The 112,888-nt window shown below is 44.8% G+C and overlaps 2 protein-coding genes across 4 annotated transcripts; one reads left to right on the forward strand and one right to left on the reverse strand.

Moving 5' to 3' along the window:
• Nucleotides 1-1,163: 1,163 nt before the first annotated feature.
• POLR1D (RNA polymerase I and III subunit D) lies at nt 1,164-8,495 on the reverse strand. The gene is made up of 3 exons (XM_035116254.2): nt 8,338-8,495; nt 4,214-4,288; nt 1,164-2,666 (listed from the first exon to the last, which is right to left on the reverse strand). The coding sequence occupies exons 1-3, from the start codon at nt 8,361-8,363 to the stop codon at nt 2,381-2,383; spliced, it is 387 nt and encodes a 128-aa protein (XP_034972145.1). The 5' UTR covers nt 8,364-8,495; the 3' UTR covers nt 1,164-2,380.
• A 6,623-nt stretch (nt 8,496-15,118) lies between these two features.
• LNX2 (ligand of numb-protein X 2) lies at nt 15,119-91,687 on the forward strand. 3 transcript variants are annotated; one of them, XM_035114561.2, is made up of 11 exons: nt 15,119-15,339; nt 26,649-26,721; nt 71,419-71,914; nt 75,930-76,177; nt 79,016-79,215; nt 80,064-80,432; nt 83,644-83,787; nt 85,573-85,750; nt 87,036-87,267; nt 88,622-88,780; nt 89,646-91,687. In XM_035114561.2, the coding sequence occupies exons 3-11, from the start codon at nt 71,520-71,522 to the stop codon at nt 89,779-89,781; spliced, it is 2,061 nt and encodes a 686-aa protein (XP_034970452.1). In that variant the 5' UTR covers nt 15,119-15,339; nt 26,649-26,721; nt 71,419-71,519; the 3' UTR covers nt 89,782-91,687. The 3 variants fall into 3 exon arrangements, with proteins under 3 accessions (XP_034970452.1, XP_034970449.1, XP_034970451.1); XM_035114558.2 differs by lacking the exon at nt 26,649-26,721; XM_035114560.2 differs by lacking the exons at nt 15,119-15,339; nt 26,649-26,721 and adding an exon at nt 15,346-18,405.
• Nucleotides 91,688-112,888: the final 21,201 nt, after the last annotated feature.

Raw genomic sequence — 112,888 nt, forward strand, 5'->3', positions numbered from 1 at the left:
ATATCTTCTTCTTTAATCCCATCTTTAAACTAATACATCCCCCCTTCCCCTTGGAATCGGTGTCTCCAGAAATTTCAGCTGTGTAATAATGACATGCTGAAGACTTGGCTCTTTAGAGAGAAGCCTGGACCAATAAACCATTCCTAATGTAGTCAATTACTGTAGTGTTGTTGTTTTAAAAACCACCACCTTATTTTCTATTTCTACTTGGTTAACACTTTTGAGTTCCCCTACTTCAATGGTAGCCAACCTAGAATCATAGAATTGTAGAGTTGGAAGGGACCCCAAGGGTGATCTATAGTCCAACCTCCTCCAATGTAACCTTCCAGTTGTTGTTGGACTACAACTCCCACCATTCCAGATGGTTGAGGCTGACGGGAGCTGTAATCCACATCTAAAATGCCACAGGTTAGCCTGCTCCAGTGGATGAAATGCAGGATAGAACGATTAAAAAAATAAATATCCATGTCAGCATGCTGGCTTCCCTCTTCCCTCCCCATTCATTTTTCCTTCTGTGTTGTGTCTTGAGAGATCCTAAGCCTGTGGCCAAGGGACTGCCTTGTTTTTAAATATCTGTAGAGAGCTTTATTACTGATTATAATTTTAAGGTATTAGTAACAGGAATTTCGTTCTGCCCATATAAAATAAAAGCATTGACTAACTCAGTTAACAAGATTGCTAGCTTGTTGCTTATTTGTTGCCACCATCAATTAATTGGGGCCTGTTTACAAAAGGATTAGACAAATTCATAGAAGGGAAGGCTATCAGAGACTCCCATTCAGAATGGTTAGTACTGTTGCTGGGATTCAGAGGTGGGAAGAATGCTGTGTTCTCTAGTCCTGTTTGGGGCTTCCCATAAGCATCTGGTGGGTCACTGTGAGAGCAGAATGCTAGACTAGAGGTGTCATTGGCCTGATCCAGCAGGCTTGTTTTATGCTATTAAGGGCTTTTGAGTAAATTAAGGATTAAGACTGTACTAAAACAACTATTTTAAATTTAACATTTCGAAGCTTAAGACCTCTTTTTTTCTCTCCCCAAGAAACATTTGCAGTATGCTTAATAAACCGGTTATGTGTTTTGTTTATCTTTGGCAACAGAGAATGTGTATTAATTCCCAAAGATTGACTAATCTGTTAACATATAAAGGAAATGTACACAACGCATTTTTAGTAACACAGTTCAAGTTTAATGTTAACTCAGGAAAACTACCCAAGGTTGAAAACAGCTTAACCATACTGTACAAACAACTTTGCCTAAGGATTTAAATGTTAATGTTTCCATACAATAGAGCAATGACAAGGATCAATTATCTGCAGTTAAGGAAACACTGAGAACTTGACCAATACAACTGTAACTAGACAGCAGTCAGACTTTAGGTGGCAATTGTCTGTATTGTTTTGCAAAAGCATTCAGCAATTTGTGATGAGAAATGTATCCCTCAAGACTCTTCTGATGCTGTTTTTCATTCCACTGCCATTCAAGAGATGTCCCAATGCAGTTGCATTCATTATTGATCCTTCACAAATCATCATTTACACCAAAGGATGCAAAACAATGAAAGCCAATTTCAGATCCAGCCCACAGTTGTGATTTCACAGGTTTCAAGTGTACACACAACTCTAGGTCAAAAAAGGGTACCAGCATTCACTTCAGCATTGGGGAATATTCTGTGCACACAAACAGATAACATGTCTGATGCATTCTCCCCAAGTTTGAAGTGAATGGGGATCTATTGTTCATGCAGAGTTCCATGTGGGCACTGGAGTTCCCACATGGACACAAGAGTCACTCAGTCTGGGTAGCTTGTTTACTAATATACATTTAGCCTAACCTGCATTTACTTATCTGTAATATCCAGGTACCACATCAGTCATTTTCAGGTTACAAGCACAGTAAACTTATTCAAATTCATCTATGTGCAGGCCAAGAAGCATATCACATTTTCTGTACCAGGAGTATCTTTCTGTTTTGTTTTTTGCTTTTTCAAACTAAGATTTAGTAGCTTCCTTGAAGGAATTGGGAAGCAAAATATCTTACCATGTACCGAATACACCTCCGTGTATCTTTGTCTAAATAAATTGTTTCCAAATGGTTTGTGCAAAGCACTAAACATGTTACAACTATACAAAGTAACAACTTTAATTGGTTGGAGACTGGAGGGCAGGGGGAGAAACAGAAGGAATACACTGACAACTTTAAAGAATACAAGAACTCCTCAAAGAATGTTCATGAGAAGCGGGATTTGCTTGCCTCTAAAAAGCTGTTGCCAACATGGACATCTGTACTGAACAATGCCCTCTATTTCAAAATAGTTAAACACTCCCACCCACCCAAACAGTTCAGTGTTTAATTTCATTCTTGGAATGGCAGGGGTTCCTCCTCATTTGCTTGATCGCTGTTCATGCTTGTCCTTTGAGTGCTGGTTCCTGTTCCGGTGGTGCCTAGGAGGAGAAGAGCTTACCCTTCTTCTAGACCGAAAGCTAGGTTTGTATGGGTGGGATCTGTGTCTCTTTGGCTTGCTTTCCTCCCTGCTCTGGTTTGGTTCAGATTCCTTATCGTCTTCTTGATGGTTTTGTCCCTGCTCTTGCTCCTTCGGGGAGTGCAAGGTGTTCTTAATAGTATTAATCAGAAACCTTTTATTTGTGCTGGCAAGAGGGCACTTCATCCTGTATTAGAAAGCAACAACGTAAATATCTCACACAAGAGGCAAAGATGCTGCGAATATCCAAATCAAATAGCTCAACTATGCATGCTTTTGGCTCTCCTTGCATGCCACCTAGTGTAAACTTTGAGTACAGAAAGAAACAATCAAGATGTTTGCCTTTTAACACTGGCTTCAAAGAAACAGCCAGATTCTATACAGAGGAGATATATATTAAGATAACATAGTATTATTTTATGACACAGATTTCACAGCCACACACCTGAGAAAAACATCACATGAGCTACAAATTGTATTATATTGTCGTCTTCCATAGCCCCAAGACAGTTTAAAATGCTAAAGAGTTGAGAGTATTGGTGGTGCCTTGATGGCATTTGCCATTCCTCCTCTAGTGTAAACTTGCCATTCCTCCTCTTTGGTAAATGGCTACATGACTACTCCTTTTGCTTGAGTGCTCTGGAGATGGTAGGGAGTCCACTCTTTTAAAAAAAGTGTGCCAGTGGTAGCAAACATTATTTGCATACAAATGGTTTCAGGTTCATTTCCTGGCATCTCCAACTAAAAAGCAGAGCTAGGAAGGACTTTTGCTTGAGACCTCAGAAAGTCACAACCCATCAAAGCAAGTTAATTAGAAAATCATCATACACAGAAATGCAGTTCAAGAATGCTATGAACTTGGGACCTTGATTAAGAACAGGCTTTAAAGCAGTTTTAAGCAGCAGGGTTCATTGAAACAATTATTTCAATATGGCAAAATTAAGAAACCCTGCATATTCTATACTTCTAAGCAGTTGCTAGATATTTAAGTCCAGTTTATGCTGCTCATCAAATCACACTGTTGCTGTTAGGAATATCTGACTTTTTTTTTTTTTTTTAAAGAGCCAGCTCACCATGAACTTTTGGACATAGCCACTTTTCTCTTCCCCTGCCTCAAGGCCCATTACTTATCTTAGAGAAAGGGAATGAGATGGAAGAGGTTCTAGACCTTGCTTCCACATTGGGTTTGGGATAATCTGTAGGGAGGAAAGAAGCTCTGCTGGTGTCTTGAGGCCTCTCAAAGGATAAGGGAAAAGGTTAAAAAAAAAAGGAGTGGTGGCAGAGTTGGACACCTCTTGAAGCAACTAATGGAATGCTTGTGCACTAGGGTGTTCTACTACTTTCAACAGCACAGAAACATTGGAGTATTTTTCCAGGAAAGTGTAAAAAAAAATTGCCTAGCATGATCCATGGTCACTGGCTATAACAGACTATGTTTGCTTTCAGAAAAATGAACGTTTGCTCTAACAGGAATTATGTGGACTTAATTCTCATTAATTTCAATTGAATTTCTTGCATGTGCACGTAACATAAAACAGCAAAAGATTATCATCCAATTCAGTTATGGAAGATTAACAGTGCTGTCTATGCATGTTCAATATAACATATTTCCCACCATGTCCAGTGGGGCTTACTCTCTATAAACATATTTACGATTGCAGTCACAGTGTCTGTTTCCCCCCAAAAAATGTATTTTAGAAAAACACCAACATTGGTTTAGCTTCAATAACTTACCAGCCCATGGCTCCCATAGTTTCTGCTCTGGTTTTCCCACGCTTGGCCTCTGTTAGAAGTTCTTCCACTGCCTTCCTAAACATTTAAGGAGATTAAAAATAATAATTAAATTTGATCAATTTTCCCAGTATTGGCAGATCTATTTTTTGCAGTTGTTGATAGAAAAAGAAAGCTAGTGTAAACTACTGACCCACTGCAAGCTCATTAAAGCTACTGTTCTAGAATCAAAACAAACTGAAACTGTAAAGTAAGCATTTAAAGGGTGTTATCCTCATTCAATTAGCCATTTTTCTCTTTAACTGCTTAAATTGCATGAGTCGCCATACAGACCTGCAAGATATAACCTTTTTTTCCTCCCAAAAGGCAGTTTATCCAGAGGAAAGACCCAAACTGGGATGGAAAGATTCAGCACCAATGGGGGACAGAAGCAATCTCACTCCATATTTATAACTATTTATTCCCTAAATGGGAATGTTTTAAAAGAAAGGGAACGTGCAAAAAGTGTTCAGTGCAACAAATAGATGGAAGTAAATAATAGTCTATTCAGTTACATATCAAGACAGTTTTAAATGGTCAGTTCTGCACCACTGTTTAACAAACATATGCAGTTATCAAGAGGAAATTTGATTTAAATTGGTCTTTACCATTGCCACTTTAAATTGCTTTGATTTAAATCCCTCCATCCTGCTATTCTTCTTTGAAGGCTTCTACCTCTCAGCTCCAATTACTTTCTCCTTTTCCCCTTATCTGGCTTTAGGACTTCTTATGCCATTAGCTTCTGTACCTCCCCAGGAGTTCTTAAGCTCCCTACCTGTTGAAGAATTGCCTCCTGTTCCTAGGCCCTGCATGGTAAAGGTAAAGGGTCCCCTGACCATTAGGTCCAGTCGAGGGAGCCGGCGTATAGCTTCCAGGTCATGTGGCCAGTATGACAAAGCCGCTTCTGGCAAACCAGAGCAGCACATGGAAACGCTGTTTACCTTCCCGCTGTAGCAGTTCCTATTTATCTACCTGCATTTTGACGTGCTTTCGAACTGCTAGGTTGGAAGGAGGCCCTGCATGAGCCTTTTCCAAATCCCAACTGCCAAGATAACTTTCCAAGGCGATAAAGTGAGTGCGGTGCTGTGATTATTCCCCAGGCACTTAACTGAAGGGAAGTGAATAGGAAAAGATGAGGAAAACAGGAGGATGCTACACTTAGAATGGGCCTGTCCCTGTCCCATAGAAGAACTTTGAATCACAACTTAGTATTTTGAGGCCATGAGGCGAGTAATATGAGAACCTCTGTTGAACTGCTGGCTTGCCTGCTAGCTTTGCTTCAAGATGTCCTGAAATGGATGCCAAATCCTTCAGGACTCCCATCTAGCGCATTATCTGTTTTCATGCGGGATCCACCTACTGGTCCCACATGCTTCCTTTCAAGTCTTTTAAAAAGCAAGTCCAGAGTAGGTAACAATAAAATATACATAAATGGCCAGCATAAATGAGGCTTCCCTTGAAGATGGTCTGAAAGCTGTGGCTGATGCAGAATGCCACTGCCTGGATGATGTTGAGGATAGTGCGATGGGATCATATTGCATTGATCCTGAAAGAACAACACTAGCTGCCAGTGAGCTACTAGACCCAATTCAAGGCATTGGTACTAATGTACAAAGCTCTAAATGGCTGAGGACCAAAGTACTTGAAGGATCACCTTCCTTACTACCAGCCAGCCCAAGATTTAAGACTGCCTGGGGAGGCTTTGCTGGTGGTACCTTTGTGTGCAGTCTACAGGGCTACCATATCATGCAGGGCCTCCTTAGCAGTAGCACCCTAGTGATGAACTCCCTATAGGAAGTCAGTTGCCCCCAACACTGGCATTGTTCAGGAATCAATTAAAAACTTATTTGTTGCTGCATGCCTTCAGAACCTAAGCAAAAATGGTGTTACCTCTTAATGATCTAACATGCTGTTAACTGTTATACCCATTACAGTGGTGCCTCGACTTACGAAGGCGATCCGTTCCGCGACGCTCTTCATAAGTAGAGGTCTTCAGTTGTCGAAGCGCCCGTTGTGCGCATGCGCGGATCGCGTGCGCTGCTTCTGCGCAGGCGCAGAACGCGGCGGGGCGCGCGCGGGGCAAAAAGACTTCCGGGGTTGTCGACTTCGTAAGTTGAAACCTTCAGAAGTCGAAGTACCTGTATTCGTATGTCGAGGTACCACTGTATATTTTGTTGATAGGTGGTTTTAATTGTGATTTTAAGATTGTGTTTAATGTGGCTTTATTATGGATGTTAGCCACCCTGCAATAGCCGGTTTCAAAAGAAAGAAAGAAATACCAACCTAAAACAAGGCAAATACATTGCATGCTTTTTGGGTTGTAATTGGACCTTACATTCCTGCAAAGGCCTGGGTGAATAACCAAGGCTTAACCTGATGCCAGAGTTCCTGTACCTCAACAGTCGTGCATGGATGAGAGTCCACACTAACTGATCTAGAAACATCAATTTACTCAAAGTAACAAAGCCTACAATTCTAAGCACACCAAGATGTTGGAGTAAGAGCTACTGAGCAGTTTACTCTTCCAAGTAAAGATGCATAACATTGTACTGGAAAATACCTAAATATTATATTTAAATATATTGACATTACTACTACTACTACTACTACATTAATTATTCTATATACTTTCACTACAACTACTACCAAATACTGTTATGCTAATGCTGTGATTCTTAACCCATTACCTGGGGGTAAGTCCCATGGAACTCAATGGAATTTACTTTTCACTGCAGTGGTTCAGGCATTGTCAACTTCAGTACTGGACTACTGCAATGCACTCCACATGGGGCTTCCCCCGTGCTCCATTTGAAAGCTGTAGTTAGTGCAAAAGGCAGCAGCACAATTACTGACAGGAGTAAGAATCTGTCAGTGTATTACACCTGTGCTTAAAGAAGTACATAGGCTGCCAGTTTACTGCTGGGCTGAGTTCAAGGTGTTATTATTAGTATATAAAACCCTGAATGGCTTGGGACCGATTTACTTACCCCATACACAGGTGGATTTAGGGGAGCCCAACTGGTTGTCGCATGGGGTGCGGAGCCTCAGGGATGTTGCAACTATGCTTTAGAATGGAGCATGATATGTGGAGGGGGCACCAAATTTTGGTGTTGCACAGGGTGCCGCTGAAATTTGAGACCCAAGCTCTGCCACGGCCCCACCATGCACACAGACTTGATCACTTTCATCTGCAGAACTTGCATTTCTAGAAGTCCAAGATGTGAATGTTCTGCATTTGGCAGTACCTAAACAGTGTGTTGGAAAACTCTGCCTATTGATGTTAGGCAGGCAACATCCCTATGCACTTTTAGACACCTGCTGAAAACTGTTCCGTTTTGGCAGTTCTATCCAGACATATGGTTCAGTTACCGTTGCCCTTTTAACAGTTTTATACGTATTTTTATTTTTCATCGCATTTGCTATTATTATTATTATACTACACATGCGCTTGCCACCCATGAACTCCTCCAGGAGGGTGGGATATAAACGAAATAAACGAACGAAACAACAAATATTAGGCATGTACTCAAGTACTCGAGATGCATAGCGATAATGAATAAAATAATTTTTAAAAAGTCACTGCTGGGCGGAAGATTGAAGGGAGGACAATAAAACGCGAGATTTCGACATTCCGAAGTCTGTCTTGAAGCTTGCTCCGCCATAAATATAAATAAAGGGCCGCAAAAAGCTGCAGCTTTAGCACGCTGACCAACCTGGGAGTAAGCACCGTTGACTTCAGCAGGGCTTACTTCCAAGGAGACAACGTATACAGGATGGCAAGGCCGGCCCGCGAGGGGGAACCATGTTTATTACGTAATACAGAAACGGTATTTTAAAAGTCGGCCTGCCGAGGTTTCCCCCTCACCGCTCGCTTCTCCCCGTTGGATTTAAGTCAAGGCGCTGGGCCCGCTTCTAGTCAGGCGCCCAGCGACTCACGAAAGCGGCTTCTGCGCAGCGCAACGACGGCGCCCCTTTCCCCGAGGCCTACCTTGCAGCCTCACCACTGCCCACCTCTGCCTATTCGAGGAGTAACCCTCCGCCTTCTCCCCCCCCCCAACCCGGCGCCTCTCCCCACCTGCCAGCCTCACCTCTCCAGCTCCGAATCCTCCGCCATGGCGGCCGGTGGGGTCGGTCGGTCGGTCGTCCGGTCTGGCTGCCTCTCAAGCGCCTCCGTCGCCCGTCATCTCTTCCTGCCCCAGCGCCGGAAACGGAGGCGAGCGCTCGCGACAAGTCCAAGCAGCCGCTCGCGATGACCCCTGGGAAGGGGGAGGAGACTCCTCTTCAAGGCAGAGCGGAAGCGCCGCCCTTCCCGGCCGCCCATTGCCTGATGGCCCGGGCGAGAGGGCATAGCTGCCAAGTTATCCCTTTTTTTTAAGGGATTTTCCCTTATGCTGAATAGGCTTCCTCGCGAGAAAAGGGAAAACTTGGCAGCTATGGCGAGAGGGGGGGCGGGAATAGCTTGGCCGTTCACACGTTACTGATCTTGCTCCACATGGCGGGCACCCGCGAAGGTTTCCTTGCGTGGTGTTGGCAGCCATGGGTGCTGCTCGGGCCGCAGTCCTACGCACGCTCCATGATTCATCCCAGCAAAAAAAAACCAACAGCAACCCCAAAGCTTTGCGCCTCTTTCTTTGATAGTGATGCTGGTTTATTGATTCACGGTGTATGTTCCCCTCCACACACACACACACTCCCTGTATTGTTTCGACATGATTAATCACCTTTGTAACACCACCCTGTCATCTGTATGGATAAAGGGTGGGTTATACTTAACTTATAGTACATGATTTGCAGGTTGTAACCATACACACTGAACTTAGAGTAAGGTGGTGTACACACCCTGTATTTAAAGCACACCACACACACACACACAACAAGAACTGTGGAAACTCGTTAATCCCCCACGGAGCTACAATTTCCAGCACCTATAATACACCACAGTTCCCAGGATTCCAGGGATGGGGGAAAGCTATTCAATGTATGGTGTCTTTGCAGCCTATGTCCCACTGAACTCTCTGGGAAATGACTTCTGAGCAGGAAAGGCATAGGATTGCAGTGCAATAGATCTGCTGTGGCTGTAATGCAGGGTGGCGGCCTTTTTCAGCCCAAGCACCACATTCCTTAATGAGGGCTGCATTCCCATTGTTGATGGAGCCAGATGCAACAGCAAGGCACAGCAATGGATGCAGCTCCTATGTTTGCACGGTAGGATACATTCCAGCCACGCAAAAGTTGGAGGTTTCTACTTACGCATGCAAATATATTATTATTATTATTATTATTATTATTATTATTGTTTATTTATTTATTTATTTATACCCCGCCCATCTGGCTACGTTTCCCCAACCACTCTGGGCGGCTTCCAACTGAATATTAAAAACGGTACAGCATCAAACATTAAAACTTCCCTAAACAGGGCCGCCTTCAGTTGTCTTCTAAAAGTAAAATAATTACTTATTGCCTTGACATTTGCTGGGAGGGCGTTCCACAGGGCGGGTGCCACTACCGAGAAGGCCCTCTGTCTGGTTCCCTGTAACCTCACTTCTCGTAATGAGGGAACCGCCAGAAGGCCCTCGGTGCTGGATCTCAGTGTCCGGGCTGAATGATGGGGGTGGAGATGCTCCTTCAGGTATACAGGACTGAGGCCGTTTAGGGCTTTAAAGGTCAGTACCAACACTTTGAATTGTGCTCGGAAACGTACTGGGAGCCAGTGTAGATCTCTCAGGACTGGTGTTATGTGGTCCCGGCGGCCACTCCCAGTCACTAGTCTAGCTGCCGCATTCTGGATTAATTGCAGTTTCCGGGTCACCTTCAAAGATAGCCCTACGTAGAGCGCATTGCAGTAGTCCAAGCAGGAGATAACCAGAGCATGCACCACTCTGGCGAGACAGTCTGCAGGCAGGTAGGGTCTCAGCCTGCGTACCAGATGGAGCTGATAGACAGCTGCCCTGGACACAGAATTAACCTGCGCCTCCATGGACAGCTGTGAGTCCAGAATGACTCCCAGGCTGCGCACCTGGTCCTTCAGGGGCACAGTTACCCCATTCAGAACCAGGGAATCCTCCACACCTGCCCGCCTCCTGTCCCCCAGGAACAGTACTTCTGTCTTGTCAGGATTCAACCTCAATCTGTTAGCCGCCATCCATCCTCCAACCACCTCCAGGCACTCACACAGGACCTTCACCGCCTTCACTGGTTCTGATTTAAAAGAGAGGTAGAGCTGGGTGTCATCTGCATACTGATGAACACCCAGCCCAACCCCCCTGATGATCTCTCCCAGCGGCTTCATATAGATATTAAAAAGCATGGGGGAGAGAACGGAACCCTGAGGCACCCCACAAGTGAGTGTCCAGGGGTCTGAACACTCATCCCCCAACACCACTTTCTGAACACGGCCCAGGAGGAAGGAGCGGAACCACTGTATGACAGTGCTCCCAGCCCCTCTAGACGGTCCAGAAGGATGTTATGGTCGATGGTGTCAAAGGCCGCTGAGAGATCCAGCAGAACTAGGAAACAGCTCTCACCTTTGTCCCCAGCTTGCCGGAGATCATCGACCAGCGCGACCAAGGCAGTTTCAGTCCCATGGTGAGGCCTGAATCCCGATTGGAAGGGATCCAAATGGTCCGCTTCTTCCAGGCGTGCTTGGAGTTGTTCAGCAACCACCCGCTCAGTCACCTTGCTATACTATGCACCTCTACAAACCCCCTTCAAGGCAAGCGAGAGGCTTGATCACAGCTTAAAAGACACATTCTAGCCATGTCAAAGTACTCAAGGAGTGGGAGGCCTGGAGAGAGACCATATTTGTTCCCTGAAAATGAGGCTCCCTGCCTCTCCTGTAACAACTTATGCTACAGTAAAGCTGTTCAGTGTTTTAAAGGCAGTGATGAGGAGCCTCCTGATGTTATTGGAATATCTAACTTCCAGCAGCCGCAGCCAGCAAGGCAAATGAAGATGATGGGAGCACATTTTTGAGGACCAGAAATTCCACATTCTTGCTGGAAAGTGGCTCAGAACCCTTGGGTTTATGTAATCCAATAAGATATTCTTGGAAGAAAGTCCCTTTAACATCAATGTAGTACAGTGGTACCTAGGTTTATGAACACAATTGGTTCCGGAAGTCTGTTCATAAACTGAAGCGTTCATAAACTGAAGCGAAATTTCCCATTGAAAGTAATGGAAAGTGGATTAATCCGTTCCAGACGGTCCGCGGAGTAACCGTTCATAAACTGAAGCGAACTTTTCCATTGAAAGTAATGGAAAGTGGATTAATCCGTTCCAGACGGGTCCGCGAAGTACTTAAACTGAAGCGTTCATAAACTGAAACATGGGTGTAATTGGTTCCGGAAGTCTGTTCATAAACTGAAGCGTTCATAAACTGAAGCGAACTTTCCCATTAAAAGTAATGGAAAGTGAATTAATCCGTTCCAGATGGGTCCGCGGCGTTCATAAACCGAAAATTCATAAACCGAGGTGTTCATAAACCGAGGTTCCACTGTATGCTTCTTGGGTAAGCATGGCTGAGAATGGGTTGTAACTGAATTTTCCTTGTAACTGAGTCACACCCTGTAGTATATTTGTAATGTGAAAAAGCCAATTATAGGGTTCCATTTTGAGAGCCTAAAAAAAAAACCCACTACAAAACACATAAACGACATAATCCTGCACAGGTTTACTCAGAAGTAGCCCACATTATCTTCAGTGGGTAAATGTATTTTGGACTGCAGTGTAAAACAATTGGTACTATTTTTGTTGTTGCTGGCATCTGTCTGTCTTGGGAGATGATAGAAGAGTGCACCTTCGGGGGTAAATTAAACCTGTTGGAGAGTTACAGCGCTGTAAATTTATTTAGTAAGTCTGGTACTAAATAACACAGCTAATAAAGTTGTTTATTTGATTTGTAAACCACACTTTAGATATATACCTGATTAAACTAATAAAAATGATATTCGGTTCATACAATAAATAGTAACCCATTAAAAATGCAAACCTTAAATGTAAAAGCCAGTAACCCCACATCAAATCAATGCAACAGTGACCACAGTAGAGATCTTAATTCCATCACAGTATACATAAACAACTAACTTGGTCCTAAAGGACTTATTTAAAGGCCAACCTGAAACTCAGTAATGAGGTAGCCAACCACACTTGGAGAGAGAGAATTGCACAGATGAGGTGTCATAACTGACACAAGTGATCATTGAATGAGCAATGCTTGCTGGGAGGATAATGGGAAGAGTCTTTTCAGCAGATCTTAAAGCATGGACTGGCAGTTAATTGGGACAAGTAACTAAGACTCAAGTATCTGAAGAAGTGTACATGCACACGAAAGTTCATACCAATGACAAACTTAGTTGGTCTCTAAGATGCTACTGTTGTCTTCGTTCATGGAGTTTTCTTGGCAGGGATACTGGAGTGGCTTGCCAGTTCCTTCTCCAGGTGGATCCCATTTAGTCAAAACTATGACCTGTCCATCTTGGGTGGCCCTGCATGGCATAGCTCATAGCTTCTCTGAGTTATTCAAGCCCCTTCGCCACGACAAGGCATTGATCCATGAAGGGCACTAGGAGAAGGGGACGACAGAGGACGAGATGGTTGGACAGTGTTCTCGAAGCTACGAACATGAGTTTGACCAAACTGTGGGAGGCAGTGGAAGACAGGAGTGCCTGGCGTGCTCTGGTCCATGGGGTCACGAAGAGTCGGACACGACTAAACGACTAAACAACAACAAGGCCGTTCACATGTTACGGACACGACTAAACAACAACAAGGTGCTACTTGAAGAAATTTTTATTTTATTTTGTTAACTCAAGTAATTCAGAACTTTGTAAGTTAGCATTTAGACTAGTAGCATAAACTAGCACAGTTTGCCCAGCGCTGATGTAATATGGTCCCATTTAGAAGCACCACTTCCAATGGTAGCCATGTTCTGCACCAACTGAAGCTTCCAGACTGTCTTCATATGTAAACTCCCGATTTACAATACAGCATTACAGCAATCTAAACATAAGGTTACCAGAGCAATGGTAACTGTGGCCAGTCTGTGAACAGCCATAGCTAGAACTCGGCACTCATTGCCACCGAGGCTCCCTAGGCAGTTCAGAATCAAAGAGTGCCCCAACTATTAACAGGCTTTCTCAGATGGGAGTGTGATCCTATATAGAAGAGGCTTTCTCCTCAGAATCTGAACCTGACTCACCCATTCACAGTACCATTTAGCTTCATTTTATTGTCCCTCGTCCAGCTCATTACTGCCTCCAGACACCAATCTTGCACCTACAGAGATTCACCTAATTTAGATGGTATGAAGAGATAGAGCAGGCTGTCCATGCAACACACAATACTTGAATAAGCTTTAGGGTGGACATGCTGCTAGGGAACCCACTTCAAAGTGTTCCAGTAGTAGGAAGCCATGATTTGGGTTTCGTTGCTTTAAGAGTTGCCTCACTTAATCCATCTGTTTTCAACAAGAGTCATCCAGAGACCTCTAAATACTCACAAGCAGCATGATAAGGAAGATACCACCATTCTCTAACAGAACTCATTGCCACAAGATATGGTGATGGCTGCTGGCTTAGAGATAGTCTTAAAAGAGAAATAGATAAATCCATTGAGGATATTTCTGTCAATTGTGATAAGGCAGGATAACAAAATCCAGATGAGAAATGGCTGTTGTCTAAGTGGGCTTCCTAAAGGCTTACAAAAAACAGTAAGCTGGCCTAGATGGATCTTTATTATGGTATATGACCCAGCAGGGCTCTCCTTATATTCTTACAATGGCCTTCCTCTACCTGTTTGTCCTCAGCAGTAAGTATCCAGGTGCAAAAATCCCAAGCATTTTTTGGGAACACTTCTGCACTGAATGAGAGTGCTGCAACAAGCAGGTACCACACAGAATGTAAAAATAAAGCAACTCTTGTGGCATCTTAAAGAGTAACACATTTATTATGTCACAAGCTTTTGCTCCATGAAACCTTATGCCAATGTGTCAGCCTTTATAGTGCCACAAGACCCTTGGTTTCCATAGCAAGTGATTAACACGGCCACCCCTGTAGAAACAAAGTAAAGTACAAATAACACCATTAAAACACAAATAACACATTTAAAAAACCTTACATTATGGAATCAACCCTATCATGCCCTAATAAATCTGTTCAGTTTTGTCATCTTGGCTGGTTTTGTCGAAACACCTATCAATGGCTCTGCACGGCCAGGCTGGCTTGCATAAGCAAACCCAACAATTTCTTGTCTGGCACAGGTCTGCAGCTTGTATTTTCCCTTTGCATCCCGAATATTATCTAAATGCTACCATTTATCAACTTCCACCCTTCCCTACAGACTCTTCTTACTCCAGATCTATGATGACAACAGCTGTGGTTAAGGCATACCAAAATAGATACCATAAGGCATCCTGCCCACTTGACAGTTTCCCGGCTTACTAAAATGCAACGTAATAGTCACATTTTAAAAACAACAACAACGGCAACAGCAAACCTGCAAAGTATGACTGTATTTTATTTTAAAAAAACCTGTACACTGAAGGAGACCAGAGCAGCGTGAATGGAAAACAGTACAAGGTGACCAAGGAGGACTGAGCATCCCGCCAGACCTTTCCACCCTCTTCCTCCTCCCTCCTTCTTCCCTCGCTGCTCCGTTGGAATCAGGCGGCTGACAGGGACAACCCCAGCGAAAGCCAGGACTCCGCTGGCCTGCGCAGCCGGCTCCCGCCCCGGCCGGGCTCCCATAGGCGGCAGGCGCTTCCTCCCCCGGCTCAGGGGCGGCGCTGAGTGGCTGAGACGCGCCGCCGGCCCCGGGGAGGAGGAGCGCGAGGAGCAGGAGGCGGGGGCCACGCGCAAGCAAGAGAGACGCGCCTAAGTCCTGCCTGGAGTTTGGCTGCTTCCAGGAGCTCCACGGCGGTGGCGGCGGCGGCGGCAGCGGCAGCAGCGGAGCCAGAAGGAGGAGCCAGAGGCACGGCCGCTTGCAGCAGCGGGGCCAGCAGTTGCCCAGCTCCCGGTGGCGGCTCCCCGCACACCCCGCTGCCCTACGGAGCGCGATGGGACGGTGCAACGAGACGGGAGCTCCTGCCCGCCGAGGTGAGTAACTTCCATGGGCAGCAACAGCCGCTGGCTGGAGGGACCAGCGCTACCCCCTCCCCATGCAACCCGACATTCTTGCCAGTTCCAGCGCGCAGTCTCCTGGTCCATCGCACCGTTCCGGTGACAACGTGTTTGGGGCTCCTTTCAGACCAAATCCCATCTCCTCCCCCTCCTCTCCCGTCGCCGCCTTTCACCTCTCTCCGAGGCATTGCGGTTCCAGAGTGTTCCTTTCCTTGTGAATGTTGATCTGGCAGAGCTCTAGCTCTCTGCAGTGGGTGCTGCCCTATGCCTCTACCCCGTGACCGGCTGCACTGTCCCCAGGGCGCCTCTCTGTGTCCTTACCTTTCCTGGGTTCAGCTTTGATCTGCTTGCACCTCCGTTCATTGCCTTTTTTTTTTTTTGCCCGCAGGTCTTGTGACACCTACGCCTTCCCTCTCCCTCCTTCAGGCGTTTCTCTCCCAGTTTTTGTCTGCACGCTAGCACAGTTTAGCAGGGTCCCCCAGGGCAGCTGAAAAAGAGATGCTGATGGTGGCTGCTTGTTATTAAAGGAGATGAAGTTCTCTCTTTTCCGCCCCTTATTAGAACTAGGGGTGGTTGGATTGGGAATCAGTCCCGATATACCTATAAGAATGGAAGGCCGGGTGATCAGTTGTTTCTCCAAGTTATTTTTTTCTATTTATTAATATTAGTTTTAGGTTGGAAGTGAGATTTAGCATTGCTTCTTAGCTGTGGCATTTTGAAGGGTCTTCCCCAGCTTCTTCATCCTGCTTAACACTGCTCAGTGATCACACCACCTTTGATAAACCAACAGGCTTCTAAAGGGACAGTCCTCAAAAAGTTTGTGAGGTGGGTCTCTCCTTGAAGGCTCTCTTGGTTGTTAGGCCACGAACATGCCCCCGCCTCAGTAGGCTTTTCAAATGGTGCCCAGGACTGAGATGGTGCTCAGTAGGGTGCCCAGATGAGGGTGGGACTCCTGCACCTTTATTCCCTCTTCTACCCAACTATTAAACATGCACGAGTCCTGTCCTTGTGTTCTGTCTGGCCACCCTACTTTCGAACCAGCTTTGGGGTGTTGAAAGAGACAGATGCCCTGATGAGCTGTGGTCAGCTTGTAATTCTGATATGTGGTGCTCTGTTAACAGAACCTCCATGTTTTCCAGGTTAAGCACTGCCTTTTTGGTCCCATAATATCCCACAGTTAAGGTGGATCTTGTATCCTCTTGCAGACATGTAAAGTTCTCTCCTTCCTAGGCTACTCTGCCAGTTTCCTGACATGAACTGAGCCTCTAGCTGAACTCCTGGACTTTATTTTGATAATTGAATATCTACAAATCTCTCCCTTCCATGACTTGAGAAAGCTCAGGGAACAGAATCTGAGAAGTCTGAGATCTATGATTGGGTCACCCATCTGTTGGTAGTAGAAAGCAAGAGATAGTGTAGTATGGGGGACAAGCCCATGAAACAATCCGGCGAGTCACAAACCAACACAGAACTCTCTTGTTGAACTCTTTTTCAGGCAGGGGTTTAGAAACCACACATGAGTTGGGGGGTCCATCCAAAAGGTTGTAAGCAGGAGCCTGTTGCTTTGTCCAGTCTTTACAGGGCCAGCCTCTACCCTCAAGCAATGGGCAATTATAAGACATAGGTGGTGCGTGTATGTGTAAGAGCCTTATGTCAGGTGGATAGGGCACTGTGGGGTAGGCTACTTGGTGGAGTATGTAAAAGAATGACCTACAACATAGAATGTATGGGATGTTAGGGGAGAGGTAGTACCTCTGGTGAGGGACATGTTGTGTTTCTCCTGGGGTAGTTTGTCCACTTTGGGTCTCCACCCTGCACTCAGTTCTCACCTGCGGCTCCTAGAAGCTGTCAGCATGTGACAGCAGCCACACCCTGGGAAATGGCTTCGACTGGCCAGCTAAACCAGGTGAGGATAGCCAATGGGTCTCAAACGTACTGTGAGGGGTCCCCTGCATGCGATTACAGGCTCTGGTGGACGAGACCAATAGTGGGTCCGATGGCGGTTTCTGCATGTGTTGTAGAGGGAAGTGATGGGCAGATGGGGCTTACCAACCTGGGAAGGTTGCCCGTCTAGGAGAAGGAAAACTCTGATTCTAAACCTCCACTGTGTTGCGGGATAACTTTGGGAGAAGAAAAGGCTAAGGAGTAAACCCGGCACAAATCTGGAGTGGAGTCCCCAAGGCGGTTGGATGGCGTCTTGTACAACTCCTGCAGCCAAGCTGGTGCTAACTGTATTTCTCTGTTTTCCTTTGGACCACATCAGCGAGGCCGAGAGGGGTCAGATCTTGTCATCTGGGCAGCACAGGACCTCCATACCCACGCCCAGGCTTGCGCCCCAGGGAGGTCACTTGGGTGCTGCAAATGCAGCAGTTTGACTTCCCTCCTGGAGGAACACTCCATTGTGTCTTGAGACAGACGGATGTCAACAACAACATAGAACTGGGATAAACATGACTGTGGCCGTGAGAACTTGCTTTTATGGCGGTACATAGAAACACAGACCACTGGCCCATCTAGTGCAGAACTTTCTACATTGGCTGCCAGTCACTCTCCAGAGTTTCAGATAGGAGCTTTCCTAGTCCTACCTGAACATGCCAAGCATTGAATCTGGGGCCTTCCACATTAAAACCATGTGCTCTGTCACTGAGCTAGGACCCGCAGCAATATATTATATTGGTGTGCAAGGATGAGAAGGAACACAAGTTATTTTACCAAGACAACTTTAAGACAAGTTCCTTCCTTCAAATTACTGTGTGCCATTGGCAGAGAGTAAAAATGAGCAACGTTAATGATGCAAAGATGACTTGATTCAATCCCTTTCTCTTCCTTCTTCCTTGCACCTCAGTCTTAGGGAATGGATTTAAAGACAATGATGCAGCCAGCAGCCAACCTTGCTGAAGCTAAACAGGCCTTCACCTTGTCAGCACACATCCCTCCCCAGGTTTGGTTCATGGTCTCACCAGGCAAAGGGAAATGCCTCTCTCTGGAAAGCTGCTGCCTGAGTAGACAATACTGAGCTGGACAGACCAATCGCCTGACTTGGTACCTATAATTCAACTTACTGCGTTCCTAAACATTCCTGTGTTCATGATACTGTTTCCAGAGGGATTGCTTTCTTAGCCGGCTATAGGAAGAACGACAGAGCCCTGTGTCACCTTGAAGACTTAACAGATTTATTATGGCATAAGCTTTTGTGGACTACACCCACTTCATCAGATGTAGGAAGTGCATTTTCATGCATCTGATTAAGTGGACTGTTGTCCATGAAATCTTACGGCATAATAAATCCGTTTGTCTTTTGGTGACATAATACTTTCTTTTGTACTTGATGCAGATGAGCCCTAGAAATGTCCTGTCTGGCATAGTCAGGTATTTACCTGCTTTGCTGCTGGATCATGACCCCAGTGATGCAGTTAGGTCCTTTTGGACTCTGGGCCTAAGGGTCTTACGTGGGGCCCCTTCTTTAGACGGCAATCTCGATTTGTTTTACTTCAAACTCTGCTAAGTCAGCCTTACTGTTCTGCCTGACTGTCCCCCTCCCCACGGCCTCAGTTCACTGGAGTTCTGGACCCCAAAGTCTAGCCTTGAGAGCACCACTGTGTTGCTCTCTTGTGATTGATGAGGATCCCTGGACCTTTTTGCCCTTGTGTTCTTTCTGCGTAGGAGTCACTAGTAAAATATAAAACCTGGTTGTTGTTCCCCAGAGGCATGGCTCTGTATTCTTGAGTTTAATTCCATTTTATATCCCTCCAGTTCCTAAGGTTGTCTGTTTCATCCTGCCTACCTTTGGAGCTTTTCTCCCTGTTATCTCTGACTCTCACTATGGTGCTATCGCCAGCACCTTCCCTCCCACAAGGGCATTGAGGGAAAAAATATGGAATAAAACCCAGAAGCTCCACTAATTGTTTGTCATTTTCCTGGTGGCAGTTGTGATCCAACAAAGTTGGGAGGGTCATGTGTTTCTCACCCTGAGCTAACTTAAAAGTTTACTTTTGTAAAGGTAAAGGTGCTTACGTCCATTAGAAGGATGGTTCGTTTAGCTCAGGCATCCCCAACCTTCAGCCCGCCAGATGTTTTGGACTACAATTCCCATCATCCCTGACCACTGGCCCTTGCACAAATGAGTTCTCTCTGTGTGTGTTTGTTTGTTTGCTTCCATTTATCCTGGGGCTGCTTCTCTCTGGTTCTTGTGGATGACTGAGTTTTTTTCTCCCTGCCTCTCAAAATTATTATCCCCTTATACAAGCATTTTGAATTGAGCAGGAATGTATAAGCCTCAGTTGTGACCTTTTTAAAAAAGCTGAACTTCTTGCATTCTTCCCTTTTAAAATAGTTTCCCAAATGTATGTTTTCTGGTTGATGGATTACATGGGGCGCAGGGTTGCTTGCAGAGGAGAAATGGCTGGTGGAAGGGGGCAAGTGTACTTAACCCTTCTCCTGCGATTCTACTAGGATTCTTTCCTGTCCCCATGTCCACTAGTATTGGAGTCCAGTTGAATCAAATTAAAGGAACAAATGGCCATGCTGTAGAGTTGTAGGGGGGACTTGGTGGGTGGGTAAGGGTTAAGCATCCCTTTCCGTCAGCTGATTATCACCTGCCAGTAGCCCCTTGTGCATCCCTGTGTTGGTGTTACGCAGCAAACAGAGGGTTGAGAATCCCTTGTTTGCTGCATAATGCTTGATTATACCCTAAAGCGAAGGAATGGTTGTAACTCTCCCATGGGATTAATGGTGCAGAATTTCACTATCCCATTGCATTTGAAATTGCACACTGCTCTGGTTTAAACTTACCTGTCATTATCAGAGGCTAAGTATGGTTATTAAGCCAAAATTGCCCGTTCTCAGTCGGTTTGTGGATGTTGCTTATGTATGGAAGACTGTGTACATAAGTATTTTTTTCCCCTCGGAGATTGAAATGTTGCTGTGTTCCCCTGATGCTGTTCTATAAAAGGGCTCTAACGTGAAAAGGAATGGAATTGCTGAGTGTGGGTGGAAGAAAGAACAGCTGCAAATGAGCCCCTGTTACAAGAGCTGGATTCAGGTTGTGTGTGTTGCAGCCCTGCCAAAGAAAACCATAGCTGTGTCTAAACTTCTCTGGGACATATCCGAACAGACAGTTAGTTACTTGGAAACTCAAGTCTGGAAGTGTGTGCCTTAAAGAACGATTTTGCAATCTCTCTTGGGCACTTTTTGCTTTTTCAAGCCACCATATAGCTGTATGATCCTGCTTTTATTGAGAAGGGGGGTAGGAAATCACGTGAGATTAAAGGAGATGTTAGTATTGCTATTCGACTGAAAATAAAATTTGCAGGCAATGTGGTGTAGTGGCTAGAGTGCTGGGCCACAACAGTGGAGACCCAGGTTAAAATCCTCTCCACCCCCCCCCCCAGTCATGAAGTTCACTGAGTGACCTGGAAGCAGTTGTCATCTCCCAGCCTAACCGGTGCAACTGGGCAGTTTTAGACCAGGGATGAGAAGCCTGTTGGACTACAACTCCCATCATTGCCAAGCCTTGTCCATGCTGCCTGGGGCTGACAGGAGTTGGAATCCAACAGCACGTGGGGGGCCATAGGTTCCCCATCTCATAAGAATGTGAAAAGAGCCTGCTGGGTATGGCCAGTGGCCCATCTAGTCAAGCATCCTGTTCTCACAGTAGCCAGACACATGCCTGAAGCAGGACCCAAGCTCAAGAGCACTCTCCCCTCCAGCAACTGAGATTCAGAAGCATTACTGCCTCTGACTGTGCATAACCATCATGGCTAGTAGCCACCGATAGCTATCTTCTCTTTAGATCAGCTTTCCCCAAACTTGGGTCTCCGGTTGTTTTCAAACTACAGTTCCCATCATCCTTGGCCACTGGTCTTGCGAGCTAGGGATGATGGCAGCTGTAATCCAGAAACAGCTGGAGGCCCAAGTTTAGGAAACACTGCTTTAGATGGTAATGTTAACTTAAAAGGCGGTGAGCCAGACCTGCTGTGCACCTGCTCATTTGGCAGAGGGATGCCATGAACGTCTTAAGTCCTCTGCTGACAGCATAACCGCCTACCTTGCAGGGTAGTTGTGAGGATACAAGCAGTGGAAGAGGACCTCTGGATTTGTGAGCTGCCATGAGATTACTTGTGCCAAAGGATGGGATTAAAATTGCATCAATAAATAAAAACTAGTGAGCACATGAATTATTTCAGATGTGGCATGGGCAGATACGAGCCTGCCCTCTTTGATCCACTCCCCCTTCTCGTCTCCCATTTACTAATGCATGCTCAGTGCTATTTGATTGTTTGCTTTTGTAGAAATCCACTATTAAGTACTTCTGAGCTTCCTTTAATTCCTTTTTTAATTACATTATATTGTGAGCTTAGTGTTTTTCTTTTGTACGCAGTAAAAAAAAAATCTGTTATGGATTAGCTGAAGGTATGTTTGACAATCCGCTTCTGAAAATGATTTCCTAAATTATAAAGTGCACTTAACCTTTTGTTGCCCTTGTTCAGAAGGGAAGCTGTTCCTGGCCAGACCTTCATTCCATCCCTTTAAACAAGCAATGTGGCCAATGTGAATTCCTCTTCCCGACTTGTTGATGTTTTACACTTCCTAAGCATACAATCAGACAGGAGATCAAGGGGCTTAGGAAACTAACATCAGATGGGGGTTGAGCTGCTGTCCCAGTAAAGATGCTTGTGCCATATGCTGCCCTGACTTTGTGGAAACAAATTCCCTTCCGATAGAAAAGAAGTGCATGAAATATTAGCCTGTCGGAAAATTACTGTTGCAGGTCTTTGCCCTCCTCCTCTGAGGCGTGTTCTTTGCCACTCCAGAGGACAGGACTCTTCATCTCAGGGTGGTGGGTTTGAGCCCCAGATTGGGCAAAAGATTCCTGCGTTGCAGAGGGTTGGGCTAGATGACCCTCCTGGTCCCTTCCAACTCCACAATTCTACGATAAGCCAATCAATCAATCAATCAATCAAGTTGATTGCCGCTGTAGATGACAATAATAATAATAATTATAATTAATAATAGCAGCTCAGTACTAGATCACATGGGCCCCAGGTTTAATCACCTTCCCTTCCAGGTAGGGCTGCCTGAAACTCTGGAGAACTGCTGCCAGTCAGTGTTGACAGTACTGAGCTAGATGGACCTGTGACTTCGTTACAAGGCAGCTTCCTGAGCCCTGTTGCCTGGGGCGGATGGGGGTTGTGGTCTAAAAACATCAGGAGAGCACTAGGTTGGCAAAGGTTGCTCTAGGCCAGTGTTTCCCAACCTTGGGTCTCCAGCTGTTTTTAAACTAAAACTCCCATCTTCCCAAGCTAGCAAGACCAGTGGTCAGGGATGATGGGAATTGTAGTCCGAAAACAGCTGGAGACCCAAGGTTGGGAAACAGTGCTCTAGGCTCACAGACAAGAAGGCTCCTATCTCCAGCCTTTTACCAATTAATATGGCAGAACATTCACTGAAGTTCAGTCATTGGAGCCTTGTGGCCCCCTAGCATGTTGAAAGTGGGTGTGCATACCAATAATAATAATAATAATAATAATAATAATAATAATACCGTAATTTATTATTTGTACCCCGCCCATTCGGCTGGGTTTCCCCAGCCACTCTGGGCGGCTTCCAACAAGATTAAAATACATTAAAATGTAACACATTAAAAACTTCCCTAAACAGGGCTGCCTTCAGATGTTTTCTAAATGTCAGGTAGTTATTTATCTCTTTGACATCTGATGGGAGGGCGTTCCACAGGGCGGGTGCCACTACTGAGAAGGCCCTCTGCCTGGTTCCCTGTAGCCTTGCTTCTCGCAGTGAGGGAACCGCCAGATGACCCTTGGTGCTGGACCTCAGTGTCTGCGTAGAATGATGGGGGTGGAGACGCTCTTTCAGGTATACTGGGCCAAGACCGTTAGGGCTTTAAAGGTCAGCACCAACACTTTGAATTGTGCTCCGAAATGTACTGGGAGCCAATGTAGGTCTTTCAGGACCGGTGTTATATGGTCTCGGCAGCTGCTCCCAGTCACCAGTCTAGCTGCCACATTCTGATTAATTGTCATTTCCAAGTCACCTTCAAAGGTAGCCCCACGTAGAGCGCATTGCAGTAGTCCAAGTGGGAGATAAAACTAAAGCATGCACCACTCTGGTGAGACAGTCCGCAAAGCGTTAGGGGAGATCTCACAATACAAGCAGCCTGTTCTCGGCACTTGAATCAGCAGCAACTTTTGCGCCAGGGAGTTACGGTTTCTTTTAGGAGTGATTCCTATGCCAGCCCTGGGAATTACCGCGAGCGAGGCTACTTAAAAAATTGGTGCGGAAAGCAAAGTTCTAAATCAGCCTGGCGACTCTTGGTTAGGATATTTAAAAGTATCACTGAATTCAATTTGTAGCAGTTTAGTAAGATATACAGTACTTGATGCTCATGCCTCTTGATTTCCCTTATTAAATGACTGGTATTTGTTGTGTATAAATTATAGTCCCTTGCAAATTTGAAAATTAAATAATTTCAAATGCCATTAATTACAAGCTGTAAATGTTAGGTCATAATGTGAAAGCAACTAGTAATGTTTTAATGTGTGCTGGTTTGGGATCCAACCTTGCAAGCATTCATATAATTAACTTAAAATGTGAATATTTCCATAAGAGCCCGTGCGACAACTACGCTTTTATGCCAAATTAAGATTGTATAAATGTTTCAAGGATGGAGCACGTGTATATAGTGTGGCTGCTTTATTGCTTTGCATTTTCCATTTAAATATAAAATATTTTCGCCTGGATCATTAGCATCGCTGAATAATGAACAAATCCTCTAGATCTTTTTTGTCATTTAATACTTTGCTTTTTGGCATATTTGTTCCAGTAAAGGTTTAATTCTGCAAATAAGCAATATGGTGCATAAATAACTCTTCGCAATTGTACAGCTTGTTTTTTTTTGGGGGGGGGGAGGAAGCGGAGTACAGCAAAGGTGCAGGAGTGGCAAAGATAACTTGTGATCCCTGGACCTTAAAGAACATTCAAGGCCCAGAGATTTTCAGGGACTGCTGGTCTCTGATTGGCGGTGCTTGCAAACCCCACTTTGTCAAGGAACAGCATCTTTACCTGTCCCAAACCAGACATCCCATGTGACACCAGGGGTCCGTCAGCTGGGCATAGCTTGGGGAGATGGTCTGGTGGACCAAGTGAGGCCTGCTGGCCAGAGTTTCCCCTCTGCTTCTTTGTAGGAAGTGTTCAACATCATCAACTTAATTTCATAGAGTGAAGCATCAAATCTTGTTATAGAAATCCAGGTAACATGGGAAGAGCGCCACCTGACTCACATTTAGAGTGTTAGTTTAGAGCAGGTGAGTGGTTAAAACTGCCGAGGAGTGCCTAACACTTCCCATGAGCTTCCTCTCATGGTTTACAGTAAAAAAAATCAAAAAAATCAGGAGAAAGCACCCCTTTCTTCACTTTTTTTGTACAGCTGGTGATACAGAATAGATGCCCACCTGATTTTTCGCTCAGCAGTAGTATGGTAGCCACAGGCAGTATTTTTTGTTTAAAAATGAAGTACCTCGTATCTTGATAAAAGTACTGCGTAAATCTGTAGAGACTGCATGTCTCTCAAGAAGTCCAACTCCCTTTAAGGTCTAGGAAGTTCCTGCTCCAAGTCCTTGCATTAGCAAAGTAAAAAATGGTGGTGGCTATTAGCAGGAGCTATTAGCTGCCCTGAGCTTTTTGAATGAGCTCCTGAAGGTGATGGCATCAGTTCACCCCCTTTGAATTTTCTGGAACGGATGCAATGTACATCTTTTTAATATTTCCTTTGGGATCTGTTAAAGATTATGATCTTTAAGCTGCCTGCTATTTTGGTGTAAGCTTTTATGAATTTTTAACTTCTTCTTTTTAAATAGCTCTTACTGCTTGGATTGTTTTTATTGTGGTGAGCTGCTTAATCCGCCTGGAACACAGGGTGAAGTGTGTGATACAGGAGTGCAATAAATAAATGACACAAGGTTGAAAAAAGCCTACACGGATTGGCAGCGACTTTCCAGGGTCTCGGGCAGAAGGGTCTTTCCTCACCCTACCTGGAGATGCCAAGGGTTGAACCTGGGTCTTTCTGCATGTAAGCCCGAGGGGCAAGCAATACCAGTCACTACTAGACCCTGCACCAAAAGGAATGCTGGATGCGAAGCAGCCAAGCTCCATCAATTGGACCCAAAGAAGGCAGTCAATCCTGGTTAGATGCTAATCCTCTCCAGAATGGACTGAATTCAAGAAACAGACTGACACCAGTGGGAAGACATCTGGCATCCTCATCCAAGCCCTTGAGCTACTGTATTGGCCCGAATATAAGCTGCACCTGCAAATAAGCCACACCTTTAAAATTTGGCTGCTTGGCGGAGGCTTAGGAGCCGCAGATGGGACAGGACGGCCGCCGTTGCCCCACGCTCCTGGGCTGCTCTCTGGGGGGGGGGAGTCGTGCTGCTTTGGAGCAGCGGGAGGGCTGCTCACCTTTGCCCTGCGCTCTCAGGCTGCTCTCTGCTGTGGGGGGGGGGAGCCGCACCGCTTTGCCAGAGGTCTCCCCCTCTTCCCTCTTTTTTCCAACGGCTACGGGGAGGCTTGGGAGCGCGCCGTTTCCTCATGCTTGTGGACTGCTTCCGGGGGGGGGGGGGAGCCGCGCTTCTTCGTCAGCAGCATACGGTCGTGAATATAAGCCACACTTTTAACTTTTCGCAGTTGGAATTGGGGGGGAGAGTGTGACTTATTTTCGGGTCAAAACGGTACATGTTGGCTACCGTAGTAGAACATTACACTTTCTCTTGTTAGGCTGGTGTTGCAGTAGTATTGCCCCCCCCCCCGGAGAAAGCTAGTTTTGGTTTGGTGGGAGGGAAGTTTTTTGGGGGTGGGTAGGAACCAGGCTGTTCCCCCACCCACTTCTCCTCCTTTAGTGGTGATCTTATTACCCATCTCTTGCAGCAGGGGTTTGTGCTCACTTAACTAATGATAAAGCCGAATTTTACGCATGAAGAGCTGGCTGTTCTGCAGATTTACTTTTATAACTAGGATTATATTTCATTGTGACAGTTGAGCACATCTGCACATTAATTTTATATCCTTATTAAGTTGACTTAAAGCTAAAGTTGGAAACAGTAACTTGGTGTTCTTAATGTGCATTTTTTTAAAAAATAGTGAGATTTATGAAACTTTGAATGTTAAACGTGCTGGAGAAAAGTTATTTTCAGGGAGGGGGGGAGGGAGGGAGGAATAATCTACAATTAGCAGCACCAGCTGTTATTCAGTATATGTTAAATGTTTACCCACAGGCTGCTGCAGAGAACCTGCGCAATAGAACCCATGCAATTTAAGTGGTTAGAAAAGGACTGGGAGAATATCCAGGTAAAAATATTTGGTGTATAAAACCGGGCCAATGAGAGGTATGTCCTGGGAAGGCTTCCAAGGGTCAGATAGATAAGCTTGGAGGGCCACATTTGGCCCCCAAGCCCGAGATTTCCCACTTACGGGTTGGAGTGTCAGGCATAACAACAGCAACAATTTTGTACGCCTCCCATCAGACTGGGTTGCCTCAGCTACTCTGGGTGGCTTCCAACAGAATATAAGAAAACATAAGAAAACAGCAAACATTAAAAGCTTCCCAAGACAGGGCTTCAGATGCCTACAGAGTGCCCTATAATTGTTTATCTCTTTGACATCTGACAGGATGGTAAATTCATTTCTCGCAATGAGGGAACCACCAGAAGGCCCTTCTTGGGGCTGGACCTCAGTGTTCAGGCTGACAATGGTGGTGGAGATGCTCCTTCAGGTATTCAGGCATATACCCACTCGGCCATTGAGCTCACTGAGCGGCCTTCGCTGCCTCGTAGTCTACAGGTACCACAGGGTGGTGGTGAGGGTGGACTAATGGGGAGGGGGAATGTACCATAACTCACATTGGGAGCGCCTTTAAGGAAAAGTGGACTATAAAGAAATTAGATGTCAGCACTGAAAGTCCTTGTACCAAACTGGGACCTTGGAATTATGGGAATTGAATCTACAGCTACTCAGAGATCCTATATAATAATATGCAAGTGTCTCTGCGTCCAGTCCGTGTCCCTGTGTCTGCGCTACTGCGCATGTGCCCCACGGACACAGGGATTGGACGCAGAGACACTTGCTCGCGCGCCCAGGACACTCTCATGGCAACTGGCTCTCGCCGAGGCTCCCCGGCCGGGTCCCGCCATGCCGAGCCTCACATGCCCGCCGCCGCCCTCCTTCCCCGCCCACCCGCGTTAGCAGCCACTGCGGCGGGAAGAGTTTATGGCTCTTTCCCCCACACCTCCGCCTCTCTTTTCTTGGCTGGCTCCCTCAAGCGCCGGCGCTGCCATTGCGGCCGCAGGGAGCTCCGGCACTGCCAGGCAGGAGCCCCGCCTCACGTGAGGGGAGCTTTTGCCTCAGAGGCGGGAAGAAAAAACGCAAAGAAGGAAAGAGGGCTCTGCATGGTGGAGGAGGACGAGGAGGAGGAGAGGGTAAGGAAGTGTGTGGGGGTATCTTCCTTCCTTCTCTCTCTCTCGCCCCCCTCGCTCGGTCGTGGCTGGCGGCCCACCCTGCTTCTCGCTGCACCCCGCTGGGCAGGTCTACTCGGGAGGAAGCGGGCTTCAGAAGGCTGCCTCCCCTTCTCCTCCCAGACGCAGCAGCCGAGCGCAGAGAGGGAGGGAAGGCCGCGGCCCCGCCACTCCTCACATGTTCTAGCGCCCGTTTACTGAACGGGCTGAATGACACTAGTTTGAAAATAAATCTGAGGTGCCAGTGGCTATGGCAAGGAAGGGGGCATTTTTCAGCCTGAGGGCCGCATTCCCTCATGATTAACCTTCTGTGGGCCATCACTGGACATAGCCAATGCCAAAAGTGGTTGGGGCTACCTGCACATACTGTCTGTTTTACACACACACACACACACACACACACACACACACACACACACACACACCATCTCCATACACCTACTCATATTTTCATTTTGCTCCACCCTGTCTCAAACTTGCTTACTTGGAAGTAAGTTCCATTGATCGGGGTGAGACATGGTTCCAGATAATTGTTTTTAGGATTGCTGCCTAATGTACATTTTTTAATAGCCATAATTGCTAGTGCATTAAACTGAACCATTACCTCCCAGGAGCTGTACAAATTACTTAAATCAATGTCAGGATGTCTGATGCATCTTGGAGGGGAGAATAATGCTGATCTAAGAACTATTACACTCAATAACATTGTGTGAAGAGAGGCATTCCAAGTTTTCCATCTTTGGGCTATTGACATGGTTGTTTTAATAATATGTAGATCATGCTTGTACTTCAATACCAGACTGACAATTTCTAAAACTCTTACAGGACAGTATCGCCCTTTAAATTATTTTGCCTAGGAGGCAGCTGTTAACTGTTCCTGTATACAGTAGTAATATGTCTTTTGGGGGGAAGTTAAAAACATAGAATTTCTAAAGGCCACTACTTTTATGCACTGACTGTGGAATCCTGTCCATGTTTACTCAGAAGCCCCATTGAGGTCAGTGACGTCCAGGTAATTGGGTATAGAATTGCAGCTTGAGAGCGAAATCCTCAAATTCTCTGCGTTGTGATTAGCAGGATTTTACCACTGCAGTGTCTCAGGGGCATACTACTGTGCCCTCTGATGCTCTGATTAATTTCAATGGGACTATTGCAGGGGATCTTCCCAGAAGATTGCATTCCAGAGGTGGCAGATGTTTGATATACATTTCCTTGTGTTCTCATTGTGTTTGACCAGATCCACACCACACTGTTGCAGATGAAAACTTTTCTTATTGATTTTGGTGTGTAATGGGCTGAAAGTAGAAGCAAATTAAATGGTCTGTTGAGCTCAACAGTGACCATTAAAATAAATAGTACCAAAACTTGAGGTTGATTGCTTGGTGGGGCCAAATTTTAATCAGCTGGGGTGGAAGTTAAGAACATACTTGTCCATTGTTTGTGGCTCCTTTGGCTTTAGTGTGTTACTGTACTGTGGAACAAAAAAAAACAACATGTTAAAGATGGCTATTTACCATCTTTTTAATAGAAATTGATCAGATTTAAAAATTGCCTTTTTATCCAGTTAATCAGCAGACTTACTCCTGGCAGACTTTTTTGGGTTTGTATTTGTGTGTGGTATGCTTTTGTTTCTCCTGCTTTCCTAAGGTGTGTGTCTTCTTAAACAAAACTGGCGAAGCGTAATTCTCTTTTCAGAGGTGAGGTCCTGTGAATCAATGTAAAATAACAAAGAATCTGGTGGCACCTTAAAGACTAACCAATTTATTCTGGTCTAGGCTTGCGTGAACTAGAGTCCACTTGATGAGATACATGAAGTATAATAGGGTCACTTACATTACTTTGCACACATTCTAGCTGCAATTGAATTGTTAATCTGTATCCTTTGCGTTTTATTTCCCTCCGACCTGATCGCTTACAATTCCACCCATGTACAGTATACTTATCTCTGCAGCTGATTATTCTCCTTCATGCATCTGATCAAGCCTAGTTCATGAAAGAAAGTTCATTCTATTATAAATTGGTTAATTTTAAAGGTGCTGCTAGACTCTCTTTGTTATAATATTTTTTTTAAAAAAATCTTTACTTTACTGAGATTCACAATATCCCATCCATATCCTGTTGGCCAGTTACATCATTGAGCTTCAAAGCTCTGGTAGGGATGATATATTTACTTACTAAACATGGCTCTATTCTGCTTCATCCTTCTGTACCGATAACTCTGTAGTTTCAGGGTTGCATTTACTGCTTGTGGAACTACTTTCATGTAGAGGTGCAACTGGTATCTTCACTATACAGTTGTTGTCATATGCTGAAGATGCTCCCCCCCCCCTTTGCTCTAATCTTTGACAAATTGAGATGTATATATTTTAGGACCCACCCTGTTTGCGTGATTGCAATTTAACTTATTGTAACCTGCCCTGGGACCTTGGGTGTGTGTAATAAATCAAAACCAGAATGGTACAGCTATACAAGGAATGTTGAAGCTGGGCAGATTATTTAGCTTTTAGTTCAAAATGCATGCAGAATGCTTATGAAATGAGTTTTAAGATTATAGAGGGATGTTTTTTTTAGCTTCCCCCCTTCCTTTCCCCACCCCACATTGTTCAGATGTTTTAAGCTCTGGATTTACTGAAGAGCCAAGGATGAATTCCTAATTCTGTTAAAATCAATAGGACTATCATGCCATTGATTTAAGTGAATCCAGAATTCATTTATCGTTGGAAGCGGTCGCTGATAATGAGTTTTCAAATACATGCAATAGCTTTCCAGTTTTAGAAGCAAAAGGAGGCAGATCAGAAACCATGTGGAGTTGGTGCAACTACACCAGGATGAGTGATTTGCCATAGACGGTTTCTGTGCATTTCAAAAAGTCTAGGCGAGGGGTCGGGAACAGTCCAGAAAAAGTAGCCTGTTTCTGTAGTTTTCAACAGAGGAATTTATAGGTGCTCTGTTCATGGCTAGAAATTATTCCTAGTAGTAGTGGTATAATTTCGATACCACCGTTCATTTGAACATCATGGGGCAGTTTAAAATATGAAAACACAAACATATATAACATAGTAACAAACAATAACAATACTCCCCCAACAGTTTAAAAGGCCATAGATTGTTTAATGAACCAGTGGCATATAACGCCTATTTTCAGACAGTTGTGCTGGTTGCCACTCAGTGTTCTTGTGTTGACATTTAAAGCACCGAGCAACCTGGGAAAGTATCTACACAGCAGCCTGCCTGTGTATTAAGATCAGCGCAGGAGGCTCTCCAAGTGGTTCTTGCATTAAATGGAGTTCATAGTGCAAGGGCCTGTGGAAGAGCCTTTTTAGTGGTGACTCTGTACCTGTGGAATGACTTCCTCACTGCAGTGCATCTCACCTGAATTTCATACCTTTTCAGGTGCCAGGAAAAAAGGCCGCCTTTTAGTGGCTGATGAGGTTAAGTCATCTTTATGGTTTTAAAAAATGGAGCTTCTTTATGTAATTAGTGAGAATTGCTTCATTGTTTTTGTTTGTTATGTATTTTGTTTTTAATATTAGGTTTATTTTCTGTAAAACTGCTCTGTGACCAATTTTTTTGGGGGGGCGGGGGAAGGTGGTACAGAAATCTTTCTTTTCTTTATAGAAATCTGTGTGCGCAGGACTTTAGATCATGCTCAGTATCAAAGAGATCTGGGTAATATACTAGAAAAATGTTCTAAGAACAGCTCGGAGTAAGCCGATTACAGGGAATGTGGAATCTTGTAGCTTAGAAGCTTTCAGAAATATTTGTCTGTTTATGGAGACTCTGACAAAATCTGAATCTTTCTCCCCCATCCTAAAATGTGCATACTAGTACATCACCATGGTAATTATCACTTTTAAAAAATATTGTACAGAATTCATTCTCTAAAAATCTGTTCTGTAACATAATGAAAATAACCTTGTTTCCTTTAAAGATTGACTGGGTGCACCTTGAACAAAAGCTATTTGTGTAATTCCATACAGAGAATAGTTATTTAGTAACTTAATGCGAGCCTCCACATCATCATTTTATTTGTATGCCGCTCAAGGTGGCTTGCAACGTGACAAAAATTACATAATAACACACATAACGAAAGTCATAAACAATCAATAAAACAAATCAAAAAGTACACAACTAAAGTGAAACAATTTCCACATAAATCATAAGATCTAAAAATAAAGATACAAAAATTAATGTCAATTACAACAACAAAAACCCCTAAACAGCCCGAGAGTCTATTCAGCAGCTTTCGTAGCTGGATTTTTGCAAACCAATTTCCCCTAATATAATGAATTTTTGTTATGTCCTTTTCACTAATATATGCATTTTTATGTGTGCACACTTTACCTTATCGTATGCATTTTTGTACATGTTACTCAGCTAGTGAACTTCACTGCAAAGTTAAGAGAAAAGCAAATTTCAGAGAATGGCTATGTTTCAGTTTGAACAGCCTGTGGAATCAGGCCCACAGACCATTGAGTGCATCATCTTGTTCTCACAGTGGCCAACCAGATGCCTGTAGGAAACCAGCAAGCAGGATTCAAGCACACGAGCACTCACCCCTCCTGTGGTTTCCAGCAACTGGTATTCAGAAGCATTGCTGTATCCAACTGTGGAGGGAAGAGCATAGCCAATGTGGCTAGTAGCTATCCAATAGCCCTCTCCTCCATGAATTTGTCCAATCCTCTTTTAACGCTATTCATGTTGGCTTCTATCACTGCCTCCTGTGTTAGCGAGTTCCATGTGTGCTGCCTGAATCTCCCAACATTCAGCTGCATTGGATGCAGTGTTTTTTCCCATGGGTATTCAAGGGCACGCAGTACCGGCACATCTTTTTTTTTGTTATTAAAAAGTGTGGCACTTACTGTAACAACTTCATGGTGAGTACCGGCACCTATTTTTCATTAAGCACTGATTGTATGTCCATGATATTGCTTTGGAAAGTGAAGACTAGATACATTTGCTTTTAAATGCAAACTGGATCCCCCATTCCTAGGAAAGGATTGCAGCTAATACTACAGCCACAGACAATTTCAGTATATAAAGTTCCCTTCCTCTGCTGGCTGTTTTTAAAGGTTCCTTTTCAGGAAGACTTTTGGGCCACGAGTGGTTGTCCTTTCATTGAATTGTTTCAACTTGTGAGAAGCTACTCTTGTTAAATTAGCTTTTATGGCCTTCAGTGTACTTCTAATCTTTTTTTATTCTGCTGCTTTAGTGTTTAAGTGCTGCTTTTATTCTTTTGCTTTATAGTTTTTAAAAACTGTTTTACTTTATTATTACCTGCCTGATTTACAACCTGATTTACAACCAGAAGAACACCATATATCTCAGGTGTCAAAGGCCTGGATAAAGAAAGCTAGCTCGTACAATATACTACATCTTATAATTTCAGTACCTAGGGAATGATTGGGAGACATTAAATGAGTTTTATGCAGACACAGTGACTTAATGATATACTTTCCGTTCAGTATAACCCAGTCTCCTCCCCGCTTCCATCTCTTCCTTGGCTCAGGAGAAACCCTGCTGCAGGCCTGTGTTTAGAGCCCTACTACAGTGCCAAGGCCTAACTGGACAGGACAACACCACACAATACATTCTAAGCCAGAGGTCAGCAAACCTTTTCAGCAGGGGGTCGGTTCACTGTCCCTCAGACCTTGTGGGGGGCCGGACTATATTTTGAAAAAAATTATGAACGAATTCCTATGCCCCACATATAACCCAGAGATGCATTTTAAATAAAATGACACATTCTACTCATGTAAAAACACCAGGCAGGCCCCACAAATAACCCAGAGATGCATTTTAAATAAAACGACACATTCTACTCATGTAAAACACGCTGATTCCTGGACCATCCATGGGCCGGATTGAGAAGGCGATTGGGCTGCATCCGGCCCCGGGGCCTTAGTTTGGGAACCCCTGTTCTAAGCATTATAGTTTAGGACCCCTCACAGAGCTACAGTTCCCAGCACCCTTAACAAACTGCGGTTCCTGGGATTCTTTGGAGGGGAAGCAATGTGCTTTAAATGCAGGGTGGTGGAAGCAATTATGGTCATGAATCTCCCCACCATATATGGAAATATAATCTCACCTCATTAATAAGCTATTTCACAATTGCCAGCAACTCTTGTGAGCCCGAATCAGTAGTCCAGATTCAAGAGGCAGCTCATTAGTTGACTTAACTAGCTATCCATGTATTTATTTCACATGCTTATTTCAGTGGGACTTGAGCCCATGTTGGTGGGATGCGGGTGGCGCTGTGGTCTAAACCACTGAGCCTAGGGCTTGCCAATCGGAAGGTTGGCGGTTCAAATCCCCGCGACGGGGTGAGCTCCCGTTGCTCGGTCCCAGCTCCTGCCAACCTAGCAGTTCGAAAGCACGTCAAAGTGCAAGTAGATAAATAGGTACTACTCTGGCGGGAAGGTAAACGGCGTTTCTATGCGCTGCTCTGGTTTCACCAGAAGCGGCTTAGTCATGCTGGCCACATGACCCAGAAGCTGTACGCCGGCTCCCTCGGCCAGTAAAGCAAAATGAGTGCTGCAACCCCAGAGTTATTTGCGACTGGACTTAACTGTCAGGGGTCCTTTACCTTTTTTTACAGAGCCCAGGTTAGTGAGCCTAGAATTGCTGCATGAGATTCAAAGATTGCAAAATATCAAATTTTAACGTATCCAAACATATTTAGGAGTCACAAGGCACTGAAGACTGAAGTGCCTGGCATGTTCTGGTCCATGGGGTCACGAAGAGTCGGACACGACTGAATGACTAAACAACAACAAGGCACTGAAGACTAGTGTGATTACCTATTTTCAAGGCCAACAGCCACCAATATCCTTATGCGCTAGGAGACTATCAGACTTTGCATCAGGAAAGGTGCCTCAATTTATTTATTTAAAAAATGCTATTTACATTGTAGGGCCAGTGGGGAAAGGGCCACCAGGGGAAACAAAGCAAGCAGCAAAAGCTTTAATTTTCCAGGCTGACAATGGTATTCTGTCCTCTTGTATCCCCTGGTATTGCCATCGCTTTATGTTTCCTCTCTAATGGCATGAGCCAGGATGTCATAATATCCAAAATCAAATGTACCAGAAAATGTAATAAATTAAGAGTCAAGCCAGCAGAGTAATTGAAGAATAAAACTGGATGTTAAACAACAATAGACCATGTTATGGGGTAGTTACGGATCGACTGCTGTGCAGCAAAACACGCTGGAGGTGAGAGAGACTGTGTGATTTTGCCGTTGTTGGCAACACTCCTCAGACTGCTTGCTTAAGTGAGGAAATAATGAGGGGGAAATAGCTGGAGTCAGTAGAGCAGCAATATGGTATCACAGGAGGATTACAATGCCAAAATTGTTGTGTTTTGGATTTCATAACAGCCTTTTATGTAGCCCATCGCAAGGGTTCCACTTGCACGATCTCTTGACTGCAGGCATGCAATAGCTTTTGGGAGAGATGTGTTGCTTCGCATGCTGTGTACACACACTTTGTTTGCCCCCACAGCTACCCGTGATCAAACAAGTTTTTGCAGGTTTCCTAAACCGTTAAACAACCCTGCGTATTCTTCTGGCCCAGAGGTAAAAGTGGAAGGAATCTACACATTATGAACAGCAATCCCTCTTTCAAACTTGCTACCTGATTCCAGACTCTGGAATCCTTAAAACAGATCTGTAAAAAGGCAAGCAATATTGCCCCCTTGTTACCACCCACCCTTCACCATAAGGCCCACCCTTCACCATAAGGCCCTTTGGGGGGGGCGGTGTTACAACAGTATAATGCTACTTGCATGCCTGGATGGAGGACAGAGAGGGATGTGTGAATGTGAAGAAACCAGCCTACTGTACAAAGGTACAATTCACATATAATGCTCTGCTTACTTTCGTTTGGTTTTAAATACGATTAGAAGGGGGAAATATGAGTAAAAAATAAAAAGAATTCCCTGGATGCCTAGATCCAGGTTTGGGGCAAGTAGTCTTTGGTGAGAGAGCCCCAGCAGAAATTTAAGATCACAAAACATGCGGCAAAGTAAAGCATGAAAATACAGGCTGTTAGACCTTTAAAATACCCCCTTCTAAGTTGCTTCCAAACTTTCTACTTTCTTTAGCATAGAAAGAGACCGCATGCTTGGTAAGTTAAAAATGATTTACTTACAAACTCTTCAAAGGTCAGATGCATGTGCTTTACCATACAACAGCAAGAAAAGACAGGTAGCACAACTTAGGTTGGCTCCAGAAAGGTCAGTGTTTCTAAATAGTTTGTATAGAAACACAAAGGTGGCTGGCTAAAGCCACATGGTCTAAGCTTGGGGCCAAGCTGGTAGGATTCACATGGTGGAATAATGGTAGAAAGTGGGAGAATAAAGAGTATGTTAGCCCTTCCTCCCAAGGTGAGGGAGTGTGACTTAGCTAAGCCTGGCAGGACAGCCTACTCTATGGTCTTAACCCCTTCATGCATTAATTAGAGTTAAGCATGTTGGTTATATGAGGCTGGATATATCCCACAATCTTTACCTCTGACCCTGTCTACTACTAGCATGTGGACCTGGGAAGGTTGCCTAGGACCTAGATAAAAAACTAACTGTGAATAAAAGATGAACCTACCCCCTAGCAATGCAGTTTGGGAGCCAGTGGCAAATTTTCCATTCTTCTATTTTTTATTATATTTCTGTTACATTCCCATTTTCTTGCAAGCTCCCTACTTCCCTAGGGCCCTTCAGTGCTTCCCTTTCCCATTGGGCTGAAGGGGAGTCTAAATATTTGCTGGGCAGGCCATCTGTGCCCTTGTCTCATTGCCGTATACTAGGCCAATCTCATTGGAATTAAGTTCTGTTCATTTTCAATATACTGTAAATTACTTCTAAGTAGGCGTTTTTAGGATTGCATGTCTAATTGCATTTGAGGGAGCTCAAACTCTTGGTTCCTGGCATGTTGACATAAAAACCCTTCTGTGGAAGGCAGTCTCATTAAAACTAATGGGACTTTCTTTCAAGAGAGGGCAACTTTGGATGTATGCTTTACTTCAGTCAGTGAATTAGTGCAACCCATACAGCCATCCGCACTCCATCCGCTTCACCATTTTGGTTGTCCTTTTCTGAATCTTTTACTTTTTTAAAAAAGTTTTTTTATCATTACACTTTTGCTGAAAAAAGCCATGTACAACATTTAACATAAAAACGAAGCACATTTTTACACATAAACTAAAAGAAAGGAAAGAAAGAAGGAAAGAAAGAGACACCTGATTGATTCTCTTCCAGCTTTATAGACTTATGCAAAACCCTTGATCCATAATATCCAACTCTTCTACTTTCCATAAACCAACCTTTTTTCAGTCTCCAAACAAGCTCATTTTCCTTTTTGTGCAAAAAATCCATAAGGGCTTTTGAATCATTAATAAACGTCAACAATGATTTCCCTCTAATTAGACACATCAAGTTTGCCAGCTCAGCCAAAGCCATTAATTTCAACAACCATTCTTCCACAGTAGGTAATGATAAGTCTTTCCATCTTTGTGCATGTAACAAACTCACTACTGTGAATCTTTTATGGATCTTTTCCAACTCTACAATCTCCTTTTTGAGGTGAGGTGACCAGAAGTGTGCACAGTACTCCCAATGTGGTTGTACCATATATTTATATAGTGGCATTATGATGCTGGCGATTTTACTTTCCATTCCTTTCCTAATGATCCCTAGCAAGGAATTTGCCTTTTTCATGGCTGCCGCACACTGGGTTGGCATTTCTTCCACTAGCAGACAATTAAAAAGCAGTTGTTTTTCAGTTGTGTTTTTAACCTTTAAGGACTTCATTGCACATAGGAAGTTCTAGAAAGTTGAGTTATACAAGATCATAGATTTGAAAGTTGGAAGGGACCCCAAGGGTCGTCTAGTCCAACCCCCTGCAGTGCTGTAATCTCAGCTGAAACATCCATGACAGCTGGCCATCCAACTGCTGCTTTAAAACCCCCAAGGAAGGAGAGTCCACAACCTCCCAAGGAAGGACGTTCCACTGTCAGATTGTCAGAAAGTTTTCCCTGATGTTTAGTCGGAATCTCCTTTCTTGAGTGTTGATGTTGACTGTGAGTGCCACAAAGAGGTGGCTGATAACACATGCACTTTCCAGGGAATTCTGATTGGTTGTTCCTAGTAACCTAGTTATACAGATAACGAATCAAAGTTCGGTTATGTATACTGCGTAACATAGCCCTGAGGGTGTTACGGGAAGTTACTGGAGAAATGTACTTTGGACGCATGTTTGTACACATCATATGTTGGTTCAAACATGGACCTAGTGTGTAGGTTGTGGTGGTGCTTGGTGGCAAGCATTATGCTCGTGTGCTCTCTTCCATAATGCACAAAATATTTAAGATGAACTGTTGTGTAGTGGACTGTTGGACTACGACCTGGGAGGCCAGGGGTCAAATCCCCACTCAGCCATGAAGTTCACTGGTGACCTTGAGCCAGTCCTTGGCTCTCAGCCTAACCTACCTCACAGGGTGTTGTAAAGATAAAATGGGGAGAGGGAGAACTGAGTCTGCTAGTTGAGCTTCTTGGAAGAAAGGTGGGATGTAGCTGGAATAATAATAATACAGTGGGACCTTGACTTACAAATTTAATCCGTTCCGAATGCACACTCGTGGGTCGAAAACTTCATAAATCGAGTTTCCCATAGGAAAAGCGGTTTCCCATAGGAATGCATTGGAAACAGAAAAAAATCGTAAGTCGAGGAAACCGCAACTAGCCGCGAACGGGTTTTCCGTTCGGATGTCGAAAAAATCGTAAGCGTGCCACCACTTTTCCCGCTCATAAGTTGAAAACGTTGGATGTCGAGTTCTTCATAAGTCGAGGTCCCACTGTACAGTGGTACCTCGGTTTAAGAGCAGTCCTGCTTACAAACGATTCGGTTTATGAACTCTGCAAAACCGGAAGTCGTGTCCTGGTTTGCAAACTTTACCTCGGTCTAAGAATGGAATCCAAACGGTGGAAGGGCACCAGTGGTTGGAGGCCTCACTAGAGAAAGCGTGCCTCGGTTTAAGAACGGTTTCGGTTTAAGAACGGAACAACAACAACAACAACAACAACAACAACAACAACAACAACAACAACAACAACAACAACAATTTATTTCTACCCTGCCCATCTGGCTGGGTTTCCCCAGCCACTCTGGGCGGCTTCCAACAGAAGGTTAAAAATACATTAAAGCATCAGTCATTAAAAACTTCCCTAAACAGGGCTGCCTTCAGATATCTACTAAATGTCATATAGTTGTTTATTTCCTTGACATCTGATGGGAGGGCATTCCACAGGGCGGGCGCCACTACCGAGAAGGCCCTCTCTCTGATTCCCTGTAACTTTGCTTCCCGCAGTGAGGGAACCGCCAGAAGGCCTTCGGCGCTGGACCTCAGTGTCCGGGTTGAACGATGGGGGTGGAGACATTTCTTCAGGTATACTGGGCCGAAACGGATTAAGTTCGTAAACAGAAGCACCACTGTATAGGAACTAAGAATAAAATGTATGTAGTTACTTGGAGCTTGTCTTGTGTGATGCATTGTGGTAAACAGATCAAACAAGGGGGGCCTACTCAGAGGCATTTATACTTCTGAGATTGCCTCTAGTCTATATTATTATGGTGACTGTAATTTAGCAGATACAGCTGCACCCCCTCACCAATGTGTTTTACGTTGGGGATTTTAGGAATTCTCTTTGACAAAAATGTTGAAAATCCTTAGTTTAAAGATCTAAGTATGCAACTTGCCACTGTTCTTCTGAATGCTTAAGTCTACTTTATAGTTCTCTGGATGGAAAAAAAATCAAGCTGGAGACCAATAAATAACAAAATCCTATTAAGTTCTGCCTTAATAGCTACATTCCTCTGAGCTAAGCATAGTCATTGGATTTAGGTAGCATCCATCAACATATTTTGCAATGTTTTAAATTAACCTAATGATGCATCCAGGTTTTATTAAATCCAGTGCAATTTTTAAAACAAAGGGGCTATTCTTGCTCCTCTTAAGGTTGCTAGGTAAGCTCCTTCTTGATGAGACATTATAATAATTCTACACAACTAGAGATTGTAGGGACCTTGCTTGACAGTACAAGAGAGAGCTTCAATTGTCCCTTGGCAGTTTCTAATCAGAAAACAGTGAAATGCTAAACAGTATTTCATTGTTAATACGGTTGAAGCAATTTTGGATCAGCATTGGTAAAAGAAGCTATTGTTACCGTATTACCGGTATTGTTATAATTACTATTTACCCACTTTTCACCAGCTGGTCCTAGATTACAATTTATGCCACCTTTGCATTTATAAAAAAACTAGCTGGCCCTGCATGCGTTGCTGTGCGTTAGTCTGTGAGATGGAGGGTAATAGCCCCCCTTCAGATCCCCCTGAGCCTCAGAGTCCCCCTGAGCCGAGGCGAGATACTGTGGAAAGGGCAGGTTTCATCCCTGTGTCTCCCCCCACCCTGTTGTTACCTATCCCTGCCCTCTATTCGGGCCCCCAACCCCCCAGGCAGGCCCCTACCTCTACTTGGCAATGTTGGGCCTTATTGCTGCAAAAGGCCTGTTTTCTGTTCTGGTGAGGTCTTCAATACCTCTGCTGGATGTATGTATGTGACTGGTGGATCTCATGGTGGATGTGGGTGTGGTCACAGGAAGGGAGGGGGTGTACTGTGGGAGGAAATGCACTTGAGGGCGCTGTTTTAGTTTGTTGAAAAAGAGGTCTGTACCTGCGCAGGTGTGAGTTCTGAGGGATTTTTTTCTAGGGACACTCAGGGAGTGGGCTGGATCGTTGTGTCAAAATTTCAGGACGATCGGTCAAGCGGTTACGGAGAAAAGTGGAGCCCACACTTTCACAATTTTTACATTTATATATATATAGATATGAAACTGATACACTTTTTCAGTGTGTAGTAATGTTCATGTACCTCTAGCAGTTTCATGTGTGAAACTATGATTGATTGATTGATTAAAATACTTTTCATCCCATTTCCTTTTGAAGCCTACTTGAAGGGTGGGAAGCATTAAAATGGCATTAAAAATGGTGCTCCATAAAACAGAGTAAGTGCAGTCAATAAATCTTGAGCAATCAAGTCATTGGGTTGCTGAAATGAGAAATCCCTGAATCATTTTGAAGACTTTGGAAACCCATTTTAAGAAGAACCTTCCACAGCACCAGACTCGGCTACATAATCCATATCAGCATTTCCTAATTCTGTTGTTGTTCATTCGCTGTCTGATGGCCTACTACATCAAGGGTAGTCAATGTGGTACCTCTCAGGTTTTGTGGACTACAGCACCCATAATCCCTGGCCATTGGCTGTGATGACTAGGGCTGATGGAAGTTGTAGTCCAAAATATCTGGCGTGTTGCACATTGGCTACCCCGGTCTACGGTCTCAAAGGCCATTGTGGGATATTCAAAGGTCAACAAGGAAACAGACAGCAATTGTCAAAAAGAGTTGGTTATTTTTTGAACTATGCTTGAACTTTGGTATGACCTCATCCACATTTCCACTGATTCAGAAATTGCAACAAACATTGGCATTGGTCATTAATTTCCATTCAAATTTGTGTGACTATTATAGGTGACTATGGAACATTATGGGACGCAGGTGGTTCTGTGGGTTAAACCACAGAGCCTAGGGCTTGCCGATCAGAAGGTCAGCGGTTCGAATCCCTGCGACGGGGTGAGCTCCCGTTGCTCGGTCCCTGCTCCTGCCAACCTAGCAGTTCAAAAGCACCTCGAAGTGCAAGTAGATAAATAGGGACCACTCCGGCGGGAAGGTAAACAGCGTTTCTGTGCACTGCTCTGGTTCGCCAGAAGTGGCTTTGTAATGCTGGCCACATGACCTGGAAGATGTACGCCGGCTCCCTCGGCCAATAACACGAGATGAGCGCCGCAACCCCAGAGTCGGTCACGACTGGACCTAATGGTCAGGGGTCCCTTTACCTTTATGGAACATTATATTGGGTTAGATCCAGACTAACAGCGCAATCCTAACCATGTCTACTTACAAGTAAGTCTTAATTAATTCAGTGGACTTTCTCCTAGGTAATAGCGGTTAGGACTGCAGCCTAAACTGCTTGGACTTAATTTCCATTAAAATCAATTGGTCAGGCTAGTCATGACTGACATAAGTCGCATTGAGCTTTCCTTTGCCATCCGTCTCGAGAGACAATGGAGTGCGCCTTGGGGGATGAAGTCAATCTGCTGCATTAGCAGCACTGAAGTGACCTCCAGGAGTAAGCCTGGGCAGGTTGTATGGAGGTCCAAGACCCCTATGTTGGCTTCACTAATGTAGTCCAAAGGAAATACGTTTGCAGAATTTGCTGGAAGGAGGTGTACCAAAAGCCATCGATCTAAGGCTTCCACTCCAGATTTTTGTAGGGTTTACTCCTTAGCCTTTTCTTCTCCCAAATATATCCTGCAAGGCATATTACGATCAGAGTTTTCTTTCTCTTAGATGGACTACCTTCCCAAGTTGATGAGTGCCACCTGCCCCTCATTTCCCTTCACAACATGTGCAGAAATTACCTCCTTGGCCATTGGACCTACTATTTGTCTTGTCCACTCAATCTTCCGGTGCCTGTCTTCACAGGCAGAGGAAGTTCATAACTCACTGAGGGTTTGAGACCCATCAATCTCATCTGGTTTAGCCGTCCAGTTGACGCCGTTTCCTGGGGCATGGCCACTGTCATGTGCTGACAGCTTCTAGGAGTCACAGGTGAGAGAGCTGAGTGCAGGGTGGGGGCCAAAGGTGGGCAAAGTACCCCAGAAGGAGCACGGCGTGTTCCCCACCAGAGGTACTACACCTTCCCTAACACCCCACATACTCCTTTGACCTTAAGTTCCATTTCAGTTGACTTAATCAGGATCCAGTGAACTGGTTTTTTAAATAGTCAGATTCCCCCTGCCCAATGGATGTGATATTGAAGACTTCCAGAAGTTGTGTGTAAATTATGTCCTTAGTCCTGACGGGGTAGAATGGATGGACTGTCCCAATTGAGAATGCCATTTTGGGCAGCTCTTCTATGGTGTGTGCTTTTAAAAATTGTTCCTACAGTAAAAAAATTGTTCCTACAGTACAAAAATGAGTACATTGGGGAGTAATTTGGGCTAGAATCACTCTGCCTAATGTATTAGGTTTTGTTACATTTTCCCTTGCAGGTTTTTTTTTCCCCCGAGATGTGGGTGCATTGAAAAAACAGCACCCCCTGCCTGCAGCTGAACAAATTAAATCCACTTCATGGCCTCATTCTGCTTCATTGGTAAACTAGACCTCATTTTATGACAGTCATGCTATCAGGCCAACCTACCCTATAGGGTTGTTGTGAGAGGACAGAGAGGTTAACCCAGTTGTATGCTGCCGTGAGCATCTCTGAGATGGGGCAGGGCACAAACGTGGTGATAGAAATGAATGAATGCACTCCCATGTCTGGAAATTGCTGTCAATGCAGTCTTTTGTTCAAAGAAAAATCCTTTCCCATGGCACTACGGCTCAGAGCCTGTCATATCTGAAGTGGTTTATATCAGGCAGGATTTCTGATAGAGGAGGACAGGTGGGGGTCAGAGAGCTGTAGACTCCGATTTACATGGCAGCGGCAGATGCCCTTGCTTAGAATATTATTACAGTGACAAGTCTCGGGGGCCCAGTTGGTATCTGTGTCCTGAAGGCCTGTATGAAACGCTTTCAGTCTTGTTGCCAATTTTCAGCGAAAATTGCAAAACCCTGAAGCTGCCTCCCATTCAAATTGGATGTGTGCCCCTGGACCAGGTATAATGGGGAATGTTTTACATCCTGAAGTTACTGCAAGAGGTGGACAGATTATAAATAGAGCTGTTGTTCTGTTTTACATTCAGCCAAATTGACTTTGAGAGCTTGGTGTGGGCTGGAAGGAATATCAATTGACAGCCCCTTTTTTGTTTATCTGAGAGAAGTTTGAAGATGAAGGATGGAAAAAAGAATTTCATATGGTTTTTTTGTGTTCAGAATTTTGCTTCTCTGCTCCAATAAAGATAGCAGAATGTGCTGAGTTGGTGTGCCTAAAGTCCTCAGGAAGAATTTGGTTTGCCAGGCCTCTTCATCCTGCCCTCAGTACTCTCCTAAAACACACCCACACCCACACACCCTTGGCCAGGAAAGGGACCTTGTGGCCCACCGGATGTTGTTGGACTACAGCTCCCATAATCCTTCACCACTGAGCACACTGACTGGGGCTGGTGGGATTTGGAGTCCAACCACATTTGAAGGCCTGCAGGTTCCCCATCACTGTTCCAGGCCATATATGATGTCGGATTTGGGGCAATTGATCAGCTGATGGTTGGTGATTACAGAGAAGTGTGTGTTTGTTCCAGCTTGTGGCACATCTCTCCAGTCTTTCGGTTGGGGGTGGGGAGAGGGCACAGCCATGCCACAAACTTAAACTGGTTTAATAACCTCTCTACTGGTGGGCTGTGGGAATTATAGTTCTGTGAGGGGGACAGGAGTCTCCTAATAATTCCCAACACCTTTAGCAAACTGCAGTACCCAGGATGCTTTGGCAAAAACCAAAGCAGTATAAAATCAATAAGAATGATTAGTGTGGATGGAGCCAAACTGATGAATAGCTGCTCACCTGGTCCCCACATTGAATAAAAATTTCCAGCAGACAATTTTGCAATGAAGATTTTGTCCGCTGGAAAATATTTGACTGCTTTCTCTCTCTCCAGCTCTTCGGGATTTATGTATGACATAAAAGTCAGGCACACAGAATAAGCAAAAAATAAATAAATCCTGCAGGCTACTAACTTTTCTGGACTGCTCTAACAGATCATGCCAGGAGGTTCTCATGAATGGGAAATTTGAATCCCGTTAATGTTCTCTTGATTGCATTGTGCCATCTATTTCCACTCTATGCACACCCTGGCATTCTAGACAACCAGGTTATTTTGGCTTAGCAGTCTATGTTTGTTTCAAAACCACAGGTGCATATAGTGGTTTTGGAATCTCCCCCTACTATATGCAGTAAGCACATGCTCTCAACAAGTACTTAAAGTTTGGAATTGCAGGATGGCATTGCCTTGCTACACCTGGAGAAGCATTTATATGCCTAATCCAAGCCTGGAGCATGTTTTTAAAGTCTTGATTTATTTAATATGCCCTCCAGGGAAAGCAGTTTGAATACTAACGCCCTGTGGATCCTTTTAACTATGACAGGTGCCACTACAGCGCGTACCGAGCAGTGGTTGTCAAGGCTGAGCTTGCATTTATGTGCCATTATGCGCAAGAACCAATTTACAGTGTTTAAAGCAGAGCCTGCAATAGGTCGCTGTGGCTGGCGCTCTTTTAATTATTCCACTGGTGTATTTTGCTTATACTAGCACGCTGGCAATCTTTCCTCTCTCGAACTTCTGTGTTATCATGTGATCTCCTCCTCCTCCTCCACTGGGAAGAACAATGCCTCTCGCCCTATGGCTTTACACGTTGCTCAGGTACGTTTTGCTCCTGCTTAAATTGCAATACAAAAGTGCGAGAGCACAGGAGAGAAAGGGGAATCAATATTAAGGCTGCTTTGACATCAGCAGCTTCAGTGGCAGCTGTTCTGGGCTATCAGCCTACCTTCCTGCGGAAGATTTGCAAGGAATCCTACTTGGGCATTCTTCCTCATGATCTCAGAAGCGGGAATGGTGTTTTAGAGACTGCATTCATGTTTTTTTGGGGGGGGGGGTTCTTTTAGAGAAATCTCTCCAGAAGCAAGAATGCATCGGATCACTCCCTGCCGAACTCTCTTTGGAACTGAAGAGGGTAGACCTGGTAGCCTGAAATAAGGTTCACTTTTATGTTAAAATGCACTGTGTTTGAAAGGTAGCTTGTATTCATATGGCTTTTGCCTTTTATGTTTGGCAGTCCATTCTAGCCATTATCAAGGGATAACAGCCCTCCAGACGTTGTATACCGCAACTGTCTCTAGCCATAGCAAGTATACAGGGGTGTTTTGTAGTTGAACCAATGGCTTCAATTTACAAGAAAAGAGTTTCCAACTAAACATCAGGGGAAACTTTCTGACTGATCTGGCCCAATCGCCTTCTAAATCCAGCCTGCAGACAGTCCTGGAATCAGCATGTTTTTACATGAGTAAAATGTGTGCTTTTATTTAAAATGCATCTCTGGGTTATTTGTGGGGCATAGAAATTCATTCCTCCCCACCCCCTTCAAAATATAGCCCCTCACAAGGTCTGGACTGGCCCCCTGCTGAAAAAGTTTGCTGACCCCTGTGTTTTACAATGGAATGCTCTCCCTCAAGAGGTGGTGGACTCTTCTTCCTTGGAGGTTTTTAAGTAGAGGTTGGATAGCCATCTGTCATGGATGCTTTAGCTGAGATTCCTGCACTGCGGGGAGTTGGGCTAGAGGACCCTTGGGGTCCATTCCAGCTCTACGATTCTATGATTCTGTGATTCAAAACAAGATGGAAGGCACCATATTGGCTACCCTTGCACTAAGAGAATTGCTGTTTCAACACAGAACATCTTGGTTGAATGTTCAGGCTTCTTTCAGGGGTGCAGAACTGGACATAACCAGTGTGCCTAGAGCCTTAATTCCCCCACCTCCTGTGGGCCAACTTCGCTTATGGGCCAACTTCGTTTATGGCAAAGGCCCCTTGCAGTTTGAATCCAAACCATTTCTGCAAACATATGAAGCAGGAATTGCTGATGGTGAGCCCCCTTGGGGAACGCCTTAGTGTAGCCGATACCAGCAGCGCTCGCTGTTAGCACCAATTGCTTACAGCAAGCTTCCCCCCCCCCCCCCGGCTTCACCAGTGACTCAGGTGTGGGGCAGGTTGGTGGAAATTGCCTTGCAGGCAACGTTGAGACCTGCGCTAGCCCTAATTTGGCCTGTGGGCTAGAGATTCCTTGCCTATGGCTTATACTTTAAATAGTCCAGAATCCCAGCCATCACGATGCTGCTGTTAAGACTGACCCTCTCCTCTTTTACCCTAACAGAGCCCTAACGGAGGGTCCTAACTCCATAGTTAGCTTGGAAGGAGGGAGGGGAAATGAGAGAGATGTAGCAGGGATCAGAATGTGTATAATTTGCAGTGCCAGGCAAGCGGAAATGCATATTTAATGGGTCCCAAAGTAAGAGATTAACTTTATTTGTCAAGCTTACTCTATTATTTATAGAGCCTGTACTTTTTTGTATTGGAAACAAGGGAAAGTGTTGTGCCTTTTAGGTAGGAGAGCTCTATCTAGTCTCCTAGGATACATACTCTGCAATCATTCTACAGTTACCTATTAAAGTTCTCGACTGTAATGAATGCAGACATCTCTCTAAATAGTGTTATTGTTAAATCACCCCCTGCAGAAAGCTTTTCGTTTGCGTATGTGTGTGATATTAGTGTCTGCTCTGTTTGGAAAGTTTTTACTTAAAATAACACACTGTCAGATTTTAAAAGAGAAAATGTTTTAAAAGCAGGGGTGGACAATCTAGGGCACTGAGCCTCGTTTCATGTGGCCCTTTAGCGCAGTTTCATGAGGGCGGGGGAACGTGAGAAAGAGAGAGAAATAGAGCAGGGGGTTGTTGAGGAGATGACAATATGAAAGGAAATGGGGAGTCCTATGTAGCAATCAGGGCAGATCACTGACCAAAGTAGAGGAGGAAATCTACTCAGTTTGCATTTCAAGTTGGACTTGCTGAATTCTCGCTTTCTGCAACAAAATGCAAAGTGAAACCCAGCCACCTTTTGAAATTCCTGCTTCTCCGGATTTTGCAATGCAGCTCTAAAATGTAATAATAATAAAGCTAAACGATGCGTAGAAAAATGCATATCCTATGGTAAAGTGTGCTCTATAAGCTTTTATGTTTTAGTGAAAACAACCTAGAAAAATGCATTATATTCAACACATTTTTGCCAAGCAGTTTTCCTGTTAGGCAAAATTGCATAGAAGAAAAGTATATATTAGGATAAATTCACATTAAAACATCGATGGATTCTCATGAGGATTTTGTTTTTGTAAAAATGCAAACTGATGTGGAAATGTGGAGAACTGAATTTAAGACTGGAAAATTAACTGATTTACCAAATCCTAGGCAAGAGTGATCTACATAGCTGCCAAGTTCTCCCTTTTTTTAAAGGGAAATTCCCTCATGCTGAATAGGCTTCCTCGCGAGAAAAGGGAAAACTTGGCAGCTATGGTGATCTATCCCTGCAGCAACCCACTGGATAAGAAGAAAAACTGAGGGAGTATAAAAGAGAAAGAGGTGCCAGAGAGAGACAGAGACAAAGGGGTGATCTCACCCACCAGTGATTCTGGCTCCACGCACCTTTGGCTGCAGTCACAGCCACTGCCAGACTATACCTGGCAGAAAATGGGGAGGTGGAATGAGCTATGGTCTCAGGGGATGGTCTGAGACCATATGAGGCCACCACTTGGCTAGATCTGGGATGGCAAACTCCCTGGGAACCACGTGTACTCTGCCTTGGGTTCTGTTATGGAAGAAGGGGTTGGGGGATATATGCATAAATGAACAAATGAATGAATGAATCAAATACCACTTCAAATTGCAGGTAAGATGGTGCCCACTTTGAATGCTCTACCATGTAAGTAAATACCTAGCACCCTAGATATCCAACACTCATTCTGTTTCCTTCCTTTTACTTTTGTACTTTCAGGGAGGTGTGTGTGCATTCTAGGGGGCATTCAAAAAGCTTTTGTAGTCTGAATTGATAGGAACCGTCCTCCTGTCTCATCCTTAACTTATTCTACTGCAAATGTAGACAAAAGTGGTGTTTTTTTTCTTTCCAGATTATGAATTTCAGATTGACTTCTGATTATGATTGGTTTGTGGTGATTCTCATGTTTTTAAGACATTGCCAACGAAAGCAGGGTGCTAGACTTGGATAGCCCGACAGCATGATGCAACAAGCTTTCTTTATGTTATAAAAGTGGTGTTCAGAACTCCCCTTTGGTCTTGGAACAGGTTTCAGACGAACACAACTTCCGTTCCAAGTGATCAACGGAAAGCAAGTTGTGTCAGCATCTGGTATCATGATGTCATGCAAGATTAAAAATTAAACCAATAATGTGAGTTGGCCATCTATTCTGGTAAACTGTGTACTGTGGCATTTTCCATAGTACGGCCTTGCTTGACTCACCCTTTCCTAGACTTTGGCAATCTGTGTACTGAAGCATGGAAGTACCTTGTTTCCAAGAGCGCTCCTGTGAGCTGCAAGTGATTTTGCTGATAAGGGTGGCCACATGCAAAGGAAACTAGGACTCCTGTACCTTTAAACAGCTATGCTGAAGAGTATATGAATGTGTCTTATACCATGTGAGATTAATGATCTCCAACCTGCTGCCTTCTAGATGTGTTGGACTACAACTCCCATCAGCCTCAGGCAGCATGGCTGGTGAACAAGAAGGATGGGAGTTTTAGTCCAACAACATCTAGAGCAGTGTTTGAAACCCGAACGTCCGATGTGGCTTCTGTGGCTTCTTGGGAGAAAAGCAATGACAAACCTAGACAGCATCTTAAAAAGCAGAGACATCACCTTGCCTATAAAGGTCCGTATAGTTAAAGCTATGGTTTTCCCAGTAGTGATGTATGGAAGTCAGAGCTGGACCATAAAGAAGGCTGATCGCTGAAGAATTGATGCTTTTGAATTATGGTGCTGGAGGAGACTCTTGAGAGTCCCATGGACCGCAAGAAGATCAAACCTATCCATTCTGAAGGAAATCAGCCCTGAGTGCTCACTGGAAGGACAGATCCTGAAGCTGAGGCTCCAATACTTTGGCCACCTCATGAGAAGAGAAGAATCCTTGGAAAAGACCCTGATGTTGGGAAAGATGGAGGGCACTAGGAGACGACAGAGGACGAGATGGTTGGACAGTGTTCTCGAAGCTACGAACATGAGTTTGAGTTCGGACACGACTAAACAACTAAACAACAACAACAATATAGGTGCATCTCTACAAGCAAAACCCACTGAAACGAGAGCCTTTCCTCCTTCTCTGCAATGGGTCACTTGTTTTCAACATGGGGCAAGCTTCTCATGAAAAACATGATTACTGCAGATTACCATGCTTTTCTCCAATGCTCCTGGTATTAAAAAGTTATGATTGCAAGGAGGAGGTCCATAAAAGGGAAATCATCTGAAATTGTGAATGGTTTATTAAGAGTAGACAAGCATAACATGCATTTGAAAATAGGTTTGGAAAGTGGAGGGGCACCCTGGTTTGATCTGACAAATGCTTTCTTAGAAGGCTCTAATGCTTTTCATAGCTATAGAATTATGAAGATTAAAATAGAGGGGTGTATTATGCCCGGCTATTGACTTGAACAAATACAGCATTATCATAATTTGTATGTTCTTTTTCTCCCTTGGATATAGACAAGAGTTTACATAATCATCTAAGGGCCATTTGCCTTTGAGACGCCTGTCTGCAGGCTGTGTTTAAAATCCTTTCTCTAATATTGATAGTGTAGCAAGCTGCATAAAGAGTTGTTAATCTTTCCAAACGTGGCTTCTATTTAAAATAACACTTCCCCAGGAGTGTCACGTGGACTTTATTCACATACCGGTATTCCTTTTGTACCAGCAGGCCTATTTCAGTATATGTGTATAAATGTGTGTGTGTGTGTGTGTGTGTAATATTATATACAGAGGACGAGATGGTTGGACAGTGTTCTCGACGCTACCGACATGAGTTTGACAAAACTGCGGGAGGCAGTGCAAGACAGGAGTGCCTGACGTGCTCTGGTCCATGGGGTCACAAAGAGTCGGACACGACTAAACGACAACAACAAATATATATTGCTCAGTTTTTCTATTGCTTGGGGCTTTTTTCTCTTTTTTTGGCCTAAGATTGTCTTTATTCCAGTAAGACGTCTTAATTACTTTTTTCAGGGTGCCAGAATTCACTGTTAGCTTTCCATGTCCCTACCCCATTTCCTGTTTTGTTTTGTAACGATTAACAGTGCAAGCCTGTACATGTCTACTCATAAGTAAGCACAGTTGGGTTTTCTTTTGTATTTTTCAAATATTTATAAACCACTAAGGCTGATAAAGTATCAGACTGGTGCACATAAGACAAAATAAATAAGTATGAAAGAGACACCAGAAATAGCACAGTTAAAGTAACAGTTCAATACCAGAAGATGATCAGCAGATGACCCCAAGCTCATAGATAAGCATATATTGAAATTTTCAGCAAGGAAAGGCTTTGGTAAATAAAGTCTTAAGCATGTATCTGAAGGAGTAAATGGAGGATGCGTTAACTCAGATGGAAAGGGTTGTAGCTCAGTGGTAGAGCATCTCCTTTGTACAGTGGTACCTTGAGTTACAAACGCCTCAGGTTACAAATGCTTCAGGTTACAAACTCCGCTAACCTGGAAGAGTTACCTCGACAAGTTGAGAACTTTGCCCCAGGATGAGGATGGAAATTGTGTGTCGTTGGCACAGCAGCAGCAAGAGGCCCCATTAGCGAAAGCAAGCCTCTAGTTAAGAACAGTTTCAGGTTAAGAACAGAACTGCAGAAAGAATTAAGTTTGTAACTAGAGGTACCACTGTATGTGAGAATGTGGCACTTGAACTGGGAGAGGTCTACTTTCTCTGCCTCCATCACTTGTACCTTACCAGGGCCAGATCAAAATGTTCTACGGGGCGGATCTAGCTCATTAGCCGCCCATTGGACCATGCTGACTTGGACTGCAAGTTACATGATCTGTAGGTTGCACATATCTCTCCTGGCAATCCTGAGTGGAGAGGGTTCTCCAGATTCTGAGTAGCTACCCCCGTGTTTCTCCAAAAATAAGACACCGTCTTATATTTATTTTTCCTCAAAAAACACACTATGGCTTATTTTCAGGGGGTGTCTTATTTTTTCCTCCTCCTCCTCCTCCTGCCACGGCCGGCATTGCTGCTGCGCCTATCACTATGTCTTATTTTCGGGGTATGGCTTATATTCCTTGAATGCTTAAAAATCCTGCTATGGCTTATTTTATGGGTATGTCTTAAAATAGGAGAAACGGGGTAACTCCACAGCCATCAGTCAGGAACTTGAGCTGTCTGTTCTTTCTATGCTGGTTGATCTTTGCTTTTTGCTGAAAGAAGCAGGCAAAACAAATTGCACCTGCTTCATTTAGATCACACGGACAATTCTATCCACCCACCCTTAATCTTATTCCATTTTCACCTTACCAAAAAGGAGCTTGTGAACTAACTGTGCCTTGGGGGCTGCTTTTCATACCTCTCACACAGAATTTGGGGATCTTCCAGTGTAAACGTTCTAGAGCAGCCCTTCCCCAACCGGGTGCTCTCCAGATGTATTGGACTGTAATTTCCATCAGTCCCAGCCTGGCCAGAATACCAGCATCTTAAGTTCAGGTCCTCCTTGGCAAATAGGTGACCACTTCAGATGCAATGTTTTCAAATGAATTGCATCCGTAGAACCAATTACAAAAGCATTCCAGTGATCTATTGTTACAGCCATTTTGCTGTGCTTGAATTGGAGAATCAGGATGTTGCATAGGTTGAGAATGTTGGCAGGATCAAGATCAGGCACCCCCAAACTCGGCCCTCCAGATGTTTTGGGACTACAATTCCCATCATCCCCGACCACTGGTCCTGTTAGCTAGGGATGATGGGAGTTGTGGGCCAAAAACATCTGGAGGGCCGAGTTTGGGGGTGCCTGATCAAGACTTACAGCAAGAGAATCCAGTTTCATGTTTGTTATCCTTGAAATATATTAATGTACAGACATGGGATCCTGGCAATAGGTGATTTTAGAAATGGAGCTATCCTGTCTTGCTCCATCTGGACCAAAGAGACAGAGAGTCCTGAAAGATCTCTTGGGGCGGGTGGGTGGAGTTGGAACTATCACCCATTGCTGTGATCCTGACAACGTTATATATGCCATGGAATAACTTGGTACCTAATGTGCTTTGCTAGTGGAATGCTGTCATTTGGATTTGTTGTTGTTGTTGTTGTTTAGTCGTGTCTGACTCTTTGTGACCCCATGGACCAGAGCACACCAGGCACTCCTGTCTTGCACTGCCTCCCGCAGTTTGGTCAGACTCATGTTCGTAGCTTCGAGAACACTGTCCAACCATCTCGTCCTCTGTCGTCCCCTTCTCCTAGTGCCCTCCATCTTTCCCAACATCAGGGTCTTTTCCAGGGAGTCTTCTCTTCTCATGAGGTGGCCCAAAGTATTGGAGCCTCAGCTTCAGGATCTGTCCTTCCGGTGAGCACTCAGGGCTGATTTATTTCAGAATGGATAGGTTTGATCTGTGACCAATTTTTCTTTTTTTTTAGGGACATGGAACTTTGGATTGAGATATTTTCCAGTCTCCTTTGAGAGACAAGTGCTTTTCTGATGATGCACAAGATCAAAGGGCATGTATTACACTCTGCTCCCTCGTTTTTTTCAGAATAGCTGCAAAGCAAAAGCTTGAATTGTAAACCAGCTTGAGCTTTTAGAAAGGCAAGGTAAAAAGAAAAATGTCTTAAATAAAAGATGCAGTTGTGTAAATGTATGAGTAAATGGAACTGCAACCTTTGGTAAAATACTTTTTTCTGCTTTAAAAGGTTCAGTATTAACAGTACAAAAGGACTATTGTCATGTCAATAATAATTTAAAAAATCTTGCAGCTTTCTCTGTTCTGATCTTTGGAAGCACACACACTTGTCAAAAAGGAAAGGGTTTGACAGAATGCATTAGACTTTGTAATCTGAAAGAGCATCCCATATATTAAGAGTTGTTGGACAGTTTGAAATTCCTGTGCAATCAGATTTTTCACCCTCCTCCCTCCCCAAACTCACTTGACCAGTGGGGGCGGGGGCGGGGAAGGTCTGGTTAATTATTCCCTTTCTTAATTGCATGACTGCAAGCATAAAACTCTACCCTTCTATATATTCTGGCTAAAAAAGGTTTTGGTCTTTTCTTGTCAAGAGATCTTGTCCAGCTGGTTGAGTTACTTGATTGTATAGTAGAAATTACTTCATAACTAAGTTGTACAGGAATTGGTGAGTGTGTGTGAAATAGGGTATGTATGTTTCCTTTTTGTTATAATTTGATTGATCAATATGCAGTTGTGATTAATGAACTGTGATGACTGAATTTCTTTTGGTGTCTTTATGTTAATGAAACAAAGCCTCTCCCCCCCCACACACACACCTGTGTTCCCTGTTACATATTTTTACATCTATGTTTCAGTAACTTTCAGTGCAATCCTATGCATGTCTACCCACAAGTAGACATCTAATTCAGTGGGACTCGGTCCCAGGTAAGTGGCTATAGGATTGCAGCTTCCTTCCTTCCTTCCTTCCTTCCTTCCTTCCTTCCTTCCTTCCTTCCTTCCTTCCTTCCAATAATGGCCATACAGTGCATGCACGAGTGTAGTCTCTGGTTTTGCAGATTTTAAAAACTGCCAGAATTTTTAGTGCATCAGTTATTAGAAGATGATCCTGAGAAATTCCCAAGACGCCAGATTTAGCATCAGACATTGAACTCAGCACTGGTGACGATGGTGAATTTGGGGGTATTCAAAATGCAAACTCCTGGAGTTTGAGATGCTTCACCCCCAATACAAGGCAATCCCAAACCCTTCCAAATCTGGGACAGGGCTTGGTTTGCTGTGTACCAGCGTTTGACCATGACTTCTGCTGATGCCAACGAAATCTGCCTCCTGATACCGCTGTCCTCTTTTGTTCCTCCCAAACTTACTTGATGTTGGGGCAGTTACATATCGGGGCTTCGGGAGCCCTGGGAAATAGCATTTCCCATGGCTCCTTGAGACTGAAATGCTGCTGCTGTAGCGTTCTAGGCACCAGAGGGGAGTCCAAGGCCTTGGGAGAGAGAAGAATATGACTTTGCTATCCCTGCCGCACTGCCAGGGAAGGGATGGCATGGGGCACAGGAGTCGATGGGCGTGGGGGAAGATGACCTGATCCTTGCTTTTTTGCAACTTTTCCTTTTGCAAGTTCTTGAAGGCTCAGTCGTGTTTTGTTTTTAGTGCTTGCAAGTCTAAATCAAGGGAAGTTAAGGGGCATTTCCTTATCAGCGCTCAGCAGCCTGAGCAGCTTAGTTTTATTTTATTTTACCCAAATGGCTTTAAATCCTTATTTGTTGCTGTATAGTATATGCTTGAAAGGACATGGCGCTGATGCTTGCTGTGATATCGCAAAGACATCAAGGAGGCTGGGTAGGACTGCCAGTTGTGAAGGTGGGGGTGGGGGTAGGGCTTCATTGTCCCACAAATATCCTTGTCCTACCTCAGAATGGCCACAAACAAAATTAAGTATTAAATACACATTTCTTGGAACTCGGCGACTTACGTAGCTTGCAGAATTTAGCTTACCGAGGCGGAAGGGGTGGGGGCAGTTTTGATTCCCGTCCTTCTCTGCAGAGTACGCAGAGCTCTCTGTATAATTTATTCTAGAACCTAATATTAGCTTTCCGTAAGACAACATACAAGAGGTGTCCTTGAGAGAAACAGAGAGAGAGAGACGGAGAGAAAGGAGTTAGCACTCTTTTTAAAGTCGCTGCTGTAATTAAAGCCTGAAGCTTCTTGTTACTATGGAAACGCCAAGCACCACAAATATGAAATGCAGGTTCCAAGGCCTCCGTTAAATGTGCCCTAATATTCTGCGTCCGTAAGGTTGAAGTTGCGCTTTCCGAATGTGCTTCCTCCTCCCTCTCTGCCACCAACAGGCAAGAGCCCTTTTTGGATTCTCAAGTGCACATGAATCTTGGGGGGAAAGGGCATTCACAAGTGCATGCTGAAGCGGAGCTGTTGGGGGGGGGGGCAGGGAAGGGATGGGTGGTAGGGAGGCTGAGGCTGAGGTGAAGGACATAAAAAGGGCTCTGCTTGATCAGACCAGTATCCTGTTCTCTCAGTGCCCAACCAGATGCCTGTAGGAAGCTCACAAGTAGAACGCGAAACTATGGAACTCCCTCCCTCAGGAGGCAGTGGTGGCTGCCGGCCTAGATGGCTTTGAAAGAGGATTAGACAAATTGATGGAGGAGACGGCTGTCGAGGGCTACCAGCCATTACAGCGGTGCTCTCATTGCTTCTGAATACCAGTTGCTAGAAACCCCAGAGTATTGTTGCCCTCAGGTCCTGCTTGTTGGCCACTGTGAGAACAGGAAGCTGGACTAGATGGGCCACTGGCCTGATCCAGCAGGCTGTTCTTATGTTCCTATTCCACTTTTGCCACTGCCTAATATGTTCACTTCTCCCCCTGGGCCCAATCCGTGCCTCTCCCAGAGGAGGAAGATGAGATGTATAGAATTCATCGCTTCTCTCCTTGCTCACCAACGCAGCCTTGAGAGGGCAGGTGAACAGGCAACAACAGTAGGGAGGATGAGTAGCATCACATGGGACCCCTATTGGGGTCTGGGCTTCAACAGATGCTCAATGATTCCAGCCTTGGCCATCAACCAGAGGTCTAATGGCTGCTGGGTGGTGTGTTGAGTGCTATGTATGCAGAAGCCGAGGAAAAAAATTGTATCCCCTTCCCAAGGTACCGAATATTGCCGTTTCAGTGCCGTGCAAATCTTTGCACCCGAAACTTTTGAATCTTTTGAATCAAACTAGACTTCTTCCTATGAGGGCACCAGACTTTTGCCCAGTGTTCAGACTGCAATATTCCATAAGGTGAGGAGATGTGATTCACCTGGAGGCAAGGTGGAAAGGTCTGCCACAAATTATCCCAACTTCCCTTCTGTCTTTTGTAAACTTGGCACCTCTAATCTTAGCCTTTTGCTTCTGCCCGTCTAGCAGCATTTCCAGCTTCCTGCTGTCAGCATCTTTCTTGTGGCAATGTAATATATTAGTCATTTATAGCCAGTTAGAACCAGGAAAGCTTAGCATAATGCTGGGCCTGCCTCCAAATGCTTTGTATAACAATACTGAGCAACATGGGGGTGGCTGTGTGCGGATGTTTTCAAGTGTTTTTGTGGACATTGGGGGCAAGCCCCTCCAGATGTTGTTGGATTCCAACTCCAACACCGAAGTGACCTCCCTGGGGGTGCAAGCCTGGGCAGAGTGTAGGGAAGTCCTGGGATGCCCAGATGACAAGACCTGCTCCCCCTCGGCCTCACTGACGTGGTCCAAAGGAAAGCAGAGCAATACGTTTGGCACCAGCTTGGCTGCAGGAATTTCCAGAAGCTGTAGGAGCCAACTCCTAGGGGCTGCTGGCCCCCCAAGTTGACAGGCATTGCAGTTCAATTGGTGTGCGAGTGTTCTGTGTCTTGCGATCCATTATGCAGGGTGGGGCTTTCCTGCCCCCCCCATATTTTATTCAAGTTGGCGCCCCCTGCCAGATAGAGGTGTACAAGGCACCATCTTAGGGACTCCACTCTGGATTTGTGGAGGGTTTAATCCAGGCATCCCCAAACTGCGGCCCTCCAGATGTTTTGGCCTACAACTCCCATGATCCCTAGCTAACAGGATCAATGGTTGGGGAAGATGGGAATTGTAGTCCAAAACATCTGGAGGGCCAAAGTTTGGGGATGCCTGGTTTAATCCTTAGCCTTTTATTCTCCCAAAGATATTCCGCAAACCAGCGGAGATTAAGGATCAGAGTTTTCCTTCTAGATGGGCTACCTTCCGAGATTGACAAGCTGCATTTGCCCCTCACTTCCCTCTGCAGCACGTGAAGAAACCACCTTCTTAAGCAGGCACCCCCAAACTGCGGCCCTTCAGATGTTTTGGCCTACAACTCCCATGATCCCTAGCTAACAGGACCAGCGGTTGGGGAAGATGGGAACTGTAGTCCAAAACATCTGGAGGGCTGAAGTTTCTTGACTGTTGGACCCGCTATTGGTCTCAATCTGCCAGAGCCTCACATGCAGGGAAGTCCCTAACAGTGACTGAGGGTTTCAGACCCATCGGCTGCCCTCACCTGGTTTAGCTGGCCAGTCAAAGTGTTTAACGAGGTGTGGCCATTGTCACATGCTGACAGCTTCTAGAAGCCACAGGTGAGAGCTAAGTGCAGGGTGGGGACCATAGATGGACAGACTACCCCAGAAGGAACACAATGTGTCCCCCTAACACCCCTAACACCCCAATGTCAATGGAAAGTAGTGGCTGGATAAAAGTGGGCCCTGATGATTACTTTCATATAATTAGCACACTTAAATAAAAATGGTGGGTGGGGTGGAATCAAAAGTACTTTCCTTACAGTTTTGCATCATTTGTCATCCCCTCGCCTTCAGTGCACCTTCAATCATGGAACAGATCCCCGTTGAGGCAAGCCATGTTTGATGGAGGGTGAAGTCATCAAAAATTGACTTGGAGCTCTGTTTTTGCTTTACAGCGCCAGATGCTTGTCACGGAAAATATGACAGGATCAGATATGGAGCCGTTTATGTTGTCTCTAATTATCCTGCTCTATCAGTGCCTAGTTAAGGCAGCTGGCTAAGCCCCCATGTAAGATGCTGTAATTCTGCTGAGCGCTGTGATGGGCCGAGCATCTGCTTCGGAGCTGCGGCGTAATTAGGCTTAAATCCGAACTCTGCTTATAAGGTTTTTGTGCCTTTTTTTATGGTAGTCAGGTGACCTATAGATCACTGTCAGAACAGGTTCCTGTGGAGTGGATGCTTAGTCAAATGGAAAGCAAGGCAAAGGAAGTCTGAAGCCAGCGTAGTCAGTCGCTCCAAAGTGGAAATGATTCCCTATCCTGTTTAATTACTCCATTTGTTTCAATTATTTAAAATTCCATTCACAACTGATTTGGAACTAGTCATTCATTTCCGTCATTTTAACTTGTTTTTGTGCCTTCGGTGGCAGACAAAGCCACTTTACTGGCATGAAACTGTCAGACCGTATACATTTAAAGTTGTATCATGCAACTTCCAGCAGCCACGGCTTCCCCCAAAGAATCCTGGGAACTGTAGTTGGTTCAGGAACCCCTATTCCCACCATAGAGGTACAATTCACAGAGTGGTTCAACAATCAGTCCCTCTTCCCAGCGAGCCCTTACCTCCCCAGCTATGACCCCCTCCCCCCAACACAATTGGCTGCAATAGAAGTGGGGACACATAAGCACTTTGGTGGGCCAGCTCAGCAACCCGTGGGTTACAGCAGAGTTTCTCAAACTCGGGTCTCTGGCTGTTTTGGGACTACAAGTCCCATCATCCCTATCTAGCAGGACCAGGTCAGAGATTATGGGAATTGTAGTCCAAAAACAACCATGACTGCCTGTGAGGTGATCCAAGGAGACATGGAGGGCAGAGAAGAAATCAAGCGGAGTAAATGCATGTGAGAACCAGGCATAGGCTGGTGTGAATTACACATTGGTTTTCATCACGGGATTGTTCTGTTGGTGCAGCCGCACCAAGCTGGTGCGCCCAATTAGCAAATCTTAACACGACAGAAGCCGCATTGTCAATTGTGCCCTCCGGGAGAGATGTTCCTTGTCATACTATTTCTTAAAAGGATAAACTACAAGATGTAATTTGTTAGAAGCCACCTTCTTAAGGCTGCGCAGTGATGCTCACTGACAAATTGCAGTTGCAAGCGGCACCGTGATCGGGAGCACGTCATGCAAAATTTAAAAGAAGAAGCAATAGCATCAGCCACGCTATTCAGTTGTCATTCTGAAATTCCAAGGGGCTCATTTCTGAGTGAATTCTATGTTTTGAAAGGCAGATTTTTTTTTAAAACATACTTTTTATTAATTTTACAAAATACAAAAAAAAAGAAAAAAACGGTACATACATAAACACCTTTTCCACCTCCTTCCTACCCACCCACATGGGTCCTCCCCTGCCACAGAAGTATCCCATGTATGTGAACAGTCAGAGATGGTCCATTTTATGCTTGGATTTCTGTCCTCCTCCCCCTCCCCTGACCCCAAAGCCCCCCCCCCCCTGCCACCAGGGAGCTCCAGCAAACCAGGGCAGTACGCAGGAGGCCATCCATCCAACCATCTATTGTCATACCAAAAAAAGAGAAAAATAGAAATAGGAAAAAAGAGAAAAAAGAAAGGGCAAAAAAAGAGAAAAAAACAATACAAAACAGAAAATTTTTTCTTACATTCATAATTGTAAAACCATATTTTGTGGGCTTCCCCTCCCCCCCTTCCCCGTTTTTCATCCCTTTTTTATCATCTGCAACAGTTTCTTACTTTATAAAAATACACCTTTGTAACTTATACAACTTATAAATCAATTGTTAACATTTTCATCTAATATTCAAATCACTGAAAAATCAAACTCCCATTTTATCTTCCCGTGCCTAATTTTTTCTCCCTCTATAAGCCTCCATATTTTCACATTTTCCAAAATCCATTCACTTTTAAAACTATAACTATTCTCAATTTAACCTTACATCCCCGATTACCGGCTCCACCCCCCCAATCCAGCAAATTCCATAATCAGCAGACCAGTTATAAACCTGTTGATCCATCCTTATAATCACAACATCACTTTCCCTTCACCCCACCCCCTGTTTACAGTCTTTTGCCATCCAGGCCACCATACAGGACCCCTGAATTTCTTCTCTTCTCTGCATATTTTTTCCTTCTTCCCTGTGGGCGTTCTGGAGTTCCAATAATACCAATCGTGCCCCCCTCAAAGGCAGGGCACTCCATCCAACTTTTTGTAGAGTAAAGTCATCATTTTTTTCGTGGTGTGCTTCATTTTGTGTTGAATCATCACAGTCCTCATCTTCATCTTTTCCTTCCAAATCACAGTCACCATCATTGTCATTCTCACATTCATCTTTTTCAGTGTCAAAAGCTTCATCTTCTAAAAAATCATATTCTGCCATCACCATCTGAAATTTTTGCTGTAACTCTTGCCGTCGTGTCTCCTCTTGACATAGCTCTATTCTTGTTTCCCACATTAAGGTCAAAACAGACCGCTGGAACTCAGGGGAACACTTTTTTGTTGACATAATTCAATCCTGCCAAGGTCAAAACTTGTCACGTGGGGTGGAATATGATCACAGTTTATTTTCTCGACTCCATTTTAACAAGCTGGCTGCATTCTTCAAGTCTTATTAACAATAAAGTTCAAACTCACATTTCACAAACATTTAAACCAAAAAAGAAATTCCACAAAGTCCAGAAATACAAAGTGAAATAAAAATTGACTTATAAATCCTGATCAACTCACTGGGTTGTCTGGGCTGCCGGCTCCCGAGGAAAAGGAAGGTTTTTCTTAGCCTTTACCTCTTGCTGCAGGGCAGTCATAAACCACAGTCTCTCTCCCCTTTCACCCTGCATCAAAGGGGAGATTCTCTTCGATGCCTTTGAGGGATCCTTTTGAATTGCAAATCTTCTGTTTACGGCTTCGGGTTTCTATTTACTGTCTCTTTTGTTGCCGTGGGGGGGGGGTGGCTTCCTCTTTTCTCCCCTCTCTCCCAGATCCAAATTGTTTTATAATCCAAATCGTGAGGTTACTTACAGTCTTTTCCAATCGTTTTATTTTCGGAAGAATCCAGCGCTCTCCGCCTTCGGCTTGAAGCTTCTCCCTGCTAGAATAACGTTGCCGCTCAAAATGGCCCCCGCGACTTCTACCCTCCTCGCTCCGGAGCTCTTATTAGAGCTAGCCGAAGAGTTGGGGAGTCCGGATTGGGGCTGTGCCGAGCAAATTTGCCCCCGGGACGCCCTTCCCGAGGTTCTAAGGGGCGCAGCGTCGCTCTCGTTGCCCTCCCCACTCCTAGCAGGGACGGGCCGTCTCGGAGACGAGACGAAACCCCGCCGATCGGCGCTGGCGCTGAACCCGGAAGCCGAAAGGCAGATTTTATAGCACTTTCTCTCTTTCCCTTGACACTTGCCATCATCTTGCTTGCAGTTCTTTCACCAGTATTATTACTGTTATAATAATAAATCTACCGTGCCCAATGTACAGAGTTTGTGGTGGGTGCTAGATATTACATCATGGGAGGCTTGGGGGGGGGGGAGATAGCAAAAAGAGAAGGAGCCTTTTCAGTAGCAGCCCCTGGATTATGGAATGCTCTCCCCAGAGAAGCTCACCTGGCACCCAAAACAACATCTTTCTGGTGCCAGGGGGGTTTCGCTTCTCTCAAGCATTTCACTGTTAAATTTATACAGCAGTTGATGGTATTTTGGGGTTTATCTGATTGTCTCTGTTGGGGAATGCAAGGATTTGTTTTATTGTCTGATCGCCTTTTTGTTTGCGCTGTTTTTAATAAAAAATGTTGCACCATGATATCTCTTTGAGCCTTTCTGCGTAAAGTGGCTCATGAAAATCCAGGCTGATCATCAAGGTCTAGTGATCATGAGCAGCAGATAAGATTGTAAACTTATATACCACAATTCAGGTGTCACTTGATTGATTCTTCTTCCTTATAAACAGATTCCCCATATGTTGAAAACTACCGTAGTTGTCGTAAAGAAGGATTCTAGCCTCTTTCTACCTGCAAGTTTTCTATATTCAGGGAATCGGGACGCTCCTCCATACAAAAAAATCATTTTAGCCCTTATCTGCAATAATAATAACAACAATTATTATTATTTATAATTTATACCCCGCACATCTGGCTGGGTTTCTCCAGCCACTCTGGGTGGCTCCCAATAGAGTTAATGATAATAATAATCATTAAAAAAAGCAATAAAACAGCAGACATTAAAAGCTTCCCTAAACAGGGCTGCAATCATATTTATCTGAGTGCTGTTTTATGTACACATTCATTCATTCTCATATAAGCACAGGGCACACACAGCATGCTTTTCATCCCTTCACAACAACCCTGTGAGGTAGGCTAGTTCAAGAAGACAGTGACTAGCACAAGGTCACCCAGTATGTTTCATGAAATAAGCCCATATGAAATAGGCCCATATGACTGGTGGAAGGCACCCAATTACCTGAATCATATTTGGCAGGTAATAACTGAACTGTTGCACGCAGGGTATATGTACAATGCACTACTTTCCCCCGGACAACACCTGGTAATCATTTCAGCTGTACATAGCAATGCCTCATCATGACTTGCAGGAGCCTTGTACAGTACTCCAAATTCAGGAGGGATGAGCCTTGTCACTTGGGATAGCAGTGTGATATGACCAGCCTTCTCTCCAGAAACCTTTGATGCCCTGGGTAGCAATGTAGCGCTATGGTTCATAACCTATGGCTCTCTGGACGTTGCCGAACTACAGCTCCCATAATCTTCCATGGCTGTTGGCTGTGCTAACTGGGGCTGATGTAAGTTGGGAGACCAATAACATCTGGAGTACCTCTGGTTTCCCATCCCTGGTGTAGGTGATGACAGACTCTCTCAGTTGGAATATAAATGCTATTTACTCCCTCTTCCCTGCTCAAGTTTACTTTGTGTCTCTGTTCCTTTACCATTCAATCAACTTTTTGAAAAAATTGTGAAGATAAAAACCATCCTCTCTCCAACAATGGTTTACATGGCTGCCATTACGTTGGTACCTGCCTCCATCATCAGTGAGGGATGCTTCTATCTCCTTGCTGGGCTAACGATGAGAGCAACACATCTATTACGTTTGAGAAATTGGGGTTCTGTGCGAAGAAGTGTTCTCATTTTGCAGGCAGAATGTCTTATGTTTAGAGTGGGAGTAAATTTTGCATAAAATAAAATTACATGTTTTATTTTGGGTGCATGCCCAGATTGGCATGGCTCTTTCCTTCCCTCCTCCACCCACTTGGAGGAGGAAAGAAGGAAAAATGAAATTGTAGAACAAGCACGTTATTTTTGTCAGTCCATTGACAAGCTAAGAACTGACTTGCATAGCAAGTCTTAAGAGGCATGACAACATTCAGATATTTTACCACCTGCCCAGTAATAAATGCATCACTCGCCTCAAGCAAGGTACTCAGAAGGATCTCTAAAGCTCAACCAAGAAATAGTCATTAGAATATCATAACCCTATGAAAAAAGTACAGTACATGAGCAGCTTTTGACCTCTGAGGGGTTGCAGACACCCCTATCTTTAAGTGGAACTAGCAAATCTGCTGTCTAAAATTCTTCAAAGTAAAACACAGAAATGTGCCAATAAAGTATCCATTCTCTACTTGGGTATTGTTTGAAAAAAATTTAATATGGCATACAAGTATTGGGAGCAGACAACGTTGGGCCCAATATTATTTACATGATGAAGACTGCAGGGTGTGTGTGCGTGTCTAAATTCTTGGTACAGCCAAACTAAAGGAATTCCGCATTTTTTTATTCTTAAAGCACAATGAGCTTAAATTGGAACAGCCAGGTCAGAGAGGAAAATAAACAAGCCAGTTAAGAAAGTTAAAAACATAGCTGGAAAAGCATTTAGACGCTACCTCACCCCTGTCTTTTCCACCAATTGTTCAGGTATTTAGCAGATATCCTCAGTTAGGGAAACATCCTGACAGTCTACCACATCAATTCAGTTTCCTGCAAATACTTTCAAAACATCTAATGCACATGTGATTTCCTGCCTTAACCAAATGGTGGCTGAAAAGGAAATGACATTTCAAGGCTCTGATGGTATAAGGCAGAATCATGATCACAATGTAATATACTGGGTTTTATGGTCAGAATTCCCTTTCTTTCTCTTGCTTGGAAACCCACGCTTTTGGTACTCATAAGGAAAAGTTTCCATCAGCTGTATGATCTCTCTGCGAGGAATGAGAAAGAAAGGAACAAAGTGATTCTCACGGTAGCAGCAAGAGAAATTCATTGCACACCTTAGAGCTCTGCATGCCAGTTCAGATCTTGGCACTCTGAACCTGCCCCTATTTGTCATTCGTCTCTGCTGCTGCCAGTCCTGTATCTGGATAGCATCTCCTTTTATTCCAGAAGCAATTTAGTTTGCAGTCAATGGAAAATATGGCTTGCCTGAGAGGGTCGTTCAGTTATAGGGGACTACAACTCCCATCATCCCTAGCTAACAGGACCAGTGATCAAGGATGATGGGAGTTGTAGTCCCAAAACATCTGGAGGGCCGAGTTTGCCTATGCCTGGGGTAGTTCATGAAACCTGCCAAGGGAGGTTTCCACTCTCTCCTGCCAAGGGAGAATGCAGGAGAGAGTCCATGCAAAGGATAGCAAACTTACAACTAAAGCTGCACTACCTGCCCCATGACTGTTTGCAGAAGGCAACAAAACTTTTGAGAATGGTCCTTTGGCACAATTGTCTGGGAATCTTTGATAAGAACCTAGGAATCTGCCTTATACCGAGTCAGATCATTGATCCACCTAGCTCAGCATCACTTGGCAGGGGCTTTCCAGGATTTCAGGCAAAGGTTTTCTCCCAGCCCTTACCTGGAGATGCCAGGGATTGAATTTGGGACCTTCTGCTTGCAGGGAGCTACGGCCCCGACTGTGCAACCAGGCACAAATGGTGCCAAATGGAATAATAAGCCAATGCAAAACAAAAATAGGCAGATTTGCTTGAGTTGCATCATTGTTTGGGAATTCCTTTTTGTGCTGCAGAATCTGGATTGCTGAGACACTGTATGAATATTTTTAGCACAGAGTATGCACTGTGCTGATAACAGTGATCTTCCTTTCAAGGTAACTGAGAAGAAGGGTGGTGGAACAAGGTGTCGTTACAGGCCTTAAAGTGTCAAAGTCGCACAGGGCTGGAGCCAGAATGTATTGAAGCATATTTGGGCTAGTTTAGGCTGTGCATAGCACACCATTAGTTCCCCAGGTGGGGGATATGCACATTTCAGTCCCCATCAACAGATAAATTGATTCCGGGATTGAGTATCATTGTGCTTATCCATATTTGCATTAATTGCACTCACAGATCTCCTTCGCTCGACTGGGGCAAATACATCCGTTGTCAACTAATGCCAGGAGCATTTGTCATTTCGACAGTATTCCTATTAAAAATGGATTTGCAGTTGTCTTCCTGATGGCTTTGCTGTGCTGTTCAGCTACGACTGAAACATATAATACAAGATACAATATTTGCATAATGCAATATTTAACTGAAACGTGTAATACAAGAATATGCTGAAACTGCTTCAATCTGGAATGTTCAAGAGCCTTATAGATTGCATAGCTTTGCAGCTTTGCTGGGAAATAAAACATTTTTAGGATGCACCATGTGTTTTGACACCCCGCCCCTCTGGAATCATACTACCTGATAGGAACAATCTCCAAACCACTTAACTTACCATTGATTTCAATGGAACTGCTTTGGATAGAATGATTTTGCTGATGGCAGCCATACAAGGCAATCCTTTTATAACCAATATTTGGGATAAGTGTGATGATGCATGTTTTTGCGCAGAGCAGCGGGTGGTGTATATGATGCCTTGTTCCGGTTGTTTTGTTTTTTTTAAGTAATTTTTGATTTTGTGCATAAATATAAGGCTTACACACAATCATGAAAAAAAGTAGAATCAACGTGACTACAGTAATTTGCTTATGACTAAGTCAGGGGTCCCCAGACTTACCGGCGTTTGGGGAGCGCGCGCCTGTGCGGGCCGGCGGGTGGGGGAGTGTGCGCCCGTGCGCATGCGCACGGGTGATTACTGGCGTGGCGGCGCGCTTCCAGGGTGGAAAAAGCGCCGAAAATCCGTTGTGCGCATGCGTATGGGCCTCCCCCGACCCGGAAGTGCACCAGAAATGACCTCTTCCGGGTCAGGAGAGGCCCATACGCATGCACACAAAGGATTTTCGGCGCTTTTTTCCTGACCCGGAAGAGCGCTGCCGCGCTGCGCGCCGTAAGAGCGGGCGGCGGGCGGCGGGGGTCGTCACGGGCCGGATTGGCAGGCCAATTGGGCCGCATCCGGCCCCCGGGCCGTAGTTTGGGGGACCCCTGGACTAAGTCATCTGGAGGAAGGAATTGCTACTATGGAACAGTTTCCAAATGCAGAATGTTACCTACAAGAAAACATGCCAATGAGAAGCCTCTACAGTGGTACCTCAGGTTACAAACACCTCGGGTTACACACACTTCGGGTTACAGACTCCCTTAACCCAGGATGAGAGCAGAAATTGCGCGCCGGCAGCAACAGGAGGCCCCATTAGCTAAAGTGCTACTTCAGGTTCAGGGCCGTCTTAACCATATCTGGCACCCTGGTGCCAAGATCCCTCCGGCGCCCCCCGTGAGTGAGGCGGGCAGGAGGGGTGCGCGGGGAGCTGAGACGCGCGGAGGAGGCAGCCCCAGGCTCATGCTCCCTGCACGCCTCCGGAGAGCAGCCTGAAGCCGCTCAACAGCAGAGGCGCGCAGAGGCAGACATCAGCGTTTGGCGCCCCTGATGGCCAGGTGCCTTGGCGCCTTGTGCCACCCAGCCCGGGCCTAGGGATGGCCCTGCTCAAGTTAAGAATGGTTTCAGGTTAAGGACAGACCTCCGGAACAAATTCAGTTCATAATCAGAGGTACCACTGTATTCCCAAAGCTGTAGGATATCCAGGATTACCAGTGGAAATGGGGAAGTCCGCAGCTGAACTCTTCCATCGGCCCCAAAATCACTAGGGTGCCTAAGGCAAACTATGGCTCTTTCCGTTTCAGGTCTCCCTTTCCCCCTCTGCAGTATGGGGTTAATAATACTGCAGTCCCCCACAGCAACGACCTCTAACCACCCCAGACCCCCAGCCACCAACCTGTGTTGCTTTCCCTGTTGCTAGCCTTCCTGTTTAAGACAATGGCTAGTTAACACGTGCCAGGAAGGCGACCTCATTAACATGCAAACGCAAAGCTACTTGGCTGGGACTGACATTTTAATTATCTCCCACCAGTGTGACTTTCTCTGCATCTCATCGTATCACATGTTTTATTTCATTAGAAAAGCCAGGGTATTGGCTGTCAGCTATTAATTATGAAACCTATTTATAACAGTAGCCTGTCGACGTGACTTGCTCTTTGTTCCACAAATCAAGTGTGTGTGTATTATTAATGTGCTCGGAGCAGGCTCTTTGCTAACCACAGCTAGTGCATTGGAAGCCACACAAACTTCGCTCTCCTCCTCAAATTCCCTTCTTAAGCAGTTTTGCCGGCATCAGCCGTAATCGTAGCTAAGACCAACCAGGGTTTCTCTTTAAGCAACAATCTGAAAGTACAGTTTGAAGTCACATAGGACGCTGCCTGGGACTGAGTAACCATTGGTTCCTCTAGCTCAGTGTTGTCAGTGTTGGCCGGCAGCAGTTTATCAGACCCTCTTCACAGGGAATTCTGGGAATAGTACCTCTGTGAGGGGAATGGGTGTGTGTGGCCTAACAACTCTCAACACTTTTTGAACCAACTCTAGCTCCCAGAGTGCTTTGGGGGAATCCATGAGTGTTCATAGTGGTATCATAGTGCTTCTTCAAGGAGGCATTGAGGCCAGGCAAAAACACCCAGGAAGGACTCAGGGGAGGGCCAGTGAAGGGTGCGGGTTGCGGAGTGGACATGGCCTGGGAGACTCCCAAAGGCCAGAAAGAGAGGGGGCCACATCTGACCTCCAGGCCTGAGGTTTCACGTACAGTAGAAACCCAGGCTTCCTCAAACTCTGCCCGCCAGATGTTTTTGGCATACAACTCCCATGATCCCTAGCTAGCAGGACCAGTGGTCAGGGATGATGGGAGTTGTAGTCCCAAAACATCTGGAGGGCCGAGTTTGAGGAAGCCTGGTCTAACCACAGTTATGGGGTAGGGGTGAATTTTGTTTCAAGGTAAGATAAAGTCTTCAGAGGGAGAGCTCTGGTTTCCTAGCCTGATCTCCTGATATGGCTCACTGTGGTTACGGGAGAGCCTTCTTTACCACAGGTTTGAAACAAAAATCCTGGTTTGTATTAAGCTAGCGCTCCCTGGGAAGCTAGCGCTTAACCTGGGAATTGTAGCTTAGTGTTAGTTAACAAACCAGGGAAATAAACAGAATATTGGGCTACATAAACACCATACATTTTAAGCTCATGATTTCCCCTAGAGAAGGCTGGGAAGTATCATTTGTTAAGGGTGCTGGGAATTGTAGCTCTCTGAAGGATAAACCCCATTTCCCAGGAGTCTTTGGGGGATGTCATATGACCAGTATTATGTCTGCATTGGTACACAGCACATTGCACAGATCGATGAGAGCTGGGAAAGATCAGAAATGACGAAGACCAAGTATTCTTAAAAGACTGGAATAGTTTTCTATAATAATTGAGAGACCACTGTTGAAACAGTTGAAATCATTGGCAGGAATACAAAGACACTTGTAAAGTACCGGTAATATGGATTTTGGATACCATGATTACAGTAAAAGATGCAGGAGAAATTGGAACCCATGGAGGGAGGGAGGGAAGGAGGTCTCAAGGTTCGAAAGAACTACTTTTTTAAGGTTTGAAAATGTTATGTTTAGGGTGTACAACAATTATTGATGTAAATAATAAAAATGTACAGTGGTACCTCTACTTACGAATGTAATGCGTTCCGAACGCACATTCGTAAGTCGAAAAAAATTGTAAGTCGAATCCCATAGGAATGCATTGGGAGAAAAAATTCGTAAGTCGAAGCAACCCTATCTAAAAATTTGTAAGTAGAAAAAATCCTATCTAAACTGCATCCAAGATGGCGGACGGAGCTCCGTTCGTAAGTAGAAACATTCGTAAGTAGAGTTATTCGTAAGTAGAGGTACCACTGTATATATAAAAAAGATAGGTGACAAGTGATGTTCGTCTTGAGTTTTGTTTTAAATTAAGATACTTCTCCTGCCTTTCCATGTCCACTGCAGCTAACGACAAAATAACAAAACACAATGCAAACCCCAAAAATATGAAAACACAGACATTACTAATAAACAGCAGTCATCAAAACTGTGTGTGTGTGTGTGTGTGTGTGTGTGTGTAGATTATAGAGCACACAGAGTTTTAATTGCTGATCACTGAGATGGACAAGCTTTCCACATATGCGTTTGGCTTTTGATATTACTGACTATAAAATGCATAACAGGACCGGGTGGTAGTGGTGGAAATGGAGCCAAACGTCTCTGCACGTATTTTAGTGTTTCCTCCTGTTTCAAAAGGCAGGTTTGATGAATGAGGTCTTCTAACCTCTACTGAACAATAGGAGCATTTGTTTTGTGCTAAGTCAATAAAATGAATTGTTTTTGTTTTGAGCTTAAGTGCTCCTGCTGCCCCACATAATAGCTGGTGCATATCACTGGAAAATGTTTTCGTTGTGGGAAAATAAAGGGCCAAGCGCTATGCCTTCCCATTTCCGTGCAATGTTTTGGAACGAGTGTTCTGTGACACCATTGGAGCATTGGAAAAGTACAGAATGTGGTGCCTCTGTGTGACAAATTCAGCTATGGTTCTTTTTACAGCAAACTTCTAGCTCTTAACAGCTGTCAAGGAATGTTTAAAAGTGTGCAGGCAATGCCAGGAGCCAGAAGAGAACATTTCCAGCTGTTGGGAGTGGGTTTCAGTATCCAGCATAGCCTAGGACTGAACTACAGCTTACGTGCAAATACGTGAAAGAAAATCCTGGCAGCCTCTTGTAAGGAAAAGCAGCTTTGGAAAGTGGAGTTACAGGAAGTACGGAAATGTGCGCAAACGGCTGCTTCTCTGTTCTGAATCACACACACACGCAATGCTCAAAAGGGGATGTTTTCATGGAACATGTAGATAAGCCCCTGTTGCCTCCCTAACAAACCAGAACGAATGATGTAAATAGTAAACAATTTCACAATATTATCCAGAATAAGACTAACCATGGAAATCATGCATAGCGTGGAGAAAGTGGACAGAGAAAAGATTCCCCCCCCTCTCATAACACAAGAACTCATGGGCATCCAATGAAGCCGAATGTTGGTCAGTCCAAATAAAAGGAAGTACTTCTTCACACAGATCACAGTTAAACTATGGAACTGTCTTCTGCAGGAGGCAGTGACGGCCACCAACTTTGATGGCTTTAAAAGAGGATCGGAGGAGAGGGCTGTTGGTGGCTACTAGCTATGATGGCTCTGCTTTGCTTCCACGGTTGGAGGCAGTAATATTCCGGAATACCAGTAGCTGGAAAGTGCAAGAAAGGAGAGTCCTGCTTGTGGGCTTCTTGTTGGCCACTGTGAGAACAGGAAGGTGGAACCAGCAGGCTCTTCCTATGTTCTTTATGTTAAAACTGCTTATTTTGCATAATGTTAAACGGGTTGTTGCAGTCAGCTTTTATTGGCGCAGAATCTGGGTTACACGGACACCTAATTTTAATTCAGTTTTTAGGTTTGTGGCACACACTATTGCTTGGTCGCCATTATTTCCACACACACACCAATTTCATGTCCCCATTTTCAGGGTACAAAAGTGGTGGAGGATTTCAGGGGCGGCTTGGGGACAAAATCTGCTGGTGCTCTTTTCCCTCCTGATGGCCACCATGTTGGTCACCCCCCCCCAAAGGCTGGTGGCAATATCATTTTGGAATGGTAGAATAGCAGCTACCAGTGGGAGGAACTAGTTGAAGATCTGTATGTTGCCCATACCCAGCCATGGAATTTGCACCCTGCCCCCAAAATGCAAAAATAGGGAAGCCGCTCCTTCATGAAATTTCTCCCTCCAGATTCAGCCAGAGGTTGAGCTCAAGTTTAGTACACACAACAGCGCTGGACGCAGTTTCTCTTGCATCAGCTCTTCTTGCTCACTCTTTCAGTGAATCTCAATAATAATTATTATCTTTTTTACTTTTTCAGAAAAATGACTCTTTGCTAAACAGGGAAAAAAATCATGAACAAATAAAACCTCTACAAGCAAGTTCTCCATTGACGAGGAGGCCAAACCAGAGTGCTTTATAATGGGCACCACAAATGAGGAGATGGTCTCAGTGGAGCAGAACTTGAACCCTCTGTGCTTTGAATGTGGCCAACAGCATTGGACAAGGGAGAACCACTTGTACAATTATCAGAACGATGTGGACGATGACTTGGTCTGCCATATTTGCCTTCAGCCCTTGCTACAGCCATTAGATACCCCTTGCGGCCACACATTCTGCTATAAGTGCCTACGGAACTTCCTGCAGGAGAAGGATTTCTGCCCTCTGGACCGCAAACGGCTCCATTTTAAGTTGTGCAAAAAATCCAGTATCCTCGTCCACAAACTGCTTGACAAACTCTTGGTGTTGTGCCCCTTTTCTTCAGCGTGCGAGGAAGTGATGCAGCGGTGTGACCTGGAAGCACACCTCAAAAACAGGTAAGTAGGAAAGGCCATCCGCCAGGGATAACTTAGAAGTTCTGCATCTTTCAGTTGCATTTGAAAAGTATGGGATTGAGCCATCAAGACGAACATGCTTATATGCCATGGATGTCAATGTGAGTTGAAGTATGCTTTTCTTTCTCTGGATTTCGTATGTATCTGTTTTGGACTGAAACACTTTTCCTTTTCAGGGGTGCTGTTCATTTATTAATTTGTGTTGTGTGTTGTTGTTGTTTTTAAAAAAATACCTCACTTCTTATTGCACAGAAATCCCGGGTCATGATACAATCAATAAAACCATTTTAAACTACAGTACTGGCAATAACATCCTAAAGCAAGGGTGTTCAGGGTTAATCCTCTCAGACTTTCCTTCACGCGAGTAAGGCACTGAAAAACCTGGACAGATCTCTCAAAAGCAAGCCTGGTGCCAACTATTCTACCATCAAGATCAGGTCCTTTTCTAGAAGCTCACCTGCTGTGGAAAGAAGTCAACTACATCCTCTGGGTGAATTTATGAACCATGTTGGCCCCTGATAAGCCTAGGTCCGTGGCATATCATGAGCTATCGGGAACAAGCCACATGCTAATGCTTTCTGCCCAATCTTCTCCTCCCTGGGCACAAGAAGGAGGGGGTGGGAACAGGAAACAGCAGTTAAGTTTGGTCTCCCACAATGTCCAAATCCAAAATTGTGGTTTGTGTCTCCCCAACAAGCTGGTAGTCATATACCAAAAGCAAAACATGGTTTAGGGCTGGCTAGCTAGCCTGACATGTTAGGGAGAACTAAACCATGATTCCGGGTTCAGGTGTCATGGGAAGTCAAGTGTAATTGTGGGTGCCCAAGCTTTTTCTCCCACACGAGCTAGGGGAGGGACAAATCAGAAGCAAGCACCCATCATGTTGCTTGTTCCCAGTAAATCACAATAAGCCTGCAACTCTGGGTCACCGCAATCTGCGAACAAGGCCTATGCTGTCTCTGCAGTCTACCCAGGAGAAAATGAATGTCATCCATGGTTATCATTAGAAACCTAGGAAGCTGCCTTAAAACAAGTGAGGGCATTGTTCCATCTAGCTCAGTATTTACACTCTCCAGGGTTTTAGGCAGGAGAGTCCTGCTTAGCCCTACCTGGAGATGCCAGAGATTGAGCCTGGGAATTTTACACATGCAAAGCATGTCTGTGAGCCATGTCGCTTCCCAAATGCCATCATTACCATGCCGTTTTCAACATGTCAACTGTTTCAAGCTGCAATTCTATACATACTTTAACCTGTGTGACTAACAGCTACTGAATTGAGAGGGGACTTCAAGAAGTGTAGCTGCAACCTGTCATTCCTGTTTGCAGATGGGAAACTGAGATAGGAAACCTGAGATCTGTTGGTTGCCCAAATTCACCCCAGTGAATCTGCATGTGTTCAGGCTTGCTGTCTTACCTTCCAGGTCCAAGGCCAGCACTCGCTATTATTCTGAACCACCGTGAACTAGAACAGACTCGACTGGCCTTGGCCTTGCAGTCATTCTGGCTCAAACCCGGCAGTTCCTATTGACAAAATAATCTGCTTCATTTAAGCATAAAAGATGAATGAAATGTCAATGTAACCCTGAGGCAGCTCTGGAGTGTGTGGCGAATCTTCGAGCTAGCTCAACAAGGAGATTAGAAGAATGGGGCACAAATGTAATTATTTCCTGGTCACTAACCCCGCCCCCAATATTACCCTATTGCCTCATTAGCATCCCATTGATTTATCAGATTTTCAGGTTCAGCAAGTTCTCTCGAGAGCCACAGGCTCCCTCAGAGCACTTTGAGCTCCTCTGAAATGAGCCAGCGCAAGTCTTGGGTGGACTTTTAATTCCCTAGCATGTGACATTTCAAAACCTTCTTAAATGTTTAATAGTCCTTTAGAATGCACTTTGCCAAAAAGTCAATTTACTGAACAGAGGACCAAGATTGTTCTGCCAAGTGTTCAGCAAAACCATACAGATGTTGAAGATAGGCATAACAACTCAGCATATAGTGCAGGGTTCAACAAGGGTGGCAGCTTTGCTGAATCATTTGCAAGGGGTGGGGTGGAGAGACATGGTGCTGTCCGGGTGCATCCGGTCACATCAGACCACACACACCCTGGGCTGGGGCTATGCTGGACACTTGGTACCTAACAGAGATCTCCAGGATTTGTGTAGTCCAGGAGTGGGGGACTTTTGGCTCTCCAGATGTTGCTGAGCTAAAACTCCCATTAGTCCCAGTTTGTTCAGTAACATCTGGAGGGCCAAAGGTGCCCTGGCATAATCAGTGCTGTTTGCAGAATTTAAGGTCCAGTGGGTTGGATTCAAGCTAAGTTGAATTTAGGTCACACTTGGAAATCATTTAGTCGTGGCTTAAGACCAAGTGATTTCAATATTAACTAAGTTCCATTTAGTTGGGATCCAGACCCTTATTTCCCATACCAAGCTATATCATTTGTGTGTGTGTGAGAGAGAGAGAGATTCCACCCTTGCACAATTTGTTTAGTACTGGAATCCCTTCAAATTCTTATTTGTGGTGGACACATCGCAATCTCTGCCTTGTCATCATTTGTGCATGTTTTAATGACAATGCAGTTGCTTTAAGCAAAAGTTGTTCCTTGACTTCAGAATACCTGTTCTAAGGCATTCCTGTTCTTCCTTGGGATTTGGCAGTTTGTGACATCATAACAGGTCAACCAATGGCAGCAGAGGCAGAAACGAAAGAGGACCGAACAGATCAGTGGATGAGGAATGCAGGATTTTTGGAGTGGGGAATACAAAAACAACCAAACATCAATTTTCTATTATTTTTCATTGTTAGATACTGTCCACATGGCCACCCATTTTGACTTGTGCATATTACTTGTCAGGGCTTTCCCCCCCCCCTAGAAAAAGAGATGGTGGAACTTGCTGAGCACCCACCATAAGTTGATTTGAGAGAAGACTGCTCCAACTTATATTTGATCTTTGGAGTCAGAGTTTGATGCATACATGTAATACAAAGGGGATGGAGCAGACATCATACTGGGCTCATTCCCCAGCTCCCTGCCCCTCGTGCCCAAGTATTATGGGCCCACAACATTCCTCTAAAAGTTTAACGCTGGACTGGATTACAAGGATAGTTCAGTTTGCTTTCATCACCCAGCAGTAGTCACTCAGTCCCAGCCAAACAAGTTGCTCTCCTTTTTTTATCATTCCTTGTCTGACAAAGAAGGGCTTTCATGTTTCTCTTTCAATACCTTTAATCTAAAAAATATAAGGAAGATTTAACATTCAGGTAAAGGTAAAGGGGCTCCTGACCATTAGGTCCAGTTGTGACCGACTCTGGGGCATACAGCTTCCAGGTCATGTGGCCAGCATGACTAAGCTGCTTCTGGCGAACCAGAGCAGCGCACAGAAATGCCGTTTACCTTCCTGCTTGGAGCGGTCCCTATTTATCTACTTGCACTTTGACGTGCTTTCGAACTGCTAGATTGGCAGGAGCTGGGACCAAGCAATGGGAGCTCACCCCGTCGCAGGGATTCGAACTGCCGACCTTCTGATCAGCAAGCCCTAGGCTCTGTAGTTTAAGCCACAGTGCCACCTGCGTCCCTAACATTCAGGTAGGGTATCCCAAACTTTGGACGACACCTATATCTGAAGTCATGAGATGGAAAAGGTTCTTCATCAAAAGACTAGCTAATAACTGCCCTTCTCCAAAATAACACTATAACTCAGCCCCTGCCAACCTGGTGCCCTCCATATGTTTTGGACTACAACTTCCATCAGCTCTGCTGGGAGGTGCTGATGGGATTTGTAGTCCAAAATATTTGGCGAGCACCAGGTCAGCAGAGGCTGCTGTAACTATTTAGCAGAGATGTCTGTTTGGAGAGTGTGTGTGACATGGATTGCTATTCAGTTGGATCACAAGCAAGACTCCAGATTATTCAACCAAAAGCTTTGCTTTCTTTGTCCAGACATTTCGTGAGACTCCTTATATCTGTGTGAAGACATTGTTGTGTTTTGTCCTTTAGATGTCCTGGGGCTTCCCACCGAAGAGCTGCCTTGGAGAGAAGAAAAAACAGCAAATTGCAGGCAGACACAGAGAGCGAGAATGAGAACAGCATGATAGATCACCCAGGTTCTCAGTCTCCTGACGCAGAGCATTCTGGGACAGGAACAGCACCAGCAGAGCAGAACATTACATCAGCAACTGTCCCTGTGTGGACAGATGAGTCTGGCCTTGACAACCCTGCCTTTGAGGAGAACACAGGAGCTGACAGTATGTTCTGTTTCCCTTTTGACATCCTGTTTGTTCTGCCTGTATTAAACCTTGAAAAGTAGGAAGCCCCCAAGCTAGATTTATTCTTGCATGCAATCATTTTCATGGTCAACTTTTTCCAGTTGCTTGTTATTTTTTAAACCTTTTCTCTTTCATTCTCACTCTGAAGTAGTTAGGGCTGCAAACCATGGTTTGAGAAGTACTTTAATTAACTGGGCTTTTAAAGAAAAATCTACCTGGTTAATTGGGTCACCTTTTTAAGTAATCAAGAAAAAAATTAATTGATGAATCTAATCATAATCAGCTCACTGAGCTCAGAATTTTGCCTTAGAAGGGTTCAAATACCATTCAGGAAAGAAAATTAAGAGAGGCAGAGACATTGATTGCCAAGCCAAGGGTCCTTCTGAAATATGCTGGGTTTTGAACCAACATCTCCTAAGACTAAGAGTGACATGATGTTTGAAATTCATCCTAGTGTACTGTTTACGCGCACATGAATAACTGTAGTGCTATTTTGGAAGCAGGATGAAGTGGGCACCTCAGAGTGAGGTGATTTGGGGTATCATAAGAGCAGACCAAGTAGATAAATAGGAACCGCTACAGCGGGAAGGTAAACGGTGCTTCCGTGCGCTGCTCTGGTTTGCCAGAAGCGGCTTTGTCATGCTGGCCACATGACCTGGAAGCTATACGCCGGCTCCCTTGGCCAATAATGCGAGATGAGCGCGCAACCCCAGAGTCGGTCACGACTGGACCTAATGGTCAGGGGTCCCTTTACCCCTTTACCTTTAAGAGCAGACCAAAGACTCACCTGGCTCAGCATCCTGTTCTCAGAGTAGCCAACCAGATGCCGTGGGGAAGCCTGCAAGCAGGACCCTCCTGCGGTTTCCAGCAACTGGCATTCAGAAGTTTACCACCATAGCTGCCACTGAAGCAGAATATACCATTTGGGTCCCCCACCACCACCCTCAATGGAGCCTTCTAAAATTGATCTGGGATGATGGAAATGCTCCGCAAAGCACTGCATCGCTCAGCGCACTGTATGGCCTTTGCTGTCAGTGCACTGAGTATTCCAGCAAGCAAACAAAATGCAAAGTAAGCGCTATGGTTACCCTTGGGTTATGTAAGCAAGCCTGGGTGAATCAGATGGCTACGTACCAAATTGTGTAGGTGCCAGAGGGCATTTCTCCAAGTTGCCACTGTGGTCACCGTGATAGATAGAGGGCAAATCGCATGGATACTTCAAAGGAAAGTGCAGGGAGGCTGAATGGAGATCCATGGTTTTGCATGGGCGTCAATCTGCATCCTTGGATGATGTTTTATCTTCTCTAATAACATCCTCTAATAATGCCCTACACCTCTGCATCTGTCTGTCTGTCTTGGCTGGGCAGGCCTGCTCTAGAAAATGCTTACTTCAGAATGGATAGGTTTGATCTTCTTGCAGTCCATGGGACTCTCAAGAGTCTCCTCCAGCACCATAATTCAAAAGCATCAATTCTTCAGCGATCAGCCTTCTTTATGGTCCAGCTCTCACTTCCATACATCAGTATTGGGAAAACCATAGCTTTAACTATACAGACCTTTGTCGGCAAGGTGATGTCTCTGCTTTTTAAGATGCTGTCTAGGTTTTTCATTGCATCTCTCTCAAGAAGCAGGCGTCTTTTAATTTCATGACTGCTGTCACCATCTGCAGTGATCACGGAACCCAACAAAGTAAAATCTCTCATTGCCTCCATTTCTTACCCTTCTGTTTGCCAGGAGGTGATACCTTTCTGTATTAAAACAATATCTATACAGTCAACCTAAAGCTATTAGAAACCAGCATAAAACCAGCATAAAATCTATATAAAACCAACTAGAAAACAGCGTAAGAGAAAAACAATTAGCACCACAGAGGTAAAAATACATTAAAAATACAACTAAAAAGACTCTCCATCATCCATTGATGGGTATTGGTGGTTGCTGCTTCTGAATAATGAAACCCTAGTGTGAAAATATGAAATCTCTCTTTTAATGCAATTATGGCAAGAATAGTTTGTAATTCCTCCCCTCTTAATGTGCTTCCTCTGTAGCCATACTGAAGCACTGTGTTTTCTGCAGATACGTCAAACATCTTGTTAAAATTAGATTCCCCATTATCAACTCTCAGCTATCGGATGTTTTTCTATCCTGAATAAGGGAATAAGGGAAACTGAATAATACCAGCATTCACCTGCAGTTACCCTCTGGTAATGTTTCAGTCTGGGGTTTTAGAGAGGAAGCGAAGTCTTATCAGAGAGGAAAGGAGTTCTTCCGCTTCCCCTTCCTAGAGTGGCGTGCAATCTGGTCAGCCACTCCTGAGCAAACCATGTTTGTTACAGTTGGCTTCCTGTATTTGTGCCTCAGGGCCTCACTTTTAACTGGACTTTATGAATTAATACTTCCGCACTTAGGATGGCACCAGATACTGTGGTTGTACAGCCAGCCTCCAGGGCAATTTCACTCATCTTACTAAAATCCCGAGGGCCCCAATTGCCCCCGGCTTGAAGCTCTCCACTCCTGTGCTGTGCTGATCACACCCATGTCTAGAGGCCCATTGTAGTGCAGTAAAGCTCCTGGTCTTGTTGTCTGCCTGCGATTTCAAAAGTAGGGAGGCTGATGAGAATGTGGCAGGTCACAATCCTGTACATGAATCTAGTGGGCAGGGTTTAGCCTGCCAGGTGTAAGTTGTGCAAGTTTGGTTTCAGCTGATCTGCATTACAATATGTCAGGTACCCTGTTGTTTGTTGCCCAGGAGTTTCCTCTGTTGAGGGACAAAAATGTATTTAGGCCTCCATATTGTTCTCTTTTCCAATCGGGCAGCAACTCATCAGCCGCCGAGTTTGCCGGAAGGTGAGATCACCACCATAGAAATCCATCGTTCCAATCCTTATATCGAGCTGGGAATTAGCATAGTGGGTGGCAATGAAACACCTTTGATCAACATTGTTATTCAAGAGGTTTATCGAGATGGGATCATCGCCAGAGATGGAAGACTCCTTGCCGGAGATCAAATACTGCAAGTACGTATCTAATTATATATTCTTCTCAACTTGCGTGTGTCCGGACTGTGCTGTGCTATATCAAATGGTGGGTGGGAGAGAGAGAGAAAGAAAGAGAGAGAGTGTGTGTTATCATTTCCTGGCAGTCAATTGGAATTCTCTATTCAGGGCAAATGCTAGCATGGCAGTCTCTGGTTGGAAAACATTATTCAGGCAACGTGAATCCGCCCTTTCAGCATTGATACTGGTGATTTACGCAACTCTTGGGGTTTCTCATCCTATAACTCTTTTCCATTCTGGTGCATCTTTCTAAATGTGGCAGTCAGACTGGATATCTTATTGTCCTTTTGTAAAACGATGTGCTTATGTTTCCTTTAGCTTTCCATGCCCCAAGAGGTTATTTTTTGATAAGACGTTAACGTAATTTAACTATCACAGCAGTATGTATTACCAGCGCAATTTTTCTAGAAAAAGAGGTGCCAGAATGCCCTATGAACGCCTCCCTTGTTCTCTTATAATGACAATGGTGCCCACCTGAGAGGTACAGGAACTGAGTTTCGGCTGAAAAAAAGCCCTGTGTATTACTATAATATAATTTCTATAAATTCCACACACACACCCTCATTGATCTTAAAAACTGCAAGAAAGAGATTAGGCTCAAATCAGGGTATGTGAAAATTGTAACTTGGGAGCACCCAAGCCCTTTCAAGAAAGAACTCTGTGTGTGTATGTGTTTTGGGGAGGAGACATTTTCAAAATAGAAGATCTTGGCAAGTAGGAATAGTTAGCTGGTACCCTGAACAGTGCACTCCACACTCCAACATTTTGTTGCCATGTCCCACTGCCATGCTTTATTTCTTTTCTTTCAGGTCAATAACTTTGATATCAGCAATGTGTCACACAACCATGCCAGGGCCATCCTTTCCCAGCCTTGCACGGCGCTGCACTTGACCGTGCTCCGAGAGAGACGCTTTGGGAGCCGAACTCACAACCACAGTGACAGCCCTCCGCAGCGAGAGGATAGTTTCCATGTGACCCTGCACAAGCGCGACTCCAATGAACAACTCGGCATCAAGCTGGTGCGCAGAACGGATGAGCCTGGGGTTTTCATCCTTGACCTTTTGGAAGGCGGCTTGGCTGCTCAGGACGGCCGGCTCTGTAGCAACGACAAAGTGTTGGCTATCAATGGGCACGACCTGAAGCATGGCACCCCAGAACTGGCTGCTCAGATTATCCAGGTAAATTTCAGCTGAATCTTGTAGGGTGAGAAAGCAGTCACAACGGTCTGCTAGTTACCAAGGATGCTGATGCTGCAAATTTTAAGTGAAACCTAGTGAGATAAGAGTATAAGCCAGAATGAGGAACCTGTGGCATGTTGGACTCCAACTCTCATCATTCCTGACTGTTGGCCCATGCTGGCTGGGACTGATGGGAGTTGGAGTCCAACAACATCTGGAAGTCCACAGGTTTTCTATTCCTGGATTGGAAAAATGTCATATCTGATTCTCATACTGCTAAACCAGATATGTCCAATGTGTTGATGCATTCTGGTTGATCAGAGGGCGGTGGGTGGAGACAACGAGGCCTTGGTTGTGGTCGACCAGAATCCATCGACGCATTGGACATGTCCTCTCTCTCCTAGTTCTGCGTGGATGCTGAACTTTCACCACCAGCTCTTCATCTGGTAAAGGGGTAATTGGACATTTGAGGGCGTGTTGGCTTCCCGCGTGTGCCAAGGGGGCTGTTGTGGGGCTAATAATTTGTTATTACAGTGGTACCTCTACTTACGAATAACTCTACTTATAAATGTTTCTACTTACAAATGGAGCTCCATCTGCCATCTTGGATGCGGTTTAGATAGGATTTTTTCTACTTATGAATTTTTAGATAGGGTTGCTTCGACTTACAAATTTTTTCTCCCAATGCATTCCTATGGGATTCGACTTACAATTTTTTTCGACTTACAAATGTGTGTTCGGAACGCATTAAATTCGTATGTAGAGGTACCACTGTATTTTTATCATCATCATAATTTATTATTTATACCCCCCCCCCCAAATCTGGCTGGGTATCCCCAGCCAAATATAATATGTTTAAGTTGAAGGATGACAATGGGAGAGTGCGGTAGATCACTGCCTGTTTTTGATACTCAATAGCAGATCGCAGCCTGCTGGAAATTGGACATGACTGTGCTAAACCAACTTGTTAGCATGGAGTATCCTTGGACTCTTACTTGGGCAATGAAGGCTGTTTTCCATATTAAAATGATATGGTTGGTTTCCCTAACACAAGGAGTTGTTTTTGTTTCACTAAAGGGAGGAAAGCATGGGTTTGCTCAAACAGTCTTAGGCTGTGTATAGAATTCAGCTTTTAATGCTACATGAACCAGTGCTTTGGCTGGGTGTCATGTATCTTAATAACAGGAAACGTTCTCAAGTAGCAAGACTTCTGCCAGGGACGCTGGAAGAAGAAGAAGAGTTTGGATTTGATATCCCGCTTTATCACTACCCGAAGGAGTCTCAAAGCGGCTAACAATCTCCTTTCCCCTCCTCCCCCACAACAGACACCCTGTGAGGTGGGTGGGGCTGAGAGACTTCAGAGAAGTGTGACTAGCCCAAGGTCACCCAGCAGCTGCGTGTGGAGGAGCGGAGACACGAACCCGGTTCCCCAGATTACGAGTCTGCCGCTCTTAACCACTACACCACACTGGGTGGAGAGCTGCTGGCAGTGAGATTAGATACTGCCAGTCTGGCTGAACCAATGATCTGACTTGGTGCAAAGCAGGTGTTTAGGTCTCTTTTAAAACCAACGTAGAATGATGTACCCTGTCCAGTTCTTTTGATCAACAGTGATCAGCATTTACAGCTTAGGGAGTTGTACGACCCAGGCTGGAGCCTTTTGATTATGTTCTGCATCCACAGAACTTGAACTGGAATGATTGAGCCCTGTAAACGGGAAACCCCACCTAAAATGCAAAATGGGAGGTCACCCCAGGGACCCCTGTGTTACTGCATTGGCATTTGAGACACCCTCTTGCTTTGTGAATGGGTACATGGGAAGAGACTGGGATCAGGAAGGAGAAGAGGGGAGCAAGTAATTAAAAGGGAAATTTTAAATATACTCATTTCAAAGGAGATGTCAACCTTTCAAAAAAAGAAAAGAAAAAGTATTACTTCAAGCAAACTACCGGTACTAGGCAACCCATTTTCATCCGTCCCAGCTCACGCACTATCTCAGTTTCCACAGGAAAGCAACCTTTAACAGGACATCTTGTGGTGTACTAGAGAAACAGCATTGTTTTCCTGCTTTTAGGGAAACTGCTATGGCATCCTGGAGCATAACATCACAGACCTGCAACTGTAATTTTTTTAAAAAGACAATTTATTACATTTTCCAATTAAACACATTTAAACAAAAACAAAACATACAACCACAAACACAACAACACGTAATAAACATAATAAACACAATTTTTTTCTTCTTAGCATCTTATCAACTATTACAATTTTATTTGCTCTGCTGAGCTTTGACTTCCCTCCTTTCCCCCAATCAGTTTTCTTATCCATTCCTATCTCACAGTTCCTTTATTCCTTCTACTTAAAGTCAATTCGTAGGATTTATTTCAATCCTGCAAGTGTCTTTAAACTTCTACAGGTCTTCTCCATATAGTCCACAAATTTACTCCAGTCCTTTTGGAACCTTTACTCTCCCTGGTTTCGGATCCTGCTAGTCAGTCTTGCTAATTCCGCATAGTCCATCATTTTCGTCTGCCACTATTCAATCGTCGGTAACTCCTGGGTTTTCCATTTTGGGGCACAGACCTGCAACTGTAATAAATCACCGTTCCAAAATACTGAAAATTGTTCAGGAATGGGTTTCTGTGCAGAATGGCTGTTGAGTGCAGTGGCAGATTTATACACATGAACTGAGTTTAAACCCCTTAGGCTGCATCATCGTACTTTGATTGGGTAGAATATTACCTGCATATTTGCCACCTCAGCCAGCCAGTTAGCAAGATATTTTGTCTTTGCCTCTTTTAAAAAATGAAACAAAACAGTCCACCAGAAGTTCCTAGTTTGATTGTGTGTTTTTTAAGTTATTAACTAGCTCACTTTTATGCATTTAGCTCCGTCATATTTTCGGACATGGTCACATTTATTTAGGTAAACAAACAGGGCCCTCCAAAAGGGTTGTGTGCACAGGGCCTAGTTCAGTTCTGGTACTCAGAAGAGATTCCTGGGCTCAGAATTTTTCCATTCTATACCTTTTGCATCAGGCTGCAGTTGGTGGATAGTTGGCTTGTAAGCAAGAGCAGAAATCTCCTCCACTATTGCCCTGCGTCATGCATTGCCCTTTTTATTTTAGGGCTGTCTGCCTGTTGTGCTGGAAATAATGCTGATTTCTTCCCAACTGCCCTTCCTCTTCCTTTTTTGTTGTTGTTCCCCATAGGCCAGTGGCGAGAGGGTGAGCCTAGCCATTTCCAGGCCTGCCAAGTCACAGATCGTGAGCATTCTCAGAGATGGAGGGATTCACCCCATCAGCCAGCACCAATCTCATTCGCTGTATCACAGTAACAGGCCCAGCCCACATAAGGTAAGCTGAAGGGTGGTAGGGCTTGCTGACCAGTGAAAGTAATGCCTAGTTATTACTAGCAAAGTTGTGATAAGCAGTTTCATAGGGGGGGTGTCATGAATTGTTGGAGGGAGGGTGGAAAAAATTGAACTGCCCTGAGATCTACGGGTATAAGGCGGTATTGTTGTTGTTTAGTCGTTTAGTCGTGTCCGACTCTTCGTGACCCCATGGACCATAGCACGCCAGGCACTCCTGTCTTGCACTGCCTCTCGCAGTTTGGTCAAACTCATGTTCGTAGCTTCGAGAACACTGCCCAACCATCTTGTCCTCTGTCGTCCCCTTCTCCTAGTGCCCTCAATCTTTCCCAACATCAGGGTCTTTTCCAAGGATTCTTCCCTTCTCATGAGGTGGCCAAAGTATTGGAGCCTCATCTTCACGATCTGTCCTTCCAGGGAGCACTCAGGGCTGATTTCCTTAAGAATGGATAGGTTTGATCTTCTAGCAGTCCATGGGACTCTCAAGAGTCTCCTCCAGCACCACAATTCAAAAGCATCAATTCTTCGGCGATCAGCCTTCTTTATGGTCCAGCTCTCATAAGGCGTCCATAAGGCGGTATACAAATTTAATAAATAACAATAGTAATGTCTGCTACAGTGGTGGTTCTTCCTACCAGTATGCGTGGTTGAATGGCACCTATCAATATCAGCGTCAGAGGCAGTATTTTATTTTGTTTATTTATTAAATTTATATACTGCCTTGGAATTCCAGTTGCTGGGGCGAGTGCTGTTGTGCTCATATCCCACTTGCTGTCAGGCAGCAGAGGAACCAACTCCCACGGCAGGTTGCTAGGAAAGGGTAAGACAAGGAAAAGTCCTTACCATCTGTGTTTTATTCAATATTTACAGAGAGAAGCTTGAGAATGCAGCCTCTTAGAATAATGGCATCCCAAGTAAATCTCCACCCCCCTTTTCTTCCACTTCCTCATTTGTCAACAGCACACACACACACCCTTATGGTTGCCGCTTAGAGCCATCTGTCTCTGAGCCCTTTGCTCTCCTACTTTTAAGGCTCACCGGGTTCTGGGAGATGGAGGGTCTGGAATGCTTTCTAGTGATAACGTGTCAGCCAGCTGCTGTTCTGGCTCTGCCTCCACCTACTGTCCCATTATTTCCCAACTTTCCCCCTCATCTTCCTGTGAGCTGTGACCTCCCTCAAACCCCTCTTGTAATTTTGAACTGTCTTCCTCTTCTCTGGAAGGGTTAGGCTGAGGAGGCAGTCTCCACCGTTCTTCCTCTGACCAGTCCCTGACACTTGCAGGCATCCTGCTGGCCACTGTATGAACAGGATACTGGAATAGATGATGATGGATCTCTGGCCTGATCCAGCAGTTGGCTCTTGCATCCCTACATTCTTCTTATGTTCTCATGATCTCCTTTGATCTATGAAAAATTGGTGTGCATTGCAAATCAGAGTACAGCGAGCAACACCTGAGCGTATAATTTCAACAGCTGGTGCAAGTTGTGAGTCTTTGTTGCTGGACACTTGCACAGTTCCAAAAGATGACTGTCCTAAGCAGCCCCCCCAAAGGGTGGAGTGATGCTTGGCTATTGTGCAACCCAGCATGGTATCAAGAGGCAGACGACAGGGTACAGCAACATTTTGCATTTCCCAGGAAGTTTATGGAGGTGCTCCAGATCTCAGCTCTTGAGCAGGGTGGGTGGGAGAGATATCACATCTTGATAAGAGGCTAAATATGGATTTCAGATGCAACCTGACTTTTAACGGACAGCATTTGCCTTTTTGCAGGACCTTTCCCAATGCGTTACTTGCCAAGAGAAGCATATCACGGTGAAGAAAGAGCCCCATGAGTCCCTTGGCATGACTGTAGCGGGAGGCCGAGGAAGCAAGAGTGGGGAGTTGCCAATATTCGTCACAAGCGTGCAACCTCAAGGCTGCTTGGCAAGAGATGGCAGGATCAAAAGAGGTGGGACTAGAATGGGCTCCTCAGGCAGCGTGCTGCACTGTTCGCAATGAGCCAAATTGGAAAGCTCTCCCACTCTTCCACAACCCCCATTGAAATGAATGGGGGTGCCATTTCTCTTGCAAACCTCCCATTGGTTTCATTGGGAAGTTCACCATTTCTGTGCAAAGATTGTATGGGATAACAGCTGTTCCTGTAATCATTACAAATAATGTCTATTGCATAGGCAAGTTACAATAGAAGAGTCCAAACTAGATACCACATTAAATATGTGTTCCAGTATCTGAAGAATATTCCTTCCTGCCAGGGATGAATGGGATTGTAGGCTAGCCCCATCATCCTTTCTGAGCATCAGTTTTAATGCCTGAGGAGTATAAATGATTTTTGGGAAGCACTTTCCTCTTCTAGCCCTTTTTTATTCCCCCCCCCTTTCCAAATGAGTTCTGCATGTCTCTAAAGCAGAGACACACATTTATTACCGTTTATATGGGGGAGGGCAGAAGGAAGAACTTTGGGGCTTCTCCCACTCCACCCTGAAAGCACACTTTGAAGGGCTTGAATGTATCGCACAATGTGCATAATTTTCACTCCTTTGTCTGGATCTGTTAGCCACGGGTAAAGAGGAAGAAGTTGTTCATGACTTAAGAGATGCATCCTCTGTGCATCGCAGAGCCGGCAACACCACAGCATAACCATAAACACCACGCATCTTGTTGTAAAAATCTATTGGCAGCTGGCAAGCAGCCTAGCAGATGACTTGCATCACACAGGACCTACCAGCCTCATTGGGATTGGATTAGAAACAAGCCGAGATGTTTCCCCTTCCCAAAACGCAGATAACTGCTTATTTCCAAGCCAACCCAATTAGGCCTTTGAGAGCCTCGGAACCCCCTCTCTTCCCCCTTCAATTTTGCACTGCATCCCTTCCTCCTCGCTTACCTGGCTGCTATTGATGCTTCAGCAATGGCTGCAGGTGGGAGGCAGGAAAGGAGGGCGGTCTCCCCCATCAAACCATCTGGTGCCTGCAACATTCTGGCCTGCAAACATGCCCCCGAGGTATGTTGTTTTCCCAAAGACTGCTGACTTTGCAGTCCAGAAATGGACGTCACTATGCCAGATGCTTCTGTTCCAACCTGGGTTTGAACCACCTTGGGTACCATCACAGGTGCATGTGCCTGTAGGGTCCAGGTGCGAGTGAGGAGCAGGAAACAACAGCCTATGCATTTGCACAGGAAAGCCACAGGTTTCTGGACCAACTAATGGCTTCTATTTTCTTTTTTTCCACCAGGCGACGTGCTGATGAATATTAACGGCATTGATCTGACCAGCCTAAGCCACAGCGAGGCAGTGGCCATGCTGAAAGCCAGTGCTGCCTCTTCTGTCGTTGCCCTCAAAGCTTTGGAGGTCCAGATCGCTGAAGAACAGCCCCAGGCCAATGATGAGCAGCCCAGCACCATCAGTGAGAACGAATACGATGCAAGTTGGTCCCCATCATGGGTTATGTGGCTGGGGCTTCCCAGGTACTGCTCGGCAATCAGACAACCATATTTTGGCTTGTGGTCTTCTGCATTTCTGGCATTTTTGTTTGGCCAGGCCTCTGGAGTAGCCTTGAGGCCACCTGAATGATATTTCTTAGTTAAAAATCAGTGTACCGCCCATTTGCGAGTGCAGATCTCTTCCATGTCTTGGTCTGGCTTTGCATCTAGTGTGCCATATTGGAGAATGCAGAGTAGCACTGCACAGAAGAAGCAGACCTCTCTTCTGTGGCTGTTGGAAAGGGAGGCCCACAGCACCCAACTGAAGTGTCCTCACCCTAACAGGGGAAATGCATCCCCAAAATGAGCAGCAGAGAGAATGATTAGCATAACACTTGCATATTATAATTTATGGGCAATATTCAGAAATTATACTAGGAGCAGGCCTGTTGTAATTAATGGACCTAACTTACTCGGCTTCATTAATTTCTGTGGGTGTACTCTGAATAAAACTGAGCTGACTACCACCCTATGAGAGGGATTCACCTAACATGCCCCGCATCAATGGAAACCTGTTGCTTGTGCAATGGGGCTTTCCCCCTCTACTCCCCTCCCATGCCCCCTGAAATTGGCTGTAGGGATTTGGAAGAGCCCCCAGAACAGCACAGAATAGGAGGGGGGGAGGATTGTTCCATCCGGCAAGCAGCAATGATTGCGCAAATGGAACATTCATCGTAGGGTGATGTTGAATTCCACCTGTTATGTGTAGATTAGAGTAGATTACTAGGGTAGATTACTGCAACACATTATACATGGGGCTGCCTCTGAAGATAGTTCAGAAACTTCCGCTGGTGCAGAATTCAGTGGCCAGGTTGCTCACCGAGGTAAGACAGTTTTGAGTATATAATGCCAATCCTGGCTTGACTTCAACTGGCTGCCAATTCATTTCCAGGCCTGATTCAAAGTGCTGGTTTTTGACCTATAAAGCCTCAAGCAGCTCAGGACCCCAACACATCAAGAACTGCCTCTCCCTATATGAACTGACCCAGACCATGTTGAAGCCCTTCTGTGTGTGCCTCCTCCACGGGAAGCCTGGAGGGCGGCAAGTGGAGAACGGGCCTTTTCTGCGGTGGCTCCCCACTTGTGAAATGCTCTCCCCAGGGTGGTTTGCTTGGCACCTTTATTAAATATCTTTAGACACCAGGCAAAACAGTTCCTCTTCACCCAGGCCTTTTGTTAATTAAACAATCTATAGCCTTTTAAACTGTGTGTGTGGGGGGGTATAATTGTTATTTGTTACTCTGTTATGTGTTTTTGCATTTTTATATTGTAAACTGCCCTGTGATCCTCAGACGAAGGGTGGTTTAGAAATTTAATAATAATAATAATATTTTCACAGCTGCCTGCATAGTTGCCATGACGTGGTGCTACGGAGGAGCAATTTAGCAAGCTGGGGCTTTAGCATTGTCGGTGGCTATGAGGAAAATCACACAAATCAGCCTTTCTTCATAAAAACAATTGTCCTGGGAACACCAGCGTATTTCGACGGAAGACTCAAGTAAGCTGTTCTGGTTCTTTCTTTTTATGTGTATCTGAAACAAGGAAGGACAATAGCTAGAGCTTGTACAGTGGTGCCTCGCTTAACGAATGCCCTGCTTAACGAAATTTCCGCTTAACGAAAGGATTTTTCGAGCAGAGGTTGCCTCGCTAGACGAATTCGTTTTATGAAAAATTCGTCTAGCGAATCACGGTTTCCCATAGGAATGCATTGAAATTCAATTAATGCGTTCCTATGGGGGGGGAATAAAAAAAATTCAATGCATTCCTATGGGATTCGCTAGACGAATTTTTCGTTATAAGAAAAGCCCCGTGGAACGAATTAAATTCGTCTAGCGAGGCACCACTATATGTGATTCTGCAAATTTTTTGTGATATTCTGTAGGACGTTTCAATTGTGTGCTCTAAACGTATTCCCGTGTAAATTTAGAATGTGTTCATACTGAGCTTATTTGCATGTCCATTCTTTTTTCGTACACAACATAGTCACCTTTCAAAATGGATAGTTTTTTTTTTTAAAAAATGAAAATGTTTATCCACCAAGGTTAGGGCATTTAGGGTTGATTTCAAGTAAACTAGCTGGAAATAACAACCTTGTGAGTGAAGGTAAGCCAGGAACCTTGTCTTAATAAATCATAGCGTGCAGAAGCTATGTGCTAGCACACAGCACCCAATCGCTTTTTAGAGCTCCTATGCAAATGTATGGAGATTTAAGCCATAGAATTAATCCGACACAGCGCATTCCTGTGTGTTCCTGTTCAGTAGTACATCCCAGGGTTGTGAATGATCCCAGGGTTAGGCTACCACGACTGTGTCATGTTACTAGCCCTCACTGGCTTCTCTCCCTCTCTATCTCTGTCTTTTAGATGCGGCGATATGATTGTTGCGGTCAATGGACTTTCAACCGTGGGCATGAGCCACTCAGCACTGGTTCCTATGTTGAAGGAACAGAGGAACAAAGTAACATTGACAGTTATCTGCTGGCCAGGAAGCCTTGTATAGACGTGCAAAAAAAAAAGGAAAACAAAAGGAAAACAAACACCACTTTGATTCAAGCAGCTTAATTTTTCTAGATGGCTGGTTCAAAATCTTCAAGCTGTGTTTTCTTCCCCCCTCCCCTTTTCTATTACTGATGCAGCTGGTAATAAGCTGGGCCAAAAACTGCTACATTCATACCTTGCGGGGGAGCTAGGGATGGGAAAGGAAGACTCTCAACCTCACAGTGTGTCTCTTTCCATCTCAAAACCACCATTTCTGCCATGTTCGTTGTGTTTTTGCTTTGCTTTGTTTTGTTTTGTGTTTCCACAAGTTGTCCCATCCAAGCATCCACATGCACAACACACTTTAGGGCAGGCATAGGCAAACACAGCCCTTCAGATGTTTTGGGACTACAACTCCCATCATCCCTAGCTAACAGGACCAGTGGTCAGGGATGGTGGGAATTGTAGTCCCAAAACAGCTGGAGGGCCAAGTTTGGGGGTGCCTGCTTTAGAGGCATGGAGGGGTTGCTTGCAGAGGACAGCTTTCCCCAGCCACTCTAGTGTTTATATTCAACCAACCAGCACGATGGCATGCCGGCATGTCCAAAGCCATCCTCGCTGATCCTGCTGCTGCTAAGTGTTGTCCCAAGTGTACAAGCAAGATCGAATTTGCAAGCTGGATCTGAGGGCTTGAACTAGGCAGGATGAAATGTGCAAGCAAACTCTTGTCACGCAGAACTCTCAACGATAGCCCCCCAGCCCCTATAAAATGTTTCCCATTTTGCTTCCCCATGTTGTGGACACCATCACTTGGGAAAGAAGCTTTTAAGAAGCACCCTTTCCTGTGGTTAAAGTGTGCTCTTGATCATTCAACCAGAGAACAATCGTACAAGTTGAATCCTATGTCTTACAATCCCTATGGCTCTATCAGAAGGGGGCAATTCCTTGTATTATGGCGAGCAGCAGCTGGCACAGTGGGTAGGGGGCATGGAGCCGCCCTGCTGTCTGTGGTGCCACTGCTGCTTACCTAGACAAGGTGGAGGCAAGGTTGGGACTGTGCAACCACACTGGGTGGAAGCACTGCAGTGGTTACACTGGCTCAGCCCTTCCCCATCCCAGTAGGCAATTCATCTTTTGGGAGGTTGGTGTCCAACAAGCTGCAGGCAACTGTACAGGGGAAGGGGCCATAGCTCGGTGGCAGAGCAGATGCCGTGCATGCAATCAAACCCAGGTTCAAAGCCTTGCATCTCCCAATAAGGCTGGAAAAGCCCCATCGGGAAATTTAGGGTGGTATTCAAAGTTGCACCGAGCGGATCATTCTGTCAGCGCGAGCATTTCTGCTTGCCAGACAGAACAATCTCCCTTTTCGTCCCTCTGCGTGCTCTCCCGGCCATTCTCCTGACCGTCCCAAGTAGATTCTGGAAGGTGGCAAATCATGTTGCCCTAGCGGGACTCTTTGCACTGCCTTCCACTAGCACAGCACCATGTCACCTGCCGCCACCACGGGATGCAGCGCTGGCATGGAAATCCAAGGTGGGGCGCAGGGGCAGACCATGAGGTGAGTGTTGTCCCACAAAAGCATTTGCGCCAGGAAACTCCACATCGCTGTTGTAGTGTATGAACCTGTCCCTAGTTCCATGCGATCAGCAGGCCCATGTTTCACTGTCAAGCATGGCAGCCGGAGTTTGTCACCCAGTTAGTATCGGCCCCAAGGCTGCGGCTGCTATTTGATTTAACTCATGAACACATCAGTGCGCCGCCACCAGTCAGTGAGATCTGCACTGTGTCCAGAGTCGTTTCTGCATCAAATGCGTAACCATGCACACATTCTACATGCATCGTCTGCGCTGTGCTATGGACAAGGTTGTGAACCCGCTGTGATAAACCAAAATCCTGTAATCTGAATAAATTATGAAAACTTTCAAGTATATGTCTGTGCTTTGCATAATTTATTCTGCCTTGCTAGTCATATGGTGAGATGGGGAACCATGCAGCCATGCAGCAGAATGAAGCTCCAGCTCAGTGCTGCTAGAAGTTCGCCCCAGACTTCCAGGATTCACTCAACACCAATTCAAATTAATATCGTCAGTCATAAGGCTTAGAAACTTGCTTTTTTCTTTCTTTAAATGAAAGGTGAGATTCCTGTGATGCTAATACACAATGCCCCTTCTCAGGGCCGTCTTAAGCACCTCTGGCGCCCTGGCGTCGTGGTGCGACAGATCCCTCCAGCGCCCCCCCCGCCCCGTTTCCCAGCGCCACCCAGCCTGGCCGTGGGGCCGGCCCTGCCCCTTCTCATTCCTGCGCAACGCTGTTGCAGGATGCTCAGAATTGACACAGGCCTGCCTGGTTGTGATTACACTGGGTGGTTTCCAATATTCAGCTTTAGATTGGAGATAAGTGCTGGTGCAACCACTATAAACGTGGCTGTTCTGGGTTAAGATCAGTGTCTGCACCAGGTCACCCCATTCATGATGTGAGTGGTACTCCCCGCTGTATTGGACGTATAGTTGTTATTAGGGTAGGCAAGTTGCAGCCTGGCAAAATTGGCCAGTTCTCTATTATTATTTTATATATATATATATATATATATATATATATATATATATATATATATATATATCCTCTAGTTCCCTTTTCTGCAGAACAAGATTTGACAACAGATGCAGCAAACGGTATCTTTTTGCGATTCGTAATACAAGTTAAACATAAAACAAAGGGGCAGACACAAACATTTTCCTATTCACCTACCATATTCCATAATCTTCTAAAAGTGTGTCTTTTTGCAAGAAGCCATTTTCATCCCATAGTTTTATTTGCAGGTCATCTGTTCTCATGAAGTAGGACAAAAGCCTGGATTTTTTTAAAAAAAGAAAATAATAATAATAATGAAGTGCAATAATTAGATTATTTCTTAGCGAACTATTTAGTATATGAAAAGGTTTGTACCCTACAATGAAAGCTTAATGTTGATGTGATTACTAAGAATGCTGGCAATTATTTTAAAAGGGGGGGGGGAGGTGACCTTTGATCTGTTAGTGTCTACTAATAATTACTGTTCCAAAGTGAATGTTTTGCTATGTAAGAATTTTGATGAAACGCTTTTTTCTAAAAACCATTTTTACTGTTTGTACTGCAGCTGTCTTTAGCTCTCTTGAGTGGATTGTATACAAAATCAGAGACGTAATTTAAGCAAAGGGGGAAGCTGTTGCTAAGTGTTACTACGTTGCTACAATTTCAGGAAGTCCAAAGGAGAGATTTTTTTCTATCTTGCTTCCCACCCCCCAAGCTGAGAAAAGGAACTGCACCCCCCAAGCCCTTGCTCTCTCATCTGCTGACAAAAGCCCAAATGCCTTCAAGTGAACTGCTGGAAAACAATCTGTCGTCTTTTTGCGGAATAATTTTACAGTATTGGCGAATCGCCTGTCATTGAGCTGATGACAGCTACCTTAATTTCTACCTAGAGTTGACTTACGTTTACATTTCTAAACCAAACTGCTAACTTCTCGCATGTTTTAAGTCTGACTGTGCAACTTGGACACAAAGGACATCCTTTTGTAAGGCGCTCCTATGTTTGCTCCCGACCGGATCTAGATTTTTGCTTCGGTTAGGGGTTTTGCCTGCTTTAAAAATGCAACCAAGGTCCAAAAACGGTCAGCCGATTTCATGAATTATCTCTGTATTATATGAAACTTGTATTAATGATCGAAGAATGTATCTCAATCCCATTACATCTATCCATTGTGAGGCATGAGATTCCCCCCCCCCTTTTTTCTCTCCCCGCTCCTCTCCCAATTTAGAACCTATGTAATGCAGGATATTACAGCATGTCATTTCCACCCCTCACCCTATGAAAGTACCTTTGTTCATAATAAAGCTACAGACCTTTGATTTTTTTTTAAAGAAAAGAAAAGCCCACTTCTCTGTATAATAGGAAGTTTTTTCCGCTTTCATACTGTAGATTCATGCAGTATATTACTGTGTTAAGATTAGTACGCATTTGTGAATGTATTTAGCCCAGATGCATACAAGGGTACACCTCCTCCATAGGGCAGGATCCACAGTTACTTTGGCTTGCAAAAGGTATTAGCACTCACTCTCTGGAATGCTTTCTCCGAACAGCCAATTCCCACGCTTTATGACAGGGTGGGGGGAAATATGGCCCTTCAAGACTCATTATCAGGCGCTCATGGGGACACGGGTGATGCTGTGGTCTAAACCACTGAGCCTCTTGGGCTTGCCAATCAGAAGGTTGGCAGTTTGAATCCCCACAACGGAGTGAAGCTCCCATTGCTCTGTCCCAGCTCCTGCCAACCTAGCAGTTCAAAAGCACACCAGTGCAAGTAGATAAATAGGTACCACTGTGGCAGGAAGGTAAACAGCGTTTCTGTGCGCTCTGGTTTCCATCACGGTGTTCCGTTGTGCCAGAGGCGGTTTGGTCATGCTGGCCACATGACCTGGAAAGCTGTTTGTGATTATTATTATTATTTATACCCCGCCCATCTGGCTGGGTTTCCCCGGCCACTCTGGGAGGCTTCCAACAAATATAAAAATACATTAAAATATCACAGATTAAAAACTTCCCTAAACAGGGCTGCCTTTAGGTGTTTTCTAAATGTCAGGTAGTTGTTCATCTCCCTGACCTCCGATGGAAGGGCGTTCCACAGGGCGGGCACCACTACCGAGAAGGCCCTCTGCCTGGTTCCCTGTAGCTTTGCTTCTCACAATGAGGGAACTGCCAGAAGGCCCTCGGCGCTGGATCTCAGTGTCCGGGCTGAACAATGGGGGTGGAGACACTCCTTCAGGTATATAGGACTGAGGCCGTTTAGGGCTTTAAAGGTCAGCACCAGCACTTTGAATTGTGCTCGGAAACGTACTGATGAGCACTGCAACCCTGTAGTCGTCTTTGACTGGACTTAACCTTTACCTTATCAGGCTCTCATGTAACACACCCTTCCGAGCCACACCCATTACTGGCTCTGCTTTGCACCATCCTTGAGTGTTTTTAGCCTGCTGGAATATGTCCTTGAACTCTGATGATGCCTCTCGTTTGCCTGCCTGGATGGAGAACAGGTGTGCACGGAAACTCGTGCTGTGCAAAGGTAAAATTTGCATTCATTCTCAGGCTCACCTTTGCCTCTGGCCCTGCCTGCCACTGGCATGTGGCCCCCCAGAAGGCTGCATAGAAAGGAATGCAACCCTTGGGTGGAAAACATTTTCCCACCCTGCTTGATCATAAGCTGCTTCTGAATTTCCCCTCAATTTCAAAAGCAGTTTGCCACAATGGTGCACGGAGGAGTGTGTGCTCTTGTTTGGAAGATCAACATTAGCAAAGCTTCTTGTGGATCCATCCAATTTAAGTTTAACAGTCCTCTACATCCTGTGTAGGGCTGTAGTTCCAAGCTCACTCCCCCAAGCCTCCAGGCAAGGCTGAGAATACCCCTGCCTAAAACCCTGGAGAACTGAGGCCAGTCCTTTGCAGAGCTACATAGGCCTGATCTCATTACAGTGGTACCTCAGGTTACGAACTTAATTCGTTCCGAAGGTCCATTCTTAACCTGAGGTGCGCTTTCGCTAATGGGGCCTCTCGCTGCTGCTGGGCCGCGATTTCCGTTCTCATCCTGGGGCAAAGTTTGTCACCCGAGGTACTACTTCCAGGTTAGCGGAGTTTGGAACCTGAAGTGTTTGTAACCCAAAGTGTTTGTAACCCGAGGTACCACTGTATAACGCAGCTTTCTATGTAAGTGATTAGGGGGCACCTTAAATGCATGGTGCACCTCAGGATCCCTTGTCCACAGTAAATATCTGGTTTGGCAGCTTGCAAGTGAGAGGGAGCATCGTGGCTGTGGACAACAATGACGCGGAATGACAAGACATCACCTTGCACTGCCATTATGGGCAGGTATGGAGGCACCAAGGTTTGAGAACAGGGCAAAGCGCTATCTATCTATCTATCTATCTATCTATCTATCTATCTATCTATCTATCTATCTATCATCTATCTATCTATCTACTGTATCTATCTCAGGGGTCAGCAAACTTTTTCAGCAGGGGGCTGGTCCACTGTACCTCAGACCTTGTGGGGGGCCGGACTATATTTTGGAAAAAAATATGAACGAATTCCTATGCCCCACAAATAACCCGGAGATGCATTTTAAATAAAAGCACACATTCTACTCATGTAAAAACATGCTGATTCCCGGACCATTCGTGGACTGGATTGAGAAGGCGAATGGGCTAGATCCGGCCCCTGGGGCTTAGTTTGCCTACCCATATCCTATACAGACAAAACCAAAGTGTTCCTTCCTCTGAATGCTTGATCTAGTAATTGCAAGCAATGCAGGCAGGCTTCCTGTTCAGGGGAGCTACTGCTATTGTTCATGATCTTTGGTAATGAAAACTTGTTTGGAGTGGGTTCTCCCTCCCTTGCCCTACTGATACATAGATGAATTTCCTTCCTTTATAGTATTGTAGTCTGTATGGTTGGATTTGTTCTGCTGTGCCTTCCCTCTTAAATGATTTCAAATGATGAGATTCAACAGTGTCATATATAAACTGAAGGATAGGAGGTTTTTTTAAAAAAAACACAACAACAACCCCATTCTCCCTTTTAAAGAAATATTATTATATTTATTTTTACTAATAAATACATAGAAATAAAAATGTGCACCCCACCCCCAAGACCATTCCATTAGAACTATCCAACCTCCTAAAATGACAACACCTCTTGCGATGGTTTGACCTCTTTCCGTTTTAACAGTACAAATTCTACAGGTACCTTCCATATCTCCTCAAAATCATTTCTCCTGCATATTCACTGTCCTACCTTAATAGCACATGTTCATTTATCATTAATATCTATATCCCACACCTCTTTATACCATTCTTCCATTTTATATTCACCCTTCCCCTTCCTAGCTATAATAACTTGTGCCGCTGTCAATAAATTTTCATAGGCTGCAAACCTTCCACCCTATCAAAAATTGATAACAATGCTACCTCTAGACTTTCAGTCAACTTTAACCCTGTGATTTCGGTTATCTCCTTAAACACCCTTTGCCAAAAAGTTTGTACATATTTGCAAACCTATTACAAATGTATTTTACAAACTGGGAACATAAGTCCAGGTTTCCTGGCATCCCTTCCAACATAACACCAAATATTCCTTATTTATTTGTTTTTATCTTACTGGTGTTAAGTACCATTTCTGTACTAACTTGCAATAATTTTCTTTTATCCTTATAGACAACATTTTCAAAGTGTGTTTCTCTCATATTTTCCTCCAGCTTTGACTATTTATCTGCCCTGTTGTCTCCTTTTCCCACACCTCTTTTAATTGATCTTGTTGATCCTCCATTTATTTTTATTTTTAATAAATATTTATTAGACATTCAACACATATTTACACAACAATTTACCATGTTACAATTTATGCATGTACACTACATGAAAAAAAAATACAACGAAAAATAGAGAAGAAGAAGAAGAAAAGAAAAGAAAGAATAAAGATAAGAAAGATAACATAAATCTCATTTGTTATTTTTTTTACAAAGTATCATGTTATTGTACTTTGTTTCCTTAATTTCCTTCAGAGAAAATTCAATTGGATGTATTCTGTCATTTTACCTGCCACTCTGACTTTGTAGGTGTAAATTCACTCTTCCAATTCATTGCGACCAGAATCCTGGCTGCAGATGTTGCGTACATAAAGAGTGGTCTTTCTTCTTTCTTGACTTCAGTTGACATTATCCCTAATAAGAAGGCCTCTGGTCTTTTCGTGAATGGGAATTTTAATGTCTTTTTTAATTCATTATCATAGCTGCCAAGTACCCCATTTTCCCCGGGAAACCCCCGTTTTTACTTACCTTTTCCCGGTGGTCCCCCATATCACTTCGTCTCCCGTTTTTCTCCGTTATTTTCTCCTACCGGCGGCCATTTTTTCTTTCCGATTTGCCCTTCTATGGGCACAAAAAAATGGCCGCTGCCAGCTCCAAAAGTCGCATCTATGCATGTCCGGAAGTGCATAGACACGACTTCCGGTGTCGGCGGCGGCCATTTTTGGTGCCCATAGATGGGCGGAGTGACACTGGAAGTTGCGTCGACGCACTTCCTGACATGCGTACAAGCGACTTTCGAAGCCGGCGGCGGCCATTTTTGGTGCCCATAGAAGGGCAAAGCGACACCGGAAGTTACGCCGACGCAACTTCCGGTGTCACACAGCTGCCGGTCCCAGATTCTGCAGTCCGGCACTTGGAAGGTAAGTTCATTATATACAATGTCCCAGAACTCTCTGATTTTTTCACATTCCCACCACATATGCATATATGAACCTCTCCCCTTTTTACATCTCCAACAACTTTCATATCTATTCTTATACATTTTGGCCAGTTTGGCTGGGTTGAGGTGCCACCGATAGAGCATTTTCATAACATTTTCTCTTAGATTGTAACCTAATATTCTCCCTCCATAATTTCTCCCACTGATTCATATGGATATTGTGACCAAGGTCTTGGGCCCAATGTATCATTGCACTTTTCACCTCCTCCTCTTTAACCTTCCAATCGAGGAGTATCTCGGGCTAGTGTTATTTTTTCTATTATACCATTGTTCACTACGACATATGCCTTGTTCCTCAAGTATAATTGATCTCTTAATCCTTTAGATTGTTCTCCAAGTCCTAAACTTTCTATAATTATCTTTAACACCGGCCATTCTACACTGTCGAAAGCCTTAAAGATATCCAATACTACTATACCAGCTTTTAATTTATTTCTTATTACAGTGTTTCTCAACCTTTTTTGGGCCAGGGCACACTTGTTCCATGAAAAAAATCACGAGGCACACCAACTCTGTGCTGCCCTCCCCTTTTCGGGGAGAAAACTGGGCCTGGGGTTCAATAGCACTGTAATCAATAATGATTGTGGTGGTGGCGATGCAATCGGATCGTCCCTGTGACGGGTAGGGGGCTGAAGGCTCTTACGCCCCCTCCTTTTGAAGCGAATAATATTGGGGAGGGGGTCAACACCCCCAGCACCTCACACCGCCTGCCCCCCCTCGTCGATTACTATTATTCCTATTACCATGAATTTATTCGTCACCCACCCCTCACCCTAAGGACCCAGGGCAGGGGTGGGAGGGGGCACTTACCGCCCGCAGGAGGAGGCGGTTGAGGAGGAGGAGGAGGAGGCCTGCCGGGCCCCTCCGGTGGTCTCAAATAGAAGCGCGCCGCCATCGCTGCGCCTCACAGGTACTCCCCTTGTGGCGGCGGCGAGCCGCGCCGCTGGCTGCTGCCGCCGCCTCCCCTTCCTCCTCAGAGGGGGCTTCTCAGCCAGAGGGCCGCTCTCCATGCCGGGCGAGACCAGACTCGTCTCCGCTTAAGCCCAGGATGAGAATGGTTAATGGCGGCGGCTGAGGGAGGAGGGCCGCCCGGCCGCCTCGGCAAAGAAAAAAAAAGCCGTTTGAAAATGGCGGCGGGAGCCGCGTCGGCCAATCAGCGCCGCCGACGGCCGGTTGCTAGGAGACGGCGCGGGGTGCGAGTGGGGAAGAGGCCTAGCTGCCAGGCCTGAAGTCTTCTTCGCTTTGGGGATTGCCCTTCTCCCCAAATCGCCCTTCTCGTCGCCGCACTCGCGGCACACCAGCCAGCGTCTCGCGGCACACTAGTGTGCCGCGGAACAGCGGTTGAGAAACGCTGTCTTATTATATCTATTTTATTCAACACTTGCTATTAAGCTAGAGATCTGTCTTCCTGCTACATTGGTTTTTATTTATATATTTATACATGAAATTATTCATCCTTTTTGCCATTATTGCAGTCAATATTTTAGCATCTTGATTTATTAGGGAAATCGGTCTATACGATCCTGGGACCTTCAAATCTTTTCCTGGTTTTGGAATTAAGATAATTATTGATTGTTCCATGATGGTGGGATCCTCTCACCCTCTATTACTGAATTATATAATACTTTTAATTTAGAAACCTTAAAAAAAAACCCTTATAATATTCTGTTCCCAATCCATCTGCTCCTTTTAGTTTCCCTATAACTTCCTCTATTTCTTTTTCTGAAATTGGTTGTTTCATAACCTCTCTATCCCTCTTTTCTAGCTTTATCTTCCAGTGTCTCTCAATATATTCTTTCATCTTCCCCATAGAATTGTTACCTGCTGAATATAACTCTTGGTAAAACTCCTGAAATACTCTCATCATTCTCAGCTCCCACTGCTCAATTTTCACATTATGTTGCTTTATCTTTTCATCATTGTTTTCCACTCTTCTCTTGCATTTGGTCCATCTTTGCTTCTACTTTATCTATTCTTACTTTGATCTCTGAAATTGCTTTGTCTATTTGAGTGGTAATGTCTGTCACGATCTGGTTTCTGAGAATCTCGTTGCCTTTCTGCATCATTTCTTTTATTTTATCCAAGATATCTACTGGGTCTTGATGCCTTTTTTCTTCAGATTTTGCCCCCAACTCTTCCTTGCTCCCCCTCTAGTTCCATTTCCCCCGTTTTTCTTACTACCATCTCCACTTTGTTTCTCTTGTCTGCTTGCCATAATTGCTTCTGTTGATTGGGGTCTGGTTAATCACTGGACACTTCAATCTGATGGGTGCTTTTTTCCCTCACCCAATTTATTTAGGATTGCTTTGCCCCCCAGGAACTGTCTATTGGCATCTAGCCAACTCAAATGCTTTACCAAGTTGCTATTTAACGTGCCTTAAAGTCACAATAATTTCCTTATAGTTTAATGCGAATGTCTCGGCTTGGATTTTGCACAGTCAGGCGGAGTCCCCCCGCAGCCCCCAGGGCAGCCCCGAGTGGAATAATGACACAGGACCACGTATTTATGGGATTAAAAATTGGCCACAACTTTATTAAAATTCAGATGTAGGAAGACCTTGGCGCAGGCATTGGGCGTATATCCCTCCCAGCCCCCAGCAGGGGGTGGGGTGATCTTCAGGGTTGTCCAGCATGAGTGGGGGTTGGGCTAACTCTGGAGAACATATGTTCAAGCAGATAGCCCGCCCCCCCGATCGCCGCCGCTGGAAAGGGAGGGCAATAACCAGCCAAGTGGCATCGCCAAATGCCCCCCCCATGATGCCCGATTACGGGAACCCTGTTATCGCCGCCGCAATAGGGCGGGGGGTCACCACCCCACGCCCCTCCCCTTTATGTAAATGACTAAAGGATTCCGCCCAAGGCCTGCATCGCCAAAGTTGTGACGAATTGCTACGGGAAAGTCCTTTCCAGCCCTTTAACAGCGACCGGTCATAGCAGCGCCTGCGTGCGTGTACGCCTGTGGAAGAAAAACCTGAAAAGCAAGAAGCCTGTGGAAGAAAACCTGAAAAGCAAGAAACCTGTGGAAGTAAATATTTTTTATTTTATTTTAATTTTATTTATTTATTTATTTATTTATTTATTTTATTTTTTTAATGGACCTGTAAAGCAAGCAAAAGGTTAGGGAGTGGAGGGTGGGAAAGCTCTGAATCCGTCGGCTGCTTCCCAAGAATGGCTCCTCTTCTTTGTGTGCAGGTAAGCCTACCTGATCCTACCTGGCCAATCCCCCTTTGGCCGGATTGGTCGGCTGATGGAGTGGGCGGTGACTCCAGCCTCCAGCCTCAGGTAGGCAGTGCCAGCCTCCAAACTTCCAGGTCTGCCCTAGGGTTCCCAAGGGGGGCTGCACGCGACTGCGCAAAATGCGCCTCCCTTTTATGTTGGGGAAGCGGTCATTGTTGGAATATTGGGGTGTAAATCACCAATATTCTTACTACTGCCACTGGCTTCGGTAAAGAAGACAGCAAACAATCGTAGGTGCTAATCTACGTTTATTCAGAGAGTGTGTGTTCAGCCATCACTCTCTAGTTCAGAAGAAAGTGAAAGTAGAAAGAGAACAAAGAACATCACATGACAGGAGATCAGGTTACAGCTTGAGCTCCTGTGTGGGAAAGTTACAGCAATCACATAAAGTAAACATTCATCCACATGCAGCATCTGTGCCATGCAGAGGATTTATGCTAACATCTCCCCTGAATCCTGAAATGGAAAAAGATGCAAATGTGAGAGCATCATTAAGAGAAGTGAACAGACAGTTGTCATAAACAAAATAGGACTTTCCTGCTGTGGAACTCTCTGAGACTGGATTGACCAGCTTTGGCTTCCAGGGGACCAGAGCAGTTGCTCTGTTGACAGAAACAGTGTTGCGTTTGACAACCTGTTGTTGTGGCTTAGCCTGTGTGACTGCTGCCTGTTTTGGAGTTCTAAGCACAGCTAAATTTGCAATTGCTGTGTTGGCAAACTCCTGAGAATACCTCTTGGGTCCTCTTCTAATCCTCTCAGACCTGCGTGAGAGGTGCAAATCCTGTTTACTGAGATTCTCCCCTTCAGGACTTTTGGGAGAACTCATACCAATGGTAAACAGTGGATCTAGTGCTTCAAGCACTTTCTCATCATCTGATGATGGTCTGTTAAAAACAGCATGAGTTCCTTTGTGTATGACTGTCTCCCCTGTGTCAGAGCTACTCGGGGTAGAGCCTTCAGCAAAGGAATCATTATCACTACAACTTGTGTCAGTGTAGGAATCATCAAAATCATTGGCACCTATGGGAAATTCATCAAGAACATATGTTTCTTGTGACGTAGGAGTGTGTTCTACCTCTTGAGTAAGAATCACCTCATTGGAAGAAGACAACATAACTCTGTATTGACCTTCCTCAAAACCCAATAGAATGCCTTGGACTGGGTTGCCCTCAAGCGAAGCCACCCACATTTTGGTTCCAAAAACCTTAGTGTTGCTCACATCAGGCTTTTGTTGGAACAGAATCTCATAAGGAGAACGCTTCTGTCCTTTAGGAACCTGTCTGAGTCACTGGTAAAGGAAAAATGAGATGCTTTCAGCCCACAGTTGTTCAGACAATCCTGAACTCAGCAGTTGCGCCTGCATGCCTGCTTCTAACTCAGTGTTAACCTTAACACATAAGCTTTTGTCCCAAGCTGCCTGGGTTTTGGCAAACTTGTGGTGAATGCCTTTGTCATCAAAAAAAGCTTGAAACTCCTGTGAAGTAAAAAGAGGAATGTCATTGGTCAATAAACATTCAATTTTACAACCATGTTTCAGTTCAACCTTAGCATGAAATTCAGAAAATTTCACAATAGCCTGCTGAGGCTTTTGCAGAGGATAAAACCACGTATACTTAGAGAAGTGGTCAGTTATCAGAAGATAAAATTTTGCCTTGCCAAGGGACTCTGGCATAGGACCAAAAACACCAGCAGAAACGATCTGGAAACAACGTGTTAGGCCTTTCTTGGGTGGTTGCTTCTGTGTCTGCTTAGGCTCCTCTGGACCTGTTAAACAATCATCAACAACGTTAAAGCATGCATCACTTTTATCATAAGATAATCTGAAAAGGTTATCTTTGTCTCTGTGTCCCTTTAAAAGAACTCCATTTTTAGAAATCACACAGGTGCCCCTGTGAAAACACAGCTCAAACCCCTTCTCATCAATTTGAGAAACACTGAAAAGGTTTTGCTTCAGCTCTGGAACAAGATACACATTACTGATACTCAAATTTAGAGATTTCAGAAAAATAGTTCCTTTTCCAATGGATTTCAAAGAATTGCCATCTGCCTGTGACACGATGGAGTCCAGCTTCTCGAAAGTCTGGAACAGTCTCTTGTCGTTCACCAGATGGTGCGAAGATCCCGAATCTATGATCAGATAAGACCCGTCGTCGTCTTGGTCATCAAGCTGAGTGAGCATTACAAGCATTTTGCGTGCTGTAGGGCCCTTGCTGCTGCCGCCGCTGCTGCTGCTGCCGCTACCGCCGCTGCCTCGCCCCTTAGGCCCAGAAGCCTGTTGTTGACTTCCTGAGTCCTTCTGGGGTCGTCTGCATGTCTTGGCTGTGTGTCCAGGAATATTGCATAACTGGCATCTGACCACAGTTTTAAGGGCTTGTGCAGTCTCTGCAGATGCACCAGGTGAGGGTGAGTAGCGCTCCCCGTTGGCCTCCGCCTGTGCGCGGGTCCTGTCCTCCTCATTAAGCAATGAAGCATAAATTCCTGCTGCAGTCATTTGCTGAGGGTCTTGAGCCCCCAGCTGGGCTGCAATAGCATTATAGGACTTGGGAAGGCTATTTAGCACTGTAAAGCAATAAATGTCGTCATCCAAATTGACGTTTCTGTCAGCTAGCTCCTGGCGTAGTTGACGCATCTGATGCAAATGGGCTCTCAAGTCTCCTCCCTCCTTCAGACGCAAATTAATTAATCTCTGAAAGAATAATGTTGTTGATCCGGCGCGCAACCTAAGGTGCTCGTCCCGAAGATGAGTCCAAACATCATAAGCATTATCTAAGTTCCGAATATGAACCAGCTGTGATGGGTCCAAATGCAGAACTATTGTTGCCCTTGCCTGTGCGTTGCGATTCAACCACCTGTGGCCTGGCAAAACGGGCGGTGCGTTCTGAATCAACTCAATAAGTCCTTGCCGGATAAGAACACATTCCATTTTAACACTCCACGTTGCATAATTTGAGTCATTTAACAAAGGACACAAACTCTTGGGTGTTTGATCTGAATCCCCGGCTTTAGCCATCTTGCTTCTGTAAGCGTGCTGCTAGCTTCTGACTTCAAAGTACAAAGAAGCTGCAAATTAGGCTTTCGGCAGGCATCTGCAATTAAGCTGCCGCTTTAGAGGTTTTATTGCCGCTATAAATCAGTCCTGGTTACTCACTGCTCCGGTGATAAGGAACGCAGACTATCCGTGCTTTTCCTCCCCTGGAACGCAGGAACCGGTGACTCCCAAGCAGGCGAAATTCCTCAGGATCAGCTGCTGCAGATTGAGGCCTGATTACGTGCCTGTTTTCACGCTTTTCAGAGGTCCGTGGATCGCAACCAGAGCTCTGCCAGAACTCTGCTACCACTGTTGGAATATTGGGGTGTAAATCACCAATATTCTTACTACTGCCACTGGCTTCGGTAAAGAAGACAGCAAACAATCGTAGGTGCTAATCTACGTTTATTCAGAGAGTGTGTGTTCAGCCATCACTCTCTAGTTCAGAAGAAAGTGAAAGTAGAAAGAGAACAAAGAACATCACATGACAGGAGATCAGGTTACAGCTTGAGCTCCTGTGTGGGAAAGTTACAGCAATCACATAAAGTAAACATTCATCCACATGCAGCATCTGTGCCATGCAGAGGATTTATGCTAACAGTCATTACCCGCTTCTGTTATCTTTGTAGTATTTATTGTTGTTTTTCCCTTTCAAGTTCTTTTGCTGCAATAAAATCTAGTCTCCAGCATGCTATCAGGCTTCAGGCCCGGAGACCAGAAGTAAGAGCAATTAATTATATTCCATTATTTACTCCAAGATTTCCAAATATTCTGCTGTCCTGGGTATTGATCCTTTCTTTTTTTTCTTCTACTATTTAAATGTAGGATCTCCAATCATTTCTAATTGTCCATTTTTTGTCTTCACAAGCCCTTTGCTTTAGATTCTTTTCCACCCAATAAGTTTGGCGTTCGGCCCATGCCTGGCATCTAGCCCAGAAATTAAGTAGTAGTGTTCATTATTTCACTTCTCCAGATTACATTCCTGCTTGAAAAGTTCTTAAGGACGGACCTGTATTCTTTGCTTCATGATATTTGGTCTTCTGAGTGAGAAATCCGTCTTTTAAAATATTTTCTCCTGGAGCTCTCTGTTTCTGCTGCTTACTCCATGGCCAGCAGGGCACACCCCTCATTCTCCCTTTTTATTGGTGCCTGGTTTTGGCTTCTGCATAGTCTCTATTCTGAGAAAAGACTATGTTGTTAAGTTACCTGGTGAATCAGGCCACAAAACGGTTAGGTGAGTCTCAGTTGTTTTAAAGTGCTCATCATGCCCTGTGCAATCCCGTATGTTTCCTGCTATCATTATCCACCATTTCTATCTAGAGCACTTTTATTGTACAAATTGGTCCATTTAGCCACAGAAAAACCCAATGAGGCAAAGAATTGGTTCTTACAGTGCACTCCCTGGTTTTGTCTTGACCAGTTAAGAAGTAAACTCGATGTAAGGGAATGGAAATCAGGATGAGAATGCTGAATGGCACTCTTCTGCAGCTTGGCTTCTGTGAGCAGGATATGCTACGAAATTGGAGAGCTCTGCTCATGGAGACTGATCCCCAGAGATCTACGAGTACTCTTCCCTGACCTCACATGGCGGGAGCACTCTCCGTTCTCGCAGATTTCTTGCTCTTGTTTTTAACCCAACTGCATGTCAAAAGGGCTAAACAATGGGGTCAGCAATCCTATCTCCCGACCTCATCTTGTGACCTTAAAACTGTCTGATGTGGATCAGGACCACAACACTGGGGGCGTGTGCAAAATCATAGAGTTGGAAGAGACCCTGAGGATCATCTAGTCCAACCCCCTGCAATGCAGGAATAGGCAGCTAACCCATATGGGGATCAAACTTGCAACCTTGGCATTATCAGCAGCATGCTCTAACCAACTGAGCGATCCAGGTGGTTTGGCCCTTTCCCAAATCCATCCTCAAAACCATGCCACTAACCTCTATTACACAGAGGAGGCTGTATTACACCTATTTTTTCCCCCTAAACAACTAATAGTAACCTGATGATCTCTGTAACTAAGGACTGCATCAGAAGCCAACCCAATTCATTCCAGTAGGATTTACTCCCAAATAACCCCGCTTAGGACTTTGGCCTTAGCCTCTCTGCCATTCCAACCACCAACTGCCACACGCCTAGTGCAAGTATCAAATTCAATATTGCTTCTCCCGGGAGAACATCCAGTCTAGATTCTAATTTATTTCCACTCGGAAAAACAATGGCATAAGAACACCCATGTATCAGCTGTTCAAGCCACGGGATTCTGTGAAAATAAGGTACACTGTGTATCGGGTTCCCTAAGCAACCATAGGCGGTTTTAGCTAAAAATAAAGCACTTCAATGCCTTGGTGCAAAAGCAACGAAGGAAAACTTGGAGGCTACACTTGCCTGGGTGCAATCTCTCTCCACCAGAAGGAATGCAAAGAGAGAATGCATTCTTGTAAAATGTAGCCGGGAAGAAACAGAGTATTCATCCTTAATATAAGTAAATATTAGACGAGCCCTTTTGGATCCAACCAAAGGTCCACTTTGTCCGGCATCGTTTTTGCCCCCCCCCTTTTACCCTTCTTCTGCCTCTTCTCATGCCATGTATGCTTGTTCCTTCTTGTGTGTCTGCAATGCATGTATTAGTTTAACCAGGACTAGAATTATTTAGTTAACTCTCTCACTGGGAGCCAGTGTGGTGTAGTGGTTAAGAGCAGCAGACTCGTAATCTGGTGAGCCGGGTTCGATTCCCCACTCCTCCACATGCAGCTGCTGGGTGACCTTGAACTAGTCACACTTCTCTGAAGTCTCTCGGCCTCACTTACCTCATAGAGTGTTTGTTGTGGGGGAGGAAGGCAAAGGAGAATGTTAGCCGCTTTGAGACTCCTTAGGGTAGTGATAAAGCAGGAAGTCAAATCCAAACTCCTCCTCCTCCTCTTCTTCTTCTTCTTCTTCTTCTTCTTCTTCTTCTTCTTCTTCTTCTTCTTCTTCTTCTTCTTCTTCTTCTTCTTCTTCTTCTTCTTCTTCTCCTCCTCCTCCTCCTCCTCCTCCTCCTCCTCCTCCTTCTTCAAACCAAAGAAATTGTATGCTTTGTTTCAGCTGAGCTACTCCCCATTGCTGTAGTAAATGTGCAAATTTTCCTGAGCTTTTCCCCACTGCAGTATCATGCATATTCTGATTCCGTGTGTCACCAGTAAACATTTTGCTTTATAACTTATGTAAATTCCTGGACAAATCGGCTGAGATGCAGGATTGTCGCTGTTCAATACGAGATTCTTAGAATGTGTGTTAGTGAAAAACGTGTTTACCAAGGGGGCTCACCAAAAGCAGCCAGCATGGCCACTGCTCGGGGATGATGGGAGTTGCAGCCCAAAACATTTGGGGGACGGTTGCTTTGGATCTACCCCAAATTGGAGTCATAGGGTTTAGGATTAGAGTAAATCTACACTTGTCTTAAAAGCAAGTGCCATTCCCAGATTAAGCACTGCCAAGGCCCAGACCCCAAAGTTCTGCCTGTTTTACCTGCCCATTCAAAGTATTTGAGCAGTGTCAAGAGCATGGAGAAGGAGGAACAACCTTCCCTTGTCTTGCCCTCTCCTCCTAGTCTGTGGTGCTGATTGAGCCCAGAGGGAGAGGGCAAGAGAATGAATAGTGGGGTGACCACAGGAAGAAGGGGAGAGCTGTAGGCCAGTGTGATGTACTAGACCAGGGGTGGCCAACCTCCAAGAGACTGCGATCTACTCACAGACTTAAAAAACTGGCAGTGATCTATCCCCTTTTGGGGGGTTCAGGTCAAAGTTGTTGAGCTTTTTTAGGAAGGAAAGCCCTGTTTTGGGGGGTTCAGGTAAAAGTTGTTGAGCTTCTTTAGCGAGGAGGAAAGCAACATTGACATTGAGATTATTATTTTTTAGGAAGGAAAGCCCAGTTTTTGGTGGTTCAGGTCATTTTAGGGGTGGAGGGCAAAGATGTTGAGTTTTTTTTAGGGGAGCCAATTTTTTTTAGCTTCTTTGGGGGGAGCCACTGATCTACCGGTGATCTACCACAGACGTCCAGTGATCTACCAGTAGATCACGATCTACCTGTTGGACATGCCTATACTAGACCATTTGTTGGAATAAGGCAGGAATAGACAATGTGTTGCCCTCCAGAGATTGTCAGACTCCAACTCCCAACAACATCTTGAGGGCCACCACATGGCTTCCCTTCGACTAAAGAAAGCTGGGTTCAGTGCTCCCTGGGTAAGTCATTATCTTACAGCCTAGCCCATCCCGAAAGGTTGCTGCAAAAAATAAAATAGGCTAACTGTGGATAATTGGATTGTATGTTTGTAAATCACCTTGTGACTCATGTGAAATGCAATCCATAAATGTATAATAATATAATAACCCCCTTTGCTTATTTGAGCTGCTCAGATGAAGGCAGAGGCTTACAAATGTGATCAATTATCCTGGTACTTCCAAAGAAATGCATTTAGGATTGAGATGCAAATATTTGTTTGTCTAATCACCTTTTTAAAATTGTGCTTAGATGGGGCTCAGCATCAGATACCTGTCTGGTTTGCAACACTGGAGATTTGGATCATACCAAGCACAGCTCTTTTCATTTGTATTTTACAGAGGCTTTCATAATTATGTACCTTATGATGCTAAATGTAATTCTGATCATGCCCTTCTAAAAATGCCTTGGATTAAAAGCTTTTACGGTCTCTTTAGGCCATGGGCCTGCAATTACAGAAAATGAACTGCATTTTAGCTTTCCATTGAAATTAATAACAGCACTTCTCCAATTGACTCAGTGAGTAGTTAATGGAATAAACTGCATATTTCACTACAATATGGTTTTAAAGCCATTTGAGATATATTCCGTGCTTCAAATGGGATAATAATTCATACAGTACAAACTCTTATTTGGGATTCTACAAAATCTATCCCAGATATGTCCAGAATTTAAGATGTTATTAATGGTTTGACAATCATTACCTGCTTGAGTCTAATCTTCCTTACCTTGCATACTTGGGAACGTCTCCCTTCATGCACGCTGAGATGGCCTAATAAGAGTGCACCTAATGGCATTTAGGATCTTGCACCTAAGATTTCTGCATTTTAACATGTTTCTTAACATAGTGTCATATATACAAAGTCCAGTTGATTGCCGTTCTCTTGGTCAGCGTTTCTCAACCACTGTTCCGCGGCACACTACTGTGCTGCGAGACGGTGGCTGGTGTGCCACAACGTGAGGCAACGAGAAGGGCGATTTGCGGCCGCCAATAGGCAGCGCTGACCCACCGGAAAGGAAGCCGGCCGGGTCAGTCTGGAGGGCGCGAGGGCGCGAAGGGTGTTTCTCCGTCATCTCCTCGCGCTCGCTCCCTGAGCGAGGCAGCGCTTCATGGCCGAGGCCGCCTCCTCGCGCTCTCCCCGCGCGCTCCACGGAGAAGGCAGCGGCGGCAGCAGCGCAGGGCGGCGGGGACTCCGGAGCAGCAGCAGCCCCGTCCAGCGGCGGCAGTAACAGCAGCAGCAGCAGCCGCAGCAGCAGCCGCCCCACCTCGGCGGGCTCCTCGCCGTCCTCCTCCGCCAGCCGGGGAGGGCTCTCGGGCCGCCAAGGAGCAGCGGCGGCGGCGGCTACACCAGCGAGGAGGCCGGAGGGAGGCGGCGGTGGCGGCAGCAGCAGCAGCCCCAGCTCAGCCGCGGCCAGCCCAGGAGGGAGCGGGGGGCTGGCGGCAGGCAGGACGACGGAGGTGGTGCTCGAGGGCTCTCTCAGCAAGTACACCAACCTCATCCAGGGCTGGCAAAGCAGGTAAATGTTGTGGGAATGACCTCTCTCAGTCTCATTTTTTGGGGTGTGTGTGTGTGTGCCAGTGGGTCGACCTACTTCCTTTCCCCCCTGTCTCCCCACCCTCCCTATTCCTCAGTCCCCCACCCATTCCCAACCCCCAGGATTTGCCCCGTCTTTTAATGGTGGTGTGCCGCGTGATTTTTTTGACGGAACAAGTGTGCCGTGGCCCAAAAAAGGTTGAGAAACACTGCTCTTGGTCACACGAGATATCCCCCGTAGTGTCTCCACTTCTCCTATAGGGGATGCACATAAGTGTGCATGCACACCAAAGCTCTGGCAAACTTAGTTGGTCTCTAAGGTGCTACTGGAAGAAAATTGTTTTTCAAATTTTTTTATTTTGTTTCGACATAAGTTTGTGCCAGCTATGACGGAATATGATGCATGCAACCTGTACTGGCAATAAAAAGTTAAGGGCGAATATATTTCCATGTTGCCTTCAAAGCCTGGTGACTAACTTATTTAAAGTGCTCAAATACCCCCTCAAGACACACACACACACACACACACAGAGAGAGAGAGAGAGAGAGAGAGAGAGAGAGAGAGAGAGAGAGAGAGAGAGAGAGAGAATCTACTTGAACACCATAATGAGCTGTTTGCATTTATATGTAAACAAGTAGCACATTAAAGCTGCAATCCTATGGGACCTACCTCCAAGTAAACATAAATAACTGCCATTGGCAAAGTGCAATTCTAGACACATTTTTTTAAAAAATTCTAGACACACTTAAGGGTGTGGTACATACCACCATACCTTTAAAGCAGTGTTTCCCAACCTTGTGCCTCAAGCTCTTTTCGGACTACAATTCCCATCATTCCTGACCACTGGTCTTGCTAGCTAGGGATGATGGGAGTTGTAGTCCCAAAACATCTGGAGGCACAAGGTTGGGAAACACTGCTTTAAAGCACCCACCCACAAAAAGAAAAAGAATTCAGATTGTTGCTTGTGATGATTTTATGGTGGGAAATGTGTACTCGGTAAGTGTATTAAGTTTACTAGGCCTGTGCTTTCACCGAATTCACTGAGCATGGTCACTTGTGGTTGTTATCATTGCATTGTTTTAATACTTATTTGTTTAAGTAGCCCTGATACCTTTCGGCATAAGGCAATCCATAAAGATATAATAATACTATTCTTCTATTTTTAAACAAAAACAAAAACCACACGACTCCTATCAGTACTGATTTTCAAAAAGAACAAAACAGAATGGCTGTAGATTTTGTAGGCTGTAGATTTTCTAGTGGGTGGGTGGGTGGTGTTTTAAAGGTAAGAGTGTTTAGGATTGCAATCCTATTTGTGTTTACTTGGAAGTAGGTCCCGTAGGATTGCAGCTTTAATGTGATGATTGTTGGCATATAAACTGCAAACAACTCTGCTCATTATGGTGGGCAAGTAGAGGCTCTGTGTGTGCTGAGCACTTTTTAGAAGTGAGTCATCAGGTTTTGAAGCAAACATGGAAATATATATCTCCCCCCCCCCAAAAAAATGAGTTTCTGTTTGTTGAATTTTGTCCCCAGTCAAACTTTACAGATGTATGCTGCTGAAGCTGGGGGACTGGATTTCCTAATGGAAATGCTGACAGACCTTTACTTATAGCGCTATAGAGAGTGCCCCTGTAATTATTCAATTGCCTAATTCCATTTATCTTCCATGAACCATTATGGGCTGCTGACACGCTGCAGCTTCCTTAGCAGAATACACAGCCGAGTCTAATGGACTGCAGTGAAAGTCAGTTAAATGGAATAAGGTTTGTGCCTTACTCTCAAAGGCTATTATTTTATAAATGAAGGCAGGTGGATGCATTCACGTTATTAGGATAAATATTTATGAACTGTTATCACTGATACCCTGCATTACAAAGACATTATCTTCCATATTAAAAACAAAAAAAACAAAGAACAATTCCATGCCCGAGTATATTTTGATTAGGGTATTGATTATGGTGCTCCTTACACAAAGCCACAAAATAGCATGATCTTAGAAATGAATGCTTGCTGTGTCGTCCCCCGTCCCCCTTCTTATGCAAGCAAGAAAGGTGCTGTTGAGAAACAAAGACGGAAAGCTAGCACATTGTGACACCATTTTAAAAACAAACCCTCAAACTAATAACTTTCCATTTCTATCTTCCAGCATGTGTGAAAGTATTTAATTAACCAAATGTGATCAGCATACTTGGCTACTATGCGTGAGTCTACAGATGAAAACTAATATCTGTTACCTCGTTGAAAAAGAACATGAAGTCACTGTTTTTCTCATGGCATTAATCTTATACAGCGGTACCTCCGTTTAATAACAGTCCTGTTTATAGTTACAGGTAGGTAGCCGTGTTGGTCTGAGTCGAAGCAAAATAAAAAAATTTCCTTCAGTAGCACCTTAAAGACCAACTAAGTTTATATTTTGGTATGAGCTTTCGTGTGCATGCACACTTCTTCAGATCTGCACACTTCTTCGTATCTGAAGAAGTGTGCATGCACACGAAAGCTCATACCAAAATATAAACTTAGTTGGTCTTTAAGGTGCTACTGAAGGAATTTTTTTTATAGTCCTGTTTATGAACAATTCGATTTACGAACTCTGCAAAACCGGAAGTAGTGTCCCGGTTTGAGAACTTTACCTCGGTCTAAGAACAGAATCCGAACGGTGGAAGGGCAACGGCGGCGGGAGGCCTCATTAGGGAAAGTGTGCCTCGGTTTAAGAACAGTATCAGTTTAAGAAC

This window comes from Zootoca vivipara, chromosome 4 (assembly GCF_963506605.1).
Source record: "Zootoca vivipara chromosome 4, rZooViv1.1, whole genome shotgun sequence".
Lineage (NCBI taxonomy): Eukaryota > Metazoa > Chordata > Lepidosauria > Squamata > Lacertidae > Zootoca > Zootoca vivipara.

What these genes read in the sequence shown, in the direction of transcription:
- POLR1D (XM_035116254.2), bottom strand. Translation starts at nt 8,363, where the DNA reads ATGGCGGAGGATTCGGAGCTGGAGAG. An exon ending in GAGGATTCGGAGCTGGAGAG is followed by an intron (nt 4,289 to 8,337) that starts GTGAGGCTGGCA and finishes TTAAATGTTTAG; the next exon opens with GAAGGCAGTGGAAGAACTTC. An exon ending in ACTATGGGAGCCATGGGCTG is followed by an intron (nt 2,667 to 4,213) that starts GTAAGTTATTGA and finishes TTTCTAATACAG; the next exon opens with GATGAAGTGCCCTCTTGCCA.
- LNX2 (XM_035114561.2), top strand. Translation starts at nt 71,520, where the DNA reads ATGGGCACCACAAATGAGGAGATGGTCTCAGTGGAGCAGAACTTGAAC. An exon ending in GGAGAACACAGGAGCTGACA is followed by an intron (nt 76,178 to 79,015) that starts GTATGTTCTGTT and finishes CCAATCGGGCAG; the next exon opens with CAACTCATCAGCCGCCGAGT. An exon ending in CCGGAGATCAAATACTGCAA is followed by an intron (nt 79,216 to 80,063) that starts GTACGTATCTAA and finishes CTTTTCTTTCAG; the next exon opens with GTCAATAACTTTGATATCAG.